Source organism: Chanodichthys erythropterus, chromosome 19 (assembly GCF_024489055.1).
Source record: "Chanodichthys erythropterus isolate Z2021 chromosome 19, ASM2448905v1, whole genome shotgun sequence".
Taxonomy (NCBI): domain Eukaryota; kingdom Metazoa; phylum Chordata; class Actinopteri; order Cypriniformes; family Xenocyprididae; genus Chanodichthys; species Chanodichthys erythropterus.
The window spans coordinates 26,405,558-26,517,512 of NC_090239.1; the positions used below are offsets into that span (position 1 = coordinate 26,405,558).

The window sequence follows — 111,955 nt, forward strand, 5'->3', positions numbered from 1 at the left end:
TTGAAATTAATAGCAGTTATTAAGATTGATGTGATTTGTAATTGGTAAAATGTGCCTGGAAAAATATATGATCAGAAAATGATATGATCAACTTACATAATAATTATGCACGCAGTATGTTAGTAAATGTTGACATTTGCTGTATGCTGTATCGTTCATTATTATTCCATGTTAATTAATGTAGCAAACTAATGTTAACATATGAAACCTTTAATTGTAAAGTTCTACCAAGAGTCCACCGGACTCAACACAGAAACTAAACTTTACCCCAAAATGGCAACTAGCCACAACCTCCCCTAAAATCAGCTTCTCAAACATTAAACATTTCTAATGTTCAAATATTGAAATATTTAGATAATATAGTATAATTATATCCGTCTGTGATTTTTATCAAATGATGTTGCAGTAGGTTGAGTATTGGCACTCCCAGTTTCACTTCTGAAACATTTTTCCTGAAAGTCATAGACAGTGAATGGATTATTTTGAATTCACATTGTTTCTAATGTACAAATCTGTACTGTACGTCCAGGTCAAATAATTCTTTAAAGAACGATGCTGCTGTAATTCACTTTAATGTGTGTGAACTCATGCTTCATCCTCACATTATTTGATTCTCTGTCGCTGCTTTTCCTTTTAAATCTTCTGTATAAAAAAAAAAAAGGGTCAAAGGTCTTAGTGTGTCTTAGGGAGTATAAATTCAATTAAAACAGTCTCTTCTTGTCTCTTTCCATTCTCAGGCTATTGTGGGCAAGTGCATGATGTTTGAGAGGTTAACCATGCTGAATCTCCAGAGCACTTCAAACTGGAGTGGATCCAATGACTGGTACCATCAGCAGAGCAACGTTCCCACGCAGCAGCACAGCACCGGTGAGAGGCCTGTTTGAGGCCTTGTCTGGCCATATGAGACATATTAACAAGGCATTCAAATGTGTGCGTACAAATGTTAGTTTAAAAATAACAAACCTTTCTACCAGTCAAATGTTTGGGCACACTGGACTGAATATATGTTTTTAATGATCTTTGAGGAACAAGTTGTATCTGCGTGACGATATGTACAAAACTAAAATGTCATGTTATTATTATTTTATTGATATTTGTGTTTCTATGTAAAATTAAGTCACATTTATTTATATTGCACTTTATACAGATTGTTTCACAGCAGCTTCACATTAATAAACTCGCAATTCCGACTTAATATCTGTCACGTCAGGCACAGAGACAAGTAGGAAGATCCAAATGCAGCTTTAATGGGGTAATCCAAAAACGTAATCCAAAAACAGGCAAGGGTCAAACTCCACAGAACGGTCCATACAAAAACAAGAAAAACACAAACAGAAGCCGGTGACCGTAAATGAAACCACAATAACAAAAGCAGAAACAAAGCAGGTATAAATAGACAGACACTAATGAACAAACACAAAACAGCTGAGTGCAATGACGGGCTAATGAGTCCGGGAAGTGGGTTATGGGAAATGAAGTCCAAGTGAGGTGAGAAATAATCCGTGTTGGAGTGCCCTCTAATGGCTAACCAGGGCACTCCAACTGGTGATCATGACAGTACCCCTCTCAACGGAGTGGCTACCAGACGCTCCACCTGACCAAACACAAAACAAAACTCTCAGGAGGGAGGTGGACTGGAGGAGGACCAGGGGGAGGGATGGTGGGCCAGGTCTATAGTCCCTGACTGAAGGCCAGGGGGGAGCCAGAGGAACAGTCCATGGGGGCTCTAACAAGGTAGGAGTCGTAGCTGAGTGTCAGGGCGGTGCTGGAAGAACTGCCCAGGCGGGTTTCAGCAGGGCAGATGGCCTGGGCGGTGGCTGCGGGGCAGAAAGCTTGGGTGGGGCCGGCAGGGCAGACCAAGGGGCCTCCGTGGCCATATCAGGAAGAGCTGGCTGCTCCGGGACGGCACCGGGCTCGGGCTGCTCCGGGCTCGGGCTGCTCCGGGCTCGGGCTGCCCCGGGACGGCACCGGGCTCGGGCTGCTCCGGGACGGCACCGGGCTCGGGCTGCTCCGGGACGGCACCGGGCTCGGGCTGCTCCGGGACGGCACCGGGCTCGGGCTGCTCCGGGACGGCAGAGGGCTCGGGCTGCTCCGGGACGGCAGAGGGCTCGGGCTGCTCTGGTCCGTGGTCACAAGACCTTAAGTGCGTTCTCCAAGCATGCAGAACTGTCAAAATATAAAAGTCAAAGACAGCCCTCTTGGCCATGTCAGGACTCACCGGGGGAGCATTTGGCTCCAATACCTCTGGGGTGGCCTCCAGGCCAACAGCGGGCTCTGGGAAGGCCTCCGGGCATTGAGGGATGGATGGACTCAGAGGCCGGAGCGGACTCTGAAGTGGACTCACGGACTGGAGCGGCCTCTGGAGCGGACTCACCGGCTGGAGCGGGCTCTGGAGCGGACTCACAGACTGGAATGATGGGCTGGAGCGGGGGCTAGAGCTATCCAAATCTGCCGTTCTTATGCAGATACAGGTAATGGGAGAAATTCCAGAAATTTAACCTCCCTACCAGCTCCATCTCCCATTGCGGCAGAGGGTCATCGAGACACTGATTAAAAATGTCTTTGAGGACTGCATCAGGGTGATTAAGCCTCTCCGGCCGCGACCATAACTTCTGGGTAAAACCCCACACCATACCCTTCTGATGAAGCGTGGTCAGATCTTGGGGACCGCTTCGATTTCCCTGGGTGCTAGTAGCTGACCAGATTCTCCTGCTGCTGGATCTGTTCATGATTGTGGTTTCTGTCACATGAGGCACAGAAACAAGAAGGTAAGATCCAAATGCAGCTTTAATGGGGTAATCCAAAAACGTAATCCAAAAACAGGCAAGAGAAACTCCACAGAAACTCCACAGAACAGTCCATACAAAAACAAGAAAAACACAAACAGAAGCCGGTGATTATAAATGAAACCACAATAACAAAAGCAGAAACAAACCAGGTATAAATAGACAGACACTAATGAACAAACACAAAACAGCTGAGTGCAATGACGGGATAATGAGTCCGGGAAGTGGGTTATGGGAAATTAAGTCCAAGTGAGGTGAGAAATAGTCCGTGTTGGAGTGCCCTCTAATGGCTAACCAGGACACTCCAACTGGTGATCATGACAATATCACACAATTCTGACTTTATAACTTGTAATTCTGACTTAATATCACACAACTCTGTCTTAATATCATGTAATTCTGACTTTATAACTCACAATTCCAATTTTATATCACACAATTCTGTCTTAATATCATATAATTATGACTTTATAACTTGCAATTCTGACTTTATATCACACAATTCCGACTTTATAACTCGCAATTCTGACTTTATAACTCTATATGACTTTTTATAAAAAGGTTAGTTCCTGTCCTTGATTCTGATTGGTCAATAGCTGTGTTTTATTCACGATAAAACGCACCGCGTAGGTCAGTCCTACGTTCATAATAAAAAAATCAGTTTTAATGTCCGATGTATTATCTTGTCCTTTTAACAGTTAAGGTGTTTTCCCGTGACTGACAGCAATAGTCAAAGCATTTGTCAGTTGCGCCTTGTTCCGTTCACAACAATTCAGTCTTTTCAATGTAAAAGTCTTCGTTACTGACTAACACACTCATAAAGACAGTCTTTGCCGCCATCTAATGGCGTAATAATTTAAGTTCTTGTTGCTGTTCATGGTCAGGGACTATTTTTTTCTGGCGGAAGGAAGGCTTTTAGTAAGAGTTTACTTCATGAAAGTTGCACTGTTACATACTTTTGGCTTTAATATTTGTATTGTGTGGTAACCGTTTTATAAAAGAAATGAGGTACTCAAGTCTAGTGCTGCATCTTGAATAAGTCATGGCTGAAGGGCCTCTCATACCTTATTGCTTACCTACACATTACTGGAAGAACCTTTGTTCATAACTTTGAGAAAACATTGCCATAACGTTAGCCAAAGTTCTGAGAATGTTCTCTGTTGGCTGGGTCAGCTCAGTTCAAATTTTGCTCTCATCCAGTAGTGTCAGTGCAGTTAAATTACTGAATATTAACTGTCTTTTAAATCCTAATGGAGCAAGCCAAAGCAACAGTGGCTACGAACTAATGATTATTCATAAGAATAATTCATAAGAACTCATGAATGGTTCCAGCTACACTTTCAGCTTTGTGAAGTCAGCAGGGTCTTAGGTGTTTCTAAACATGTATGTATGTGTATGCATCCTCAGTCGGTTACTGTTTCTATTCAGTTTCAGATGACTGCCTGGTGGACACGGATGGGAGGATGACAGGAAGAGGAGGACATGTAGAAAGAGATGAAGGAGAAGAGTCTCAACTGAGGCTGCAGTTGAAGAGGAAACTTCAGCGCAACAGAACCAGCTTCACAACAGAGCAGATTGAGGCCTTGGAGAAAGGTATGAAAATAGACAAAAAAGCTTAAAAAATTGTATTGCGATAAATGACAAAAAATAAAACCAACTGTCATTTATTTTATAGAAAGTTTTAAGTACTAATAAACTTCATCTAACAGAGTTTGAGAGAACACATTATCCGGATGTTTTCGCACGAGAGCGACTTGCAAACAAAATCGACCTTCCAGAGGCACGTATACAGGTAAGTTACTGTCATAGTTATTATGTTAACTTCGAAAATGCTGGAAGATATCATATATTCTTTCTCTGGACCTTGACTGTCAGGTGTGGTTTTCCAATCGAAGAGCCAAATGGAGGCGTGAGGAGAAGCTGCGAAACCAGAGGCGGTCTGGAGGCGGGACTTCCTGTTCTCAAACACACGCTCCACTGAACACGTCTTTTAATTCAGCTGTCTATCATCATCCGCATGGCAATAGTGCAGGTGAGAACGGAGATATACAGTGGAAAATCTGCATGGTGCTTAAAATATGATAGAGTATTAGAATGGTTTATTTAAGATTTAAGATTTTTTTATTTATTTATTTTGGTTTATTCCCATATTCGATTTGTTTCATGATTCTGATGCTTTAATATTAATTAAAATGATCTAAAATAGTCAATGTATTTATTTATTTTTAAAAAGGTAAGCTGTACAGCCTACTGCACTCAGAATTTGATGTTTTTTTTATACTTTTATTGTAATGCCTGAAGAAGCTAAAATTTATTTACATAATTCCCATACTTTCATTTGCATTTTTTCAGGGTTTTGATGTTTTAATGTACTGCATACTGTACTTGGCACTGAGAATATAACGCTTTTCTTCTTTATTTGTGTGTTTAGCATCCGTGATCAATCAGAGTGACACAACTCTGCCCAGTTATAACTCTCTCTCAGTCTATACTGGGGTCCAGGTGAGACTCCACTGCTCATTTTATGAAATTCATGTTTCATTTTAGCAAATCATTGCAATGCCATACATACTGCACATATGTACATCTGTGCTGCTATGTATTAGTGCCCTCTAGTGGTGACAATGGAACTGTCTATGAAAATCTGTGCTCAGAACAGAATACTAGCTCACTTACTGAATGTGCACAGCCTACTATTTTCTAAAAATAAGCAATATAATATGCATTATTCTATTTTTAACATTTCAAACATTAGTATACTCCATTATCACATGCCATCAAGCATGTGAGTTTTTATCGTATAAACATTATTTTACATTTTTCCTTCAATACTTTGTAAAATGTATTAACTTTTAGCAGTCTGGTCAAATAATGAGAAAAAAAAAAAAAGATGATCCTGTTAACTGTTACAGTTTTTTTTTTCAACTGCTTACACACATTTTCAAAACTGTGCCTCTTGTTTTTCTTCAAAACTTTACATACAAATCCAACAATCACACACACAAAATGCAAAATGCCTCACATCTCTTGCAAAATGAAGCACTGCATTCAAAATTTCACAAACACATCTCAAAAGCAAACATTTGTCTTACGTTGCAAATCTTTAATATTTCATAATATTCTATTTTTGGATATATCATATACACACAGTTATTCAAAACCTAAAGCTCTTCTTTCATGAGGTCCTCTGTACAAAATTGAAAGTAACTGGCAGAGAGAAGTTGAAAAATTCAATAATAAACACGAAAGCAAGATTGAAACCAAACAATTTATTTCTTTATTGTAAGCATTTGTGCTTATGAATACAGTATTACACAGTACAAAAGAACAGAAATACATCAACCATGTGTAGTTAGACAGAAACACTGGTTGTGTTTAAAAAAGGAAATCAAGATACTTCCTTATAGAGTTTTGTGTGTTTCATAGAGAATTGTGTGTTGTGTTTTGAAAAAAGTGTTTTATGAAGGCCAAAAATTACTGTGTGGTTTTGCAGATTTGGTGTGTGGTTCTGCTGTTTGAGTGTCAGGTTTCAGAAATATATAAAAATAACTTGTTCTAAAATTGCTAGAAAGCAAAGCCATATGTCTAACCAAGTTGTAGCTTATAGCCAAGTGTCCCACTACTACCGGGACAATGTCAGTTAACAGACTAATTAATCTCACTGGAGATGGATTGGAAAGTCGAGTTGATTGCATTACATTATTGTTGTACATTTTGGCAAATATATTCAGTGATATATTATGGTATTTACTGCAAAAATAGGAAGAGGTGGTATGTTAGTACTTCTGTTCTTCATTGCATTTCAATACTATTTTAAATGATTTAATTGTTTTATATACAATCTGTCTGGGTGTTCTTTATTTCTTTATTTTTTTGGTCTTACTCAACTGGACTTTTCTTTGCAGTCTGCTCCTTCTCCATCTGCCTCATCGTACTCCTGCATGCTTCCTCCGTCCCCGTCCGCGCCTCGCTCGTTTGAGACATCATACTCCTCTTCTCATCTTTCAGCTCCTCCTTCAACTAACACCAGCACAGATCAGTCTTATAGCAGCTCTTCAGTGACTATGAGAGCTAACGGTCAGTGGTTTCCATCACAACTTACAAGATCCTAACAAGGTCCTTTATATTTATTTTTTTATTATTTATTTACTTATTATAAATATACTTTTTACTTATTATTTACTTTTTATTATACCATGGTCTGTCTGAATACTCAAGTCTGATGGGTTGGAAAGTGTGCAATAAAACCGTCTAATGCACATAAAACCCCTCCTGTTCACTGTAAGCGGGACTCAAACCCAGGTTCACTGGCATGAGAGGTGGGTGCTCTAACAAGGAGGTTAAACGGTCAGTTCACCCAAAAATGAAAATTCTGCCATTTATTACTTACCCTCATGTCGTTCCACACCCGTAAGACCTTTGTTAAGCTTCGGAACGCAAATTAAGATATTTTTGTTGAAATCCGATGGCTCTGTGAGGTCTCCATAGGGTGCAATGTCATTTCCTCTCTAAAGATACATAAAGGTATTAAAAACATATTTAAATCAAAACGATTCAAAATAACAACTTATATAGTGATGGCCGATTTCAAAACACTGCTTCAGGAAGCTTCAGAGCATTGTGAATCAGTGTGTTGAATCTGCAGTTCGGAGTGCTAAAGTCATGTGATTTCAGCAGTTTGATGGGTTTGACACGCGATCCGAATCATGATTCGACACGCTGATTCATTATGCTCCGAAGATTCCTGAAGCAGTGTTTTGAAATCGACCATCACTAAATAAGTGACGGAGTGACTGAACCAATCTTTGTCATAGAGTACACATTTGTTCACATTGAGTTGACAGTTTGAACGTTCTTGTGCCCATTTATTTATTTTCAAGATTTGAGGTGAATTAGCCAGTGTTGTTTTCATTACAGTTAAAAAGCTGGGAACACAGAATGATATTCAAACTCACGTTAGATGCTTTTAACATGAAATAAAAGCACATAAACAGTACTTGATTTTGTCATTGCCATACTCTGTGTTGCTGTTTCAGCCGCAAAACCATTTCTAAAACAGAATGTAACACAGTTCGTATATACGGGAAGAAGGAGGCGGGAACCGGTGAACATTCAACAAAAATTTAATTCAAAATAAACAAAGACCAAACTCGCGGACTTCTGCCAGCAACACAAACATAATAAAACATAAAATAATATCCAGGCCTGGTCCTCTCTCGTCCTTCACTGTCGTCGCTCCTCCTTTTATGCTCCCGGAGCTCCTCCATGAGAGACTCAAGGCCGGTGCGCCTCCCAGGTGTAGCTTGTTAACTCTCGCGCCACCAGCTTCTCGTCGTTCCTTCACGGCTCTCGCCCACCCTGCTCGTCACACAGAATATTTGCATATCGCCCATCGCGGCTGGACAGGACAAAAACTTGAATTAAAATGGAAAAAATAAATTTTATCGTGTGTCATGGTGTCGCGTCTGGTTAGGACACGGTGTAAGCCTCACTCACATTCGAGTCATGCGTCACGGCACCATTGTAACCCCTCTTGTTCGAACCGCCCACTCTAAGCAGGACTCGAACCCGGGTCTGCCTCTTGAGTTCAGGGGAGTGAGATTTTACACGCACAGTTCTTACTCTTACTATTACACACAAGTCATTTGCTCTGTATTAGTCTTTCTCGATTGCTTAAACACTATAACCAGGCTTTTGAACTAAAATTTCAAAACCATAACACCATTTATCAAAAAGCACACCCATTTCCCAAAACACTATTCCCTGTTTTGACACATGAGTCAGATTTGTTGAACTGTCACTGCAAAACTCTTACACACAATTCCCTTCATTTCTCATTGCCTACACCATGTTGTCATTTAGAAAGCACTAGCATTCAATATTGTTCACTCAAGTCAGCGTAGCTTGAGCTCAATTAGCACACAGTTACCCACGTGGAAACACTAAGGGCCCTATTTTAATGATCTAAACGCAAAGTGTAAAGTGCACTCAGGGCGTGTCCAAATCCACTTTTGCTATTTTAATGACGGAAAAACAGTCCGTGTGCCGGGGCGCATTTTTGAAATGGGTTGTCCCTATTCTCTTAATGAGTAATGGGCGTAACATTCAATAAAACCAATCAGAGTGTCATCTCCCATTCCCTTTAAGAGCGAGATGCGCTCGCGCCATGGCGGATTGCTATTTACATGGCGGAATTTGTTGGCGGAAAAGCTGAAAGCTTTTCAAGTGAAGAAACCGAAGAAACTTTGCTCGTGCGCGAAGTTAAAGTGCGCGAGCAGATCATCTACGGGACAAGCAGGAATCCACCAAATCTTCCCGAGTTGAAGAAGGCGTGGGATGAATTAGCAGTGATTGTGTCCGTTATAAGTAGTAATAGGCTGAATTGAAAATAGGTAGCCTAATTCCAATGCACGCAATGACTATTCATCATTACATTTTTATATTTATGTAGCCTACACAATAATATTCTTTTACACTGTAATCCTTTTGTTTTTAATATTTGGCATGTTTGTGTGATGCGCATCCCTGTGTGCAATAACAAAGTCCCTTTAAGAAAAGTAATTTCACTCGGCGGCCATCTTTGAAACGCCTCTCGGGCATCCTGGGCATCATGCCCTATCTCTTTGAATGGGGAAACATCAAATTCTCCAAAACTGTTCGCCAACCTTATGATTCAATTTCATATTTGAAATCACCAATGAAATCTAACAACAACCGGCTCATAAATTTAGATTCTAAACGCTCGAATCATGGCAAAAAACTGTATTTTTCAGGCTGGATCAAGCTAATGCGCATGCGCAGACCTCCGAAGAGACGCGCGTCTGACTGTTTCTATAGAAACCGGCAATTAATGGCGGCTGAAGTGACACGATGAATTTACCAGTCGGCGATTGGCTCTTATTTAGAAGGTGGGACTTATTCCGCCATATTGCGCGTTACACTTTCTCCCATTCACAACTATACGAGTGACACGTCTTGTGTTATTCTATAGTCTTTGGTAATAAGCAAAGTCAACGCGCACTGTGGACGCGCCCAGAGGTGCAGTTTCTACCAACGCGCTGTAAAAAAAAAATATTGCACCATTGACTTTAGACTTTAGACCTTGTTTGAGTTGGTCTATGGCGCAGTCTATTTTCAGCTCCTTAAAATAGCAATGCACCTGAACACACCTCTTTTTTAGACCAGCACGCCCATGGGCGCACTAACTGGCGCAAATGCGTTTACTAATTTACGGACGTGGCGCTGAACGGGAAGATGCGAATGGCGCCGAATGCAAACTAGCAAACATACTTGCGCTGCGCCTTGCGTCGCATTGCGCCGGGTGTATTATGGGGCCTTAAGAGTCAAAATGTATCACACACCAATCAAAACCTTCAATAGAGAGATAAAAGAGCCAGAGAGAGTTCATTGAGTTTTAGAACAATGGATCCAGAGAGATGTGATTGAAAAGGACAAGGACACCAGAGAGGAGGAAAAGGAGGAAGAGGATGAGCAAGAGCAGTAAGGAGTGGAGGAAGAGGGGCAAGGAGACAAGGAGTCTCAGATGAAATTTGTGCCACTAGTTGACCATGTCCTTGTCCATGGTATGACTATGAGGCAGGCTGGGCAATGAGTTCAGCCAAACTTAAGTTCCTTCACCATCGCTTCAATCATAAGAACCTTGAGGGAGGAAATGGGTGTAGGTGTACTTCTATTTTTGTAGTTCATAGAGATGATGGAATGGAAGAAGCCTGACTAGACTTTTCAGTTGATGCGTGCCAGGGGTGGATCAAGAGGTAAAATCCTGGCCCTATCAAGAGGATTTTTGTTGTTGTTTGTTGTAATGTAATGTACAGTACATTAAGGAATAAAAAATGTGCAAATGTATACATGTGTTCATCATGTGAAAACTTATTACATGTGAATTACTTATTACAACACAACTTATTACTGGTTTTGTTTTTGGTTTTTGTAGTGTTGTTTTGAATTTATCTCATTGGTGTGTAAGACTATGTTGTAGTGTGTGTGTTTTTGAGGGCTTGTGTGTGATGTCTGAGGGCAAAGTTTGGTTTTTCAGCAAGAGTGAATGGTTTTGAGTGTAGAGCTTCATTTTGAACTCAAAATAGGAGGTTTGGGGAATTGGGCGAGACTTTATGGATTCGTGTTTACTATTTTGAGAATATGACGCATAGTTTCAAAAAATGTGTTTAAGCAATCAAGAAAAACTGTAAACACATTTCTTGAATCTATGCCTCATATTCTCAAAATAGTAAACACAAATCCATAACGTCTCACCCAATTCCCAGTACAATACATCAAACAACAACAAAAATCCTCTTGATAGGGCCAGGATTTTACCTCTTGGTAAAGTCCTCTTGATCCACCCCTGGCACGCATCAACTGAAAAGTCTAGTCAGCCTTCTTCCATTCCATCATCTCTATGTCCTACAAAAATAGAAGTACACCTACACCGTTTCCTCCCTCAAGGTTCTTATGATTGAAGCAATGGTGAAGGAACTTACAGTTTTTTCAATTGCTAACATACTTTTTTCCAATCTGTAGTCACATTTTCAAAACTCTAAACACATTTGGCAGAACATCCGTCTGTTGTGGCCATACTATTAACACAATTCATGTCATTTTCATACAAAATGCAGTCAATTAACACGTTTCTAAAATGCTTACATTTTCTTTTCATATAAGCTTACCTCATACCAAAATCATGGATCTTTCTCATCTTATTTGCAAATGTTTAAACACAGCAAGTCAGAAAGGAAGACCTAATGTTCCAATCATTAAATATAGGATAAAACCTATACTTCTGCAACAACAGCAGCTCAAAAGTATTGAAAATATACATATAACACATACTGAAACAATTGCTAAGTATTTTTAATTAGCAGATCACTTAAATATTTGGCAGATTCCAGTCTCAGTAAAATAGGACTCTTTGAATCGGATTTGTTCAGTGTGTATGAAGAACAACACAGAGGAGCAGAGAGAAAATAATATCTGGGTGAGGGAGAGGAATGGATGAAGGAGGAGAGTAGAAGTTGGATCAGGACAAGAGGTAGAGGAGAGGAGGAAGAATGTGTGCTGGATTGTGCATCTCTATGGTTTTCCCCCTTACACATGATGAACATATGAAAGCTTATTTCTGCTATAAATAGAAAATAAAAAAGGTAATTGTGACTTTTTATCTCACAATTCTGAGAATAATAAAAGTCAGAATTGTGAGATATAAACTCACAATTGCAAAATAAAAAATATTTTTGATAAAAAGTCACAATTACCTTTTATGCTTTTTTATTCTGTGGTGGAAAAAAAGCTTCCATAATAACCAAAGACCATGTATGTTGGATTTGTTGTTGATCAGTGGCAGCAATTTCATGTTTTCATTTCAGTAAAAGCTTTATACTACAATGATTCCACAACCATTGTTCCATATTTACAAAATATGTGGTCTGCACAGGGCACTAGCCTCCAAGTGGACACCATCCCACCCTCATGAGTGCACCATCAACACCACACACCCACCCCCAGAAAGAGATTTCAACCAAGAGGGACACTATAGTTCTGCATAAGGGACTCATTTGACCAGTAGTTGCCCTGAGCAATTCTGTTACTTCTTCTTCTCTTTTTCTACTGCACATTCTATAAAATAATGACTCACTTCTGATGCCAAGAATGCACACATTCAACACTCAACCAAACATGTAGAATGGCTTACATGCATTATACTTTTACTGCAGGAAAAGAAAACTGAATTTTAAAAAATATGAATTTCATATTTTCTGCAGGTAAAACTGAAACATGACAGTAATGCAGTTTTCATAATTTTTACAGTTTTCAGCTGTTACAGTTTTTTACAGACGCTAGGACACATTTCTCAATACTTAGTTCACTTTTGCAAAACTCTTCACACAGTGAGCACAACAGAAGTCTATGTGGGCTAAACTGAGGATCAATTATTATTGTTTTGGCACAAAATGCATCCAATGACTACATCTCTCAAATTTCATCAATTCTTTTCTCACTCAGACACAACAACTGTCAAAACTCTTTGTACGTACAGGCCAGTTTGCACATGCTTACATACTGTTTTCAAAACTGTTAAACTTATGTTCAAAACAATAACATAATACAAAACTGAATAAGACAGCAATTTGCTACATTCCTACAGTAATATTTTAATAAAATATATTTTAAATCTTAAAATTAAATGCTATAAAACAATTGAATTGTATCTGTATCAGTGGATGGTGTGTATACAAATTCTTGTATTTTGGAATTATAAAAAATTATAAAAATAAATAAACGACATAAAATATTGACGAATTCTGCATCATGTCTGATTCATTTCAGTATATGGCAGTGAATTATAAACAGAGATGTGTCCTTGTTTTACACAAGAAAACATGTATAATGCTACATGTTGTTAGTGTTTTTTAGGTCATTGTTTTGTGGGTGACAAAGTGTGTTTGTCAGCTGTCAACCTTTGCTAGTGTTCTGGAAGAATGAGTTGATTTGAGACCTGAATAAAGTGTTTTGGTAGTTGTAGTGCATTTTGAATGTGAAATGAACTGCTTTGCCAAAATGAAAGTTGGTTAGGAGAACTGTGTGAAGAGTTTTGCAAAAGTGACCTAAGTATTGAGAAATGTGTCCTAGCGTCTGTAAAAAACTGTAGTATTTTGACAGTCATTGCACTTTGATTGACAATATGTTCATGTGGATAAAAAACTAGTGCTAGTGTTTGACAGAACGACTCGCTTTTGAATCAGGTTTGCTGTGTTTTGATAGAGTTAGTATGTGTAGAAAAAGGTTTTTAGCATTTTGAAATGTAGAGTTTGTGTTTATTTAACAAAATATGATTCTGAGCAGAAAATTAACTATTTGGCTAATTGTGTGATGTAGGTGCGTTGCTGTGTTAAGAGTTTAGAAAAAGCACTTTAAGTATTGGTAAACGCTTGTTAGCAATTGAAAAAAAAACTGTAAGTTTGGCTGAACTCATTGCCCAACCTGCCTCATAGTCATACCATGGACAAGAACATGGTCAACTAGTGGCACAAATTTCATCTGAGACTCCTTGTCTCCTTGCCCCTCCTCCTCTTCCTCTTCCTTCCCCTCTTCCTCCACTCCTTACTGCTCTTGCTCATCCTCTTCCTCCTCTCTGGTGTCCTCGTGCTTTTCAATCACATCTCTCTGGATCCATTGTTCCAAAACTCAATGAACTCTCTCTGGCTCTTTTATCTCTCTATTGAAGGTTTTGATTGGTGTGTGATCAATTTGGACTCTTAGTGTTTCCACTGTGTGCTAATTGAGCTCAAGCTACGCTGAACAATGTTGAATGCTAGTGCTTGCTAAATGACAACATGGTGTAGGCAATGAGAAATGAAGGGAATTGTGTGTAGAGTTTTGCAGTGACAGTTCAACAAATCTGACTCATGTGGCAAAAAGGGGAATAGTGTTTATAGATTTGGGAAATGTGCTTTTTGATAAATGGCGTTATGGTTTTGAAATTTTAGTTTACAAAGCCTGGTTATAGTGTTTAAGCAATAGAGAAAAAGTCGGTAACACTTTACAATACAGTTCATTAGTAAACATCAGTTAACTACATTTGTTAAAGGTACAATTTGTGATATTTTTTTCCGCTAGAGGTCGCTAGAAGCCTATTCAAAACAAAACAAAGGCGTAGTTTGATGACGCCAAGTTTTAGAGCGGAAACTTGGGACATGTGGTCTCCATCTCAACGGACGGTGCAAAAGAATAGGAATTGGAGTCTGGAAGAACTCATGTTCGTGGATGCGATTATTAACGTTATTGTAGTATGAAGCAGAACAGGACCGAGTGTTGCGGGAGCTGAACGAGGAGCTGGAGCGATTGATCAACACACGCCTCACGAGCAGCGGGACTTTTATTATGACACAGTCGCCGGCGCCGCTTCCTCTTTTCCGGTCATGAGTTTACGGGAGCTGTCCTTGTCGACAGAACCAGCGGCAGATGGTAAACAGTAATTATGTTCCATAAATAAGTAACACAATCCACCATAAAACGTGCAAGAAGTAAATAAGGAACTGCTTGAAGCGAGCTAGTGGTTTGCTGGACGCTAGAAACTACTTCCGCATTTGTCCACGGCACTGTTGTCATGTGGTTTCTGGTTTCAGTAAAGGCGGTAACAAAGGTAACTGACGTCATTGACAGGCGACTGCACTGCCCCGTGTCACTGTTTAGAATGGGAATTTTCTCATGATTTACAAGTAGTTGAAAACATTAGAGATATTGTTAGTAATCAGCTGGACAAAATATATAACACTAGCCTAGTGATTTTTTTATATTTTACTGCAAAAATTTTACATATTGTACCTTTAACATGAACTAATAATGAACTGCACTTATACAGCATTTATTAATCTTTCACTGATTCTTGAGAAGTGGGACAAAACAGGATGCAATATTGAAAAAAATAAACCTTATTCTCAGGCAAGTTAAACTACATTTATGTATCTTACATGTAATAAGCTACTGAGCAATGCTTTGATACAACCTCCCAACTTTACTCTTTTTAATCAAAATGTGCTTTTTACCTTGCCATCACTTATATTGTGTCAACACCGTCAGACAACAAAAACACAAATTAATTTTCACTCACATTATGCAAGACCTATAAAAAGTATAGTAAACACTCATTTTTACCAAGGCTGACAGAGGCCACAAAAAAATACTTTCAATATGTGTATATATATTTATTATAAAGATTTTCATTTGTGTTTCTTTAAATTGGACTGTGAAATATAACTTTAACTTTATCTTTAACAAAAATCAAGATGATTTTAACATTTCAAAACCCATTCTCATGTTAGCAGACAGATTACATTTTTACCTATGACCAACAATTCCTAAACAAATATAAAATATCATAATGATATATCAAAATATTCATCTGACGGAGTTGACACATCTGACGGTGTTGACGAAAACCTGACTTGTAGTCATGTTAACTATCAAATACTTGAATCAATCAATTACTCTATTAAAACAAACACAACAAACAGTGAGTATGTTAACAAAACAAAAATAATGACTTTATTCAACAATATCTGTAGAACCTGGAAGCGCTGAACATATAAACAGCATAGAAGAATGACACAGAAGCGAGGATACTGTTGAATAAAATCGTTATTTTTGTTTAGTTTTTGGGCTAAAAAGTATTCTCGTCTCTTCATAATATTGAGGTAGAACCACAGCACTTAAGTTGAACCACTTGAGTTTTAACAATGTCTTTAGTACCTTTCTGGACCTTGAAAGTGGTGATTATATTGCTGTCTATGGACAAGTCATAAACCTCTTGGATTTCATCAAAAATATCTTAATTTGTGGTCTGAAGGTCTTATGTGGAACGACATGAGGGGGCAATTAAAGGATTAAAAGATTAGTTCACTTTAAAATGACAATTAGCCCAAGCTTTACTCACCCTCAAGCCATCCTAGGTGTTTATGACTTTCTGCTTTCTGACGAATACAACTGGAGAAATATTAATAATCACCCTGATGCTCCTAATCTTTATAATGGGAGTGCACAGAAACCACCTGTTTGAAACACAAAAAAGTGCATCCATCCATCATAAACATACTCCACACAGCTCTGGGGGATTAATAAAGTCCTTCTGAAGCGAAACGATGTGTTAAAAAAATATCCATATTTAACTAAGGAAGAAGCATTTTTAACTGTTAGAGTTTTACACTTTCTTCCTAAGTTGAATATGGAAGGCGGTCTGGCGGAAGCTAGATATTTTACTTCATAATGTGTTGAATATGAATATTTTTTTTTTTACACAAATGCATTGCTTCAAGTCAGATGGACTTTATTAACCCCCCGGAGCTGTGTGGAGTACATTTATGATGGATGGATGCACTTTTTTGAGTTTTAAACAGGTAGTTTCTGTGCACTGCCATTATAAAAGCTTATCGGAGCAGCAGGGTAATAATTAAATTAAGCCTAACTCTGCTAGAAGTGATGACTAATCCACAAAAGCAATATACGCTGTCAGGTCATATAGTTAGTATTAGTACAATATTAGAAAAACTATACACTATTTTATATTTAATATAATTAAAAATGACTTGAAAACCACAAAAATATGATGACTTCATGTTGAATGTCAACTCCGTCATTGGCCTGTCACCACCATCAGACAGAAAATCTGACGGTGTTGACACTGACGGTGTTGACATATTGGCATTTCTTTCACAAAACAAATGGAGTTCATGTAGTAGCCATTTTGTTTTCTCTGTTGATGCTATATGCTAATAGAACCTGCTTCAGGAGAAAAAAATAATCTAAAAATTTTGAATAATTTCCTCATGAATTGGAAGAGGGTGTTGACATATCATGGTTGTGACACAGGGAATATTAACATTAAGATTTAAAATATTCTAAAATTATAAAACTTACTAGAGCCTGTCTGACATTGATGTACTCTGCAGAGGTGGAATGTGGCAAGGGGGTCCCTCAGAGTGACAGCTGCCCCTGATATTCCCTGATATTATTACATTTTAATAAATGTCTGACGGTGTTGACAAAAAGTGGGGACACAACTTGGAAATCTTATAAAACATGCATGTGTCATTGAAAAACAATATTGCTCTGACATGAAATATTATCAAGTATTGCTTTTTATAAAACAAGCTTTTTCATCATTAAAAAAAAAACATTTTTATCCATTTTATTGCATACAAATTTTTGAACCCTTCTCTGTGGACACACTGTTTTAGATGTAGTGAGAAGACAATAAGTGTTATACATTTGATATAATAATGATAAAATTAAATTGAAGGGGATAATTGTGATAAATACTTTCTATTATTAATCCCTCATAACATTTAAAATAGAAAATATTTTTATTTTTAAACCTAATAGCAGTTACAATTGCTGGACATGTTTTGTCCCATCTCTCAAGAATCAGTGCTTTGTTAATGTTAATTTCAACATTTACTAATACATTATTAAAAGCTTGTTAACATTAGTTAATGCACTGTGAACTAACATGAACAAAGAATGAACAACTGTATTCTCATTAACTAACACTAATGAAGATTAGTAAATACAGTAACAAATGTATTGCTCATTGTTAGTTCATGTTAGTTAATACATTAACTAATGTTTAACAAATGAACCGTATTGTAAAGTGTTACCAAAAAGTCTAATGTGCCGTTTTCATTGAAGCTCACACATACAGTATACGTCAAAAAACAAAACAAACAAACCAAAAAAAACATGCGTCACTGTATTCACGTTTCACTGAAGCACACGAGCATTCGTCACTCGGAGATCGTGCTCCGCACACACAGAAACATTCAGGAGCACAGATCACTATATTGTATTTCTCAGCAATGAGAGGGTAACATCACTGGTTTTGAAGTAATTAAACTCACAGCTTTGATAATAGAAAGAGACACTGAACAGACGCAGGTAATTCACACATGCTTCTCTCATTTCTTTCTTTCTTTCTCTCTCAATAATGAATTCAAATAAATGCTATAATTCATTCATTGAAATAAATGTAATTTTATGCATTTATAACTTTATCTCTGTCTGATTCAAAGTGGGCAGAATGTTGTGATGTGAAAAACTACAAGACAACCGCTTAAATTAGAAAGGCAAAAAAAAAAAAAAAAGCCCACTATTGTTGATGTGCCAAAAACCGTAACCCTGAAACTGAAACGACATAAGCTTGAGCTAATTATCATTTTTAATTATTTACTAATTACTCAATTATTGTTTACTTATTTATATATTTGATTACTTATTTATTTACTTATTTATATTTGATTGCTGTTTTTACAGATAATAGTGCATTAAATGTTCCTACTTTTTCTGCTTTAGGTTTGATTTCTCGAGGTGTTTCTGTACCTGTCCAGGTACCAGGAAATGATCAAACTCTGGGCCAGTACTGGGCCAGACTGCAGTGAAAAGGGGAGGAAGATTTTGCTTTAGAAAACTAAATATGTTTACAAAAGGTAAAAACCCCTTTAGAACAAATTGTTCTAAACTCAAAGGAAGGTGATCCTCTGATGGTTGCACATAAAGAACAAAGTTCCTTCATTTGACATGCACATTTATCCATATTTTTCAATCAGGATTGTATGTGATTTATATGATGATGCACTGCACAATGACAATCCTCTTTTCAAGAAATCATAATCATTGACGTGGGTTCCTGGCAGCAACTTTACAGAACTGGGAAGCATGAATGATATTTTAAGAACATAATTCTGGCTTCCATTTCTTTTATGATAATTTCTCATTTTCTTTACTGTAATCTCCTCATTATAGTTCTTCTTTTGTTGTGATCATTTTCATAATCTATCACTTTTTATGAAACATTTATGACATTGTTCTTTCATAAACCTCAGTAAGCTTGTGACAATCAAAGCAAATGCCTAGTTCATCCAGAGCAGGCACTGAGATGCAGTCATGTGACTTTCACTTAAGACCAATGAACCAATGATTGATTTAGGGAAAGGGTTAGTTCACCCAAAAATGAAAATTCAGTCATTAATTACTCGCCCTCATGTCGTTCCACACCCATAAGACCTTCATTCATCTTCATAAATCCGATGGCTCAGTAACATATTTAAAACAGTTAATGTCAGTGGTTCAACCTTAATATTATAAAGTGACAAGAATGCTTTTCGTATGCCAAAAAACTAAATAATGACTTTATTCAACAATATCTAGTGATGGGCGATTTCAAAACACTGCCAAAGTTGGCAGTTAGAAACATGCTCTGGACCACTCATTCGAAACGAAAGATTTGTAAAACTTTGAAGCTTCATGAAGCAGTGTTTTGAAATTGGCCATCACTAGATATTGTTGAATAAAGTCACTATTTTTCTTTTTTGGTGCATAAAAAGTATTCTTGTCACTTCATAACATTAAGGTTGAACCACTGTAGTCACATGACCTGTTTTAAATATGTCTTTAGTAGCTTTTTGGTCATCTGAAAGTGTAAATTATCTTGCTGGCGATTCAGGCCTCACAGAGCCATCGGATTTTATCAAAAATATCTTAATTTGTGTTCCGAAGATGAACAGAGGTATTACGGGTTTGGAACGACATGAGGGTGAGTAATTAATGACAGAAATTTAATTTTTGGATGAAATAACCCTTTAAAAAAGTCAACAAGGATTTAGTATGCACAATTATTTTTGCCAAAAATTCTCCAGCATAAAGCTCATCTGCAAATCCAAAGTGTTGTGTTTTAAATACTGTAGTGTTGTGTTCAATTTCTCCTGTGTTTTTATTTCTTTGTTCAAATTTATGTTATTTATCATACAGTATATTTATGAGGAAATCTGTTTGAATATTGGGAAAATATCTACTTAAACTATAGTTTATAGATTAGTTTATGTGTGTGTGTGAACGAGGAATTAAGGATTTACAGTGGGGTACAAATTAAAGGCACAATATGTACGATTTATGTACGAAAATCACTAAAACAATGTTATATGTTTTGTTGACTTGTGTACTTACATTATCCCAAATGTTACCAACAATTTTTAAATCCAGAGAAATCTGTTATTTTAACCAGGACATGGACCGTGTCCATGCGATGCCTTTCAATTACATCATACCTGCTTTTGTAGATACCATGGACACACCAAAGACACTTTAATATATTATGTGTTTTATTAGACAGGTGGGTAGCTGATAGGATACATTTATAGACTGAAAACTAATTAATGTTATATAGCTCAACACAGCTTATTGTTTGAATCACTTGCTTTCTTGATTTACCAGCGAACGAGTAATGTACAGTGCACTCAATGTATTTAGCATTCACTCCGGCGGCCTCATTCAAATTTAATACATTAGCTCATGAATACGATGAGTCCCGGTTGCTTTCCATCAGCTGTGGAGGTGAGATGAGAAATCCCATGATTCCACGCTCATTCACGACGTCAAGATTAGGGCCAAGCAATAATAAAAAAATAAAACCATCTCAAGATTAAAGTTGTTCAATTTCAAGAAAAAACTCGTTAAATTTCGAGAAAAATGTCAAAATAAAATGTTGAGAATAAACTCGTTAAATTAAGAGAAAAAACTTGTTAAATTTTGAGATAAAGGTTGAGATAAAATGTTGAGAATAAACTCCTTAAATTACGAGAAAAAAGTCGTTAAATTTCAAGCAAAAAGTTGAGATAAAATGTTGAGAATAAAGTCATTAAATTATGAGAAAAAAAGTTGTTAAATTACGAGAACACAGTTGTTAAATTATGAGAACAAATTCATTATTTAAATACTTTTTTTCTTGTAATTTAACGACTTTTTTCTCATAATTGAATGAGTTTATTCTCAACATTTTATCTCAACTTTTTTCTCGAAATTTAACGACTTTTTTCTCGTAATTTTACGAATTTGTTCTCATAATCTAATTACTTTTTTTCTCGTAATTTAACGAGTTTATTCTCAACATTTTATATCGACTTTTTTCTCTCGAAATTTAACGAGTTTTTTCTCGTAATTTAACGAGTTTATTCTCAACATTTTATCTCGACTTTTTTCTCGAAATTTAACGACTTTTTTCTCGTAATTTTACGAATTTGTTCTCATAATCTAATTACTTTTTTTCTCGTAATTTAACGAGTTTATTCTCAACATTTTATATCGACTTTTTTCTCTCGAAATTTAACGAGTTTTTTCTCGTAATTTAACGAGTTTATTCTCAACATTTTATCTCGACTTTTTTCTCGAAATTTAACGATTTTTTTCTCAAAATTTAACAACTTTAATCTCGAGATGGTTTTATTTTTTTATTATTGCTTGATCCTAATCCTCTTCCATATGAAAGTGCTTCTTTCATCCTTTTTTTCTTTTTTATTTAATACACACACATTTTGATTGCAAATTATATTATCAGCAAAATAATTTCCATGAAAAATAGAACTGAAAAATTGACATGAATTTCAGAATGTCTTTGTATGTCTGCCTTTTGCTTTAATGACAACAGCATCTTCTTTAAAAAAAAATATTTTTATATAAATTTAAAAGTCCTAAGACATTGTTTATTTCCTAAAATATGTTTATTTTCAGATTTCAATTGAAAAACAAGGTTGTCAGTGTTGTATTTTGGACCCCACTGTACTGTATGTGTGGATGTTGTGTTCACTCGCTTCAGTCGACCCATTTCATGAATGCATTAAACCCTTTAATAAAACATTTATCTTGCAATCATGTGCTGTGACTTGTAATTGTCTGAAATGCAAAATATAGCATCATCCCAAATTTATGACCATAATTATTTTAGTCCATTCAACCAAATAACCATTAAAAAAATAATCTTATTGTTCATATTTTGTCGCATGTAAATCGTTTTGCTTCCATAAGGGACATTTTGATTGCATAACGCTTCATGCGAATTATGTCTCTCCATGTATGTCCCTTTTACTAGTTTCATATTGTGTTACCCTCAGTCAAACAAAGACACTTGATGAGTCACTAGCTTTAAATAGTTTAAGTGAAGCAGGAATTAACCCAGATTGTCTCCCTTTCGTTCTTTCTTTCTCTTCATCTCTCTCTCTCTCTCTCTCTCAAGGCATTAGTGATACTGTGTCATGTAGCACTAATAGTGCTTTCAGATGCACTCTGGCAGTTGGTGGGGGGGGGGGGGGGGGGGGGTGGGGTGGGAAAAGATGGGAGAGAAGCACCACTGATGGTTTGCAGGCACTTCTAAACAACAGGAAATGGCCATTTACAACTCACAGATATGATCGTTTTATATTGTCTGGTACTGCATGTTAATAACTTTTTATGAGTCATTTACAGGAAAACAGAGGTGAAAAGAACTGACATTTGTCAACACAAACAGAAAGAGGAAGTCTGATCTGTGAAGTCCAAATAAAGAAATGTCTCACACATTTTGGCTATTTAGAGTTTTAAATCCCCCTTCATATTAGTACTGGAAAAAAAGTAATAACTTTTTTATGTTATGGATATTTATATAAATTGGCTTTGCACTGTCTTTCACAATTGGGTGCACTGGCAATGGCACTGACATATTTTAAGATATGTTGGTACAAGTTGCTTTCAGTTAAAACAGCTCAAACATGCATTTTAATCGAGGACTAGCTTAAGCCTTGTCTGTGAAACCAATTATTAGACCAAGTCTGAGAAAACATGAGGTCAATATATATACACAGGGACTAATGACTAGACAAGACACCTGGGCACGTTCAAGCTCAAACCGGTGCGCAATGTTTTGCTACGGTTGACATGTTTCCTGGAAACGGTGTTCAAAAGGGTTTGAGATACGTTTTCTCTTGTTTGGTGAGTGTGTCAAAAATGTTAGCCCAATCAGCAGCAACATGTAAATAAACCACGCAGTATTAAAGAGACAGCTCGCACAATGGGTCCACGTAAAGTCATTTACAAATGTACAGCACATACACAACAATTGAAGATATTAGAAAACATGTTTTTTCGTAAGACTTTTAATTCTTCAAAAAGAACAAAACGAATGGGCTTCTCAGCTGCCATAGTTGCAACTCTTGTGTCATCAGAACAGGGTGTTCGCCGCACCATTTAAAAAAAGTTTTGCAACGTTTTGTCAGGGCAGCCCTGTGCACATCAAACCAACATGACATGAAACAAGGAGCATGACAAAGGAGCACATGGCAGGATCACATGACTAGAATACAAACAAGGGAAACACATGGCAAGTGAGCACATGGCAAACCAGCATACATTATGGAAACATTACTTTTGAATGTTCTCTGAACATTCTGAAACTAGTAGTAACATTTAAAATACGTTATACAAATGTCCAACTAAAATATTTCAGAAATAAAACATTCTATGATTAGGATATAGATAATTTGTTGAGCTAACATTTTGAGAACATTATTAAAGGCAATTTTTTTGGTCATGCAAATGTTAAGAGAACATTCAATTTAATCATTTTGCAAATTTTATGGGAACGTTACTTTTGAGTGTTCTCTGAACAATTAGTACAATTTAAAAAGATGAACATCCAAACAAAAACAAACTGTTCCAACAATGTATAATAACGTGTTTTTGTGCTGACATTTTGAGAGGATTGTTAAAGATCAGATAACTCTGAAATAAAACTTCTAGAAGAATATTTGTTGATAACTTTGAGAGAACCTTTCCAGAAGATTAGTCAAACTTCTGAGAATGTTCTGTGTTAGCTGAGAAGATGGGGTAACATTAAAGGTGCCCAAGAATGCTTTTTCACAAGATGTAATATAAGTCTAAGGTGTCTCCTGAATGTGTCTGTGAAGTTTCAGCTCAAAATACCCCATAGATTTTTAAAAAAAAAAAATTTTAACTGCCTATTTTGGGGCATCATTAACTATACACTGATTTTGGCAGTGACTCGACTATATTACAGTGCATTTACAAAGTTCACACAGCTAATATAACCCTCAAATGGATCTTTACAAGATGTTCGCCATGCATGCTGTATGCATGCTTCGAATTATGTGAGTAAAGTATTTATTTTGATGTTTACGTTTGATTCTGAATGAGTTTGAGGCTGTTTGCGTGGCTAACAGCTAATTCTACACTGTTGGAGAGATTTATAAAGAATGAAGTTGTGTTTATGAATTATACAGACTGCATGTTTAAAAATGAAAATAGCGACGGCTCTCTTGTCTCTGTGAATACAGTAAGAAACGATGGTAACTTTAACCACATTTAACAGTACATTAGCAACATGCTAACAAAACTTTTAGAAAGACAATTTACAAATATCACTAAAAATATCATGATATCATGAATCATGTCAGTTATTATTGCTCCATCTAACATTTTTCGCTGTTGTTCTTGCTTGCTTACCTAGTCTGATGATTCAGCTGTGCACAGATCCAGACGTTAATACTGCCTTTCCTTGTCTAATGCCTTGAACATGGGCTGGCATATGCAAATATTGGGGTCATACATATTAATGATCCCGACTGTTACATAACAGTCGGTCTTATGTTGAGATCTGCGTGTTTTCCGGAAGTCTTTTAAACAAATGAGATTTATATAAGAAGGAGGAAGCAATGGGGTTTGAAACTCAATGTATGTCTTTTCCATGTACTGAACTCTTGTTATTTAACTATGCCAAGATAAATTCAATTTTTGATTCCAGGGCACCTTTAATGATATTTCACGGGCAAAAAAGGTCCATTGTCAATAGCGTAGCGATACATGCTCACACAGAACAGAAGTCTATATAAAACCAATCAGCATCCTTGAGCCAAATCTGCATTGAGAACATCTTCGCCTTCACACAAAACTTACGATCGCACGGATTGGCTGGATTCCACTGGTAAAGTATTCCTGAACAACAGTAAATGTGACCGCACCTTGTTATCAGCACATATAAAGTGCCCCAGGGTTGACGCGTTTTTCTAGGCCAACCCGGAAGTTAGCGGCACACAGGTTCCCTCGGTTGAAAGCCTATTTTCCCACAGACTTTTGGAAAATCGCAGAAAACAAGCTCTGTGTTTAACAAAGGGTTATGACACTTACACGTTTTGTCTATTAAGATAATCTCTATAAGTGAACACAATATTTATAGATTTTGAAGCCTAAATAAAGTCGTCAGATATAAAAAAGCTAACAGTAGGCTATAAACGGACTACAGCACACCATTGTTGCGGATCAACGTCACCACCAAGCTTCCTCAAACTTTATTTAGAAAACAACTCTATTTAAAAACATGCTCGCTGATTATGATCTGCGCTGTGTATGAATACTTATCCACTTTTTCATGAGAAATGCTGTCCAAATGTCCCGTTTTTAATGATGACGTCTAAAGGAAATAGTCCCTTTTAGCAATTTGTTAGCAACCGCCGATTGTAAGACACAGTAAAAGTTTAAAAAAAATCACAAGTGGGTTATCACTGGTGTGTTTTATTTCATAGATCAAAACGTGAAAGTATTTAGAGGCTTTGTTAACCACAGACCTTATTTCAGGCGATTTAGCAAAAACCCATTCAAAAAACCCATAGACTTTACGGCGTTGGAACCGGAAGTCCAAAAATGCTAACTCGCTTCCGGGTTTTGCCTACAAAAATGCGTTATCCCTGAGGCACTCTATTGGGAAGAACAGCATTTGTGCTTTAGCACTATACTGTGATATTGTTAATCAAATTCCCATTTTGTATCGCTTACCACATGTTCATTTGTCTGACATACCTTGAGCAATATGTTGAAGAAATTTGTCCTAAGACGAGTGTTACAAAACTACCGTGTGACTTTGCATCAACAACAGATTTGTACAATACACTTCAGTTAAGTACACTGGGACCTTAAACTTCAAAGTCATTTCCATGATGTGTCGTGTTTCTTTTTTTTTTTTTTTTAACACATGTGTAAATTTCCTGGCCCCCTGTGATGTCATCTTCCTGCCACAGATACTGGTCACACAATCCTATTTTAGGCAATATTATTTTAAAGTTTTATTTTTGTTTCATTGATGTAGGCTTGTCTTGTCCACAAATAGCTTTCCCTCCGAATAGCTTTTTTGCACACTTTTAGTGATAATCGATTTTTGATAGATTTTGTAAGCAATCTGCTTATAAGACATGACTTGACATGACAGATGAAGGAAAAAGAAATACACATTCTATTTGTGGTTTGTAATAACTGCAATGTTTGTTTTACTGAGGGTGACTGGTGGATCCAAAATGGTTGATAGTCATATTCATGCCTTTTATAAATATTTATGTTAATCGTTTATGGCTTATGATTTATCAATTTTACTTTTGATTTCATATATTTATGTACTTCTAATTTATATATATTAAATCTCATATTTTCAAGTGTTTACACTTTATAGTACTCTTATGGTCATTATTCTTTATGTATGCTTGTTATGTTCAATTGTTCTTCAAGTGTTCCTGTGTGACGGGTCAGGCTGACATGTTCGTGGTTAGATATTGGACGCCTGCCAAGTACTGCAGAAGTGATGTTTTTCAAGATTAGTTGATCATTTGAATCCGATCAAAATATGTCTGTTATTATTTCTGTTGACATTTGATAGTGTAAGATTTGCAAAATTCCCTAAGGGGGTCAAAACAACTTTTTATATCTATTTTTGGCATCTGACCAGTTTATGATATAATGGGTAAAACCATTTTCTTATTAGAACAAAAACATCAGTTTGAGTGGAATGTAAATTTCCCTATATGCTTATGGTATAAAGCTGATTGAGTCGTTGATAATTTAGTTTTTCCCTCCTTTGCTCTCCTTGGCTTCTACTCTTTCTCTCTTATCTGCAAATGTTTATAACCTAGAATAACCTATTCTTTTTGATCTTCATCTATTAGATACAATACTCTAGATTTATTAACTATTGACTACTTCTTTATGATTGTTACTTTACCTTTTGGTTTTATTAAATATTTTCATTAGCGATTAAAGTTTGCGTGTGAGGCTAAATTTAATTGTAATGAATAAATAATTTTTCATCAACGTTATCACAGCCTGGATTTCTCAAGTTTTCTCATCAGTGACAAATCTTAAAAAACAAAAAAACAAAATGAGTGTTGTAACGTAAATTCGTAACATCCTGTGTGTTTCAGTTATGGGTGTGACTGCACCTCCTTAGTTGTGGTGGTTTTGGTGTCTTATAACTGATTTATGGTCTGCAAAATGTGAGAATGACAAAGTTTAACTTAAAGTTTAAGTTCAACTTTAGGTTGATTTAACCAAAGTTTTAAATAAAAACATAAATGATCATTAATGTTAATATTAATTAACGGTTAAGTAATGCTCATTTGATTCAGCAGGTAGTAAGATTCTTACAGAGATTTTTTTTTTTCTTCAGAATGAAAGAGAGAGAGAGAGAGAGAGAGAGAGAGACAGAGAGAGAGCTTCTCATTGATTGGTCTCTGGTCTCTGCCCTGCCTAGTCCTTAGAGAGATCAGCTGAAGTAGCAAGAGAAACTGAGCATATAACGGTATGAAGACATAAGGGCAACATTAACCTTAGAATAAAGGCAGATCCTTTTATTTGTCTGCAGCTGTTTGTTTTTTATTCCGTCTATACAAATGACTCTCTCAGGATATCTTTGGTTAGTTCAGCTGACCTGCACTGTGCTTGTGTTTATCTCTCCGGTTCATTTGGCTCCGATGCCGGACCAATACTCTCGGGGTGTGGTAAGATGAGCCTTATTCTGCATTACTACAAGTTAAATACTTTTAAAGACAGAAAAAACAAACATTGTGCCATATGTCGTTTGGGATTTTTTTTTTTTTTTCATGTGTTTGTGTAGTTGCATGTGTGTAAAATCCCTGTGAGACAGATGTAAATAAAATAGCCAGTGGATTTTTTTTCTCCGGGGGGGGATGTTCTGGGGGGGTTGACCTATATTTGTATATATATATAATTTGGAAAAAAATCATTCAAAGACTGTGGTGTGGAAATCCCTATTCTCATATAAAAAAATAATTTAAGGTCATTGTAACAGATTTTTTTTTATTATGCATATATATATATATATATATATATATATATATATATATATATATATATATATATATATCTATATATATATATATATATATATTTAATCATCTGTCCATTACCAGAAGTGCATAATAAAAAAAAAATCTGTTAAAATGACATTAAATTATTTTATAATATATATATATATATATATATATATATATATATATATATATATATATATATATATATATATATATATATATATATATATATATATATATATATATATATACTTTAAAATAGCCTAAATGGACAAGTTTTAGTAAATGTTTTATATGAGAATAAGGATTTCCACACCACAATCTTTTTCAGAATGATTTTTTTCCAAATGATGAATCATTATACTAAATGTTATCGCTATAGTTACAGTTATAGTAATTGTTCTTGTTGTGAAAGCCGAAAATTATAAAAATGACACTATTCATGTATATATTCGCTTAAGTTAAATGAACATTTTACGTGTGATTTCTCTTAGGATTGGTTAAGCAGGTATGGATACCTGCCCCCTCCTGACCCCCGCACAGGGCAGCTGCAATCTAAAGAGGGCATTGAGAAGGCCATCAAAGAAATGCAGCGATTCGCAGGCCTCAAAGACACAGGAAAACTCGGTAAATGCAATGCGTGTGCCTTTCACAGAAAGTACTTTATCACATACAGGAAATGATCTAACGGCCTTGTGTCACAACATTTAGAGAAGTCCGTTTCAGTGCCTTTTGTTTTTTTCATTTATTTGTTCTTTTTTATTCTAGATTTCCCTGCTTTTTTCTAATCTAATTAAATCAAAACACTATCTCAGCTAACAAAAATATATTCAAAGAATGTTTTGGTAATGTTCCCATTAAGTTATAAAAATATTATTTCTGAATGTTCTTTGAACATTTTGAAAAATCTAAACTTTTTTTTAAAAAAAGTTTCTTGGTTCATTGTTGCTTATGCGAACATTACAGTGATAGTTTACCTGAAAATGAAAATTCTGTCATCATTTACTCACCCTCATGTTGTTCCAAACCTGTTTGAGTTTATTCTGTTGAACACAAAAGAAGATATTTTAAAGAATGTTGGTAATCAAAAAGATGACGGTAGCCATTGACTTGGAAGTCAGTGGCTACCGTCAACTGTCTGGTTACCAACAAATATCTTCTTTTGTGTTCAACAGAAGAAAGAAACTCATACAGAGGTGCATTTCCTGAAAGCATCATTAGCCAACTATGGTCATCAGCATAGTTCAACAAGTCTGTGTTTCCCGAAACCATAGTTCCAACGAACATTTGCATACTGCAAACTGTACGGATGGAACGACAGCTCACAACCTGTGGTTAGAAGCATAGGTACTTGTTTTTATAACATGTGGACTTAAATCCTTATCTTGAGCAAAATAAGCAAGCTGACATTCAGTGCAATCTATATCTTTTATTTCAAATATATACAAATGTCATTTAAATCTTTGTCAAGAGATTTAAAGCAACTTTTTGAAGAGTGTGCATGTGCATACGAACTACGTACACTAGTATGAAACCGAGCCTATGATTGAATCTGGAAATAAAGCAAAATAACTGAAAAAAAAGTCATCAGATGCCATGTCCGTAATTTATTAATTTAGAAGTTATTACTCCACCACCTGCATGATGTCATTAACCAACATGATTGAAAGACAAATTTGCGACAATCAGTTTTCATGACAAGCTAGTTGATTTCTTCACTGATGCATTATTATAGTTAAGCAGCGAGTTACGTCGTTGTACAGGAAACGCACCTCAGGTCTGAAACAACTTGAGGGTGAGTAAAAAAAAACATTTTTATTTTTGGATGAACTCTCCCTTTAAAGGAACATTCCATTTTATGATTTTGCAAACATAAAGAGAATGTTACTTGAATGTAACATTCTGAAATAGTAACATTTGGAAAAAGGTTATGCAAACATCCAAGCAAATGTTTCAGGTAAAAACATTCCATGAACAATGCATAAAAAATGTTTTTGTGCTAACATTTTGCGAACATTGTTAAAGACCAGATCATTTTGAAAAAACATTCTGGAGGAACATTTGTTATGAGAGAACCTTGCCACAACGTTAGATAAAGTTTGGAGATTTTGTCAATTATTGATATATGCAAGTGTAATGATGAGATTTAGAGTGACTTTGTCTTCAAGCTGTGATTAGTGGCTTGTAAATGGTGGGTTCAATACATTTACTCCAGAGAAAGAATTATTTCATTGTCTCTCCTCCTCACATGGGGTTTTATTACATGTACTGTAATGGGCTCTGTATCTCTGAAGTCTATATATTGATCTGAGACCTTCTGTCCTGTGCTTCTCTAGACAGTGACACCCTGAAACTGATGAGCACTCCACGATGTTCACTGCCAGACATTATAGGGTCCAAGGACTTGCTGAAAAAGCGAAGGAGGAAAAGAAGATATGCCACTGTTGGACTCCGCTGGAAAAAGTCTGACCTCACATGGAGGTCTGCACTGTTAGAAACACATGCCCAGCTAACAGGGAATGTTCTCAGAACATTATGGCAAAGCTACCCTAGTTTAAAAAAAAAAAAAATCTAATATATATTTCATACTAAGTATACTTCAAATCCATTACCATATTTATTGACATATCTCTTAAGACTTACTGATGTAAATTTATAATTACATTTTATTTGGAGTATTTCTTTATTGCACAATGCACATTTCTTAATATTATGCCTAAAAAAGTGTTTTAATATCACTATTAATAAGTATAATATCAGTCTTTAAATGTAATATATTTAAAGTGTACCTAAAGTATACTTGCGATAGTTCCACTTTAGCACAATCAGATATACTTAAGTATATCTTTAGTTCCACTTCCAAACAATTAAAGTGGATTAAGTACAAAATTAGTTGTTCCAATTTAGCAGACTTTAAAGGGGACCTGATGACCCTTTTACAAGATGCAGGCCTAATATAAGTCTCTGGTGTCCCCAGAATGTGTCTGTGAAGTTTCAGCTCAAAATACCCCATAGATCATTTATTATAGCTTGTCAAATTTGCCTCTTATTTGGGTGTGAGCATAAACATTTTTATGTGTGTCCCTTTAAATGTAAATGAGCTGCTGCTCCTGGCCCACTTTCCAAAAGAGGGGGTGGAGCTTTAACAGCTCGCTTCAGTTGCTCAACAACAAAACAGGAGAATCTCACGCAGCCAAAATGAGGATTGTCAGTTACATTGTTCAAACCGGCGTCGACACTGATGGAGAGAGACGTTTTTGAATGGTTAGTGAATAAATTTATGTAGTTGCTGTGGAGTTGATTCAACTCATCAACTAGCATGTGTCGTCATGTTAATCTTTTGTACAAATCCAGTGTTGAATTGACCCTCGTTTGTGAAGCAGTCCGGCCTAATATGATCGCATGGCAGCAACACTCGACTATAACAACTCTTCCTCTTCTCCAAAGCAGCCCAAAATGGCCTCACCCCCTTTGTTGCATGTTCTAGAGGGCGGGGTTTATGTAAATTTTAGGGTTAGTGATGTCACTAACCCAGGAAGAAGCTCTATGTAGTCCCTACCAGCTTTTTTGTTGTAGTCGTCAAACAGCAAATTCTTTAAAAGAAAATATCTCGCTTTGCTTTGAACTTTGAGTGTCGTAACTTTGCAGATGTTGTTTATGCTCAAACAGCAACATTACACACTAACTAAAGTTAAAAAAGTGAAATAATAATCAATCACCCCTTTAAGTATACCAGTTTAGAATACCAAAAGTACAATTGCCGGGTATTTTTATTCAGCACAGAAATAACATAAATGTATTTCTGGTATATTTGGCACAAAATAAATGTATTTTAAATACATTTTATTTTTTATTTTTTTTCACTAGGGTATGAAAAAACGTTCTTCTTGTAACGTTAATAGATTGTTTATTCAAAGTTATAGTCCTTAACAATGTTCTCAAAACGTTTGCAATTAAAACATAATTTATACATTAATTTTACAGCTTTTAACATTCAAAAGTAACATTTCCAGAATGCTTGCTGAATGATAAAATTTAATATTTCCTTAATGTTCGCATAACCCAAGAAAAAAAAGTTTTTAAAATATTTTAAAAACAGGACATTTCTAATATTCAGAGAGGATTCTGATGTTTAACGGGAACCTTAGCAAATCGTTCTTAGAACATATTTTTGTTAGCTGGGTGGTCACTGCTGAGCCTAATAACTTACAATATTCATTTTAAATATGCATTCACTAACTTATCTCTGTTTTGCCTACTAGCATCCAGAATTACCCATCTCTCTATCCATTCCTAAAACCTGATGATGTAAAATCTATAATGATCTATGCCTTTAAAGCCTGGAGTGATGTCACTAACCTCAACTTTCAAGATGCTTCCCCCACAAGCGAGAAGGACAATGCCGATATTAAGATCTCTTTCGCTCGTTCACTCCACGATGACGGGTATCCATTTGATGGGAAGGGAGGGACACTTGCTCATGCCTTCTTCCCAGGGGAGTATGAAGTTGCTGGAGATACACATTTTGATGATGAGGAGAGCTGGACCTATGGAGGCAAGAGACACAATCATTACTAGATATTCACTGACTGATAGATGAATAACAGTCCCAAAGCAGAATATTTGTGGAGTAATCAAATTCAATGCTTTTACAAATGGTGTTTTTTTCTTCTTCTTTTTTTTTTTAACAGAAGAAAAATGATTTAAAATATAGCTTAAATCAAGTTGTCACATTTATATATATTATTCTATACAATACAGATTGTTTAAAGAGTGCTAATGTTGTAAAATTCAATTTAAGCTGTAGAGCAACTCTGAAAAAAATGTATTGAGTTCAGATAATTATTCAGCTAAAGAGGATGTTTTGTTTTATACATTTTTGCAATATTACTTGAAACTGTCTTTACTAACTGATAAAAGACTATTTATTAGGTGCACTGAAAGGAATAATATTAATCATCTGTGCACGAGGTAGGGCCTTAAAAACATCAGCCAATCATTTACGCGATCATCGTGTAAGCGATTGGCCCTCTGGCTTGTCAATCACTGCCATGACGTTCCTTGTGAGAGACGAGCGCGGCTGCGCTCTCCAGTAACTTTCCACACTCCACAGGCGCCGCATGCAATGTTTTTGTCAGGAGACAGGAGTAACAACCGCAGCTTAATTCAGTTCAAATTTTCCATTGTCTACAGCATTCATTTAGTAAGGGGTAATTGTCCCAAGTAAGGGACATGTACATTATCCCGCTTGTTACACTGCTACTTGACACATAAGTAAATAATTAGACACGAAATACTGATCTGAGTCGAAATATTTAATTAGCTTTAAACGCAAAGCTTCCGCAGAAAGAGCAGTTGCTAGCAAGCGGCAAGTTAGACGGACATTTAAGGGATTCAGTACAGTCATACCACATATTACATGGCATTTCGCCACATAAATAATTATGGGGATAAGAGATATTGATCTGAGATGAAACAGATATAAAATCGTACCTGTTTGTAATCTTATAATCCATTACAGTGAACAAATTTGCAAAAGGGCAGCAGCTGTGTTTGTATGAAACTAAAGAGAGCGTGTCTGTGATACCGGATAACTGAACACAAAATATTGATTTGACTGAGTTTTAATATTTTATTAGCTCACCAAATGCAAAACTTCCATGAGAAAAAAAAAAAACATTCCTAGCATGAGCTTGTGTTATCTCTTTATTGCGGTGGTTGTTATCGGGGAAAAACACACTGCTGGGTGGCACGACTGACCAATCAGAATCAAGTATTCTACAGAGCCATGTAATAATCTTAGTTAATGATAAGCTCAACATTTACTAATACATTATTACAATCAAAAGATGTGTCTGTTAACATTAATTAATGCACTAACTAACATGAACAAGAACATTTTTATTAACAGTAACAAAGATGAATTAATGCTGTAAAAATGCAATGTTGTTAGTTCATGTTAGTTAAAGGTGCAATAGGTGATTCTCTACGGAAACATTTTTTGTTATAGGCTATGGTTGAACGTCTCATATCCTGGTAGAAATCACTATGTTAAACAGTCTAAATGTATTTTTATAAATAAATCGTGTGTGTGGAAGGCATAGGAGCATAAAATGTTCGGCGTATGTTTTTACATACGCACAGGTATCGCGTTAGCGCGTTTCATGCTATGACAGAAATGAGAGGTGGAGCATGTCTCATCCGCAGAAACTTTTTTTCAGGTTTTCTTGATTTCAGAGAAGTTTTATCATACTAAATCATCTAGAAGAAAATATGTTTTTCATGCATTTAATTAGTCAAAAGTGACCTTAATTGATGAATCACCCACTTATAAAATGTCATTATACATAAATAAGAATTTCCTCTTCCTATTCTCTCAATGTTTTCAGACGACAGCGGCACTGATTTGTTCGCGGTGGCTGTGCATGAATTCGGTCATGCCCTGGGTCTCTCTCATTCCTCTACTTCTCCTTCCATCATGCGGCCGTACTACCAGGGTGCTGTTGGAGTTGATATCAGATCTTATATTCTCCCAGATGACGATCGCTATGCCATTCAGTCACTCTACGGTAGGAGCACGTTCAGACGCTTTATTTACCTGCTCTGGTAGCTGTAATTTACGATTAAAGGGATTGTCTACCCAAAAATTAATTTTTTGTCATAATTTGCTAATTTTCATGGAAGATCACATTACTTTTCTCAATACAACAACAACATAAGAACAACATCACTTAAGCACTATATTTCAAGTTTTCTGAAATCATACAAAAACTTTATGTGAAAAACTTTTTTTGTTTGTTTTTGTTATTGAACTATTTCTTTAAAGCTGTAGTCCGTAACTTTTTTTGGTTAAAAATGTTCCATAATCAATTTTTGAGCAAGTACATAGTGTTCAAAACTATCTCCCTATCTTCACAACGGTAATAATTTAATAATAATTTTTTAATAAAATCGGTACTGGTAACCACCGTTCATTTTTACGTCACTACGTCACGTCTGTTTACATAAAGAAGGAGTTAGTAGGCTATATGGCCAGTTAGTAGGCTATATGGCATATGAGGATGCTGCAGGTGGAAGATAATTTAAAGCATTTTCTCACAGCAGCTGGAATAGGCAGACTGAAAGGTCCAAATGATAATCATCAGTGACAATTGGAGATTCACCCGTAGTCAAAAGCAAAAGCCTTCGGACTGCGGAGTGGCTACAGAAATTAAAATCTACAGGTAATGCTAATAAACTCTACATAAACAGTCACGCAATGCTGATGTTGTTAACTTTAACAATTTGAGAACAAAGTATAACAATTATATTAATTTGCATGGTTTGATGTTAATCATCATTGGCAGCGCAATTTATTGTAATGCTTTTTTTCTCAGTTGGTCAGAACAAAAGTGGCAGACATGTTACTTACTTGTTCAGATGACATTTTCTGGTGAAAATTTTTATTTTGGTCATACCTCCAAGATGTAGAATCTGTGATTCTGAAATACAGTATCCACACCGGTGTGGTGACTGACAGCAAACATTAGATTTATCCGCGCTGAGGAGCCATGCCGATGCACAACCCACGTAAAGATGATAATTCCACAAATAACTGCAATTGCAGGTTTTAAACAGAGATGGCGACAAATAGGCAAAACTTACGGATTGCAGCTTTAATACACTTTTTAATCTGTTAGCTGGCTTGAATTCATCTTTCCAGATTATCGCCATAAGCCGAGCTGACCATATCTAACGCTGTGGCTGTGGTTTTGGTTTGTTATTTGACAGGAAAGAAGATAAGCCCATCAATACCATCCCCAAATAACCCTACATCACAACTACCCAAACCACCAAATACACCTCATCCCAAAGTACCTGTAAAGTGAGTCATGTTTACCAAGACACATGCAATACCGGTCAGTAAGATATTTTTAGATTATACTTTTATTCAGCAAGAATGTATTAAGTTGATCAAAAGTGTAAAGACTTTTACATTGTTCAGAGAGATTTCTGTTTCAAGTAAATGCTGTTCTTTTCAACTTTCTATTCATCAAAGAAATGAAATGTATCATGGTTTCCACAAAAATATGAAGCAGCACAACCGTTTTCAACATTGATCATAATCAGAGATGTTTCTTGAGCAGAAAATCAGCATATTAGAATGATTTCTGAAGGATTATGGGACACAGAAATTCAGCTTTGCATCACAGAAATAAATTACATATTAAAACAGATTCAAGTAAAAAAAAAAAAGATATTAATTGTAATAATATTTCACAATATTACTGTTTTTAATGTATTTTTGGTCAAATAAATGCAGCCTTGATGAGCTGAAGAGACTTCTTTCAAAAACATTAAAAAAATCTTACAGACCCCACACTTTAGAACAGTAGAGTACACTGGCATATCAGCTAATAATAACATCTCCAACACTCGATGAGAAGAAATTAAAATTACGGCCCTTTGTGACCTCTCTGTTTTTCTAGACCTGATCCGTCAATCCAGAATCGTTGTGAGGGAGGCTTTGATGCGGTGGCAAACATCAGAGGAGAGGTTTTCTTTTTTAAAGGTACAATCTGTGCTGTCTTAAATAATATTTTGTACAAATTTACAGATTTTGCCAAGCTTAAAAGATTATAAGCCACTTACATAAAGCTGCTGAAATTAATTTCTTTGTAGCTCACGTCCCATTTTTTTAAAATGTCATTTTAAATTCATTTATCACAGATGGAAGAACATTGATTTTTGTATAATTTCCTCTTCTTCGTCAGGTCCATATTTCTGGCGAATCCAGCGGTCTAGATCTCTTGTGTCCCTTCAGCCTGCTCTCATAAAAAACTTCTGGATTGGTCTTCCTCCTGGCACCAACAAGATAGATGCAGTTTATGAAAGAAAGTCCGATAGCAGGATCATCTTCTTCATAGGTTAGTTTCTTTTTATTCATTTAGGTGCACAATGGAAGAAAAAATGTATAGTTCTGTCATGATACTCTAGATAGCACAGGCTAACAGGTCCTTAACTCTATCTGCTAGCAATCACATCATTTTCAGGGCTGATTGGTTCCTGCTGCATCAGCAGCCAATGAGCTCGCTGCTCAACCTTAAAATACTTGGTCAGCGTTTGCTGTAGTTTGCAGCGTTCTTTCAGAAACCCTACACCTTCCCCAGCTCCACCTGTATAGATCTGCTATGGGTAAATCACGTATGCTATATTGTACAGCAGCAGCATGTCTTACTTGCTCACAGCAGAGTGTCGTGTATGTATCATAGACTGTAAAAAAATATGGATGATGCACCTTCACTCTCTTCCATTGTTGAAAAGTGAAGCTGCCAATGTCCAAATATGGCAGTGACATCTTGGAACCCGAGTCTACGCAATAGTGAGCATGAAGTGGACCGTGGAATCAAGGCCCCGCCCACACTCCCGCAGAATCGGTTAATATAGTTTACTGAACGACTCATTATGGAAATGTAGAAATTAAAATTGAAGCTCCAATCTCCTCCCAAAAATCCTGTTGGTGCCTCAGTGACTACTATTTCATTCAGAGAAGCTGTCAGTCTCAGGTGTCAATCATGATGTCAAACTCCCATTTTTATAGCATCAGATAACTAATGCTGGGTATACACCACAAGATAATCGGGCTGATTTTGGGCCGATTTCTCCCCCTCCGACAATCATGTCCTGATTATATTGATGGTTCTACAGATTTGATCAGATTTTCCTGTGGTGTGATGTGTGTTAAGAGTGACTGAATCTGCTCGGAAGAATGTCGGAGCCGCCCCGATCGTAAATATTACAGTTTTTTCCAATTGCTAACACACAATTTTTCAAACTAGTCTGGTTTTATCAAAACACTTAACACAATTCACAAAACCACACACCCAAACTGCAAAATACCTCATATATCCTGCAAAATGAAGCACTGCAACCGAAACTACACAGAGCATTATCAAAATCAAACTTTTGCATGAAATGGCACACACTTCATTCATATTACCAGATTTTTGCCTAACCACCTACACACTGTTGGGCAGAATGAAAAGCACACCCATCTTTAGTATGCTTTGCCATAATACTAAAATATGTATCAGAGTGTTCACATGCACAGAAATATTTGCAGATACACACACATGCTGTTGCAACATTTTTATTTTTTTTCCTTCACTACAGTAAACAAGTCAGTACAACATAGGCACAGCAGATATATTTACATGGGACTGAACAAAAATATTCTTACAAAAAAAGTAAACTGAAAAAGAAAATTTCTGAAAAAAAATATATTAAATTAAAAAAAAAAAAAAAACAACAACAAAAAAAAAAAAGGCAAGAAAAATAATTAGGCAGCATCTTGCCGCACAGCCGGGTCTGGCCACAACGCCTCGTCAACATCACAGGCAATATCTTCCCTTGCCAGACATCGAGGGAAGAAGCGCCTGGAGTGCCTTATCCATCCCTGAATTGCACCCACATCAATCTCATCACATGCCTCTTCCATGGCCTGCACAAGAGGCATGCGCACAAAGGGCTGCCGGTCGTATACCTTCCACCGCCATGCCGAAAAGAATTCTTCTATGGGGTTCAGAAATGGTGAGTATGGTGGGAGGTATTGCACGAGAAATGTTGGGTGGTCAGCAAACCAGTTTTGGACTGGGGCTGCACGATGAAAGCTCACGTTGTCCCATACTACAACGTACCGGTTTCTTTGATGGTCTGCATCATTCATACGCTCTGGTGGTATGAGAATGTTGTGAAGTCTGTCCAGAAATGTGAGAATATGGGCTGTGTTGTATGGTCCAAGTTTGGCATGACGGTGGAGGACACCATGCATATTGGAGATGGCAGCGCACATTGTGATGTTCCCACCACGTTGGCCAGGAACATCTATAATGGCTCTGTGGCCAATGAGGTTTCTCCCTCTTCTTCTGGTCTTTGCTAGGTTGAACCCAGCCTCATCTATAAAGATGAACTCATGTGGGATTGCATGAGCATCCATTTCCAGTACTCCCTGAAAACAAAGAACAAAAATCACTCAATATGGTGTTATCCAGTACACTGGGAAACAATGTTGTGTGTAGTGTACTGCAGTCAATATAGTACTTACATCCACATATGCTCATCTGAACTCTTTGTTTCTTTGAGAGTTTCTCACAAACGGCACCTTATAAAGTTGTTTCATTTTGATTTGGTTTCGCTTGAGAATGCGAGCCAATGTGGACAGACTAACTCGTTGAATGTTGTTGAATAAGGTGTTGTCTTGGATGATGTGGTTTTGAATTTCTTGTAATCTGATTTCATTATTTTCCAAAACCAAGTTTACAATGGCAGCTTCCTGTACCCCGGTGAACATTTGGCCCCTTCCTCCACCATGGTGTCGTCTCTCAGTCCTTTAGAAAAAAATAAAATAAAAATATATATAGGGCTTGGACAATGCAGCCTAAATATTTTCCCCCACAGTAGAGTACATTGTACAGGAAACTTGTACAGTTCATGAATGGCTGATGTCATACACTAAGTAAACAGGTGTCACCCAACTGATACACTATGACATGGGGTATACTACATGTGTACTACATGAAATTTTGGTTACATACCTGTTCTCCAGTCTAAAGGTCCGGATGACAGAGGCGACAGTAAAACGGCTCAAGTTTGGCTGCACTCTCTGTCCAGCCTCACGCATTGTCAACCCATGGTTGATGACATGATCTACTAAGGTTGCTCTGATTTCATTTGAAAGTGTTTGTCTTCTTTGGCCATGAACTCCTCTACCTGCTCTACCCCTACCTCTCACTCTTCCTCCCCCTCTTATTCTCAACCTCCCTCTTCCTCTTCCTCTTCCTCTTCCTCTCTCTGCAATGTCTTCCATTGTTGTTGTAAAAAAAGGTTCTCACCTGTGGTCTTTTCATAGTGCTTACATCCTGATTGAAGTGTTAACAATTAACCACTGAGGTGTTTGGCCAGGTGGCACATGTAATTGGCCAATTAGCTCATGTAGTGTCATTTTGAATGGTAGTGTTTTGAAATGGCAAACATGTGACTTTATGTCAGATTGTTGTGTCTTATGCAGAGAACTGTATTTAGTGAATTTAAAAAGTGCTATTTTGAAATGCAAAATGTGTGTAAAACAGAAAAGGTGTTTAGACTTTTGGAGACTTGAGAAGAAGTTTTGCTCTCTGTGTGTCAGTTTAAATAATTGTGCTGTGCATGTCATTTTAGTGTGTTAGCAATTGGAAAAAACTGTAAACATGTTGATCAGAAATCCTGATGAGTGGTGAAATCCCTGAGGACAAATACGCACACGCTCTGGAGATTATCACGTGAAACAAAACAATATTCAATCAGAAAGCGAGCTGACAGAAGACTGAAGCATAACAAATGCATGGCGCAGCACAAAGTTAAATGGATTTGGACAGCAGAAATGGAGGATCAGCTTGTTGATTTGTGGCAACAGCATGAGTGTTTATACAACGTGTCCTGTAAATCATACCAAAATCATTCCAAACTCTATCATTGCAATTTCTTCCTGCTATCGTCCGACAAGTTTATTCTGAATTCTCGAGAGATTTTGCAAGATTTCCCATGTTCACAGTCGGGATTCTGGTTGAAAATCTGTTTGTGTGTGGTGTGCTCTCTTTATCACATCACGGCACACCACACACTATACGAGCAAAACAGTGAAATCTAGGATTTTTTTGCCCTCATGTTTGTGGTCTCTCACATTTTGAAAATCTTATAAGATTTTAAAAATCTTTTAGTGTGTACCTTGCATAACCAAACACTCTTATAGGATTAGTTCAATTTCAAATAAGATAATTTACTCACCCCCATGTCATCTAACATGTTCATGTTGTTCTTCAGTTGAAAAGAAATGAAGGTTTTTGATGAAAACATTCCAGGATTATTCTCCATATAGTGGACTTCAGTGGCCTCCAGACGGTTGAAGATCAAAATGACAGTTTCAGTGCAGCTTCAAAGGGCTTTAAACGATACCAGACGAGGAATAAGGGTCTTATCTAGAGAAACGATCGGTCATTTTTGAAAAAAAGAAAAAATACAACTGCATATGCTTTATAAACAAAAAATGATCACCTTGCATGTGCTTCCACAGCTTACGCTGTATGTCCTACGCCTTCCCTATTCTACTATTCTACTACAGAACCGTTTGGTGGCCATTGAAGTCCACTATGAGGAGAATAATCCTGGAATGTTTTCATAAAAAAAAATTTCAACTGAAGAAAGAAAGACATGGACATCTTGGATGACATGGGGGTGTGTAAATGATTAGGGGAATTTTATTTGAAAGTGAACTAATCCTTTATGAAAAAAAAAAAAAGAATACTTGAATTTACATCAGCGTGATAAAAAGTGTAATTTGATTGTTTAGCTCATCTCACGTCCCATTATATTACATGGAGAGGGTGGGGTTTATGAGCTATACTACATCTGGTGGTGATCAAAATGTTTTGGCTTCACTTTTCAGGACTTGTGTGGCACATTTAGTATGTATTGGCAGTAGCAAGTCCCGGATTTTGCTCTGCAGCAGCAGAAACAGCAACAGTGTAGCAGATGTATTCTGCCAAAACCAAACATATCAACATTGTCATATCCATTACCACGCCAAACACTCCAGGAGTTGTCGTGACAGAAATCAGTTTGAGAATGCTTGTTTCTGTAAGTTAATGCATGTGATATTTTTTTTCACACAGGCTCACAGTACTGGGTATTTAAAGACACTGTGGCTTTGTCTGGTTATCCACGTCCGTTGTCCGACTGGGGTATGATCTCTCATGATGGAAAGGAGGTGAAGAGCGTGGAGGCGGCCTTCATTTGGGCTCATAATGGAAAAACCTACATTTTCAGCGGTGGAGAGTTCTGGAGGTTCTCAGAGGCTGAACAGCGTCATCAAGACGCAGGTTATCCCAGATTCTCCTCCCTCTGGAAGGGCATGCCCAGTAACCCTGATGACATCATCACCGGGGAAGAGGGTAATATAGAGAAATTCCATTTGAATCAAGTGCATTTTCAGCTTAGTATACAAAAGAAGCTTTTGTTATGCTTCATATCAATCTGTTGCAGTCAATGGGACTATACACTCTAAAAAATGCTGGGTTAAAAACAACCCAAGTTGGGTTGAAAATTGACAAACCCAGCGATTGGGTTGTTTTAACCCAGGGGTTGAGTTAAATGTTTGCCTAACCTGCTGGGTAGTTTTATTTAAACCAACTATTGTTTAAAAATTGCTATATGGCTAGCTTAAAATGAACCCAAAATAGTTGGGAAATTAAAAACCAGATGCAATTAGATGCAACAATAATAGACAAAAGGTGAATGTTTATTAATAAGCTTTAATATTTTATTAATATACATTTAATAGTTTAATAGTTTATTAATATAAATTTATTAATAAGCAGTTTAATAAATGTTTATTGTTTAATAATTATTCATTGAACATTAATAAATGTTAATTTCCAACATACTTTGGGTTAATTTTAATTAAGCAATACAGTAACTTTTAAACAATAGTTGAGTTAAATAAAACTACCCAGCAGGTTGGGCAAACATTTAACCCTACCGCTGGGTTAAAACAACCCAATTGCTGGGTTTGTCAATTTTCAACCCAAATTGGGTTGTTTTTAACCCAGCATTTTTTAGAGTGTATTTGCAATGGTGATTATGTGTTTTGGTAGAAGTTAGCACAACCCTGGTTCCTTTAGCTTTGGGACTATTGCAGAAAATAAGCTCAGTGACCAACAAAAGTTTATGATTCTTACACATTTTGTTCATCATGATAATCCTCACAAATGCACACCACTTTAGAAGCCTAAATACAATCAGCAGAAGTAAAAAGCTAAATGTAGGCTGTAAATGAATTACACCAGCAAATTACATAGCATGACCAACATTACCACAAGTAAACTTCTGACAACTCTTTCTTTAATTTTCCCTGAAAGTGTGAGTTAGAATAGTTTGCAAGAGCACGATTATAAACACAATGAGGATGTGAAAGCTATTAGCCAGTGGATGAGTTTACCTGTTCAGCCTGATGATGGTTAATGTCCCTGAAAACCTCTGTAGTCCCATTTAGTCACTTGTTAGGAACCGCCTTTTGAAGACGAGTAAAAGTTTAAAAAAAAAAAAAACATAAGGATGGGGCATTTCTATTGTATTTTATGTTATATAAAAAGAGAAAATATATTGAGCTTGTGTTCACCACAGACCTTATTTTAGGCATTTAATTAAAAAATAAATAAAAAAAAAAACCTATAAAAAATAAAAAAATAAAAAACTTCAGGACTAAAGTAAAAGAAATGTAATGCAAAATGCCCCAAATATAAAGTGATATATATTTTTTTTAATCTTAATCATAAATGGCACAAAATCTAATTTTAATGCATTTAATAAATGGCTGTGCTTTTCTTATTTTTGTAATTTCATCTGAATATCAACATATGTGAGATTTAGTAAGCAGAAACATAAAAATGTGATTTTGTGTCTCTGTGACATTGTATTATGTTAAATATGTGTGTGTTTGTTAATGGGGGATTTGTAGACACATTAATGTTTTTAAAGGGGTGGAGTACATAATAGTAATAATTATAGTAATAATAGTACTAGTAATAAATTAATATTATTCAACAATCTTCACTATTAAAATAAATTTATCGGCTAACTGAGTGAAATCATTCAATTTATAGTGTTCCTATTATGAAATATCTTCAAATAAGATATGTGCAATTAAATATGAATATATTCATATATTCATTATGCCTGTAAATAAGTCTTAAGATAAAATAACCTTTCAGATTAAATTCTTTTTTACTGAGAAACTAAAAAGTCAAACCCACAATGCAATGCGCTCGGCTTGATCTTCTATGCTCAGTGTGACAAATGAGCCAAAATCATTATCAGCCACGATTATTTGACTGAAAAAGCCAAAATTTTGTCCACAATCTTGGATGCTTTTTATTCACTGAGTTTGTTACAGTGTATTATGGGATTGTCCTCTCCCTGAGTGTTGGATAGAAGGCAACTTTTTCCCATCATGCCTGTGATCCTTGTTCTTTCTTTGCCTCTCAGGAGATGCCTATTTCTTTAAGAACAACTCGTATTGGGTGGTGAAGAGCGGAGAAATGGATCAAGACAGTGTCACTCGCAGATCGACAGCAGCTGATTGGATGAGATGTCCAGAACCGACTCCAACCACACTTCCAGGCAATCCACGTGGAAGAGAAGGAGAATGTAACTGTGGCATCAGCGGAGCCTTACAGATGAGTGCTTCATCGTGGTTACTGTTTATCACAGTACTGCTTTATCCAGCTGTCTGCATATAGGGCTCGACTTGCAATAAATGTTGTGTCATCGGCCTTATGTTACAAAGCACTTAAAGTGATATCCAATATCCAAATATTACTTTAGAGCAGCTTCACATGGTCAAAAACATGGTTTGATCTATGCAGGTTTAACTTACAAATATAGTCAAATAAATTATTTTTAAGCTTTCTTAAATAAAGTGCAAAAATGGAATTAATATGAATTCATTATTTATAGCTTTTGCTGTCACCCTGTTGCATTGTTCAAAATATTGAATTGTAATCCACTTGACTTTGTGCCTATATTTCTGTGACTACAGGGTAAAAATATACAGTAGGAAGATTTATCTAAATTAATTCATTTATATCATGAAGGCAGCTTAAGATATGCTGCGTTCTATGTGTAGTCCAAATGATCTCTAGCTGCAATGACAAGTTGGATCCACTTGGGGGCATTAACACACAGTGTGGCAGAGCTTCAATATGTTAGTGGCAGTGTCAAATTCAGTTACTTAAAGGATTAGTTCACTTCAGAATTACAGTTTCCTGATAATTTACTCACCCCCATGTCATCAGAGATGTTTTTGTCTTTCTTTCTTCAGTCAAAAAGAAATTAAGGTTTTTAAAGAAAACATTCCAGGATTTTTCTCCATATAGTGGACTTCAACAGTAACCAACAGGTTGAAGGTCCAAACTGCAGTTTCAGTGCAGCTTCAAAGGGCTCTACACAATCTCAGATGAGGAATCAGGGTCTTATCTAGCGAAACAATCATTAATTTTCTAAAAAAAAAAAAAAAAAAAAAAAGTATATACTTTTTAACCACAAATGCTCATCTTGCACCACTGTGCGATCCGCCACGCATGACGTAATCACATTGGAAAGGTCACTCGTGACACAGGCTTAAGTGCCGATCCAGTGTCTACAAAGCGAATGTGCAAAGACCAAGTCAAACGTCCTTTACAACATGATTATGTAATGTGTGGCGGATCACAGAGCTAGTGCAAGATGAGCATTTGTGGTTAAAAAGTATATACATTTTTAATTTTTTTTTTAGAAAATGACAGATTGTTTCATTAGATAAAACCCTTATTCCTCAGCTGGGATTGTGCAATTTGGACCTTCAACCCAGTGAAGTCCACTATATGGAGAAAATTCCTGTAATGTTTTCCTCAAAACCTTAATTTCTTTTCGACTGAAGAAAGAAAGATCTTGGATGACATTGGGGTGAGTAAATTATCAGGAAATTTTAATTCAGATGTGAACTAATCCTTTAAGGGCCACTGTCCTGCTCCACTGTTCAGCTCCAAACCTAGTTAAACACACCTGAACCAGCTAATCAAGGTCCTCAGGATTACTAGAAACTTCCAGGCAGGTGTGGAGCAAAACTCTGCAGGACAGTAGCCTTACAGGAGCAAAGTTTAACACATGAGGGGGCCTCATTTATGAAACACTCGTAAGCACAGATTTGAACTTAGAGTGCAGTATGTTAAAATCCACACCAACACTTAGATTTATAAAATTGGTCTTTGGCAGATAATGCAGGTATTTGGAAATATAAGCAATTCTAGAAATCAAAAGTAATGGATTTAGATGTTGACTAATGCTATTTTATATATTGATGACTTTAATTAGGCGGCGTTTACAAGGCAGAGATCTGGAATCATTCACAATTTCAAGATCATTTGCAATTTATAGAACTGGAAGAGAGGCATACGCTCGGTTTTGTGTGCGTACGTTCATTCTTTGAATCACACGTACGCATATTTGAGAAATGATCATAAGATCAAATGTAGGACTGTCTCTACACAACATTTTATAAATAAGGCCCCTCATCTAGGGCCTTGCTGAAATTCACAGGGCCTGGTTTTGCTGGGACATTTTGATAAAGGTGTATGGGTCAGTGGCATGACGCTTTTTTGTCTGGATCTAAATTTTTATTAAAACATTCTTACAAATGCAACTCATAAAAGTAATGTAACTCATTAAAAGAATACAACTCATGTATTATTGTATTATTTCTATGAGCAACAACAACAAAGTTGCTACTTATTTGGAAAACTTTGGTCTTGCAATTCAAATCATGTGATGTGCAGAAACACAGAAAATGTGTCACGGTCATTTAAGTTTCTTAAAATGTCAGATTGAGGAAAGGTAAGTGTGTTTTTAAACAAGATTTTTCCTCTTACTTTGTTATCTGAGAGCAAAGCTCACCTTACGGTTTTCTGTGTGTGTTTTCATTCCAGACTTAGAAGACATCAGGGGCCAGTTGCATTAGTCACTATAAGACTGTATCTTAAGAACTAGTTTGACCAACTTGCAGTTAACCAAGGGGTGATCAATGTTATTTTTCCAATTCAAATTACACCTCTACCTTTATACGTAACGGCCTTTAAAAAATTAGGACCACTCTTCAAGAAAAACATTAGTGTCTTAACTTTTAAGACTAGTCTAAGTGGTTATGCAACCAGCCCTAGACCCAGTGTTTAGTATTAGTGAGATAATATAGTAGGTTACACTTTCTTTTGATGATCCTCTTTAGATATTCTGTGTACTAATACTCTGAGAGTTAATGTTACTTATAGTCAACATAAATGTCTAAAATGGGAGCATAAAAATAAAGTGTAACCATAGTTTAAAATATTTTAATCAGTTTTTATTTTTGTATTATCTGTTTTCATTTTATATTTAAAGTTTTAATAATTGTGTATTTGTCATTTTTATTAATTACTGTTTTTTTTTTTATATGTCTAAATCATTTTAATTATATTTAATTAAAAGATTTTAGTTATTTTTGTACATCAAGTGAGAAATGTTGCTTTGGAAACTAGATGAAATAATTCTTTTTAATAATAAAATTATTGTTATTAAAAAAAAATGTGTTTTTGTTGTATGTAAATATTTTTTTTCACTTAACGTTCATTTCATTTCTAGTAACACAAATGATTTAGTTTTAGTTAATAACCCTGCTCAGACCAGTTCTGAGTAGAACGTGTGAGTATCTCAGTCAGCCATCAGTCATTAAACTGGAATGTTCAGTTACCCTCAGGGATAGTTTCAAAAACATTCATCTGGAAAGGTTTGACTTTCACCTTTAGGTTAAAACTGAGTATCATTTCATGCTCTGCAACAATGTTTGCATGCACAAAATAATTGTTTTGAAACGTAAGCAACATGAAAAAAAAATCCAAGAGATGTTGAGAGTTGTGAAGGAAGCATTGAGATAAAAATGTCTGCTTGGCATTCTAGAAAATTTGTATCATATAGTCAAAAATACCAGCTTACAATGTGCGTGTATGATTTATACATAAATGTGGACATTAATTTGTATAATGACATGGGTATTACACTGGTATTACAACGTAAACCTGGTTTATGAGGACTTTTTTGAGACCTCGTAATTAAAATTGCTTAAAAAACGTACAAAAAAAAAAGTTCTATTAAAAATGTTCAAATGCAAAAAGCTTTCTGTGATGAGTACGTTTAGGGGTAGAGTTATTGCAGGGGCTCAGAATATACAGTTCATAAATCCATTACACCTATGGAACAGGTGCACCAACATGTGTGTGTGGGAACTGTGATGCACTATTTTCCCACAACTGCACTGACATTTACTCTATGCTATCTTAAAGGGATAGTTCACCCACAAAAAAATAAAAGTTCTGTCATCATTTACTCACCCTTAAATCGTTCCAAACCTGTATGACTTTATTTCTTCTGTGAGACATAAAAGAAGATCTTTTGAAGAATATTTCAATAGTTGTTGGTTATAAAATGAAAGTCAGTGCGGTCCAAAAAAGACTGACTTTTTATTGTATGTACAAAAAAAAAGAAAAAAGAAGTTTGGAATGACATAAGGTAAATGATAACATCCCATTAACAAATAATAAAAAAGAAACACATGAAGTATTTATATTATATATTTAATTATAAGCATTTTATATTTTAAAGTATACGTTTTTGTATGGTCCAGTGTGATTTTATAGTATCGTTGATATACTAGTATAGTTTATATTAGTTAATATATTATTTATATTTGTTAATATTTTGAATTATATTTTATTTTTATTTTCTGTTTTCATTTTAATGTTAGTCTGAGTAATTTTATTGTGTTATTTCATTTATATGTCTAAATAGTTATTATTTTTATTTATTAATTTTAATTTATTCAGTTTTTTTTTTTTTTTTTTTAAAGTTAAACTAAAATTAGAAATATATATAATGTTATATTTTTTATTTCATTTAATGTTTAAGTAATGACAGTATTTTTTTTATGGTTTTAGTATTACTGAAATATCACATGACTGAAATAACACTCTGTCCACCTAATGAAAGAGTGGTTTGATTAAGTACATGAAAGCATTTGCACAATGAACAAAAAAGAACATGCAACAAAAGGCCAAGTGTGACAGTAGTCTACACCCACATTTATGCCACCTGAAAGCAGGTTAATAGAACAGTTTTTCCTTTTCTCCCCTTTGAAATGTAACCAGATCCTTTAGTGGACTGGTGTTCAACAATCAGCAGACCTGAAATGCACACCACCTGGATTATATTTCAGATACGTTTGAAATAAAGAATTGTGTAACAATACACTTAATTTAATGCCGTAAACACACTTCTTGAATTCACATCACTTCTTGAATAAACGTTTGATGAATTGAATATCTAATAAATGCTTCCAGTAAATCCCATCTTTGTTCTTAAATTGAGACGTTTACGGTTTAATTAATAGGCCTCAGTTGTGAAAATTAGCTTGAATTTCACATGATTCAAATCACATGAGTCAAAGGATATATTCACACAAAGAGATCCACTGTAAAACTTGTGAAACAAGCTGTGTTGTAATGCAGCAGCATTGTACCACTCACCTCCATTTCCGGATATTTTTTCCCTTAGATCAGCAGCCTTAAGGTTTCAGACTTATATCTTATCATTGTCAAACTAGGTTTTACTAAGATTCAATAGAGATAGATATACAATATCACAATGTGTAGGCAGGTTTTACTTATTGTTCTGTTAACAAAGAGTGTATTAGGCTGTGCTCCAATGGGGTTTTCATGTTGGGCAGAGTTATGTTCTGATACTTGGTGTGTGGCTTTTATACTACAGCTGAAGGTCATATTCAGGTTTTAGATTATATTAAACAAGTATGTGTTCATTCGGCTACACCTGATCAACTGAATCATTGAAACGATTGACAAGAATGACTCATTGAGGAGAGGGAATCATTGAACTCTAATGATGCATCAAGGGCAACTAAAAGCAACTACTTTATGGATTTGTCCACAGGTTCCATGTCGGCCATATCTGAATTTGCACCAACTTGGGCCCTAAATGGGTTTGTTCACCGTTTTTCATGTCGGCCCTATCTCAGTTTGATCCAGACTGGGTCCTAAATGGGTTTGTCCACAGGTTTCATGTCGGCCATATCTGAATTTACCCCAATGTGGGCCCTAAATGGTTTTGCCTATGGGTTCCATATTGGCCCTATCTGAATTAGCTCCAGCGTAGGCCCTAAATGGTTTTGTCCACAGGTTCATTGTCAGCCATGTCTGAATTTGCGCCATTGTGGGCTCTAAATGGGTTTGTCCATGGGTTTCATGTCCGCCTTATCTCAGTATGCCCCAGCATGGGTCCTAAATGGATTTGTCCACGGGTTTCATGTCCACCCTATCTCAATTTGCTCCAGCGTAGGCCCTAAATGGGTTTGTCCACAGGTTCATTGTCAGCCATGTCTGAATTTGCACCAGTGTGGGCTCTAAATGGGTTTGTCCACGGGGTTCCATGTTAGCCCTATCTCAATTTGCCCCAGCATGGGCCCTAAATGGGTTTGTTTATCATTTTTCATGTCGGCCCTATCTCAGTTTGCCCCAGCATGGGCCATAAATGGGTTTGTTCACTGTTTTTCATGTTGGCCCTATCTCAATTTGCTCCAGCATGGGTCCTAAATGGGTTTGTCCACTGGTTTCATGTCCGCCCTATCTCAATTTGCCCCCACTTGGGCCCTAAATGGGTTTGTTCACTGTTTTTCATGTTGGCCTTATCTCAATTTGCTCCAGCATGGGTCCTAAATGAGTTTGTCCACGGGTTTCATGTCTGCCCTATCTCAATTTGCCCCAGCATGGGTCGTAAATGGGTTTGTCCATGGTTTTCAGGTCCGCCCTATCTCAATTTGCTCCAGCGTAGGCCCTAAATGGGTTTGTCCACAGGTTCATTGTCAGCCATGTCTGAATTTGCGCCAGTGTGGGCTCTAAATGGGTTTGTCCACAGGGTTCCATGTCCGCCCTATCTCAATTTGCCCCCGCTTGGGCCCTAAATGGGTTTGTCCACTGGTTTCATGTCCGCCCTATCTCAATTTGTTCCAGATTGGGTCCTAAATGAGTTTGTCCACGGTTTCCATGTTGGCCATATCTAAATTTACCCCAATGTGGGGCCTAAATGGGTTTGCCTATGGGTTCCATATTGGCCCTATCTGAATTAGCTCCATCGTAGACCCTAAAGGGCTTTGTCCACAGGCTCCATGTCAGCCTTATCTGAATTTGCCCCAGTGTGAGAACTACATGGGTTTGGCCATGGGTTCCATGTCGGCCCTATCTGACTTTGCCCCAACGTAGGCCCTAAATGGGTTTGGGCTGACCTTAAAAGAGTTTGTTCAAGCCAATATTGTGCTTACATTGGCCCTACCATGAAATGTATATTACTTTTTTATATTGTTCAGTATTTTTTAAACATATAGCCTATTATGCTATCATGAGTAAGCAAGCAATCCTTAAAAGCTGGTTAAACACATTTGCCTATAATATTCTATCCTATAACTGTCGCTCTATCCACTGGATGCACATTCAGCTTTCTTTGTGGAAACATCAGTCTATATTGTGTAATGGTCATTCTCAAAGGTGGCACTACTGTATTAATGGCACAATGGCATAATGTTACTATGCCATACACACAATAACTATGTTATTGTGTATAACTAATATTATTGTGTAGCGCCTGCATGTGTTTAGAAACATTTTAGTCTTATGTAATGAGTTTTGACCTGCAGTGATGATGTGGCCATAGGAAACATCAGCTGGCAAAGAACCAGCAAACACATCTGAGCCACATGGGAGGGAAATTTAATATCTCAAGTGATCTTTTCGCTTTATTCAACGCCCACACCTTTCTCATTCTAAATGTTCATATCAATTGTCCTAGACATCAAGATAAAGTGTAATTTAAACTAAAGGATTACAGTATCCTCCAACCAGATGGATTCCAGATGGATATTGAGTTTCCATAGTCATTAACATAGCAAAGCTTATTTTTTCATTTACTTAATCATTTCAATTTGACATTTTTTTTCTCTTCTGATCACCATAATCAATCAAACCTCTATTTATAAAAAATAAATAAATTTAAAAAATATATATATTGTAAAAACGCTATTGTGATTTTTTTGTAGCATCTTGTTCACCACTAAATAAGTTTACTCAACTATAACGACTTTGAGGACTCCAGAAATGTGAAGAGGATCTATGTGTCTTTCTGCTTCTAGGAATGTGCACTTATGCACTATTCTATGCCATTTTATATTATAAACATTGTTAGTAGTATTTTGACACTGAAAAGATGCACCTGATGATGCACTTAAGTGTGGAATGCAGGATATGCAAATTACCTTATAAAATGCATATACCAACTAGACTGTGGAGTACATATTTCATATATTATTTGGGAAGACAGACCATACTCTACTTGTCAGCTTTTAAAATATCTGCATGTTAAAATACTTTGCAAATATTTGCAAACATAAGATGACCGCTAGAAATGTAAGATTTTTTAAGTGTTAACTGCTTTATTATTGTCAGCATGTGAACAGCTTGTAACAAAACTTAAACAAGACAATTCCCAAATTCCTATGTTGTCAAAGAGCCTGTGATTTTTATGTGAAGAGCCTGAGAGCCTCCCTTCCACTTAGTAACTCATGAAACTAATGCTTAATGTGTCAGATCTGTGTTCTAATGTCATTAATTACCCTCATGTCATTCCACACACACACGCAAGACCTTCATTCATCTTCGGAACACAAATTAAGATATTTATAGCGATAGTGATGGCCGATTCAGATTTGACATGCCGATTCATAATGCTCAGAAACTTCCTGAAGCAGTGTTTTGAAATCCACCATCACTATACAAGTCGTTATTTTGTGTTTTTGGCGCACCAAAAATATTTTCGGCACTTTATAATATTAATATTGAAATCACTGTACTCACAAACTGATTGAAATATGTTTTTAGTACATTAATGGATCTTGAGAGAGGAAATGTCATTGCTGGCTATGCAGGCCTCACTGCCATCAGATTTCAACTAAAATATCTTAATTTGTGTTCCGAAGATAAACTAAGGTCTTACGGGTGTGGAACGGCATGAGGGTGAGTAATAAATTACATTTTCAATTTTGGGTGAACTAACCCTTTAACTTTTGATTTCTGTCTTTTTTGTTGCATTTATATTAGTAGAAAAAAACCCCACACTTTCATATTTAAAGTATTCTCGTCGCTTCAGAAAATTAAGGTTGAACCACTGCTGTCATGTCGACTATTTTAACCATGTCCTTAGTTCCTTTCTGGACTTCGACTGGTGGTTAAATTATGGTCTACATGGAGGAGTCAGAGTTCTCAGATTTCAAAAATATCTTAATTCATGTTCCAAAGATGAATGAAGGTCGTACGGCTGTGGAACGACATAAGGGTGAGTAATAAATGACAATCTTCATTTTGGATGAACTAACCCTTTAAAATGACAGAATAGAACAAGCACAAAAGAAACTGTAAATTTGATAGAATTATTAATTTTAATGAAGTTTTTCCATATGACAAAAGAATATGCATTTAAAAATGCAAGGAGTAGAAATCACAATATGAAAATGACTGGTTTTCACAAAATGAAGCTCAAAGTTCTCAAAACTTTGCACTAAAATCAGTACACAACCTGCAACACATCCACTTCCATATGAAACAGTTGCAGGAAACAAACTGAGTGTGAGGAAACTAGCATTTAGCTGAAAAACACTGAAATCTTTCCACAACATTAATAAACCTTGACAATAATAAGAACTCTACACTAAAGCAGATAAAATTTACATTACTTTACATGGTGTGTTTTTTTTTTTTTTTGTTGTTGTTTTTTAAATCAAATGGATTATGCCATCAGGTCTAAAGTCATCAGTTAAAAAGTACCTTAATTTCGCGGACCAATTTTAGAACAAGGGTATGATGTAATACAGGATTACAAGACTCCCAAGTGGCCACACGAGAGCCTGGGATGGGTTTGTCGCGCTTGATCTTGGTTTAGTTGGTTTTGCGGTTGATGTTGTAGTTGGTTTTGTAGTTAATGTCAGCCTAGTTGGTGTAAGCAAGCCAGTAGTTTTGGTACCTGGTACCTGTGACGTCACAATCCTGTCATTGATGGGCTGAACACCCCTGAAAGTGTTGGTCATTAGAGGAGAGTTAATGGTCGTGTTGATGTACACAGTCGTAGTGAAGAGGTCAATCTAGAGAAACAGAAGCAATTTAATGAAGCCAAAGATGATTAAAAATAAGGTCTCATTTTATTCCAATTGCACTCAAGAATTTAGGTCAAATTAAGATTTTAAAAATGTTAATTTTAAAAATGTTAAATTTTCAATCCATTTGGAGTACAGTTAAATAAACAGAATGTGATGCATATGTCAGTCATACATAAATTAAATGGGTACATGGCATTTTTTTAAAAACTACTTGCTGAAATTCAGATATGATTGCCGTTTCATTTCCAACACGCTGTGAGTGGTAGACCAATCACAACAGAATAGGCCATCTGACCAATCAGAGCAGAGTAGGCTATCAGGAAGGAGGGGTTTAGAGAGACTGAATCCTCAAAAACAAACCCTTTTTAAACTCTTGGAGAAATGAGATGATGTGCAATGTATTTAGAGAAAATTAATGTGTTAATCTAAATTGATGGTAACTGTGCAAATCAAACTCAAATCTTAAATACTTTGAGTGTCTAGACTTACCAAATCCTGGCTGACTTTGAATGAATCTTTAAAGATAGTCCACACCACACCTTCAGTGCAGTTTGGTGTAGTCAGAGAGCCAATATAACGGTAATATTTAGTCCTGTCCACTCCAGGAAGCAGATCATCCATGGAGATATTGTGGTAAATGCGTTCATTATCACCTTAGACATAATTAGTGCATTTATGAACATTACCAGCTTATTTTATGCATCCATTTTACTCATACTTGTAAGATCATGGCCAAACCTGCATTGGCAATTTTCTGAAGATAAGACGTCAAGTTCTTCCAGCTCATAGGTTTCCCAATGTCATTAGAGGCCTGTGGGTGGCATTACAATTGAAACACTTGAAAAAAATCGAAAACAAATAAGAGGAAAAGGCAACATACCTCAATGAAGATACCAAGAACTGCCCATTCTGGATCACCAGTCATACTGCCATTACGCTCAGCCTTATTTACAATATGCAACTGAGATGCAAGACCTTTTATAAGAACAGTAATAAAAACAAAAGCTTTATTATATTACATTACCATATATTCATACCTCCATAGGGTATCGTTTTCCATCCACAGTGTGTTCAGATCCAGGCATGGTGCTGCCGTTACCCCAGTGGAGATGAAACTCTGTACTGGCAAATGAGCCTGGCAGATCCCCTCCTTCCACTTGCATTCTCTTGTGATCAAGTGTAACTTTGACTGTAGAGCAAAACCACAACAAATTGAACACAGCGAGATTCCGTTTCTAGCCCGTTTCTTATCAAAAGGATCAGTAACGGGCCATTCACACTACTACTGTGCTACTTTTCCATCGTTTTTTCAATGCAAACACTCTAGATGGACATCTTTAAAGGGGTGGTTATAATTTCACTTTTTAACTTTAGTTAGTGTGTAATGATGCCGTTTGTGCATAAACATATGCAAAGTTACGATGCTCAAAGTTCAATGCAAAAGGGAGACATTCTTTTAAAGAATTCCATTTAAGGACAACAAACGGACTACAACAAGCTTCTTCCTGGATTGGTGACATCACTAACCCTAAAGTTTACATAAACCCTGCCCCTGAGAAAATGGAACAAAGGTTGCTTTAGAGAAGACGAAGAGTTGTTGTAGTAGAGTGTTGTTGTCATGCCGTCATTTTACGCCGGACTGCTTCACAAACGAGGTTAAAAGGTTAACATGACGGCAAATGCTAGTGGATGAGTTGAATCAACTCCACAGCAACTGCATAAATTTATCCACTAACCATTCAGAAACGTCCAGTTTCATTCTAAAAGTTGTAACTTCTTCCTGAGTCTCTCCATCAGTATGTAAGGCTGAACACCGTTACTGACAATCAACATTTTGGCTGCGTGAGATTCTCCAGCTTTGTTGTTGAACAACTGAAGAACGAGCCGTTATAGCTCTGCCCTCTTTTGGAAAGCGGGCCAGGACCAGCTGCTCATTTGCATTTAAAGGGACATGCATGGTGTACCAACAATGTTATTTTGGCAGATTGATTACCATTTGTATAACCAGTTTTACAACAAATACCATGGTTTAACTATGGTTAGTATAGTAAAACCATGGTTAATTTGTGTTAACTATGTTTTTTTTTTTTGTGTTGTTGTATTTGTAATAAAACCATGGTTAATTTTCACAATTGATGAATGTTCTTAAAAAAAAAACAACAAAAAAAAAAAAAAACACAACAACAACCATGCATCGCAAAAATGCGCCCCTAAAGGGCCGTTCACACAGAACGTGTCTTAATTCCACCATGCTGCTTTTCAATTGCCTTTCAATGTAAACAAGCAAGCACGACATGTTTGACTGTTGCAATCACATCTCTTTTGCAGAGTCTTGGGCATGACAAAAATGTGGTGGGTCAAGTTAAAAAAGTTAGATGAATCTCTAGAGCTTTAGGGTACATTTTCACAACGTAATAAAAATGGAAAGTTCCTCCTTCGCATTTTTAGCTTACATTGTCAAAACAATCCCCTTTCACACGGACCGGTGAAAATGATTAAAACTGTAATATTATACTGCATTTTTGCATTTTTCAAAAACTTAAAAATATTGTCATGTAAATGAGCAGCCAAAATGCATTTTTGTTGAAAATGGTATTGAGTAAACAACCACTCAGTTTAGTTTTTTTTTTTTCGTTCCAATGCCCTGGTTCTCACGTTTTAAACTGCAAAAAACATTCTGTGTGAATAAACCTGTCTTGCACAAAACTAGAATAAATTATAAGACAAAGAGATCTACTCACTTGTCGTGCCAGTGTTTTTAATCTCAGTTAATGTCGTTTTGTCATCGTAGCCAGTGAAGTTGAAAGAGGTCAGATTAGCATTAGCCTGGACATTGGCGGTTATGATGTCTATTGGAGACTGTTGAGTGCCATTACAGTCTTTACTTGCAATTGTGGGCCAAGCGACATCATCTGAGATGCAGAAAAAAAATATTCTAAACATCCTCGCACCATTATTCGTATCAAAACATTTTTAATCTCTGCTTCCAAGATAACAGTGATGCATTTTGTTTACTTGTTCAGATTGAACATTATGTTTTAAGTGAAGTGAGCCAAGTAGCCTATGGTGTCCCATACACTGAATTTGTGCTCTGCATTTCACCCATCCAAGTGCATTCACACAGTGAACACAAATCCAGAGCAGTGGGCAGCCGTTTTTTGGTACGACATCTGGGGAGCTATTTGGGGTTAGGTGCCTTTCTCAGTTGTGGGTAATGAGAGCACGGTTACAAGTCCAACTCTCTCACCATTAGGCCACAACTGCCCCCATCTGTCCCCTAAATTAAATAGGCCTATCTTTGTTGTAATTAAAATTAACTCTGTTATGGTACCATTTATGTGGGGGGTAACAACTTACTACAGGATGGGCTGTTATAACACCACGCTGAAAAAAGGCAAATGAAAAGAGACAATGTGTGAAATGTGACAATATACAGTGAAGTAACATTATTCAGAGAAATGGCAACACAACTAAATGATGAACAAACTCTTACGTGCAGAGGTTGATGCAGTGGGTACCAACAGCCACAGACAAGCTGCAAGGCAGGCCATGAAAGCATTCATCTAACAACAACAAAAATAAATAATGCAAACACTCTGATCTGTTATATAATTTTCAACTAAAGGATTAATCAAATTAAAAGAACAAACAATTGAACATCACACAGATTAAATGCCATTTCAGCTAATTCTTTTTATGTCACATATTTGTGAATACATAAACTGTTATCTTAGCATTTTAGTCAATTAAATTGACTTTACCAGTCCTTGAATATTGCACTTGGCTGCCTCTCTTCTGATTAAAAGCCAAAACCTGGTTCCTGTATTGAATCTACAAAACCCTTTTGGAAAACTACAGTGTATATGAAAGTTTTATTTTCAAAGGATTTCAAAGCCCTGAAATGTGCAAACGCATGACTGTGGACAGTCTTCAAAGTGATTAAATTGTGACATGTGGTACCATGTGATTAAGGCCCATTTGGTTCAGGTGTTTGATGATGTCACTATTATACTCCACCCCCTGACAGGTAGTTTGATGTCCAGTGTGCATCATTTTTTAAACGGAAACGGTGGTGTGTTGAACACCCTGTTCTGATGACGCAGGAGTTGCAGCTATGGCAGCTGAGAAGGACATTCTTTGTGTTCTTTTTGAAGAATCTCCGGAGCCTGATGAAATTGGTATAAATACGCGTTTAATACTGCAAAATACACTCAATGTTACAGTCACTGCCATTGCCGTCCAGAGTAAAAGAGATAAAAGACATCCCAATTGAGTGAAGGGATTTGTGTAAACTGTGGTTCCTAATTATTGTGATCCAACATTTGCCTCACCAGGGTGAAAAGACAAACATAATCCACTTCTTACCTCTGAGACGGTTATGATCTATATGACCTTATTTTTATTTATTAGGCTTATTATTGACGATCACTATTGTTGTGCCGTCATGTTGTAATATTGTACAGATGTAACACATTTAAAAGTATTCATTTTTATTAGGGAAAGAAATGTTAAAAGACAACCAGTTGTTTCACAGACAAGGCTTAAGTCAGACTAAAATGCTTTAAAATGCAATGTTTGAGCCATTTTAACTTACACGGACATCTTAAATTACATCAGTGACATTTTGTCTTAAGATGCACACCAGTAATGATGTTTATGAAAGCTACTGAAGTGATTGAACTAAGGCCTAATCCTACCTCTGTGAAACCAGGATGTTCATTTATACACACTTTCCCTATTGTTGATGTTTGTTGTTGATGCTACATCATTTTAATACTGACTTCGTTATATTTGAACTCAGAAAAAAAAAAAAAAAAGTTGGGTCAACTTAAGGTTGATTCAACTTATTTACTATGGTTGGGCACAGCTTGACAAAAACTACCAAGGAAGAATCTATGTAAAATAGTTATGTCCAACTTAGTCATGGACAGTGGTTCCACCTGCTTGAGACAAGTAAAATCCAATAGAATCAACCATGTCAAACTAGAATCAATTGTGTTCATATAAAATAAAAAAAATAGCCTTTCATATACATTGATTTTTACAATTATTTCTTGTTTCATTTTGTGATTTACATAACTTGTTCTGTGTTAGAAATCTAGATGTGATACTGGATTCATCCTAAATTGCCTTAACCAAAAACATTGTAAAGCCTAAATTGATCATAAGTCCATTGGTGGCAATCATTTTACAAACATTAGGCTTACAATGCTTTTGGGAAATGCAACCCAGAGCACTACCACAGTGATTACTTTCTTAAAGTAATTTGAAAGTTTATTAGCAGGTCCTCAACCCAAGCACAAGTGCAACAATTCACCACAAACGGTAAAATTGTGAGAAATAAAATTAACAAGCTTTTAAATACCAGAGCAGTTAAAAAAAAAAAAAAAAAAAAAAAAAAAAAAACTTCATTTCAACATTTACTCTCCTAGTTCAGCCCCTTTGCAAAGCATAATGGGGAGTGAAAATACTGCTTGAGTCCTGGTTGGGTTACTTGATTGAAACATGTCATTTCAATATGAAAATCGTCAAGTCAGAGTAATCGTTTCAAGTCAATTTAACATGAAATCACATTTAAACCAGAAACCTGATGCAATGGTGTTGAATCAAGTTTAAAGTGAACTGCATAAAAAAAATAAAAAAAATAACTCACTTGATCCACTTCAAATGCGGACTATTAAATGGACAGCCTGGTATTTGGATTCAGGACTAGGTCTTAAAGATCTAATTAACTCCAACTACTTAAACTGATGTTTGAATGCACAAGCCTAAAACTAGTCACTTGTCATTGACCAGCATGGAAACCACATTAATTTCCTCGAAGCTGTGCATCTCTCAAAAGACCAACTCCATAAAGCATTACAAGAAATTCATAAGTGAAGCTTGAGAAATTAAACACTGGCTCTCCGACTGAAACATTAATTTATTTTTTCCTCAATATACATTAAAATAAAAGGGATTACAAGTTCGTTGAATCAAGTATGAATTAAAGACATTGTTTTGACAACATTCACATTTTGGTGACAAGATAAATGCTCATTTAAAAAAGGCAAAAACCCCTTGTGCATAAATGGATAAACCAGAGTAATACTCCAGATCAGTGAGAAAAACCCTGACTACAGACAAGTGCCACTGAATGACGAACAAAACAAAGCACATCTGCTAGATCGAGACAACTTTAAAAATCATAGACATTCTTGAATTACTCAAACTAAGAACAGCAACTTGACAAATATACAACCACGTTTCAACCAAATTTAGCTCCCGTCTACACAGATGGAGACTTGATACCTTCAAGCAATTACATTACAGCTCTAAAAGCATTGTGTCGCATACTGAAGTGCAAAACCAATGACAAAATGCCTTAACATCAAAATAGTGCATGTCAAACATGTTTGCAAGAGTCCCAAAAACACCATACAAAACCTCATACTGTGCATACTAGTAAAACCGCAGCTCTTGAGCTTTAGTTGTATAGTAACTTGTTAAAAGTAGTGTTGGACAGAGATACACATACATGAACACATACAGGATACCATAAAGTGAAAGATCCACACTTGACAAGACGGACAAATCTGGAACATGTTTTTACAATTCATTAAAATATTGCTTAAAAATAATGACACTTCAAGTCAGATGGCTGACAACGTTATGAATCCTACTAGTATGAATCAGTTGGGAACTCAAATGCAGGGTAAGGTTCAGGGGTAGGACACTCAAAAGATAGGTCTAGAAAGTCAAAAGTTGTTTGGGATATAGGACCAGTAGCTCCGGTACCTGCCACCTGTGAAGACACAATCCTGCCATTGACAGGCTGTACACCCCTGAACGTGTCCACCATTAGAGGGGAGTTGGTCGCAGTGTTGACATAAACCCTCTTGCTGAACAGGTCAATCTAATATTTAGGAGAAAAAAAAAAAATCATGGAACCAGCAACAGCAATAAAGAACCTTAATTTAGGGTCTAGCCTTACCAAATCCTGGCTGACTTTGACAGGGTCTTTAAAGATGGTCCACACCACACCTTCTTTACAGTTTGGTGTGGTCAAAGAGCCAAGGTAACGGTAATATTTTGTCCTGTCCACTCCAGGAAGCAGATCATCCATAGAGATATATTCAGTGATGCACGCTTTATCACCTGAGAAACAGGAAGGCCATTAGAAATTTGCACTTTCAGGAAGTCACATCAGGGAATACTTAGAACTTCATTAAAAAAAAAAAAAAGTACTTCATATTTAGAGTTATTAAAGAATGGTGTTCCCTATACTAAAGTGTTACCGAATAAAGCAACAAGTCCTGCATTCTAAAAAATGCTGGGTTAAAAACCCCCCAAGTTGGGTTGAAAATGGACAAACCCAGCAGTTGGGTTAAATGTTTGCCCAACCTGCTGGGTAGTTTTACTTAACTATTGTTTAAAAATTACAGTATTGCTTACTTAAAATGAACCCAAAATATCTTGAAAACTAACATTTAATAATATGTTTAATAAATGAACACTTTAATTTCATTTTAGATTCACTTTAAGTCAGCTATAGTCATTTTCAAACAATAGTTGGGTTAAATAAAACTACCCAGCAGGTTGGGCAAACATTTAACCCAACAGTTGGGTTAAAACCACCCAATCGCTGGGTTTGTCCATTTAACCCAACTTGGGTTGTTTTTAACCCAGCATTTTTTAGAGTGTATGTGGTACTTTTGCAGCCTGTGACTTGCCTGCATTTGCAATTTTTGCCAGGTAGGATGTCAAGGTCTTCCAGCTCTCTGGTTTACCAGTGTCATTAGTGGCCTGTGGGTTCAATACAAAAAGAAAAACCTCAACTAAAACTGTCTCAAATCATTTATTTGTAATTAGAAAACATACCTCAATGAAGAAACCAAGAGCAGCTAACTGAGTCGACCCGTTATGTTCAAACTTATTCACTATGTGCAGCTGAAACAGATGGTCAGGACAAATGAGTAAAAGACTACTAAAAGTTGTTTTAGTCTGTACAATGTTCATACCTCCATCGGGTATTGTTTGCCATCCACAGTGTGTTCAGATCCAGGCATGGCACTGCCATTACCCCAGTGGAGATGAAACTGCTTACTGGCAAACAAGCCTGGCAGATCCCCTCCTTCCACATGCATTCTTGTGTGATTCAGTGTAACTTTGACTGTTGAGTAAAGCCAAAATACAACATGCAGAGGTTATCTATGTTCTGTCTGAAATGAACATAACTCCTGCATGCTGAGAGGAGATAAACAAAGCTCTTTTTATTGTCAGTTATGCATTTGAACATGTACTCACTTGTCTTGCCAGTGTTTTTGATCTCAGTTAAGGTCGTTTTGTCATCGTAGCCAGTGAAGTGGAATGAGGTCAGATTAGCATTAGCCTGGACATTTGCAGTTACGATGTCTATTGGAGACTGTTGAGTGCCATTACAGTCTTTTTTGGCAATTATGGGCCATGTGATGTCACCTGAGACACAAAAAACACGTTAAAGCAAAGTTCACTGAATTATTCTGTGCCATGAAAGGAACTATAGCCAGTTAAAAGGATGAAAGAACTACTTACTACATGACGGCTTATCATAACACCAAGCTGAGGAGCACAAATGCAGCGAAATTAACACACTGAATTAAGTTTTTGAAAGCAGCAAACAAACAATTGAATTACATAAGTTTGGGAACCAAGTCACATGATCGCATCTTACCCACAGACAGTGGTGCGCTGTATGACACAGACAACAAACTAGCTGCAAGGCAGGTCATAAACCAAACATTCAACTTGAAGGAGAGGGAAGTATAAAAGGACAATGTTAAAAACTTCACCTATTCTCATTCACTTAAAAGTCTTTATTTTTTAGCCAGATCATAAAGATTGTATCAATTGGAAGTAATCCCACAGTTAACCTACCATTTTAGTTAATTAAACAAAATTACACTAGATCAGACAGGTTCTTCTCTTCCAAAAAACAACCAAAAACCCAGCAATATTGAATCAGCACAATTACTCCAACAGCATTACTCAAAAGCTTTAAAAGGAACAAACAAGCTTAGGGTGATTTCAAACATCAAATACTGACAGGTGTCGCCCTTTAGGATGTCTGATAGCTAATTAAGGCCAGTTGGGTTCAGGTGAAGCAGGTCTCCACCCATAGTCATTAAGCTTAAATGATGAGTAGCATGTGTTCCAAAATAAATGAATGTCAATACCATGTGGTTTTGATCATTTATAGGCTATATTATGCAGCAAATAAATAAATAAATAATATTAATAAATAAATACAATTAAATAATAATAATAATAATAATATTAATAATAATACAAAGAAGATTTCAACATTGTTTTCAACATTGATTATAATAAGAAAAGTTTCTTGAGCAGCAAGTCATTATATTAGAATGATTTCTGAAAGGTCATGTGATACTGAAGACTGGAGTAATGATGCTGAAAATTCAGCTTTGCAACACAGGAATAAATTACATTTTAAGATATATTCAAATAGAAAACAGTTATTTTAAACAGTATATTGTTTCACAATATTTCTCTTCTTATTGTATTTTTGATCAAATAAAGAAGCCTATAGTGCAGAAGAGACTTCTTTCAAGACCATTAAAAATGTTCAAGTTTCCAAACTTTTTTGAACAGTAGAAATTGTTTTAATTTTAATAACTGAGGTCTAGCTGTCATGCTTTATACATTTAAAACTTAAATCCCCTTAAAACTACAGAATCATCTACTGTTGAATATAATTACAGATAGCTAAAACATAAGCAGACTTTGTGACTTCAACTGTTTTTTTTGTATTAAAAAAATATATTTTCTAACTCTAGGCTTCATGTTATTTTCACAGATGGCAAATTGTTTAAAAATACAATGGATAGAAATAAGAAGAGTTAAGTATCAACTACTAGCTTAAATCTTGTCTCTCCATGTAACAAGATACATAAAATTATATTGCGGAAAACGTCAACCATGATCAAACACGATCAATGAAGCTGACACATAATTTACAAGATATATTAAATTAATAAAACAAACTCATACAGCCAAGTCAAATCACATTTATTTATATTGCACTTTATGAAATACAGATTATTTCAAAGCAGCATTACAGTGATAAACAGGAATATAATGATCATTTATTAAAACAGAATGAAAAAAAACACAACAGTGTCATTATTCAGCTGAGGTCAGTTCGATGTTGATTCATATTAGTTCAATAACTGTGTAAAGTTCATTAATTATGAGTTTAATCCAGCCATAAGGAGCTCTACAGAAGACAGTAGTGTTGTTAGTCACTTCATCAGTTCAATGATTCAGTTCAGTTCAATAATAGTGTCGATGTTGCAACATTCGTCAATTATGAAAGCTATAAGCAGCTCTGCAGAAAACAGTGTTGACAAGCTTGGCAAGAGAAGGACTGTGATGATAGATAAAGTGGATGTGGCCACAGATGAAGGTGCCATTGCCGTTCAGAGTAAAGGAGATAAAAGACATCCCAATTGAGTGAAGGGATTTGTGTAAACTGTGGTTCCTAATTATTGTGATCCAACATTTGCCTCACCAGGGTGAAAAGACAAACATAACCCACTTCTTACCTCTGAGACTGTTATGATCTATATGACCTTATTTTTATTGTATTAGGCTTATTGACGATCACTATTGTTGTGCCGTCATATTGTAATATTGTACAGATGTAACACATTTAAAAGTATTCATTTTTATTAGGGAAAGAAATGTTAAAAGACAACCAGTTGTAATATCCAGTCATCAGTATTTAGAAACACATTTAAGTTAAAGTAGCTCATTAGAAAAACACAAAAACTGATATTAAAACTTCTTAAGAATTAAGTTCAGGTAAATTTTATAATTAACGGCAAAGCTGATGAAAGCAGAGTGGTGGGTTGCTGGAGTCTGTTTCAGGATTTGTAAAACAAAACAAAAAAAAAGTCACTTACATGCGTCACTACAAATCTGTAGGAATTTCTGCAGAACAAATCTTGGGGGTTATCTTGGGAAACATTTGCTCAGTTTCACAGACAAGGCTTAAGTCAGACTAAAATGCTTTAAAATGCAATGTTTGAGCCATTTTAACTTACACGGACATCTTAAAATTACATCAGTGACATTTTGTCTTAAGATGCACACCAGTAATGATGTTTATGAAAGCTACTGAAGTGATTGAACTAAGGCCTAATCCTACCTCTGTGAAACCAGGATGTTCATTTATACACTTTCCCTATTGTTAATGTTTGTTGTTGATGCTACATCATTTTAATACTGACTTCGTTATATTTGAACTCATACAAAAGAGAAAAAAAGTTGGGTCAATTTTAAGGTTGATTCAACTTATTTACTATGGTTGGGCACAGCTTGACAAAAACTACTAAGGAAGAATGTAAAATAGTTATGTCCAACTTAGTCATGGACAGTGGTTGCACCTGCTTGAGACAAGTAAAATCCAATAGAATCAACCATGTCAAACTAGAATCAATTGTGTTCATATAAAATAAAAATAGCCTTTCATATACATTGATTTTTACAATTAATTCTTGTTTAATTTTGTGATTTACATAACTTGATGTTCGGTGTTAGAAATCTAGATGTGATACTGGATTCATCCTAAATTGCCTTAACCAAAAACATTGTAAAGCCTAAATTGATCATAAGTCCATTGGTGGCAATCATTTTACAAACATTAGGCTTACAATGCTTTTGGGAAAATGCAACCCAGAGCACTACCACAGTGATTACTTTCTTAAAGTAATTTGAAAGTTTATTAGCAGGTCCTCAACCCAAGCACAAGTGCAACAATTCACCACAAACGGTAAAATTGTGAGAAATAAAATTAAGCTTTTAAATACCAGAGCAGTTTAAAAAAAAAAAAAAAAAAAAAAAAACTTCATTTCAACATTTACACTCCTAGTTCAGCCCCTTTGCAAAGCATAATGGGGAGTGAAAATACTGCTTGAGTCCTGGTTGGGTTACTTGATTGAAACATGTCATTTCAATATGAAAATCGTCAAGTCAGAGTAATCGTTTTAAGTCAATTTAACATGAAATCACATTTAAACCAGAAACCTGATGCAATGGTGTTGAATCAAGTTGTTTAAAGTGAACGGCATCAATATAACTCACTTTTTGATCCACTTCAAATGCGGACTGTTAAATGGACAGCCTGGTATTTGGATTCAGGACTAGGTCTTAAAGATCTAATTAACTCCAACTACTTAAACTGATGTTTGAATGCACAAGCCTAAAACTAGTCACTTGTCATTGACCAGCATGGAAACCACATTAATTTCCTCGAATCTATGCATCTCTCAAAAGACCAACTCCATAAAGCATTACAAGAAATTCATAAGTGGAGCTTGAGAAATTAAACACTGGCTCTCCGACTGAAAACATTAATTTATTTTTTCCTCAATATACATTAAAACAAATAAAAGGGATTACAAGTTAGTTGAATCAAGTATGAATTAAAGACATTGTTTTGACAACATTCACATTTTGGTGACAAGATAAATGCTCATTTAAAAAAGGCAAAAACCCCTTGTGCATAAATGGATAAACCAGAGTAATACTCCAGATCAGTGAGAAAAACCCTGACTACAGACAAGTGCCACTGAATGACGGTCAAAACAAGTACATCTGCTAGATCGAGACAACTTTAAAAATCGTAGACATTCTTGAATTACTCAAACTAAGAACAGCAACTTGACAAATATACAACCATGTTTCAACCAAATTTAGCTCCTGTCTACACAGATGGAGACTTGATACCTTCAAGCAACTACATTACAGCTCTAAAAGCATTAGTTGTGTCGCATTCTGAAGTGCAAAACCAATGACAAAATGCCTTAAAATAAAATTTAGTGCATATAAAATAGTGCATGTCAAACATGTTTGCAAGAGTCCCAAAAACACCATACAAAACCTCATACTGTGCATACTAGTAAAACCGCAGCTCTTGAGCTTTAGTTGTATAGTAACTTGTTAAAAGTAGTGTTGGACAGAGATACACATACATGAACACATACAGGATACCATAAAGTGAAAGACCCACACTTGACAAGACGGACAAATCTGGAACATGTTTTTACAATTCATTAAAATATTGCTTAAAAATAATGACACTTCAAGTCAGATGGCTGACAACGTTATGAATCCTACTAGTATGAATCAGTTGGGAACTCAAATGCAGGGTAAGGTTCAGGGGTAGGACACTCAAAAGATAGGTCTAGAAAGTCAAAAGTTGTTTGGGATATAGGACCAGTAGCTCCGGTATCTGCCACCTGTGAAGACACGATCCTGCCATTGACAGGCTGTACACCCCTGAACGTGTCCACCATTAGAGGGGAGTTGGTCGCAGTGTTGACATAAACCCTCTTGCTGAACAGGTCAATCTAATATTTAGGAGAAAAAAAAAAAATCATGGAACCAGCAACAGCAATAAAGAACCTTAATTTAGGGTCTAGCCTTACCAAATCCTGGCTGACTTTGACAGGGTCTTTAAAGATGGTCCACACCACACCTTCTTTACAGTTTGGTGTGGTCAAAGAGCCAAGGTAACGGTAATATTTTGTCCTGTCCACTCCAGGAAGCAGATCATCCATAGAGATATATTCAGTGATGCACGCTTTATCACCTGAGAAACAGGAAGGCCATTAGAAATTTGCACTTTCAGGAAGTCACATCAGGGAATACTTAGAACTTCAATAAAAAAAAAAAAAAAAAGTACTTCATATTTAGAGTTATTAAAGAATGGTGTTCCCTATACTAAAGTGTTACCGAATAAAGCAACAAGTCCTGCATTCTAAAAAATGCTGGGTTAAAAACCCCCCAAGTTGGGTTGAAAATGGACAAACCCAGCAGTTGGGTTAAATGTTTGCCCAACCTGCTGGGTAGTTTTACTTAACTATTGTTTAAAAATTACAGTATTGCTTACTTAAAATGAACCCAAAATATCTTGAAAACTAACATTTAATAATATGTTTAATAAATGAACACTTTAATTTCATTTTAGATTCACTTTAAGTCAGCTATAGAGTCATTTTCAAACAATAGTTGGGTTAAATAAAACTACCCAGCAGGTTGGGCAAACATTTAACCCAACAGTTGGGTTAAAACCACCCAATCGCTGGGTTTGTCCATTTAACCCAACTTGGGTTGTTTTTAACCCAGCATTTTTTAGAGTGTATGTGGTACTTTTGCAGCCTGTAACTTGCCTGCATTTGCAATTTTTGCCAGGTAGGATGTCAAGGTCTTCCAGCTCTCTGGTTTACCAGTGTCATTAGTGGCCTGTGGGTTCAATACAAAAAGAAAAACCTCAACTAAAACTGTCTCAAATCATTTATTTGTAATTAGAAAACATACCTCAATGAAGAAACCAAGAGCAGCTAACTGAGTCGACCCGTTATGTTCAAACTTATTCACTATGTGCAGCTGAAACAGATGGTCAGGACAAATGAGTAAAAGACTACTAAAAGTTGTTTTAGTCTGTACAATGTTCATACCTCCATCGGGTATTGTTTGCCATCCACAGTGTGTTCAGATCCAGGCATGGCACTGCCGTTACCCCAGTGGAGATGAAACTGCTTACTGGCAAACAAGCCTGGCAGATCCCCTCCTTCCACATGCATTCTTGTGTGATTCAGTGTAACTTTGACTGTTGAGTAAAGCCAAAATACAACATGCAGAGGTTATCTATGTTCTGTCTGAAATGAACATAACTCCTGCATGCTGAGAGGAGATAAACAAAGCTCTTTTTATTGTCAGTTATGCATTTGAACATGTACTCACTTGTCTTGCCAGTGTTTTTAATCTCAGTTAATGTCGTTTTGTCATCGTAGCCAGTGAAGTGGAATGAGGTCAGATTAGCATTAGCCTGGACATTTGCAGTTACGATGTCTATTGGAGACTGTTGAGTGCCATTACAGTCTTTTTTGGCAATTATGGGCCATGTGATGTCACCTGAGACACAAAAAACACGTTAAAGCAAAGTTCACTGAATTATTCTGTGCCATGAAAGGAACTATAGCCAGTTAAAAGGATGAAAGAACTACTTACTACATGACGGCTTATCATAACACCAAGCTGAGGAGCACAAATGCAGCGAAATTAACGCACTGAATTAAGTTTTTGAAAGCAGCAAACAAACAATTGAATTACATAAGTTTGGGAACCAAGTCACATGATCGCATCTTACCCACAGACAGTGGTGCGCTGTATGACACAGACAACAAACTAGCTGCAAGGCAGGTCATAAACCAAACATTCAGCTTGAAGGAGAAGGAAGTATAAAAGGACAATGTTAAAAACTTCACCTATTCTCATTCACTTAAAAGTCTTTATTTTTTAGCCAGATCATAAAGATTGTATCAATTGGAAGTAATCCCACAGTTAACCTACCATTTTAGTTAATTAAACAAAATTACACTAGATCAGACAGGTTCTTCTCTTCCAAAAAAACAACCAAAAACCCAGCAATATTGAATCAGCACAATTACTCCAACAGCATTACTCAAAAGCTTTAAAAGGAACAAACAAGCTTAGGGTGATTTCAAACATCAAATACTGACAGGTGTCGCCCTTTAGGACGTCTGATAGCTAATTAAGTCCAGTTGGGTTCAGGTGAAGCAGGTCTCCACCCATAGTCATTAAGCTTAAATGATGAGTAGCATGTGTTCCAAAATAAATGAATGTCAATACCATGTGGTTTTGATCATTTATAGGCTATATTATGCAGCAAATAAATAAATAAATAATATTAATAAATAAATACAATTAAATAATAATAATAATAATATTAATAATAATACAAAGAAGATTTCAACATTGTTTTCAACATTGATTATAATAAGAAAAGTTTCTTGAGCAGCAAGTCATTATATTAGAATGATTTCTGAAAGGTCATGTGATACTGAAGACTGGAGTAATGATGCTGAAAATTCAGCTTTGCAACACAGGAATAAATTACATTTTAAGATATATTCAAATAGAAAACAGTTATTTTAAACAGTATATTGTTTCACAATATTTCTCTTCTTATTGTATTTTTGATCAAATAAAGAAGCCTATAGTGCAGAAGAGACTTCTTTCAAGACCATTAAAAATGTTCAAGTTTCCAAACTTTTTTGAACAGTAGAAATTGTTTTAATTTTAATAACTGAGGTCTAGCTGTCATGCTTTATACATTTAAAACTTAAATCCCCTTAAAACTACAGAATCATCTACTGTTGAATATAATTACAGATAGCTAAAACATAAGCAGACTTTGTGACTTCAACTGTTTTTTTTGTATTAAAAAAATATATTTTCTAACTCTAGGCTTCATGTTATTTTCACAGATGGCAAATTGTTTAAAAATACAATGGATAGAAATAAGAAGAGTTAAGTATCAACTACTAGCTTAAATCTTGTCTCTCCATGTAACAAGATACATAAAATTATATTGCGGAAAACGTCAACCATGATCAAACACGATCAATGAAGCTGACACATAATTTACAAGATATATTAAATTAATAAAACAAACTCATACAGCCAAGTCAAATCACATTTATTTATATTGCACTTTATGAAATACAGTGATAAACAGGAATATAATGATCATTTATTAAAACAGAATGAAAAAAAACACAACAGTGTCATTATTCCGCTGAGGTCAGTTCGATGTTGATTCATATTAGTTCAATAACTGTGTAAAGTTCATTAATTATGAGTTCAATCCAGCCATAAGGAGCTCTACAGAAGACAGTAGTGTTATTCACTTCATCAGTTCAATGATTCAGTTCAGTTCAATAATAGTGTCGATGTTGCAACATTCGTCAATTATGAAAGCTATAAGCAGCTCTGCAGAAAACAGTGTTGACAAGCTTGGCAAGAGAAGGACTGTGATGATAGATAAAGTGGATGTGGCCACAGATGAAGGTGGATTTTACCACCTGTGATGTCACATTTCTGCCATTCAAGGGCTGAACTCCTCTGAAGTTGATGGTCATCAGAACTGAAGCTTCCTCTCCTGAAATTGAGAGTTGTGCTGAAGAGGTTGATCTGTTTGGAGAAATAAATTCAATTGAGTGACTTTTTAACTCAGAATATGATGAATGTTGTTCTCCAATAATAGATTGTATGCAATATATGATTTTTATGAATTCCTCTACCATAGAGTTGCCTTGTCTTACCAAGTCCTGACTGACTTTGATATGATCTTGTACAGATCACAACTTCATTGCAGTTGGGTGTGGTCAGGGAGCCTTGGTAACAGTAATATTTAATCCTATCCACCCCTTTAAGTAGACTTTCCAGTGTGATTTGATCCATGATGTTTGAGATTGTACTACCACAAAATACAAAAAAAGTCAAGAGGGTGTTTAGAGAGATTAACCAAATACACCACATTTTAATTGGTATGAAGAGCACAAGACTATAAACAGCTGATAAAAATGTTTAAAGATTCACTCAAAAAAAAAAAAAAAAAAAAAAAGAGCTGTCATCATTAGCTGTTTCCATCACCCTGTTTTTTTATGCACATTTTGAAGTATTGCATCAGAAATGAGTGATGGAAACACCACATTTGGAATAAAAATCCCCAAAATCCCTTAATTCACAAAAAAAAGTTATGCTCACTTCAGGTGGTTTTTGACTTGTGTGAAAAAGAGTTAATAATGGGAGATGGAAACACATTTCCAAATAAATTCTGACGTAGCAAACATTAAACCCTTGTGACTAATCATAAAAAAGTTGTAATTCTGGATGTACTGGTGCTTATCATATATAGATGTGTGCAATGCATTTTCCCCTCGGGGCTTGCCGTGGATTGATAGCGTGCACTTTTGTACTGGAGTGTTGCAGGTTTTTCAGGCTTGTCCTTTCACATTTGTGACGCATAAAGGTGATAAGAGTTTTTGTTTATTGTTTTCTTATTGAGGTGTCTAGACCAGGGGTGTCAAGGCAAGGTGTGAAGCAAGTTGGAGCTAAATGCTGCAGGATCGATTTTGGACACCCCACTAGACCAGGGGTGTCCAAACTCGGTCCTGGAGGGCCAATGTCCTGCAGAGTTTAGCTCCAACTTGCCTCAGCACACCTGCTTGGAGGTTTGTAGCCTATAGTAAGTGTTACAGTATAGACACCGGAGACAGATGTGAAAGCAGTTTGGATGTTTATTTGAAATATCAGCAGAGCAGCAGGTGTAATGCAATGATGCAATGATGGATATGATGAACTTTGAGGTAAAAGAGAGGTAATACTGTCCTTTGTTTACATTGCAGATGCAGGCAGATGAAGGCGTTGGAGCTGGCAGACGGGAACACTCACACACAGGTAGGTAGCAACACAAGGAGACCAGGAGACGATGGAGAGTTAGGAAACAGGCAAGTATCATATTGAGAGTCCTTGAGGTAAGGATACAGCATGTGTATCACAAACGAGACCGGACAATGTGTGTGTGTGAGTGTGGGGTTTAAATAGCGTGGTGATGATTGTGGTAATGAGTTGCAGGTGGCGGTGATCAGAACTCCGGTGATTGAGTGCGTGGGTAAGGGAGTGAGGTGGAACCTGACGTGTCTGTGACAGTAAGACCTTGATAAGCTGGTTCATTTGTGTTTAATTAGGGTTGGAGCTGAACTCTGCTGGACAGTGGCCCTCCAGGAGCAGGACTGGACACCCCTGGTCTAGATGAACCCTTCACGAACGCCCTGTCACAGTGTTTATTTAGTGATGGTTACTAGGTTACAAAAATCTGCTCAAACTTGATCTGCTCAAACTTGATGGAAATGTACCTAATTTGTATTTGTCTTTTGTAAACTTTGAATGGATTCGCTTCATGTTTGGATGGAAACCCTGTCATTCCAGAACCTCTATGACTTTTTCATCTGTGGAAAACGAAGATATTTCTCTGTGATTTGTGTCCATACAATGAACGTCAGGACCCAACTGAATTTCACTGTATAACAGTTGAAACATTCTTCAAAATATCTTGTGTTCCACTGGTATCAATCTTGAAGTTCTTTAAATCCAACTACTTACAAAACTAACGTTTGAATACACAAGCCCAAAATGATCACTCAAGTTATTTACCAGCATGAAGAGACCATATTACAGACAGTTTTTCCTCTAGGCTGTGCCATCTCTCAGAAGAGAATCTCCGTACACAACATTACAAGAAAGTAATTCACAAGTGGAGCTTGAGAGAAATGAAACACTGGCTATCAGACTGAAAACATGACAGACTTTATTTTTTCCTCTAACATAATATACATTATAGCAAATAAAAGAGTTTACTAGTTGAATCAATAAAGCCAGAATGATCTTTTGGACTGCCTGTTTATCAATGCCATAGCTGCCATACTTTAGACTTAAAAAAGATGAATCCTCTTAAATACTACAGAATCATCTCATGTTGAATATAATTCTTAGATACCATACTATAAGCCTCATATAAAGAGTTAGCAGTCTATATGATTTGAACTGTTTTAGTTTAAAGAGACACACATGATGAATGTAAACAACAAAGAGTCAATGAACTTAACTAAACCTGAACACAATGGTGACACTCATGTTATCATCACAAACATCAGAAAGTGTAGAAAAATACAATGGGTAGAAATAAGAACAGTTCAGTATCATCAAGATAAGATGATACATATGAAAAAAAAAAAAAAAAAAAACATATTACACAAAATATCACACAACTATAAACATGACGATCAATAAAGCTAAAAAGAAAAAATGTGCACATCCCAACTAAACTCAGGGCAGGTGCTCGATCATAAAGTCACTCCAGAATAAACCAAAAAAGAACTGCACACTGCCATTGCTGCTCTCAAAATTTAATAAAAAGACAACGTTTCGACCAAAGAGGTCTTCAATCAATAAAGCTGACACATAATGTACAAGAGATATTAATGAATAAATAAGCTCACATAGCCAGGTCAAGATACATTTATTTATAAAGCACTATATACAATACAGAATGATTTAAAGCAGCAGCAAAGATAAACAGGAAAATAATGATTAATGATGCAAATAATTAAATTTCTGCTATTATTCAGCTGAGGTCAGTTTGGTGTTGATTCAGTTTAGTTCAATAACTGTGTAAAGTTTATTATTTATGAAATGAGTTCAGTTCAGCTATAAGGAGCACTACAGAGGAAAATAGTGTCATTATTCACTTCATCACTTCATCCATTCAGTGATTCAGATTCAATTTAATTCAGTGACAGTTTTGCAATATTCATCAATTACGAAAAAGTTGAATCAGCTATAAGCAGCTCTGCAGAAAACAATGCTGTCAGAACAAGCTTGACAAGAGAAGGACTGTGATGATAGATAAAGTGGATGTGGCCACAGATGAAGGTGCTGTGGAATTTACCACCTGTGATGTCACATTTCTGCCATTCAAGGGCTGAACTCCTCTGAAGTTGTTGGTCATCAGAGCTGGTCCCTCTACATTTGAAAAGAGATCTGTGCTGAAGCGGTTGATCTGTTTGGAGGAATAAATTCAATTGAGTGTTTTTTTGTTTTTGTTTTTTTGTTTTTTAACTCAGAAAATGAAGAATGCTGATGTATGAATTTTTTTTTTTTTTTTTTTTTTTATTCCTCTACCATAGAGTTGCCTTGACTTACCAAATTCTGATTGACACTGATGGTCTGTTTAAACACAGTCCAGATCACAACTTCATTGCAGGTGGGTGTGGTTAGGGAGCCTTGGTAACGGTAATATTTAGTCCTGTCCACCCCTTCAAGCAGACTGTTCAGTGTGACTGGAATCGGGATGGGGATTTTAGCACCTAAATATACAAAAAAAGTCAAGAGGTGTAAGGAAACTACTTGCCTGTCTTCAGTTTGTTGTTAAATCATTTTGATAAAGAGAGATTAAATATATACCACATTTTTAATGCATGAAGTGCACAAAAGACATTTCACACAGTTGATAAAAATGTTTTTGAGATCACTCAAAAATGAAAAATCACTGTCGTTCCAAAACATGAATTTCTTTCTTCTGTGGAAAACAAATGAAGATATTTCGTGTTTTTTGTCCATACAATGAATGCCAGTGCTGTTTTGGACCCCACTGACTTTCAATGTATGGACAAAAAACATTGAAACATTCTTCAATATATCTTATCTTGTGTTCCAATGGGGACAGAGAGATTTGGAACGACACGAGGGTGACGAGTAAATGATGACGTCTATTTTGGGGAAAACTATCATCAACTATCTATTTTCTTACCTGGGCGAGAGATGATTTGCAAAATGGATGTTAGGTTTACCCAAATATTGGTTTGGTTTTGTTGAGTTCCCTGTTGGATAAATAGAAATATAGCTCATACACATAGGCACACAACCAAGCCATACAGTAAATATACTTTAAGGTTTGACTTTCCCTTTGGGTTTAATAAATGTGGTCTTGCTCACCTCAATGAAGAAACTGAAAACAGCCAATCCTGTACTGTCATTAGCAGCTAGAGCAGCGGACATATTCCCGTTGTATTTCGAATGGACACTCAGAATTTGCAGCTGAGAGACAGAATCAGATGTAGAAACATTGCACATGGTGAATTATCACATACACATACTCAGGCTTTTGCAGTGCATTTGGGAAAAATAATTCACTCATACCTCCATTGGGTATTGTTTGCCATCCACAGTGTGTTCGGAGCCATTCGATGAGCTGCCGTTACCCCAGTGGATACTGACTTGTGTAGGGTTGTATAGACCTGGAAGATCACCTCCTTGCACTGCCAGTTTACTACTATTTAGGTTGGCTACCACTGTGAAGACAATGGACATATTAGACACAAATTCCAGGACAATTAACTGACATTGTGCATCAGTGATGCTTGATCTGCACCCTACCACCTATTTTGCCAATTTAAGTTCCTTCTATGCAGTCTCATGGTATATGAATAAAAAAAGGAATCAACTTTTATCCTTCATCTGGATCCCTGTGCTTGCTCATATTTTGTATTTTCTGAGCAATTCTGGAGCTTTTAAAGTGATACTTCCCATGTTACCATCTTCTATGGACTGATTGCTTTTGTTAGTAGGTATTCCTCATTTGGAAGCTACTTTGAATAAATCTACTAAATATATGATTTTAGCAACAACAGTGTAATTTGTAAAAAGCAACATGTGAAGGCCAAGTATGGTAACCCATACTCAGAAATTGTCCTATCCATTTAACCCATCCATAGTGCCCACACATTAGGAGCGGTGAGTAATGAACACACAGCATTTTTTGGAATGATTGGGGGTTAGGTGCCTTGCTCAAGGGCACCTCAGTCATTTCCCGCCGGCAACCTTCAGGTTACCAGTCTGACTCTCTAAACATTGTGCATTGAACAAATGCAGGTAATATCAGGAAATGAAGGTTCCCAGTATGCAGCGCTCCTTACCAGAGCCGTCTGAGTTCATGATATTCAGGAAGGTGGAGTTGTCATCAAAACCAGTGAAGTTAAATGAGGTCAGGTTAGCATTTCCCTGAACACTTGCAGTCACGATATTGATGGGAGATTGCTTGGATCCATTACAGAATTGTGTAGCAATTGTGGGCCAGGTGGTAAAATCTATTACAAATTAGGAGTCACAAAGATCCACTTCAGAAAAAGTTTTAAATATGTTTGTTTATAAATCTTATAATACGATTAACTTTTATGCAGTGGAATATTCTAATAAATAATAAATCGCACTTACTGCATTCTGGCTTTTGGTAGCACCAATCTGTTTCGGGATGAAATGACAGCATTAAAAAATGAAACTTCATGAATTTTCATGAAAAAATGCTTCAAGAGCTTTAAGTGTCATACAAAATTAAAACTTGATATTCGTAGAGTCAATAAAGTTGATCCTCAGTTACACTCACCCACGCCGTGGACGGAAGGACTCAGAAGAGCAACAAGGCAAGTTACTAGCAAGACAATCATCTAAATCAAACAAGAAATTATTACAATGGATAACAATGGCACTAACAGGGAGATTGCTTGTAACCTTATTATAAGTGAATTGAATTTGATAAGAGAAATAAAATCAATCAGAAAAGGGTAATTAACTTACTGTACCTCTTTGACTTGATTCACCTGTCGATATGCAGAAAAAAATGATGATTTGGCTTCATTCCCACCTTTAATACTCATCTGTACATCTCACCTGTAATGGGTGTGTCACTTTTTCTTCCGTTTCGTGACGGAAAACTCGGCATTCCAATCAAACGCATTTGATCACATTCTAGGTATCCTTCATCTTACTTTCAAATTCATGGCTGTCAGTACTTGAATTATCACATTCTTTTCTATCAGCATCACTTCGGTCATGTTCTCTAATCTTATCGTGATGGAGTAGAAAAGCACACTTCACTATCACGTTTTTCCTTTCTAACCTTTAAAATTAGTTAAAATGAGTTTGTTAGCTGTCGACTTCCAAAACCTGGCAAAATAACCTAAATAAATGGTTGTGAATAGCACCAGTTTAAGTTTATTTGGATTATATCAACAGGTAAACACTTCTGGGTGTTGAATAGCCTTTCATATAAGGTTTCATAAAAACAGGGATTCATTAGTACTGGAGCAATAACTTTAAACAACAGACAGACAGACAGCAGGATGACAGATAGACAGCAAGAAATAGTCTGTTTTGCAACTCTCAGTCATCCTCATGCTTCATTAGAGGTTGCGGTAAAGGGCATTTTGCAATCTCACAAATGTTCAGAAGAACAACATCAGTTGATTTGTATCCTTTTTTATTTATATCCTTCTTGTATGTTTCATTTTTAATTAAACTCTTCATCTTTTGATGATTCTTTCCTTTTTGTTTTTTGGCCCATCAAAGAAAAACTCAATCTCATAAGAACATGTCATTATTTTACAGGGTGGGTATTTGATAAGAAATTATATGCTGTGATTCCTACGGAAACATAAAATTTTTAGAAAGATGACAATAGTCAATGGCTCTTTGAAGTATGCAGTACACTTTGGGCACATTATATACAGCCGACATACACCGATCAGGCATAACATTATGAGCACCTTCCTAATATTGTGTTGCTCCCCATTTTGCTGCCAAAACAGCCCTGACCCCTCGAGGCATGGACTCCTCTAGACCCCTGAAGGTGTACTGTGGTATCTGCACCAAGATGTTAGCAGCAGATCCTTTAAGTCCTGTAAGTTATGAGGTGGAGCCTCCATTGGATCGGACTTGTTTGTTCAGCACATCCCACAGATGATCTGAGATTGAGATCTGGGAATTTGGAGGCCAAGTCAACACCTCAAACTCATTGTTTTGCTCCTCAAACTATTCCTGAACCATTTTTGCTTTGTGGCAGGAGCATTATCCTGCTGTAAGAGGCCACAGACACCAGGGAATACAGTTTCCATGAAAGGCTGTTCATGGTCTGCAACAATGCTTAGGTAGGTGGTACGTGTCAAAGTAACATCCACATGAATGGCAGGACCCAAGGTTTCCCAGCGGAACATTGCCCAAAGAATCACACTGCCTCCGCCAGCTTGCCTTCTTCCCTTGCCTTCTTGCCATGTGCCAGGTAAGCGACACACACGCACCCGGCCATCCACGCGATTCATCAGACCAGGCCACCTTCTTCTATTGCTCCGTGGTCCAGTTCTGATGCCCACATGCCCACTGTTGGTGCTTTCGGAGGTGGACGGGGGTCAGAGAGATGCAGTTTTGGAGATGCTCTGATCCAGTCGTCTAGCCACCACAATTTGGTCCTTGTCAAACTCGCTCAAATCCTTACGCTTGCCCATTTTTCCTGCTTCTAACACATCAACTTTGAGGACAAAATGTTCACTTGCTGCCTAATATATCCCACCCACTAACAGGTGCCGTGATGAAGAGAAAATCAGTGTTATCCACTTCACCTGTCAGTGCTCATAATGTTATGCCTGATCAGTGTATATTAAAATAGCCTACAATGATCACTTATGACTTTTGAATGAGCTGTATGAGATACAAAAGTGGGTTAGTATGCATTACAAAATAAGGAAGTATTCATAGATAACAGTAGGTTTAATTTCTCAAGGAAGGAACCACATTATCATTATTACTGTGTACATGATCCTTTAGCAGTAATTACATCTGCACAAAATTCCACAATGCAAATATGTTTTACCTCAGACAAATTAGATGCGTGTCACTATAATTTCAATTCATGTCCAGGCTTATATGCTGGGATGTTTCATGAAACTAAATTAATCACAAAGCCATAAATGCAAACTCACCCAAGTCATCATGCATCAGCTTCTTAAAAACCTCATTCCCACTATTAAATACCCAAATACCCACTTGATATCCACTTTTTGCATATTTTGTAAACTTATAAAACAGCCATAACTTAATATTTTTCAGCTACAACCATAATGTATCTGACCAGTAACTTTCCCACCGACCCAAGGCCATTTCACACACAAAACTGAACTTCTTTTAACTTGAGCATTGTGTTTTTGGAATTATGGAATTATATTTGGTCTGTTATTAGCCTCTGCCATCAAGATGGGCTATTTGCACTTGGTGTAAATAGACACTCTGCATAATTAATAAAATATAAATAAATATGATCAAACCAAAAGCATGAATGTAACATGAAGGTGTTAAATGTCACCCTAAAAATATGCACAGCATCTTGTGAGATGAGATAGCTGACACATCATTTTAATGACAATTTCTAGAAGAAGCTATTATTTTTCAAAATATTTCGACAGTCTAAGGAATTACTGTACTTACTGTTGGCATGATGCTAATACACACAGAAGTTAAAATGAATGTTGTCACATGATATTATGAGTGCAATAGTGGTAAGTAGTTCCAGTGCACTGCACACTCTGGTCGTCACTGGACTTCAGGGGAGGACTGCTGAAAGCAAAGCTCAAATCAGTCAACGGCCCTTTTTTGTTTGTTTTTTCCTTTATTTTTTGTGACAATACCTAACTGTGCTGTTCTCACATTTTGTAATTAATTATTCAAACAATTAACAATGAATCTCATGTTTTGTTTTTCCAATTTTGTTCCTCAACTTAGTGTTGCCAAATCTGTGGGAATTGGGCTACTTTTACACTGTTGTTGCGATTTGTTTTTCTTGTTGAAGCGACCCCAAATTACATTAATTAAACACCCCCTGGAATGTGAATTTTACCAGGGGAACCCTGCCAAAAATGCGATTTTTACTGTGGGACCCAAACCTTCTAGGCAGTGGGAATGGGGTGGGAATAGTCTGTTAGTTTGATCCCACAACTTGGGATCGTATTGTATCATTCACAATCCCCCAATCAATGTTTATTATTTCAGATTTTTTTGGATAAATGCAGTGGCGTTGGAATTGTCTGGTGAATTTATTTTCACCAAAGTAGTTTTGAGAGGGTTATCGCATAAATGTGTATGAACTAGTTTTTAATGCTATCGTAGTGTTTTTAAATACTTTATTATACCCCCAATTATTTTTTAATTTAAAATTAAGACCTAATGTTATTTCGAAAATAACTTGGCCTAAGTTTCGTCTGAGGACAAACACCACAAGCAAGCAAACTTGTGCTATCATGTAGTTTCATCATACACTTTCCTGTAGAGTTTCTTTCCAACATAAATCAGTCAACAAATTTATGTCTAAGTTTTCAGAAGCATATCAGAACTGGAATCTAAAGTTTCATGAATGAGGAAACCTGATATATCCTGATAACATTGGGATTTTTGACTGATGACGCAGTTTGGTTGGACCTGAACACACCCCGGAACAAAACATATACTTTCATAATGATACAATTTTTATGCCTTTCATGTTATTTATTTATTTTTATTTTTTTGTCAGAGTTTGCAGTTAAAGCAATGGACTTACTGCTAAATAAAAGACAGGTGTGTTTTGGGTATAATGTGCAATATACCAATCAGACTTTCTCCCAATTTCTTTAAAAGCCAGATGCATTTTTATCTTTATGTACACAATAATAATATTTTGCAATGTAATCCTTTTATTTTTCTGTGTGAAATGAGCAGAGTGTACTCGCATTGTGCACCCGTATATTACTAACACACCCTTTATATAACAATATATATACTATATGCTGTATCATGAATAAGTCACGGCTGAAGGGTGTTGTTAGGCATGACACGAAGCGTGACTTATTCACGATCAAGCACTAGCCGCTCATTTATATATATATATATATATATATATATATATATATATATATATATATATATATATATATATATATATATAAGGGCTGTCAATCAATTAAAAATTTTAATCTAATTAATTACATACTCTGTGATTAATAAATGTAAATTAATGGCATACATAATTTTTGCTGTGAAAGTATTAAATATTTCAATTCAAATGAATCAATGCAGGGTTTTTCCTGGGTCAAAAATGGTCTTCGGTGGTGACAGACATGTTCATCCACACAAACAGTAAAAAGTGCCCTACCCACGTGATCTGCGAGCCCGATACTGACAATAAAGTACCCGTCACTCTCACTGTAATTCTTTCTTGCCCTCTTTGCAAAAAAAAAAATTTTCTATCATATACAATTGAATGCATCTAGCAAACAACAAACATGCTTTGTTCTGGTTTCACCTCACTCCAGTCTAAACTAACTTATTTTATGGGTAGGCCTTATTTACTACACATTGTCATTTAAATAACCTGAAAATACTGTGGATTATTAAGGCTAATTTTACTAACCACTCTTGCTAAATGGGGTAAGCACACTTATGTTCTCATTTCAGAGTTGTTCAAGTAAATGATTCATTATAGACCGTGTGGACAGATCAGTTGTTGTCATGATTCATTAAAATGAATCTGTTCAAATGAGTCATTAGGTCGCGAATCGGACATTAGCGGACGTTGACGCGTTGCGTGCGAATCGCGACTGTTATTAGGACATCGCAAAAGATTTGTCAACACAGAAAACACTTCACCACTGGATAGGATTTTCTTTTTGTTTACTGAAAGTGTGGTTTATGTCAGCTGCACATGCAGGGCGCCTGTCAGAGAAGATGAGGTGACGTTCTTTTGAGCACTATTCACACCCAGCGGTTATTCAGGAAAAAACATTCTCCGAATGCGCCTCGTGAAACATGGATTCGGTCTTAGGAACTTTTAGCATCGTGTCAGTTGATTTAGATTATTATGTGTGAGCTAGAGAGAGTGCAAAGACGGTGCTTACTTTGAAGACAGAGAGAGCTCACGCGCACAAGGGAGGAGCTCTGCTCGTTCTGTCCATCAGCGCAGCAGTCGTCTCCCTCCTTCATTTTACAGTCGAATGGTGGCTAGAACGGCTCCAGTTTCAAAGGTCAATACGGAATGGATTAATCTGCGTTATTTTTTCTCAGATTAATTAATCGAAATTAACGCGTTATTTTGACAGCCCTAATTATATACATAATATATATATATATATATATATATATATATATATATATAATATATATATATATGTATATATAAATAAATAAATATATATATATATATATATATATATATATATATTATATATATTATATATTATATATTATATATATTATATATTATATATATATATATATATATATAATATATTATATATATATATATATAATATATTATATATATATATATATATATATATATATATATATATATATATATATATATATATATATATATATATATATATATATATATATATAATATATATATATATGTATATATATAGCACCATTGATTGTTGGTCTGGACTGTTTGTTGGTCAATGGTGCAGTCGTTTTCAGTTGCCTCAAAATAGCAACACCTCAACATTGTGCCTGAACACATACCAGGATGAACATGATGGATGAAACCCATGGATGAACAGATGGGCATGAGTGCATTTGCCATTTAAGGGAAATATATTTATAGGAACATTTCAGCAGGTTGAAGATATGCGATGTAAATGTCCTTAGTTTGGAAATGCATAGGTGTTACACAAATGAACGAATATTATTTTAAAAGAATGATCTTTCATCCCGCCTTATCAGTCTCACCCATGCTTTCTCTATTCTTGTTGTGTCGGGACTTGGGAAATTGTGAAAACTGAGGTAAGGGGGTCGATATTTAGAATTACATCCACCGGATTGCTGCAGTAACACAGAGAGGATTCTGCCATTAGTTTTGATTGCGTTGCGATAGGACTGGAAAGTAGCGATACACTGCCACTGCTTCACCGAAGGAAGTGTGATAAAGGTCTGTTGGCCAAGAACCGTAATAATGCAACCAATCACAGTTTGTTTTGTTCTGTGTCATGTTTAGGGGCATTAAAATGTAAAGTGTCCCTACAATAACAGACCTGCCTGCATCTAATAAATTATTCATTCAAGAACATTGTGCAAGTTTACTGCAACAGTGGAGCCGCAAACCTCACATGCTTTTGAAAATCCTATGTTTAGCTGATCCTAGTAAGCGCTACAATGTCACAGTTGTTCTTCCATGAGGGGGTTCATGGCATTTATTTCCAGGCGGACAAGAACCCGACAAAAACAACGCGACACACACGTCTCCCAGACATCTCTGTAGAATTCAACCAACCAGATAATGACTTTGAAAATTAGGAAGTGTTTCCAGTTAAGTGAGCCATATGCATCAGACGTCCAGCCAACGGTCCGTGGTGTGATATCTGAGCCTGAGACTAGGCATTGCATTACGCCGGGGGTATGATAGGGCCCAGTGACTCATTCATCACAACAATAACCTGGTGACTGGTGATATTACTTTCATAATCCAAGAAACATTTCATTTCTGTATTCAGAATGTTATGTTTAAAACATTATGCAATTGTAATGTAAATGTATTTAATGCCCTCCCAGCAGCAATAAACTGTGTAAATGCATCTAAATGCAACTTCACACACAGCTTCTGTGCCATCTCTGTAGTTAATGTTATTTCAGGGGTTTTGTATCTTCTCTTTTTTTTCTTTGCCTTTTTTAATGCGTGATATTGCAAAATGGCTTGTCAAACAAGTTCACCTTCATTTAAATTCATATTTCAATAAAGTCAATCCCTTTTCTGAAACAACCACTTTGAGGAACAAATAGCTTGTATTTTATACATGTGTAACATGGCAGAGAGAGTGTGACATATTATACATTTGTTTAAACTTCTCTCTGAAAAAAAAGAAAAACTAGGAAAAAAATACAATAATAACCAAAACCATAGATGTGCTGTGACAGCAAGGCTACATTAATATGAAAAAATGTCATTGGCCTATTAACTTCTAATATCTGTCCTATCATTTCAACTCCATCCCTTGACCAAAACTCAGCAACCTGCCTAAAATAAAAGTTATGCCTGCTGTGTATTTATACTTAAATCAATACTGTTCTTCACTTTACTACAATGTAAATGCATTCACTATGTGCTGTCCTGTGTAGTAGTAGTTGTGGGTGCAGATCAGGGGCATTTCCTCCAAAACTGGATGAGAAAATAAGCAAGATTACAAAAATAAAACAACGCAAATATTATGAAATAAAAGGGATAGTTCACTCAAAAATGAAAATGTGATGTTTATCTGCTTACCCCCAGCACATCCAAGATGTAGGTGACTTTGTTTCTTCAGTAGAACACAAATGATGATTTTTAACTCTAACCCTTGCTGTCTGTCAGTCGTACAATGCATGTCAATGGCAACACAATCTATAAGAGTCAAAAAACATCCACAGACAAATCCAAATCAAACCCTGCGTTTTGTGACGACACATTGATGTCCTAAGACACAAAATGATCTGTTTGTGCGAGAAACCGAACAGTATTTATATCATTTTTTACCTCTAAAAACCACTGTGTCCAACTGCCCTCCACATCCGGTTGGTGAGGTCTAAAAAACGCACTCTGATGCCGGAAGTGATCTCTCGCATGAATATGTCAATGAGTGTGAGAGATCACTTACGGCATTAGATATTAAATTAAATTAACTTTACTCTGTAATGTCAAGTTTTGTATAATTTCCCCAATTAAAATATCTCCAAACAAAGCAGAGCAAGTAATGTTTCATTCATGAATGAATCAACCGCTTTGAACGAATCACTGACCACTTTTTTACTCACTTATTACAGTTTTTCTCAATTGCCAAAACACTAAAACCCATTGGCTGAACAAAGTTCTCAGTTGCCTGACCTCATTTAGCTAATTGTGCAGTCTGTCGTTATTACCTTAAACCATTTCACATGGTGAAACACAATTTGCACATCTCTGCACTCTAATGCACGTGTCATCCATACTGGTAAACACAAGTGGCAACAATCAAACACAAATAAAGAACATGTCATTGATTGAACACAACCACTCAAAATTGACGTAACTTTTTTCAAATGATGTGACAACCAATATAAGCCAATTCAGAGAGCATACGGGTTGTTGAAGCTGGGAAGGAGAAAGTCTGAGAATGTATAGAAGATGAGAATGAGGATGAGTGCGTATGCGAGGTGGGTGAAGAGGAGGAGGGCAAGAAAGAGGAGGAGGAGGGATACAAAGAGGAAGAAGAGGAGGAGAGCAAGAAAGAGGAGGAGGAGGGATAGAAAGAGGAGGAGGAGGAGGAGGGAAAAAAAGTTGCAAAGAGCAGAGTGGTAATTTCTGATCAATTTTGAGCTACTATGAACATGTTTTTATCCATCAAAAGACATTGACAGAGAAATATTATATTTGTTTTGAGATTAAAAATGCACTTCTCCCTAAGCACTATATGTTTTGAACAATGTGTTTTCTGTTTATTGGTGTATTGTTTACTGACTGCTTGATAGTGTATATCATTTTGATAGAGGAGTCAGAGGTTGATGTTTAATGGTGATGTTTAATGGTTTCAGAAAATGGAGCAAGGTTTCAGAAATTGTGTTTTAGCAATTGAGAAAAAAACTGTAAGACTTGCCACCACCTACTGGAGGTTTGAGTTTCTAGTCTAAATGTTTCATAAAGGAAAAGTATTACATTGACAAACGTTCATATTTCTATATTTTAAACACATTAAAAACATTACTTATACAACTCTAATTGTAGTGTAAATACATTTAAATAATAATAGTAATAATAAATATTAATTTCTGTCAGAAATGCTTTTCTAAATTTCTAATATTTTCAAATGTTACAGTTTTTTTTTTTTTTTTTTTTTCAACTGCTTACCCACAAAATCCTTACTTGTCACACAATTTCTGAAACCTGACACTCGGACACCAGAACAAATCTGCAAAACACAACACACAATGTAACTCCATGTAACACACAAAAATCTAACAGGAAGTATCTTGATTTTCTTTTTCAAACACAACCATTGTTTCTGCCCAACTACACATGGTTGATGTATTTCTTTTCTTTCATACTGTGTTATACTGCATTCACAACCACAAATGCTTACAGTAAAAAATAAATAGTTTGGTTTCAATCTGGCTTTCACTTATGTTTTGTCTAATTGTGTGTATATGATATATCCAAAATTAGAATATTATGGCAAAGGTGTAATCATCTGCATAAGTGTATTGGTAATTTAAAGATGTTCTACAATATGTAACTTTGCTTTGCTTTGGTGTTACATTGTACCAAACACAGTTACAGGAAAAACTATACACAAAGCCCACAAGTTCATATGATCTAAATAAGTGATGAGGCACCGTAAAGGCTAAACTGGTCTGGCTGAAAGGGATGGGTGGGGATATAATCAAGGAATTACAAGACGAGCTGGGGTAAGGTGAGCCGTTTACCTTAACTTTGTGATTGATTCTCATTCTGACCTTCCTTGAGCAAAAACACCAGATAAGATAAATTGTTACAAGCTGACGTGTTCTTTCCTCAGTAGATCATATGGTCAGCTTAATATAGTAACTTCATATTGCTAACTTGTTGTCCCACTGTCCTACAGTAGCTGTTATGTTTTTAGTGCATTCATTAAAAGTGATTTCTGTAAACTGGATTCCAAATTTGTTTAAAAAGAGAGTGTGCACAACATTTGCGGAGGTAAGATATCTGACTTGATAAGTATTCAGTATCTCTTGTGTTAGATACCCTCTGTAGGTGTTATGAAGGGAGACTCAGGCAGGAGATCCAAGTGCAGCGTTTTATTAAATGTAAGCGTGGTCATACAGACAGGGTAAATCAGGAGCAAACAGGTACAGCAGAGGGTAGGCAGAGTCGTAATCCAGGTACAGGCAGAGGTCGGGACTGGCAGATATCACTCACAGGTCGGTATACAAAGCAAGGGTCAGGACAGGCAGCAACGGGTCAATAAACAGGGAACAGGCAGGAACGGTAACAGCAAACAGGCAGACAGTAAACACAGGGGAACGCTCAGAATTGCAACAACAGTTAACAAGACTTCGCGGTGAGGTGGTGTGTGTGAAAGTCCTTTATAGTCCTGGTAATGATGTGCAGCTGGGTGTGGTGATCAGTGTGGAGTGCTAGGCTGTATGTGGCAACAGGTGATTATGGGAAATGGAGTCCGGAGTGAGCAGGAACGTGACAGGAACAGATGGTGATCGTGACAGTAGGACAGATCCTTCGTCTGTTGTTTTATAGCAGTGGAAACTATGTGTAGTTTATCTTATAAATATTAATTTACTTTGCATCTGCAACAGTGGTGTGCAGTGAGGAGGCAAAGTCCTCAGTTTTCTTTATATATTACATGTAAATGTATGTCCCTGTTACACTTAATTTGGAAGCACTTTATTTTACAGTCCTATTCCCTATGTACTTACTATATACATATGATAGTAATTGTAACAACTGGGTAATAACTAGGTACTAACCCTGAACCTACCCCTAAACATAACTTTAACCCATGTACTTGCCTTATATTACCCAGTACTTTCTTAGGCAAGTAAACTGTAAGTACTGTAAAATAAAGTGCAACCCTTAATTGTCCTGGATAAATAAACATTACATAAAAAAGAGAGACCCAAAACAATGCTAGTTTGTATTTTTACACTATTTACATTTTTTTTTTTTCAGCATTTTTACATTTTTACTTATCACACAATTTCTGAAACTTGACACTCAAACACCAGAACCACACACCAAATCTGCAAAACCATACACTGTTTCTCAGCCTTCGACTTTCATAAAAATTTTTATTTTTTTTTTTAAATTAAAACACAACACACAATGTAACTCCATGTAACACACAAAAATCTAACAGGAAGTATCTTGATTTCCTTATTCAAATACAACCATTTTTTCTGTCCAACTATTTTTTTTTTACAAGATGTAATATAAGTCTAAGATGTCCCCTGAATGTGTCTGTGAAGTTTCAGCTCAAAATACCCCATAGATTTTTTTTAATAAATTTTTTTAACTGCCTATTTTGGGGCATCATTAACTATGAGCCGATTTATGCTGTGCGGCCCCTTTAAATGCTGACGCTTCCCGGTCCCCGCCCACGGAGCTCGCGCTTGCCTTAAACAGTGCCTAAACAAAGTTTACACAGCTAATATAACCCTCAAATGGATCTTTACAAAGTGTTCGTCATGCATGCAACATGCATGCATCGGATTATGTGAGTATTGTATACTGTTATATTGTTTACATTTGATTTCTTTGCCCTTTTTGGGTATGACTGTATGTCATTTCCATGTACCGAACTCTTGTTATTTAACTATGCCAAGATAAATTAAATTTTTCATTCGAGGGCACCTTTAATTTTATCAAGCTGATTACTCACTAAAACCCCCACAGTCATTATGTTTTCAGGCCATTTCAAGTTTGATTTTGACAAACTTGAACCGGTGATATCTAAGGGACAGTTGTTTACTTACTTTTTAATCAGTTTTCCATTAACGCTATCATCGGCTTCATTCACGGCGATTCGACGAGAAAGTGCAAAAAAAAAAAAAAAAAAAAAGAAGTTGGATGTATCGCACAAACTAATCATATGCAATTATATCCAATCATAACGCGATGGAGGCATGTGACTTTCCCCCATTCATTCTCAGTTTCCCCCCTCCAATCCCACCACACTCTTAAGAGGTTCAGTTTTAACTCAATAGGATCAGGGGAGACAAGCCTTCCACTGTAACCTGCAGGTGTCGCTGTTGGACAGTGTTACTTATAAAAATTAGTGACTTTTACACTTTTTAAAGGGATAGTTCACCCAAAAATAAAAATTTGATGTTTATGCATGTGTCGAACTCTGTCATCCGCGCATCCTTGGTTAAGTATACTTTGAAAGATGTGCGGACGCGTCTGCGCGCGTGATGCGTCCGGGTGCGGAAAGTGAAGTATACCCGGGGCTTCAGACAGCGCAGGTTAAGATCGCCACTGCCTAGCATCCATTTGGCGAATTTCCACTCTCTACCCAACAAAACGGACAAACTCCTTCTGCTCTCCAAATAAGGATTTTTCAAACTCGGCTGCTCTGTGCTTTACGGAAACCTGGCTGAACGAAGCCATTCCGGACAGTGTGTTAAGTCTGCCGGGCTTTCAGCTGTCTAGATCAGATCAAGATGCAGAATCAATGGGGAAATCGCGCGGCGGCGGGACGTGCTTTTACATCAATGAAAGCTGGTGTTCAGATGTAACTGTGTTAAAGAAGATGTGCTGTCCCAATCTTGAAACTCTCTTCATTAACTGCAAACCGTTCTATTCTCCACAGGAGTTTTGCTCGTTAATTCTGGTGAGCGTCTACATTCCTCCGCAAGCGCGCATGAGCTTGGCTTTACAGATACTCGCTGATATGATCACAGAGAGACAGTAATACACTGGATCACTGTTACACAGCAATAAAGGATGCATATCACTCTGTCCCATGGGCAGCTTTGGGGCTCTCTGATCACTGTTTAGTTCATCTCATACCGACCTACAGGCAGAAACTGAAATCAGCTAAACCTGTAGCAAAGACTGTAAAGAGATGAACCACCAAAACAGAGCGGGCTTTACAAGCCTGTTTTCGACTGATTGGAGGGTTTTTGAAGCTGCTGCCACCGATCTGGACAATCTCACAGAGACTGTTACATCATATATCAGTTTCTGTGAGGATTTGTGCATTCCTACCAGGACTCATCCAACAAATCAAACCCTGGTTCACTGCAAAACTCAGCCAGCTCCGTCAGGCCAAAGAAGATGCTCGCAGAAATGAGGACAGAGTCTTGTACAAACAGGCCAAATACACACTGGAAAAGGAGATCAGAGTGGCAAAGAGGTATTATTCAGATAAGCTTCGGAATCAGTTCTCTTCTAATGACACAGCTTCAGTGTGGAAAGGTCTGAAAGACATTACTAATTACAAGCCACCATCCCCCGGCTCTGTGGAGAATCAACAACTGGCAGACGATCTGAACGAGTTTTACTGCAGGTTTGAAAAAACACCATTCACACCTCCTGTAACCCCCGTCTCCCCCACGCCTGCAATTCAGTTCAGTGAAGATGACGTGCACCAGGTCTTCAGAAAGAACAAGAGAAGAAAGGCACCAGGCCCAGACAGCGTTTCACCAGCTTGTCTGAAAACCTGCGCTGACCAGCTGGCCCCCATCTTCACACAGATCTTCAACAGATCACTGGAGCTGTGCGTAGTCTCCTCCTGCTTCAAACGCTCCACCATTATCCCCATCCAAAAACCCAAAATTACTGGACTTAATGACTACAGACCTGTGGCTCTAACGTCTGTGGCCATGAAATCATTTGAAAGACTGGTTTTGGCTTATCTGAAGGACATCAACTGAACCCTTACTGGACCCCCTGCAGTTTGCTTATCGAGCAAACAGGTCTGTGGATGATGCAGTCAATATGGGACTGCATTATGTTCTCCATCATCTGGACAGACCAGGGACTTATGTGAGGATCCTGTGGATCACCAGCTTCCTGACAGACAGACAGCAGCTAGTGAGGCTGGGAAAATTCTCATCCAGCACCCTCACCATCAGCACCGGCGCCCCTCAGGGCTGTGTTCTCTCCTCACTGCTCTTCTCCCTCTACACCAACGACTGCACCTCTAAAGACCCCTCTGTCAAGCTCCTGAAGTTCGCAGATGACACCACACTGATCGGCCTCATCCAGGACAGTGACGAGTCTGCTTACAGACTGGAGGTTGAAGATCTGGCTGTCTGGTGCAGTCTTAACAACCTGGAGCTCAACACGCTCAAGACAGTGGAGATGATCGTGGACTTCAGGAGAAATCCCCTGCTCTCCGCCCACCCAGGACCTGAAGTGGGACAACCACATCGAGTGTATTGTGAAAAAGGTCTGCTGAGCGAATCATTGGTACAACCCTCCCCACTCTCCAAGAACTATACTTATCCAGGGTGTGAAAAAGGGCAAAGAAAATCACTCTGGACCCCTCACATCCAGCACACTCCCTCTTAGATCTGTTGCCATCTGGTCAACACAGAGCCCTGAGCACCAGAACGACCAGACACAAGAACAGTTTCTTCCCTCAAGCAATCCATCTCATGAACACTTGACAAACACGGAACACACAACACTATTACACATTATTTACTTAAAACACATACTTATATTTGTAATTTGCACATATCATAACTGTACGTACAAATTGTCCATATTATACCAGATAAAGTGCAAAAAAAAAAAAAGAGAAAAAAAAAAAAACTGAGCGAACTCACCATATGAAGCTTCCTGAAAGTGCACTGATCCATAACATTCCAATAAAAACGGTGTAGTTACTCTGTAAAGGGTCCAGGCTATCCAATTCAGTGAAATATTTAGTCAATAATACGTGTTTATGTCAATAAACATCCATGGAGCAGAGTAGTATCATTTCATGTTAGCCGGCAATGCTATTATAGCTATTACACTTTCAAGAGTTTAGTTTCATTTTCATTTCAAAACAAACCCCAGGCGTTTCTCAATGTCAAGGAAGGATCCTCGGAAGCCAGAATTTCGAGGATGCTACGTCATCGACATCCGTCAAAGGACTGTTCCAATGTCGAGGATCCTCGGAATTTCAAACAAGGACTGAGTCCTTCGTTCGAAAAATATCCCATACACAGGAAAGGATGCATATGTGTATCCTTCGCGCTTTTCACGCTCTCAAATCACCCACAATCCTATGCGTGCAGCTTTGCAATCTTGTTCAAAAATGTTTTAAAAAAATGTTGGACGTTAGCGGGCAATATGCTTTCAAATGTAAGTATATTTACGTTACCAAACATTTGTTATAACAGTAGTAAATATGTCAGATAAATAAAGTTTAACGTTTAAATGCCAGTACAAATTACTACCGTATTGATATTACAAATTATACAAATACAAATTACGTTATTGATGGCTAACTGAACCGGACCGTTGTTGGCTTGTTTGCCATCACCGGCATCCTTTATAAATAACTAGTTAAAGTAATTTAACATTAATATTATACCATTTATACCATTCAAAGCGTTATTCATAGCTTTCTCGTATTTTTTAACAGGGATCAAGGAACAAACGGGTTCATACGTCTCCGTGTAGAAAACATAGACTGTAAAGGTAGAAAACAAGCAGCTGTTTACCGGGGGGTAATGACGTAATGACGTGCACTTGCTAGTCTGTTCCATTTACGTGTTCTCTGAATGCTAAAGAGGAGCCTCTCCTTGACTCTGAAGGAAGTGACTTGGAAGGACCAGTCCTGCCAAGGAAGTATCCTTGACATTGAGAAACGCCTCCCGTTTCTCTATCTTAAAATGGCCGCTGAACTTTAACCTTTCGATTGACACCTCATTTGGACCAATTGGAGCCTCTGGTCGCTGTTACTAGGCAGAAATAGCCAAAGAGTACCCAGTAAGATGAAAGGTACCTCCTTCCCTTTGACTGACAGCAGAGCAAACCAGTAATGTCAGAGCTTGAAAATGACGGTCATATCTGATAGCCAATGAATTTCTGAAAACAATGATATGCGGCTTTAGTGGGAAGTCTATTGCTTGTGGAGAGGAGAGACGAGCGCAAAGCTAGATATCCAGACGTGCGTCATGCGTAATAGCGAAGTTGAAGGGGGACTGTTTGCACAACAAGTTTGTAGAGAGATTTAGAGGAAAACAATGTCGAATTGAACGCGGAAAACACACTTCTCACACGAAGAACGTGTGAAACAATCCACTCGGCAGCAGCAGTGATAAGTTCGTAGCATCTCTGGACAACAGGGTGGTGTTTCATCCATTGACTGGACGGAGATGTTTTGGATATGAGCGACGTCACTCAAGTAAGTGTTTTATTATATTATAAAACATATTTTACTGTTTAATGACTGTACGATGTGTTCCTGCTAACTTCTGTCGTGAGGTGCGCTCATGTTTACCATGGTACGCTCATACAGTAGCCTATATGTTTACCATAGTAAAGTTATAAATGCGCTCACACACCGGTGGATATGGATCGTGTCTCTGTGTCTATATTTGTTTCTGCGTTCAGTTATGTACGTCTCTGCATTCATGCATGCCCAGGTGAAAAAAAATACTATGGTAAATGCTGTAGTGTTTTTGAACCATACTATAGTAAATTGTAGTATACTGTATTTTTATATTATTTACAACACTTTGTAATGAATGCTATAGCATACTGTAGTATTGACTAAAGTGAACTGATAAACCTTAATACTGTAGTATACTTTAGTACAGTAAACTGTAGTGTATATTGTAGTATAATATACCCTACAGTTGAAAACTTAGTATAATGTTGGGTAATTTTCTTATTACTATAGTTGTTTTATTGTCACAGCAACTGTAGAATTACCACAATAAATTAATTCAAGCACTTTACTATAGTATGGTTCAAAAACACTATAGTATTTACTATAAATTTACTATAGTATTTTTTCACCTTTGTTGGTTTTTATTTGTGTCCATGTGTGTACTCATGCACTGATGAGTAATATATGCCAGACTTCTTTGTGTGCACGTGTTTCTCTTTATATGAGTGTGATCTTGTAAAAAACTGTAGTATAAAAAAAATGTCTAAATTATTTATTTCTTTTTTTATATCACAGACGATCATCTAACGTTGAATCAGATGAAGACTGGACAAGATGACAGCAGGAGAGGAACCCTACCAGCAGAAGATAAGATGTTATAGCTAAATAGATATACTAAATAGTTTGACATATAATAGTGTGAGATATATAGCCTTTGTGCCAAATCGCGATTGTTATAATGTGTTGCATGTTGCCAACAACATCTAAGAAATATAATTATAAAATTTGTAAATAGTTTGAGATATATAGTGTGAGTTCTAATAATAAAGTGTTTTAATACCATAGCACTTTTGTATCTTTATTTGGACAAAATTTAGTTTCAAGAATTGAAGAAACACTATAATGTGTTAATGCTTCAGTTACTATATGTCAGCAATATTTGACAGTAAATCTGGATAAGGGATAGAATAGCTCTACCTTTCATTAGAGCCCAAAATTATGACTGTACATTAAAGCATTGAAGAATAACAGCCTTTTATGTGTTGATGGTTCCAAAGGGCCATTTGGAGTCTCCAAGTGGCTTTTTTTGGGGAGCGCCTAGACATAAACTCAAATAAACATGTGTAAAACACTAATTTTCTAAGACATTTTTATCAAATTTGAAATGGAGCTTGGTAAGGCTTCAGGCTGTGATCCTGTTGTGTTTTCTAGCTAATAGCTGCCATCTGTAGTCATCTGCAGGCATCTGTTTACAAAAAAAAAAAAAGTAGGCGGAATATTTTTTACCATTTTTCAGTGTGTTCCAAATTCTATTACTCAATAGCAGTAAGACTCACAGTGATTCTGACTGCTTATGAACAAACCTCAGAGTGTCCCCTTTCAAAAGATACCAAAACCATGCATATACTGCAAATGGTTCAAGAACAGTAAGCAATTTATTTTGGGTATGCCTTTTTCCAGGCGTTTTAGACAAATTTGACTCGAATGCTAAGGGGATATATATATATATATATATATATATATACACACATACATATATATATATATATATATATATATATATATATATTTATTTATTTTTTTTTGCACTTTGTCTATCTCGTATATTTGTATATTATTATTTTATTATTTTTATTATCTGTGTCTTGTCGCTGTCACTCTGTTGCACTGTGGAGTTTCTGTCACTAAAACAAATTCCTAGTATTTGTAAACATACCTGGCAATAAAACTTTTTCTGATTCTGATTCATTGCAATTTCTTCCTGCTATCGTCCGCCATGTTTACTCTGAAGTCTCAAGAGATTTTGCAAGATTTCCCCTGTTCACAGTCGGGACTCTGGTTGAAAATCTGTTTGTGTGTTGTGTACTGTCTTTATCACATCACAGCACACCACACACTATACGAGCAAAACGGTGAAATCTAATCTATCATGTTTGTGGTCTCCCACATTTTGAAAATCTTTTAGTGTGTACCCTGCATAACTAAACCCAAACGTATGTAAAAATAACAAACAAACAAAAACGAACACTTGAATTTACATCAGCGACAGAAACCAAAATTTGAAGCTTAATTTGATTGTTTAGCTCGTCTCACGTCCCATTATATTACATGGAGAGGGTGGGGTTTATGAGCTATACTGCATCTGGTGGTGATCAAAATGTTTTGGCTTCACTTTTGAAGGACTTGTGCGGCACATTTGGTATGTATTGGCAGTAGCAAGTCCCGGACTTACTCTGCAGCAGCAGTAGATTATAAACAAAGCTATGAGATGTGAAAGCTATTAGCCAGTGAATGAATTTACCTATTCGGCCTGATGATGGTTAATGTCCCTGAAAACCTCTGTAGTCCCATTTAGTCACTTGTTAGGAACCGCCTTTTGAAGACAAGTAAAAGTTTCAAAAAACAAGTAGTATGGGGCATTCCTATTGAATTTTATGTTATATAAAACGAGAAAATATATTGAGCTTGTGTTCACCACAGACCTTATTTTAGGCATTTAATAAAAAATAAATAAATAAATAAAAAAAAATGGAACAACTTCAGGACTAAAGTACCAGAAGTGCAAAATGCTCCAAATATAAAGTGAAATAATTTTTAATCATAAATGGCACAAAATATCATTTTAATGCATTTAATAAATGGCTGTGCTTTTCTTGTTTTTGTAATTTCATCTGAATATCAACATATGTGAGATTTAGTGAGCAGAAACATAAAAATTTAATTTTGTGTCTCTGTGACATTGTATTATGTTAAATATGTGTGTGTTTGTTAATGGGGGATTTGTAGACACATTAATGTTTTTAAAGTGGTGGAGTAAATAATAGTAATAATTATAGTAATAATAGTAATAGTAATAGTAATAAATATTATTCAACAATTTCAGACATCTTCACTATTAATATAAATTTATCGGCTAACTGAGTGAAATCATTCAATTTGAATTTATAGTGTTCCTATTATGAAATATCTTCAAATAAGATATGTGCAATTAAATATGAATATATTCATATGCCTGTAAATAAGTCTTAAGATAAAATAACCTTTCAGATTAAACTCTTTTACTGAGAAACTAAATTGTCAAAACACTTTTTTTTTATCCCACAATGCAATGCGCTCGGCTTGATCTTCTATGCTCAGTGTGACAAATGAACCAAAATCATTATCAGCCACGATTATTTGACTGAAAAAGTCAAAATTTTGTCCACAATCTTGGATGCTTTTTATTCACTGAGTTTGTTACAGTGTATTATGGGATTGTCCTCTCCCTGAGTGTTGGATAGAAGGCAACTTTTTCCCATCATGCCTGTGATCCTTGTTCTTTCTTTGCCTCTCAGGAGATGCCTATTTCTTTAAGAACAACTCGTATTGGGTGGTGAAGAGCGGAGAAATGGATCAAGACAGTGTCACTCGCAGATCGACAGCAGCTGATTGGATGAGATGTCCAGAACCGACTCCAACCACACTTCCAGGCAATCCACGTGGAAGAGAAGGAGAATGTAACTGTGGCATCAGCGGAGCCTTACAGATGAGTGCTTCATCGTGGTTACTGTTTATCACAGTACTGCTTTATCCAGCTGTCTGCATATAGGGCTCGACTTGCAATAAATGTTGTGTCATCGGCCTTATGTTACAAAGCACTTAAAGTGATATCCAATATCCAAATATTACTTTAGAGCAGCTTCACATGGTCAAAAACATGGTTTGATCTATGCAGGTTTAACTTACAAATATAGTCAAATAAATTATTTTTAAGCTTTCTTAAATAAAGTGCAAAAATGGAATTAATATGAATTCATTATTTATAGCTTTTGCTGTCACCCTGTTGCATTGTTCAAAATATTGAATTGTAATCCACTTGACTTTGTGTCTATATTTCTGTGACTACAGGGTAAAAATATACAGTGTGAAGATTTATCTAAATTAATTCATTTATATCATGAAGGCAGCTTAAGATATGCTGCGTTCTATGTGTAGTCCAAATGATCTCTAGCTGCAATGACAAGTTGGATCCACTTGGGGGCATTAACACACAGTGTGGCAGAGCTTCAAAATGTTAGTGGCAGTGTCAAATTCAGTTCCTTAAAGGATTAAGGTGCGTTCACGCGGCCTCGTAATACCTGTAGTTACGAGATTCTATCTTGTAAAAAGCGTTCACTTCCTCGTAGAGCTCGTAATTACAGCTTGTAAGCTGGGAGTTTTCTGAAAGCTCCCAGATGTACCACGTGGCCGCTGTACTACCTGACTGCTGTAGATTGATTTTTTAGGCGTTGATAGTGGTGCCATGGAAACACATAATTCCCAGTCCAAGGACCAAAAGGACGTGAACAGCTCCGAATATAACGTCACATGTTGTCATTTCAAGATTCCGGTAAATACTAGGTGACGTGAATGCAGCTTTTGTTCACTTCAGAATTACAGTTTCCTGATAATTTACTCACCCCCATGTCATCCAAGATTTTTATGTATTTCTTTCTTCAGTCGAAAAGAAATGAAGGTTTTTGAGGTAAACATTCAAGGATTTTTCTCCATATAGTGGACTTCAACAGTAACCAACGGGTCGAAGGTCCAAACTGCAGTTTCCTTGCAGCTTCAAAGAGCTCTACATGATCCCAGACAAGGAATATGGGTCTTAACTAGCGAAACAATCATTAATTTTCTAAAAAAAAAAAAAAAAAAAAAGATTTTTTTTTTAACCACAAATACTCATCTTGCACTAGCTCTGCCATGCATGACATAATCATGTTGGAAAGGTCTCTCGGATATTTCGGTCACAGATCATTTTTAACACACTGTCTTAACATGGTATGTAAAACAAAGTTTAAGAAACATCAAATGCTGTGCAAAATATAACTGCAGAAATGTTCAAACAAGGGTTAAGTCCAACACAGACATACCATAGGACATGTTTGCCTTTGCAGCTTTTTGTCTTCTCCATAAATGCACAAGATGGCCAAATTCATCCCTCTCCTTCCTTTGGTCTTCATTTTTAGCTGAAACAAATAGAAATATATACATGTTGAGGTAGTGTGTTAAAAATGATCTGTGACCGAAATATCTGAGAGGAAGGACGTTAATGAAATTAGTTAGCAACACATTAAATTACTGTGTTCAATACCTGTGAAGTGTTGAACCTTTGAAGGACTTGTTCAGCCTCCCTGGCAACTTCATCAAGATCAGCATTGGGAGATTTGAGTTCAAGTTCCCTGTTAATGCAAGCAGCTTCCTGACAGAAATGGTCAAAATTTAATTTTGAGTTTTAAAAATATGCCATGATGAAGAAGAAAGAAAGAGAGCAAAAATATGTGTTTTTTCAAGAAAATCTATTTAATATATTATTTTTCTATACATTGAATCACTGAAGCTCTAACCTGCAATATGCCCTTTAATCCAGATATTTTAATCCAATCTGCAAATTCGTTTGAAGAACCAAATTAGCCAGAGTTCAGTTATCACGATTAGAAGATCTGGCATCTGTCAAATCATCTCAGATGTATTAAGCGAGGTAAGAAGAATATGCCCCAGGTCTAAAGTCAATGGCACAGTATTTATTTATTTTTTTGTCATTTAAAGGAAGCATTATTAATATGCGCCTATAGATGGGTGTACAACGCGCATACTCTCTGCTTGTTACACACAGGGTCGCACACAGCACACAAACATAACATGTTACATTACACAACATTACACATTACGCCCAAAACACACCCATGACTCATTAAGAGACTATGTACAACCCTTTTGGACCATGCTCCTGGCGCGCTGATCATTTTTTCCATTATTAAACTAGCAAAAGAGGATTCGGACATGCCCTAAGTGCACCTGCGCCATGCGCTTTAGACCATGCGCCTAGATCGTTAAAATAGGGCCCGTATAGGATGAAAAAAAATTTAACACAAAGGGCCCTATTTTAACGATCTAGGCGCATGGTCTGAAGTGCAGGTGCACTTAGGGCGAGTCCCAATCCACTTTTTGGGCGTAACGTGCAACAAACCAATCAAAGTGTCATCTCCCATTTCCTTTAAAAGCTAGGTGTATAGACATCCTCAACCTGACGAGTCAGTTAAAATACATGTGCATTGCCACGATTGGTCAAATAATTAGCCAATTTCATTCGTCATTACTGCAAATAGGTAATTCTGATACATGCAATGACTATCCATTATGGCATGTAGGCATTTTTATCTTTATGTACACAATATAATCCAGTGGTGTAAAGTATTTGAGTAAACATAATTAGTTACTATACTTAAGTATCTTTTTGGCTACTTTGTAGTTGTACTGAGCATCAAAGATATTAGCAAGTTTTACTCTCTACTTGACTACATTTTTGATCAAGTAAATGTACTTTTTACTCAATACATTAGTCATGAGTAATGTATTTACGCATTACTTTATCTGCAGGAGTTTGTGGCATCTAATGGCATTGAAGGTACTATAAGTTGTGTTTTGCCTTTACTCACCCAAACTTGTCTACAAGGTACTTTACGTGAATGCGAGTGCATTAGCAGGTAGTTGCTGAATCACAAGTGTTTAATTGAGGAGATGATGACATGATGAGGCCGAAACCAGCACATCCAGTGCAAGTAGACTTTGACTAGTTAATTTTACTTAACATTATTTTATTTTTCCGCTATATTGACAAGACTTTTTTTGAAGGATGTTGATTTACTTATAGCCTTTTTGTGCACTTGAGCTCAAGTTAGACTTGAGTTTCTGTGGATGTTTAAGGCTGTTACATTGACCTGAGTTTTATTTTGATTTTAGAAAATAAACATTATTTCCCATCTTACAAATCAATTGTTTCTTATTTTAACTGGCATGTCTCTTAATTTAATTGACTAAATTTAAAATTGTATTAAAATTAAAGATGACATATTTAATAAGGTTGCAGAAAATTAATTTCTTACAATGATAGATGGTAATACATATAAAAACACTCTTTCGTTGCATTTTTTAATGTGTGATATTTCAAATTTGCATCTCAAACAAGTTCACCTTCTTCATCAAATCATGACATCAAATTCAAATTTCAACAGTGAAACATGATGGAATTTTTGAACTAATTAATAATGAACTAACATTTATTTTCTTTACAGGCCTAATAATAATCTAACTTTGAAATAGAGAAATAGTCACTAGGACTGAGTGTTGTGATTCAGAAACATTCTGCTGTGCTGGCTAGACAGCATCCTTCTGGGGATAAAAAATAGTCTTTGAGGAATTGTTTTAACCTATTGAGTAATCTGATCTATTAACCCTGAGACATTTTTTTATGATCTTGTGATTCAGTTGTTCTAAATCTAAATTTATGCAGGACAGAGGAACTGAGATGTTTTTCTTAAATCTAAACCAATCGTATTAAGACTGATGATAATGAGTAATAGATCATGCCATACTGACTGTGAAGTGTACCTGAAATCCTATAAAACCTGTTGTATTCCTTTGTTCGGAGAGAGATTCTCTGGAATTGATGAGAACTCTCCCGGCCGTGATTAAAGCATATTTTGAGGCATAGTCTGGCGTCTGTTTGGTTCCCTTTCGATACTCTCACTCATACTGCGTATGGGGAAAAGTTCCTTTTTTCCTCCTTGCTGAAGCCTTTTTCAATTGTGCAGTGTAACTGCACGTCTATTGGTTCAAAGGAATGAAACTCTTTGAGCCAATGACGGTGCGGCGTAGTCGCATAGGCCTATGGCGAATCAGCGTGCCATGGAGCCCGCCAAAACGGGCGTGGCTTACGGCTATATAAGCCGGCGTTTCGCCATGGGATTCAGTCTTCTGTCCTTCAGCGACGACTGCACTTTGCTGGATTCCTGCTGATTGCCTTCGCCGCTGGAACGAGCTCTCTCCGCCGTAGAAGAGGCTTCGCAGAGGACAGCTGAAAACTGCCGCCTGCTCCCGCCGGCGCCACCGCAGACTGCCGTCCAGAGCGCCGCTCTCGACCGCCGTCCACCCAAGCGCCGTTTTCACAGCAGTTAAATGCCGCGTCATGCTTGTGGCACCTGCAGAGCCCCTCTGCAGGATGATGACGTACATAGTGAGTGCGTCGGATGTCTGGGTAAACCCCACGCAGAAGCCGCGCTCACTGAGACTTCATGCCCGTACTGCGAACACATGAGTCTCGCTTCTCTCCGCGCTCGGATCACTTTCTTCACGGAAAGCGATTCCGCCCTCCTCGCCTTCCCGTCTTCTTCCTCCCGCGAGCCGGCCAGGAAGAGACAGCGAGGCAAAGGGGCCCAGCGCTCGGATTTGGGAGAGCTTACGCCGGCCCCGCGCAGCATCTGAAGCGGAGGAGTGGGTCGGCGACGAGAAGCCTGCCCCCCTGCCGTCACTAGAGCCCATTGACTCCAGGCCAGGGATGGACACCGAATTAATCTGCATCCTCTCAAGGGCCGTCGAGGAGCTCGACTTGGAATGGGCTAAACCTGAAGAGTCGACTCGCAGTAGGCCTTCTTCCCTGAGGTCCACACGGAGCTGACGAAGTCATGGCGCGCTCCTTACTCCGCCCGCCTTCGCACTTCTTCACCCGCGGCTCTCAAGACGCGTACTTTCATATCCAGATAGCCCCGCACCACAGGCAATTCTTGAAATTCGCCTTCGAGGGTGTGGCCTATCAATACACGGTCCTTCCCTTTGAACTACCTCGACGACTGGCTCATACTGGCCCAGTCTCGTACCACAGATCCGTGCTCCTCAGCCACCTTCAGTGCCTAGGACTCAGGGTCAATTTCTCCAAGAGCTCGCTGCTCCCCAGCCAATGTATTATGTTCCTGGGTGCAGTCTTCGACTCAGTCCAGATGAGGGCTGCAGTCTCACCAGAGCGTGCTCTGACGATTCAGAAGTTCTTGGCATCCATCAGGAACAAAGTCCGTTACCCTTTGAGATTCTTCCGGAAGGCGTTAGGACTGATGGCTTCCGCCTTCCCGGTACTGCAGCTCGGCCTCCTACGAATGCGGCCTCTGCAATACTGGCTGAAATCCAGGGTTCCACCGCACGCCTGGCGGCACGGCCGCCTCCGAATCAAGGTCAATCAGGCCTGTAGCATGGCCCTGACACCTTGGATGAACCCCAGTTGGTTCAAGCACGGAGTTCCCCTTCAGACGGTATCAAGAAGGAAGGTGCTCTCGACGGACGCCTCCAACACAGGTTGGCGCTGTATTCAAGGGCAGACCGGCCTTTGGCTCGTGGACTCACGAGCAGAGCCATCTGCACATCAACTGCCTCGAGATGCTGGCAGTGGAACGAGCCCTTGCTGCACTCCAAAAGTTCCTGAAAGAACAGCATGACGGTCGTGTCATATATAAATCATCAGGGGGGCATGTCGTTCAGCCGCCTTTGCGTCCTCGAATGGGCAACACCCAGATACCTGGGAAATCGAACCTGGGAGCAGACATGCTGTCTTGGAGCAACGTCCCCTCAGACGAGTGGATGCTCCATCCCTAGACGGTGCAAAAGATATGGGAAATCTTCGGGAAGGCAGATTCTTCGCCTCAGAAGACAATTCTCATTGCCCAACCTTCTACTCAAAGGAAAGGGATGCGCTGGCCCACACGTGGCCCAGGCTTCTCGTTTACGCTTTTCCCCCGATCGCAATGATTCCTTCTGTCCTTCTGTCCTTCTGTAAGACACATCAGGGAAGACAATCACAGAGTCCTCCTGGTGGCCCCGCTCTGGAGGACCCAAATCTGGTTCCCAGAGCTGTTCAGACTCTCTAAAAGAGCACCATGGCCAATTCCCCTGAGACGGGACCGCCTCTCTCAGGCAAACAGGACGATCTGGCACCCCCAGCCATCATTATGGGCTCTGCACCTTTGGTCCCTCGATGGGAGCCGATAAGCCTCCCCGGGAACATTTTACAAACCATCTCTCAAGCTAGAGCTCCGTCTACCAGACGTCTCTACGCTCAGAAATGGTCGGTATTTGCTGACTGGTGCTCCTCCAAGAGCGACTGGACAAGGGTCTGACCCGATCCACGCTCAAGGTCTACGTTGCACCCATCGGAGCATTTCACGCCCCCATCGCTGGCCAGACAGTGGGCAGAAACGGCCTCATTGTTCGTTTCCTAAGAGGTGCTAGGCGGCTTCATCCCCCTAGACCACTTACAGTTGCCACCTGGGACCTTTCTGCTGTCCTTGCAGCACTCAAGAGCCCGCCCTTTGAACCGCTGCAGTCAGCCAATCTCCGGCCTTTAACACTCAAAACTGCGCTGCTGCTAGCATTAGCATCGGTCAAGCGTTTTGGTGACCTGCAGGCTCTCTCTGTGAGCCCTGCATGCATGGAGTTTGGGCCCAAAGACTCTAAGGTCGTTCTGAAACCCCAACATGGCTATGTCCCTAAGGTGCTCTCAACTCCGTTCAGAGCACAAGTCATTTCCCTCTCGGCACTACCTCCTCCTTCGGACGAGCGAGAGACGGAATCACTCTGCCCCGTCAAGGCATTGAGAATCTATGTTGAGCGGTCCAAGCCATTCAGGCAATCTGACCAGCTCTTCGTCTGCTTTAGTGGCCGCCCCAAGGGGTCTCCGGTCTCGAAGCAGCGCCTCTCACGTTGGATAGTCGACGCGATTGCTCTATGCTACTCCTCTATGGGCCTGGATTGCCCCATAGGAGTAAGAGCTCATTCCACTAGAGGCATGGCCTCGTCCTGGGCTTGGTCTAGTGGAGTATCTCTCAAAGACATCTGTGAGGCGGCCGGCTGGTCCTCGCCGTTCACGTTTGTCAGGTTTTACAACTTGGACATCCTGACCTTACATGCTCGGGTCCTCTCAGTGTGATTCGACGGCCTCATTGAGCACCGTCATTACACTTCCCCAGGGTTCTCCTGGGACATAAGGTTCGACGGCCTTGGCCCCTTACGTATCCTCTGGGCCCCTCCGGTGCCCATGATATGTTCGTGTCGTTCCCTGTCGTGGCACGGCATGATTGTATTCTTTCCCCATACGCAGTATGAGTGAGAGTATCGAAAGGGAACGTACTCTGTTACGTACGTAACCTCGGTTCCCTGAGATACGGGAACGAGTACTGCGTTCTATGCCGTGCCACAACACTGCGGCAACACTCAGTGTCGTCACTTCAGTCGAGTTAAACTGAAACGCCGGCTTATATAGCCGTAAGCCACGCCCATAAGCCAATATCTTTTCCCCATACACAGGACTCGTTCCCGTATCTCAGGGAACCGAGGTTACATACGTAACCAAGTAAGTTTTTAGGCTGCGCAGCAAACTAAGCACTAGAGATCATAGTTCTATGCTATACACTCTAAAAAATGCTGGACTGTTTCAACCCAAGTTTGGGTCAAAAATGGGCAAACCCAACCATTGTCTTAAATTTTTAATTGCATTTTTTAACCCAATGGTTGGGTTTGTCCATATTTGACCAAAATTTGGGTTGAAACAACCCAGCATTTTTTAGAGTGTAGTGATAGTGTTTAGTGGAGGTGAGGAGCACTAAAGGCCGAGACATTTATAGAATTATAGGGCGTCTGGGACACCCGGTTTAACTAAGTCAGGTGCATAAGGAATAATCTACCACAAACAACAGTGCCACTTTGAGGAACAAATAGCATGTACTATATACACGTGTAACATGGCAGAGGGATAATGACATATCATATATTTGTAGAAATTTCAATAGATGTGCTGTGACAGCAAAGCTACACTGATACTGATAATGTCACAGGCCTATATATCTTTTCATATCTGTCATATAATTTCAACACCATACCTTGACCAAAACTCAGCGTATTGCCTAAAATAAAAGTTATGACTGCTGTGTATTTATACTTGAATCGAAACTGGTCAGCACTTCATTACAATGTAAAAGCATTCGCTCCACGCTGTCCTGTGTAATTGTAGTTGTGGGTGCAGAAGCGAAGTAAAGTAATATTTATAAGTTAAACTACATGATCTGCTGAATTTATAACAACACAGATGAAAGTCCTGTCTAGTCTCTGTCCCGTTACAGTTTGTGTGCAGCCATTTGTAAGTCTAGCTGTTAGATGAGAAAGATTAAATGTAGTTGACTATTATTCTTTTGCATGGAACTGAGGAAGAACTGATGACGACACGGTTTGATCTCTGTTTGACCAATCAGCGGAAAGAATCTTACACAATGACATTTCATGTAGTGAATTTTGTGGCCATTTTTATTAAATTTGGTGCTGTTTCCGACCTTGCACCACTACTTTACGCCAACGCAGACTCGTTTGCTTGTTGTTAAGCTTAATAAAGGGCTATGCTGGCTCTTTGTAATTATTTTAATAGTGGTTAATTTAACAGCAGTGACAAACCATGTGAAATACTTTCGTTACCTGGCTGTCACCAGTGGATGCTCCTCAGCTCGTTTTCCGTGGTGGCTGTGATGAGGAATAGGGGAGGAGTAACAGTTACTCGCAAAATTAGAATTAGCCCTTAAATAGGCCTTAATAATAATAATAATAATAATAATAAAAATAAAACAATGATATGACATCCAAAGTATGTAAGGTAGTACAACTAGATCTCTTTTATTGAATTAAGATTTTGAAGTGTCAAAAGGTCATTCGGTTTAACCGTCCAAAGGCCAATACGGCCATTTAATTTGTAATTAAAATTTCTTAAAATGTAATAAATGTATATATTTTTTTAATTCTGGCATGATTTTTTAACATTATATATTAGCATAGCGCAAAATGGTATTAAAATTATGTGTAGAAGTCATTGCTTTATTATGAGAAAGAATGTCCGGAAAAATGAATTTCATTTATGTCATTCAGAGTAACCAATATAAAGTACCTCATAGAGTACCTCAGGGATGACGACGTGTTTTTGTAGTCAAAACCCAGAAGCGAGTTAGCATTTTAGGACTTCCGGTTCCATTGCCGTAAAGTCTATGGGTTTTTTGAATGGGTTTTTACTAAATCACCTGAAATAAGGTCTGCCTCTAAATATTTTCACATTTTGATTCATGACATATAACACACCGGTTTATAGCCCACTTGTGATTTTTTTAAACCTTTACTGTGTCTTAAAAATGGCGGTTTGTAACAATTTGCTAAAAGGGACTACTTCCTTTGGCGGGGACTTCAGACGTCATCATGACAAACAGGACATGTAAGCCCTGTCCAAAAACCCACACTTGCGGTCTTTGCACTTGACCACTTGTCTACTTACATGACGTATTTCCTGTATATGGCTCAAGTGTTCAAGTGGGCGTGAAGTGCAAAAATGCAAGCCTTTACAGCTTTTTTTAAATTATTATTTTCAGTACTTTGCATTTTAAAATACAGTTCTAAATGTCTCTTCATTGGTCGCTATGTAACAAACAGAATAGACTATATTACAACACTTTATATTTTACTACCAAATTATATGTAATATATAATTAATTTAACTTAAACATGCCCTAGAATGTTCTTTCACAAGATGTAATATAAATCTAAGGTGTCCCCTGAATGTGTCTGTGAAGTTTCAGCTCAAAATACCCCATAGAGCTTTTTTAATAAATTTTTTTAACTGCCTCTTTTGAGGCATCATTAACTATGCACCAATTCAGGCTGCGGCCCCTTTAAATATCGCTAGCTAATATAACCCTCAAATGGATTTTAACAAGATGTTTGTCATGCATGCTGCATGCATGCTTCGGATCATGAGAGTACAGTATTATTTGGATGTTTACATTTGATTCTGAATGAGTTTGATAGTGCTCCATGGCTAAAGCTAACATTACACACTGTTGAAGAGATTTATAAAGAATTAAGTTGTGTTTATGAATTATACAGATTGCAAGTGTTTAAAAATGAAAATAGCGACGGCTCTTGTCTCCGTGAATACAGTAATAAACGATGGTAACTTTAACCACATTTAACAGTACATTAGCAACATGCTAACGAAACATTTAGAAAGACAATTTACAAATATCACTAAAAACATCATGTAATCATGGATCATGTCAGTTATTATTGCTCCATCTGCCATTTTTCGCTATTGTTCTTGCTTGCTTACCTAGTCTGATGATTCAGCTGTGCACAGATCCAGACATTAATACTGCCTGCCCTTGTGTAATGCCTTGAACATGGGCTGGCATATGCAAAAATTGGGGTCATACATATTAATGATCCCGACTGTTACATAACAGTCGGTGTTATGTTGAGATTCGCCTGTTTTCTGGAGGTCTTTTAAACAAATGAGATTTACATAAGAAGGAGGAAACATTGGAGTTTGAAACTCAGTGTATGTCTTTTCCATGTACTGAACTCTTGTTATTCAACTATGCCAAGGTAAATTCAATTTTTTTATTCTAGGGCACCTTTAAGGCAGGAACACACCAAGCCGACGCCAACGAACTAGTGGTGGGTGTAACGTAGGGAGTCCACTGGAGGCGAGCGTAGTGTAGAACCCAAGTGCAGTTTATTAACATTTATCCAAAACACAAACAGGAACAGGAACATGAACACAGACATGGCTTGACATGACTTGACTTGACTTGACTTGACTTGACTTGACTTGACTTGACTTGACTTGACTTGACTTGACTTGAGATCCTGACGCTCACCGACAACGGGTTACATAAAACAAAGCTAGACAAGAGTACAATGAAACATGAGGGCTATTTATACAAAGGGACTAATAACAAACAAGGAACACCTGTGAACAATGAAGACGATGGACCAATGGAAAGACACAACTGAAATCACATGATAAAACCAAACCAGAACATGACACATGAGACAGGGTAAGCACATGACATGAACACATGAGGGCAATGGAATCACATGACACAAAAGACATGGCAAAACAAACAAAGCATAACAATGAAAACAAACCAAAAACCGTGAACATAAAACAAAACCAAAACAAGACATGACATGACATGACTAAAGGGTGGCTCCTTACGCCCAACAACAAAACAAAAACTATAGTTCAGGGGGGTGGTCTTGGGGGAGGGATGGTGGGCCAGGCCCATGCAGGGGAATAGGGGGACCTGGGCAAGGCAGAGGCGGGCCTGGACCGTGGAGCATGGGAGGACCTGGCCGTGGAGCATGGCGAGGCTCTGGCGTGGCAGCCGTGGCATGGCAAGGCTCTGGCGTGGCAGCCCTGGCATGGCGAGGCTCTGGCATGGCAACCATGGCAGGGCGAGGCTCAGGCGTGGCATGGCATGGCATGGCGAGGCTCTGGCGTGGCATGGCGAAGCTTTGGCGTGACATCGCGAAGCTCTGGCGTGGCATGACAAGACTCTGACGTGGCCTGACGAGATTCTGACGTGGCATGACGGCCATCTCGGGCTGAGACTCTGACGTGGCGGCCATCTCAGGGCGAGACACTGGCGCAGCGGCCGGCGGGCTCGTGTGTGAAGCGGCCAGCGGGCTAGCGTGTGAAAGAAAGACATGAACGTCTTGAATGACATGGGGGTGAGTAAATTTATTAGGAAAAGTTTTTTTAAAAGTGGACTAATTCTTTAACTGTTATAAAAATACAGATTTGTGAGCATTAGTGGAACTGAAGGGGTGACAATAAACACGAAACACATGATTGTTGTCATGCGGTGAATCCAGCCAATTGTGGAACAGCTAACTAGCTAGCTAGATACCACCCTGTTAGCATTGTTTGAAAATATCATCATTCGGCATACCAAAAGTGTTGCTCAGTAAAACCAAAAATTTAGTAAAAACTGAATGACTTTTTGTTGACAAATTTTGTCCATCTTGTAAAAAATGACAAAAGCAGTGTTGATTATAAAATCCACATAATCTTATTGTTAACACATAATTCATTTTTAAGTTTTATTAAATCTCCAGTATGTTTTTTTTTTTTACACTTTTAAAAACCTTATTCGTCAATGACCCAAATACAGTTTTCGGGCACACACTTATATGGGAATTGATGCCATGGGCCAAATTTAAATGAAAACTACAAAAAATGTCTTGCAAAAAGGACAATTATCAAAGACCAAAGGGCAGGTGCTTGAACACCACTTCTATTCTGTGCACATGCTAATATTTAAAGTGCCCCTATTATGGCTTTTGGAAATTTACCTTTCATGCAGTGAGTAATGTAGATGTTTGTGAATGTACACGGTCTGCAAAGTTGAAAAGCTGAAATTGCATCAATTCAATTCACATTCATTTGTATAGCGCTTTTCACAATACATATCGTTTCAAAGCAGCTTTACAGAGAATGCATGTCAACATTACAATTTAAAGAATGCAGTTAGCAAATAATGTAATAATTTAGGCAATTAATTTACAATCACTTTTAGCAGTTTAACTGAAAGTAGAAGCAATGAGCTCCTGGAAAATCTGCTGTTCAGAGTGCCAATGTCACTTGATTTCAGCAGTTTGACAGTTTGACACGTGATCTGAATCATGATTCGATACACTGATTCATTATGCTCCAATGCTTCATGAAGCAGTGTTTTCAAAACAGCCATCACTATATAAGTCGTTATTTTGTTTTTTTGTGGCGGACCAAAAATATTCTTGTCCCTTTATAATATTAATATTGAACCAGTGTACTCACATGAACGGATTTAAATATGTTTTTAGTACATTAATGGATCTTGAGAGAGGAAATGTCATTGCTGGCTATGCAGGCCTCACTGAGCCATCAGATTTCAATAAAAATATCTTTTTTTGTTAAGGCCTTTGCACGTTTTTTCGTATTCGTAATCCTAACAATTCGTCACGCACAGAGACCTTGCACACTGAGTCCGATGAGATGCACAAAAGTGTCTCAAAAATGTAAAGCACTCAAAAGCTTAGATTGACCTCCAACACCAAACATTTACAGGTGTTGCCCTTAAGGGCAGGGGTGTCAAAGCCAGTACCTGGAGGGCCACTGTCCTGCAGTTTAGCTCCAATTCTAGTTAAAGGGTTAGTTCACCCAAAAATGAAATTTCTGTCATTAATTACTCACCCTCATGCCATTCCAAACCTGTAAGGGCAGGTGTTTAGGAGCTGGTTGGAGCTACATTAATAGTTGATGACATTTACAACAGAAATGAAGCTCTAGCGCAAGTTCTGCCGGGAAGACTCAAATGTTACGTCACTATTAATTCAGATCTAACCAATCATTATCTAACACTTGGAGTATAAAAGATTGGTACTTACACTTGTCTGAGTTCGCAGATGCTGACGCGAACTTCACCTCCAACCTCCCCACCACCACCAGGATGGTCCCTGTCCTTACTCCCCGGGGGTTGGCTACGCCCCTGCCTTCAGCTTCAGGCAGGAAATGCAAAGTCTGCAACCCTCAGGACGTGAGCTTCGGACGGGGCCTACGCCAAAGATCATTAACTCATATATATATTCTGCTTGCTGTTTGGTAATAAATATCAGTGTTTCATTATCTTGCCTCCCGAGTCTTTCTGGTAGAACTGACTTCAGCTGTACAATGACATTTTTTTTTTATTTTTTTGAGCTGCCGAATTGAACTGTTTGCATCATTGAATCCTTATTTTCCTGCTGATCACTGTAAAGCTCGAACAATCTGTATTATATAAAGAGCTACAAAAATAAAGGTGACTTGACTACAGGACAGTAGCTCTCCAGGAGCGGAGTTTGACACATGTGCTTTATGGTGTCAGGTAATTAAGGCCAGTTTAGTTCAGGTGAATCAGGCATAGCAGCTCTCCACCTCCAGAAGACATGCAGCTTGATAAATAGCCTTCCAAAAAGCAATGAATGTCAATTCATGGTTTTCAGGTGTGGAACTGAGGGGCCAGTTGAATAAACTTAGCCACTATGTTAAGACTGTTCCTGAATTCAGAACCACATACTAGTATATTACTCTTACTACTTTTAAATGTTCTTTCTAAATAGTAGGAACAGAACACTGTAAACCCTAACGCTCAAAATAATTAATTAGTTTGAGTAGGACAAAATTAGTTCAGTCAAATTAACTTTTATGAGTATTTAGTACTTTCTTCTTCTTTCAAGTTCACAGAACTGATATATTTTAAGTAAACTAAACTGTTTCATTGTTTTGAGTTTTGTGAACTTATTTCTTTTAATTTAGATGAATTTAAGATTAACTGAAACTGGACTGGGATTTCTATTTCCAAGCAATTTACCTCGAAAGGGAGAGTAAAAGCTAAAATCATAGTACGGAAGGCTGTCTGGCAGAAGCTGGATATTTTACTTTATAAATTGTTAAATATGAATATTTATTTTATCTTACACAAATGCATCTCGTCTCTTTTTCAGAAAATCTCTCAAGTCAGGAAGTTCCAGATAGCAGAAATCAGACTTTGTTTCAGTCAACAAAGCCAAGATGTCAGCTGAACATTTTACTCGGACCTCCCTGTTTTATATAGTTCATAACAAATTATCTCAATCACGGGTGTTTTCCTCCCTTTCCTTTTTGGCTCATCTTCAGATATCTTCTTGGCTTGACTATCTTCTTCGCACTATGGCCCGGTTTCACAGACAGAGCTTAGATTAAGCCAGGATTAGTCCTTAGTTCAATTAGGACATTTAAGTAGCTTTTATAAACATGCCTTAGAAAAAAAAAAAATACTGGTGTGCAACTTGAGACAAAACAATGGCAAT

General features: G+C 37.1%; 6 protein-coding genes across 6 annotated transcripts; 2 read left to right on the forward strand and 4 right to left on the reverse strand.

Annotated features, from left to right (window-relative positions):
* Nucleotides 1-755: 755 nt before the first annotated feature.
* Nucleotides 756-18,733, forward strand: LOC137008363 (paired box protein Pax-6-like). Its single transcript, XM_067370346.1, has 7 exons — nucleotides 756-867; nucleotides 4,215-4,379; nucleotides 4,496-4,578; nucleotides 4,662-4,818; nucleotides 5,218-5,288; nucleotides 6,692-6,819; nucleotides 18,646-18,733. Exons 1-7 carry the CDS (start codon nucleotides 756-758, stop codon nucleotides 18,731-18,733), a joined length of 804 nt encoding a protein of 267 aa, XP_067226447.1.
* Nucleotides 18,734-27,471: 8,738 nt separating this feature from the next.
* Nucleotides 27,472-47,399, forward strand: mmp25b (matrix metallopeptidase 25b). The gene is made up of 10 exons (XM_067370345.1): nucleotides 27,472-27,934; nucleotides 28,762-28,894; nucleotides 30,604-30,748; nucleotides 32,530-32,822; nucleotides 34,657-34,836; nucleotides 36,038-36,131; nucleotides 36,736-36,818; nucleotides 37,021-37,173; nucleotides 41,953-42,231; nucleotides 44,324-47,399. The coding sequence occupies exons 1-10, from the start codon at nucleotides 27,827-27,829 to the stop codon at nucleotides 44,575-44,577; spliced, it is 1,722 nt and encodes a 573-aa protein (XP_067226446.1). The 5' UTR covers nucleotides 27,472-27,826; the 3' UTR covers nucleotides 44,578-47,399.
* Nucleotides 47,400-53,801: 6,402 nt separating this feature from the next.
* On the reverse strand, nucleotides 53,802-57,997 carry LOC137007549 (carbonic anhydrase 4-like). Its single transcript, XM_067369088.1, has 10 exons — nucleotides 57,872-57,997; nucleotides 57,604-57,673; nucleotides 57,468-57,494; nucleotides 56,852-57,022; nucleotides 55,148-55,299; nucleotides 54,991-55,071; nucleotides 54,849-54,921; nucleotides 54,600-54,763; nucleotides 53,944-54,095; nucleotides 53,802-53,880 (listed from the first exon to the last, which is right to left on the reverse strand). The coding sequence occupies exons 2-10, from the start codon at nucleotides 57,671-57,673 to the stop codon at nucleotides 53,802-53,804; spliced, it is 969 nt and encodes a 322-aa protein (XP_067225189.1). The 5' UTR covers nucleotides 57,872-57,997.
* Nucleotides 57,998-60,022: 2,025 nt separating this feature from the next.
* On the reverse strand, nucleotides 60,023-63,102 carry LOC137007669 (carbonic anhydrase 4-like). Its single transcript, XM_067369278.1, has 9 exons — nucleotides 63,006-63,102; nucleotides 62,803-62,875; nucleotides 62,664-62,690; nucleotides 62,397-62,567; nucleotides 62,111-62,262; nucleotides 61,971-62,039; nucleotides 61,823-61,895; nucleotides 61,084-61,247; nucleotides 60,023-61,005 (listed from the first exon to the last, which is right to left on the reverse strand). The coding sequence occupies exons 1-9, from the start codon at nucleotides 63,006-63,008 to the stop codon at nucleotides 60,772-60,774; spliced, it is 966 nt and encodes a 321-aa protein (XP_067225379.1). The 5' UTR covers nucleotides 63,009-63,102; the 3' UTR covers nucleotides 60,023-60,771.
* A 3,398-nt stretch (nucleotides 63,103-66,500) lies between these two features.
* On the reverse strand, nucleotides 66,501-69,592 carry LOC137007905 (carbonic anhydrase 4-like). Its single transcript, XM_067369611.1, has 9 exons — nucleotides 69,507-69,592; nucleotides 69,304-69,376; nucleotides 69,165-69,191; nucleotides 68,898-69,068; nucleotides 68,612-68,763; nucleotides 68,472-68,540; nucleotides 68,324-68,396; nucleotides 67,580-67,743; nucleotides 66,501-67,501 (listed from the first exon to the last, which is right to left on the reverse strand). The coding sequence occupies exons 1-9, from the start codon at nucleotides 69,507-69,509 to the stop codon at nucleotides 67,268-67,270; spliced, it is 966 nt and encodes a 321-aa protein (XP_067225712.1). The 5' UTR covers nucleotides 69,510-69,592; the 3' UTR covers nucleotides 66,501-67,267.
* Nucleotides 69,593-73,836: 4,244 nt separating this feature from the next.
* LOC137008035 (carbonic anhydrase 4-like) lies at nucleotides 73,837-77,176 on the reverse strand. Its single transcript, XM_067369827.1, has 9 exons — nucleotides 77,154-77,176; nucleotides 76,963-77,023; nucleotides 76,794-76,820; nucleotides 76,496-76,666; nucleotides 75,720-75,871; nucleotides 75,516-75,617; nucleotides 75,331-75,400; nucleotides 74,724-74,887; nucleotides 73,837-74,580 (listed from the first exon to the last, which is right to left on the reverse strand). Exons 2-9 carry the CDS (start codon nucleotides 77,021-77,023, stop codon nucleotides 74,389-74,391), a joined length of 939 nt encoding a protein of 312 aa, XP_067225928.1. The 5' UTR covers nucleotides 77,154-77,176; the 3' UTR covers nucleotides 73,837-74,388.
* Nucleotides 77,177-111,955: the final 34,779 nt, after the last annotated feature.

Excerpts from the sequence above, each read along its gene's own strand:
- LOC137008363 (XM_067370346.1), top strand. The coding sequence starts at position 756 with ATGATGTTTGAGAGGTTAACCATGCTGAATCTCCAGAGCACTTCAAAC. Across the intron at positions 4,579-4,661 it reads TTCCAGAGGCACGTATACAG|GTGTGGTTTTCCAATCGAAG; the intron begins GTAAGTTACTGT and ends CTTGACTGTCAG. Across the intron at positions 5,289-6,691 it reads CAGTCTATACTGGGGTCCAG|TCTGCTCCTTCTCCATCTGC; the intron begins GTGAGACTCCAC and ends TTTTCTTTGCAG.
- mmp25b (XM_067370345.1), top strand. The coding sequence starts at position 27,827 with ATGACTCTCTCAGGATATCTTTGGTTAGTTCAGCTGACCTGCACTGTG. Across the intron at positions 27,935-28,761 it reads ACCAATACTCTCGGGGTGTG|GATTGGTTAAGCAGGTATGG; the intron begins GTAAGATGAGCC and ends GATTTCTCTTAG. Across the intron at positions 36,132-36,735 it reads CATCCCAAAGTACCTGTAAA|ACCTGATCCGTCAATCCAGA; the intron begins GTGAGTCATGTT and ends CTGTTTTTCTAG.
- LOC137007549 (XM_067369088.1), bottom strand. The coding sequence starts at position 57,673 with ATGAATGCTTTCATGGCCTGCCTTGCAGCTTGTCTGTGGCTGTTGGTA. Across the intron at positions 57,023-57,467 it reads TTATAACAGCCCATCCTGTA|ATGATGTCGCTTGGCCCACA; the intron begins GTAAGTTGTTAC and ends TCTGCATCTCAG. Across the intron at positions 54,764-54,848 it reads TCAGAAAATTGCCAATGCAG|GTGATAATGAACGCATTTAC; the intron begins GTTTGGCCATGA and ends ATTATGTCTAAG.
- LOC137007669 (XM_067369278.1), bottom strand. Across the intron at positions 62,691-62,802 it reads CAGCGCACCACTGTCTGTGG|CTTGGTGTTATGATAAGCCG; the intron begins GTAAGATGCGAT and ends TGTGCTCCTCAG. Across the intron at positions 62,568-62,663 it reads TTATGATAAGCCGTCATGTA|GTGACATCACATGGCCCATA; the intron begins GTAAGTAGTTCT and ends TTTGTGTCTCAG.
- LOC137007905 (XM_067369611.1), bottom strand. Across the intron at positions 68,541-68,611 it reads GCAAACAATACCCGATGGAG|CTGCACATAGTGAATAAGTT; the intron begins GTATGAACATTG and ends CATCTGTTTCAG. Across the intron at positions 67,744-68,323 it reads GGCAAAAATTGCAAATGCAG|GTGATAAAGCGTGCATCACT; the intron begins GCAAGTTACAGG and ends CCTGTTTCTCAG.
- LOC137008035 (XM_067369827.1), bottom strand. The coding sequence starts at position 77,023 with ATGATTGTCTTGCTAGTAACTTGCCTTGTTGCTCTTCTGAGTCCTTCC. Across the intron at positions 76,667-76,793 it reads CTACCAAAAGCCAGAATGCA|ATTTTACCACCTGGCCCACA; the intron begins GTAAGTGCGATT and ends AATTTGTAATAG. Across the intron at positions 75,872-76,495 it reads CATGAACTCAGACGGCTCTG|TGGTAGCCAACCTAAATAGT; the intron begins GTAAGGAGCGCT and ends TTGTCTTCACAG.